Source organism: Microtus oregoni, unplaced genomic scaffold (assembly GCF_018167655.1).
Source record: "Microtus oregoni isolate MIOR12 unplaced genomic scaffold, Mior012 000003F_ref0000135, whole genome shotgun sequence".
NCBI classification, from domain to species: Eukaryota; Metazoa; Chordata; class Mammalia; order Rodentia; family Cricetidae; genus Microtus; species Microtus oregoni.
Window position 1 is genome coordinate 6,114,434 of NW_024543062.1, and position 140,615 is coordinate 6,255,048.

General features: G+C 48.4%; 7 protein-coding genes and 1 long non-coding RNA gene across 9 annotated transcripts; 5 read left to right on the forward strand and 3 right to left on the reverse strand.

Moving 5' to 3' along the window:
• Positions 1-6,922: 6,922 nt before the first annotated feature.
• LOC121445898 (paired immunoglobulin-like type 2 receptor beta) lies at positions 6,923-17,603 on the forward strand. Its single transcript, XM_041648067.1, has 4 exons — positions 6,923-7,010; positions 7,321-7,731; positions 15,184-15,373; positions 17,591-17,603. The coding sequence occupies exons 1-4, from the start codon at positions 6,923-6,925 to the stop codon at positions 17,601-17,603; spliced, it is 702 nt and encodes a 233-aa protein (XP_041504001.1).
• Positions 17,604-29,562: 11,959 nt separating this feature from the next.
• LOC121445899 (paired immunoglobulin-like type 2 receptor alpha) lies at positions 29,563-41,257 on the forward strand. The gene is made up of 7 exons (XM_041648068.1): positions 29,563-29,650; positions 29,961-30,371; positions 33,210-33,410; positions 38,023-38,053; positions 40,572-40,618; positions 40,838-40,869; positions 41,028-41,257. Exons 1-7 carry the CDS (start codon positions 29,563-29,565, stop codon positions 41,151-41,153), a joined length of 936 nt encoding a protein of 311 aa, XP_041504002.1. The 3' UTR covers positions 41,154-41,257.
• Positions 41,258-49,506: 8,249 nt separating this feature from the next.
• LOC121445900 (paired immunoglobulin-like type 2 receptor alpha) lies at positions 49,507-56,942 on the forward strand (the record flags this gene model as incomplete). Its single annotated transcript, XM_041648069.1, has 3 exons — positions 49,507-49,594; positions 49,902-50,288; positions 56,821-56,942. Coding segments are annotated over exons 1-3 (597 nt in total), but the record flags the coding sequence as incomplete, so codon positions are not given.
• A 4-nt stretch (positions 56,943-56,946) lies between these two features.
• LOC121446551 lies at positions 56,947-64,247 on the forward strand. The gene is made up of 5 exons (XR_005974064.1): positions 56,947-56,988; positions 61,233-61,263; positions 63,702-63,748; positions 63,968-63,999; positions 64,159-64,247. It is a non-coding gene; the product is annotated as an uncharacterized LOC121446551 (long non-coding RNA).
• A 793-nt stretch (positions 64,248-65,040) lies between these two features.
• Zcwpw1 (zinc finger CW-type and PWWP domain containing 1) lies at positions 65,041-94,905 on the reverse strand. The gene is made up of 17 exons (XM_041648909.1): positions 94,695-94,905; positions 86,846-86,902; positions 85,474-85,697; positions 84,841-84,919; positions 83,624-83,714; positions 83,083-83,240; positions 82,442-82,561; positions 73,615-73,731; positions 72,858-72,978; positions 72,182-72,257; positions 71,697-71,801; positions 70,298-70,381; positions 69,759-69,825; positions 69,403-69,494; positions 68,289-68,349; positions 67,478-67,612; positions 65,041-65,354 (listed from the first exon to the last, which is right to left on the reverse strand). The coding sequence occupies exons 2-17, from the start codon at positions 86,871-86,873 to the stop codon at positions 65,041-65,043; spliced, it is 1,872 nt and encodes a 623-aa protein (XP_041504843.1). The 5' UTR covers positions 86,874-86,902; positions 94,695-94,905.
• A 1,169-nt stretch (positions 94,906-96,074) lies between these two features.
• Mepce (methylphosphate capping enzyme) lies at positions 96,075-100,659 on the forward strand. The gene is made up of 4 exons (XM_041649182.1): positions 96,075-98,068; positions 99,189-99,407; positions 99,858-99,984; positions 100,075-100,659. The coding sequence occupies exons 1-4, from the start codon at positions 96,491-96,493 to the stop codon at positions 100,125-100,127; spliced, it is 1,977 nt and encodes a 658-aa protein (XP_041505116.1). The 5' UTR covers positions 96,075-96,490; the 3' UTR covers positions 100,128-100,659.
• A 1,876-nt stretch (positions 100,660-102,535) lies between these two features.
• Positions 102,536-103,747, reverse strand: Ppp1r35 (protein phosphatase 1 regulatory subunit 35). Its single transcript, XM_041648784.1, has 4 exons — positions 103,443-103,747; positions 103,107-103,362; positions 102,884-103,020; positions 102,536-102,791 (listed from the first exon to the last, which is right to left on the reverse strand). The coding sequence occupies exons 1-4, from the start codon at positions 103,668-103,670 to the stop codon at positions 102,618-102,620; spliced, it is 795 nt and encodes a 264-aa protein (XP_041504718.1). The 5' UTR covers positions 103,671-103,747; the 3' UTR covers positions 102,536-102,617.
• A 12,223-nt stretch (positions 103,748-115,970) lies between these two features.
• Positions 115,971-138,353, reverse strand: Tsc22d4 (TSC22 domain family member 4). Of its 2 annotated transcripts, XM_041648723.1 has the most exons (6): positions 137,905-138,353; positions 136,467-137,485; positions 133,301-133,461; positions 126,214-126,262; positions 121,890-122,198; positions 115,971-116,346 (listed from the first exon to the last, which is right to left on the reverse strand). In XM_041648723.1, exons 2-6 carry the CDS (start codon positions 137,208-137,210, stop codon positions 116,104-116,106), a joined length of 1,506 nt encoding a protein of 501 aa, XP_041504657.1. In that variant the 5' UTR covers positions 137,211-137,485; positions 137,905-138,353; the 3' UTR covers positions 115,971-116,103. The 2 variants fall into 2 exon arrangements, with proteins under 2 accessions (XP_041504657.1, XP_041504656.1); XM_041648722.1 differs by lacking the exons at positions 115,971-116,346; positions 121,890-122,198 and adding an exon at positions 125,244-125,922 and having other exon boundaries at positions 137,905-138,331.
• Between the last annotated feature and the right edge of the window lie 2,262 nt (positions 138,354-140,615).

Genomic DNA, 140,615 nt, shown 5'->3' on the forward strand with positions numbered 1-140,615 from the left:
CACTAGCGTGACTCATAACTTCTGGCCCTCGGAAAACCCCTCCTCTCTCATTTTTTCTAGTGGCCCAAGACACGGGATGTTCCAAATGTTGGCAGCTGTCCACACGATGTGGATGTGCACCCATCATGTGGACAACAAGGTGTGGCCTTGGTGGAGTAGGTGTGGCCTTGGTGGAGTAGGTGTGGCCTTGGTGGAGTAGGTGTGGCCTTGGTGGAGTAGAACAAAAGAAAAGTGGGGAGCAGAGAGATAGCTCAGTAGAAAAAGGGAGCCTGCCGCCTGGCCCAGGAACCTGGGGTTGATTCATGGGGACTCAAAAGGTGAAAGAAAACAGACCATGGAAACTTGTCCTCTCCCTCTCACAGACGCCTATAGACAGGCACCTGACACAGCCTATGAGTTCCCAGCTAACAGACTCCAGGTGCCAGGCCTCTCACCTATGAGGTGAGGTTACCTCAAAGTAGGGAGGTTGCTGGCCACACCTCCAGCATCCTGCCCCTTCCCTGCCTCCTGCCTGGGAATCAGAGAGCATGGCTGCAGGCCTATGCAGTGAAATACCCTGTTCTTAGAAGGGAACAAAAGAGAACCCCACTGCTGCCACGTGGGCTCTGATTTCCTCTCCTCCGAACTCAGGGCATCTTGTCTGTCTCTGGTCCCGAAGACCCACTGTGATGGTTTTCGGCTATGGAAGTAAAAACAATTTTCAATACATGTGTTACTCCCAGAAAGCCAATTGTTTTTCTCTTGACACCTACCTGTGAGGTCTCTTATGTGTCAGAATGAGAGACTGTGTCAAGGAGCATAGACCATGGTCCACACTGAGAACTCCTGCCTGAGGATTCTGGTTCCTCTCGTTTACTCCCTAGACACTGACAAGTTAGTGTCAAACACACACACACAGAGAGACACAGCGACCCCTCCATGCTCCTCCTCTGGTGACAGACCATGGCTTGCTTGGGTCCCATGCTGGGCTTCCTTTCCTCAAAGGCCCAACTACAAGCCCCCGCTTCCCTTATTTCCTGCCATGTTGATATTCTGACCTGTGGGGTCTCCCCTAGGACAAGACTTCCTTCCCAAGTCCAGACTGTCTTAACATTTGGTAGTCAGTGGGTCAGCTTCTACCAAAGAGCATGCTGGGACATAAGGACAGCATACACAGTGACCGATAAGGATGAAATCCAGACTGCTTTCACAGCCAAAGGTGGTGCATGGGCATTTGGCAGTGTGGCTGTAGTTGGCCCCCATATCCCCATAGGGATTGGCACTATTAGAAGGCATAGCTTTGTTGGAGTGGGTGTGGCCTTGTTGGAGGAAGTGTGTCATTGTGGAGGTAGGCTCTCAGGTCACCTATGGTCAGTCTATGCTCAGAGTAGATGCAGTTCACTTCCTTCTCCCTGTTGATTCAGATGGATAAGTCTTTGCTCCTGATCCTGCACTGTGTCTGCCTGCACGCTGCCATGTCCACCATGAAGATAATAAACTAAACCTCTGAAACTGTAAGCCATCCCAAATTAATTATTTCCTTTATAAGTGTTGCCATGCTCATGGTGTCTCTTGACAACAATAGAAACCCTAAGTCAGGCATGCTGATTCAGATCCACCAATCACAGCCCTGCACAGATGCAGCTCTTATTCCATCAGTGACAAGTCTCAAATGTGTGTCAATCATAGGCCTTTGCTGAGTCATTGGAAAACTGTCCCATCCCCATGGGAGTAGCTGAAGCTAGGAGGGGTGATGGAGAAGTCACCAAGGCTTCTCACGACTACAGTAGAGTCTCCTGGGGCAGCTGTGAGATGTCCGCTGTGGTGTAACTGGATCCAAGCCTCTGAGGCTGAACTTAGCAGCAGCCATGGTCACAGTGATCTTGGCTGCTGGGGTGGTGTCTTCCCTGAGCATCCCTGAGGTGTTCACACAGGCAGGCTGCCATGGTGACCATCTGCCCAGTCATCTAAGGAATGGTTCATTCATCATCTCCTCATCCAGGTAGCTGGGCACAGAGAAGGGTTCTCATGGATGTTACTCCAATGACCATGGGGACTGTCATGTTAGTTTCCCTTGTTCAAAACAGAGGAATAACAAAGGGGCCCACAGCAAAGACTTACACAGAACCAGAATTCTCAACAGCATTTAGGAAAAACTCCCTTAAGGTGAAGGGAACAGGACTGTTCTAATGGGAGCAGGCATGGGGTCTAGCAGGGCTACCAGTGTTTAGGATTCGTGTTCCCCAGCCAGAGTCAGTCAGTAACAAAAAGTACTAGAGGAATCCGGGCATAGTGGCATAAGCCTTGAATCCCAATGATTGACAGGTAGAGAGAGCAAGATGAGGAATTGGAAGTTATCATTAGTACCTATAGAGTCTGAAGCCAGCCTGGACTACATGAGACTCTGTCTTAAAACCAACAAACCAAAGCTAACCAAAACTCCAAACAGCACAGAGAGGTCATGGAGGCAGGTCATCACAGTTCACTTTGGTTTGAGACAAGAACTTGAAGACCTAACCAATTTTCCGTTACATTCACTGAAATAATTTTTGTGACTATTAAGAGTCTCATTAAGCAATACAGGAAGTCGAAGAGGAGATTGAGAGTTTCTCAGTTTCTGTGACCTCAAACTCAGGGACGTGTGAGTCCTTCCTTTGCCTTGGCTATCTGCAGAATCTGGGAGACTTCATACAAGAGGAGTAGGTGACTAAACTGAACTTTGGGACACAGTAGAGAGTCTCTTCTGGGGGCTCCCCCTATACAAGGGTGCTGGAAGGTGCTCGTGCTGAGGTTGGGAGATGAAGATGATGATGTCATGCTAGGGGAGAAAGAAGGGTTTAGATGGGGGCGGGGCAACGGTGCTACTGTAGAGTCCTAGTGCAGCCTGAGTGTCCTGTCTACACCACAGGCCATCATCTTCCACCCTCTCTCTAACATCCCCTCAACTTTTTTCAGACCCAGTCTGGATATCTCCTTGCATGATATGTCTGTGTCTGTATTCAGGTACATATGTGTGCAAGCGTGTGCTCACCTATGTGGAGGCCAGCGGACAACCTCAGGCATTACTACTCAGGACACATTCCACCTTGGATTTCTTCGCTTGTTTTGGATTTTTTGAGCGACTGATGACCTGGAACTGGATATATAGACTAGGCTAGGCTCAAACTCACTGAGATCCACTCGTGCTTGCCTCTGACTCTGCCTCTGTCTCTGCAAAGCTGGAATTAAAGGCATGGACCACCATGTCTAGCCCCCTTTAAGTTTTAACTTTTAAAATTACACTTATTCATTCTGCGGGTGAAGGACACACTTGTGCTATAGCCTGAGCAGCAGCCAGGTTCTAACACTGCAGTCTGACACTCCCCATGGTCACCTGTGCACAAAAGCCCCATGTGTGCACACTACAGACCCAGGCTGCTCTTCCACAGACAGTGTCCCTCCTCTGTGAAAGTGTCATGGCTGCAGGGTCCAGTCACTGCTGTAGGGGAAACATGGTTCTCACTGCAGGAGACTGATTACAGCATCCTGGACAGAAACCATCCCTCAGCAGGGTCCCTGTGGGAATCTACTGAGTCCAGGACTTGAAACTGAACAGAGCACATGTCTTGGGATTCATGGGCCAGCAGGTGGCAGCAGTGAGGTTGAGCACCTATAGACCACACCAGAACCTGCTGTCTAAAAATGCTGGACTTAGCCAGGCAACGGTGGTACATACATTTAATCCCAGCACTAGGGAGGCAAAGACAGGTGAATCTCTGTGAATTTGAAGGCACCCTGGTATGCAGAGCAAATTCCAAGACAGGCACCAAAGCTACAGAGAAACCCTGTCTCAAAAACAAACAAACAAACAAAAATGCTGGAGTCCAGCAGCTGACATAGGTCAGGTCTAATGAGGGTAACTCCTGCTAGAGACTCTGCAATTGGTTGACTTTTACCCACAGACCCCAGACAGTAGGTCAAGGCCAGATGAAGCCTGGAAGTGAGGCTTGGATTCTGCATCTGCACAGACATATGGAGCCCTAGAACCCTGGACCTACAGGAGAAGGACTAGACCACTTATTTCTGTAAACACAACAGAAGGCTTGTAGACTTGGTGGTCGATTGATGGGACCCAACTGCCCATCACCCATGGTGAGCCACCCTGGTTCTGGTTTGAGGCCTCTGGCTTCCCTGTTCCCTTGATGTTACCTCTGGCTCCCATCTCCCCTCTATCCTTCCCCACTGTCACCTCTCCACACAGGCCCGAAGGTTCTTCAGAGCAATGTCCCCATTTTCATGACGTGGCTGCTGTGTCTTCTGATCCTTGCCTCTCCTCAGTAGCAGAAATAACTGTATAGTCCTGGTTGGTCTGGAACTCAATATACAGATTCACGCTAGAAGATATCCTCAGGCCTCTGCCTCCCATATACTAGAAAGAAGGTGTGTGCCACCATGTCCACCTCAACTTTTTAAATTATATTCACCTATTTCTTCTGTGGGTCAGGGCACACTCATGTTGCAGCCTGAACAGCAGCAGCCAGGTTCTAACACTGTAACCTGACACTCCCCATGGTCACATGTATGCGAAAGCCCCATGTGTGCACCCCACTGCCCAGGCTGCTCATCCACAGAAGGTGCCCCTCCTCTGTGAAAGCATCATGGCTGCAGGGTCCAGCCACTGCTATTGGGGAAAACTGGGTTCTAACTACAGGAAAATGATTACAGCCTGCTGGACAGAAATCATCCCACAGCAGGGTCCCTATGGGAAACAACTGAGTCCAGGACTTGAAATTAGAACAGAGTTCATGTTTTAGGATTGAGGGGCCAGCAGGTGGCAGCAGTGAGGCTGAGCACAGGGACAGCTGAGATCCTGAAGGACCAACAGTGTACAAAATAAATTAATTAATTAAAAAAATATTTTTAACACACAAAAAAAGAGGATGTGAAATTATTGGGGACCCAAAAGGGATTGGAATAGGGAAATGGAGGTAAATAAATTCATAATTTATATGCATCTATGCAATTATCAATAAAGAAATATATTAAATAAAAAAAAGGAGAACCCCCCCCAAAAAAATGCTGGAGACCAGCAGCTGGTACATGGCAACGTTATCGGCCCCAGGCCTTCCTTGAGAGACTTAGAAATGGGGTGACCCTCACCCACACACCCTAGACAGTAGAGCAAGGCCAGATGAAACCTGGAGATGAGTACATAGGATCAGGAGGCCCTCTCACTCCTCACTGAGACTAAAGACTAGGTTCATCTGGAAGAGTGCTTACCTGCCCGGTGTGCTCAGTAGTCATCCTCGGCTACATAACAAGTTCAAGGCCCAGCCTGGGCTACATGGACCCTATCCAATAAGGGTGGACTTTGTGACAGACATGATAGGCCCAGTCCCCTTTCCCAACTGATGGACTGTTTGGGCCTAAATCATCCCAAAGTTGGGAGCTCAGTGTCTCCAGTGACGGATGGATACAGAAGTGCTTCCATGTGCAGCTGGGAGGGAGGCCATGAGAGCTGGTGCCTGTATCAGAGGACCTTGGGGACTGTGAGGAAGGCAGAGAAAGCAGACATGACAGAGGGTGGCTGCATAGTCATCTGAGGGGGGCATGGAGAAGGCAGTCAGTGCCATTAGATCTAAGGGAATGTGAAGTCGGGTCTGCACACGTCACTCCGGGAGAATGATGCCACTTCCTCTGGTCCAATCACATCTTCCTGCCCTTCAGAAAACTGATGACACCTTGTCATGAGAAAGGGTGGGATGACCTCCTACAGAACCAGCCCTGAGGAAAGCACAGCCTCTGTCCCCACCTCTCACACATACACCCCAGCCACAGTCCAGCTGTGTCCACTCTCAGAGATGTCCCAGGCAATATATCAATAATGGCACACTGCTGCTCTGAGCCTTCTTTCCCACTTCATACAAAGAAGGTTTTAGAACACACATAGATAGAAGAAATCACTCAAGTGTTATGTGAAACAGCCTCCTGGGAGCCCAGCCACAGATCCGTGGCCTTGACAGTTCAAAGGCTGCACCAAGAAGGCAGCCGGAAGTCAGTGTGGAATGGTTGAATAAAAAAACTCAATGGGACTGAAGTCCAGTTACCTGTCCTGGTCCAGTCATGTGACATATGCCAGGCCTTCTCTGATCCTTGGTTTCTGCTTCTGAGTGTGTGTTAAGGGTGGTGGGAGGCAGAACGGCTCATTCAGAAGCTGGAGTAGCGTGGGAGTCACTGTCGAGGTGAGGGGGACAATCACCCAGGAAGCCCAGGGAAGGCACAGACTCGGCATCAGCAAGCAGTCAGGGCGAGAGTGTCCATGGGGCATTGCTTTTCCTGGGGTGCTGTGAAGAGTCCCTGAAAGGGAACAAGAGGGCAAAGAGCAGATGAAGGTGGGGTCACCATACTAGGGTTGGTGACTGAATGTGTTTCCTCATCGCCTCCTTCCTCGTTGTGTCTGAAGTGAGCAGAAACTGACCACTTTTTACCACGATCATTAGAGAGAAAGACACAGACAACCAGCATGAGGGGAGCCATAGTGAGAAACAGACTGAGGGGAGGGCAGGAGTGGAGGAAATGGGAGCTGAGGAAAGAGTGATTGCAGTTGCATAGGGAATGGAAAGACTGGATGACACAGGAGGTCAAGGTGGAAGAGAGGAGAGCCCTGCATGCAGAGATCAAGGCTGTATCTTCCAGCCAAAATAGGAGCTGGGCTCAAGGGCACAGTCATCTTCTCAGTGACCACCAACGCAGTTCTTCTGCAACATGGGAAAGAAGAAGCCAGAATGGTAAAGGAAGTTTACCAGAAGTTACCTCCTGGCCACGAGGAGGTGGAGATTGGGAGGTCCTGCCCACACTCAGTCCTCCTCATATAGCTCAGGGGATGAGGATCATTTCTGCTCTGATTTTCTCCTGACTCCTGACCACCCGCAGGGACCCTCTAGAGGATCTGTTCTCCCTCCTGATGGCTCAGCTGGTCTCACTTCCTGGAGGGATTCTGGACATGGCCTGTGTCCTGCTTCTGCTGCTGCCAGCAGCCTGCCTGCAAGCTGGTGAGTGGTGGGGACCTCACTACTGGGGACTTAACCATAGCAGGGGTGAGTGGGGCTGGGAAGAGTCGGCTGGCATGTGGGGAGGTGACTGCTCTAGAAGCCAGCCGGCCCTCTGTGCCCCAAGAGAAAGCTCATCCTCAGAGTTGGTCCAGCCCAACCTTTCCCCATCTGTCCTGTCCCACATGGGACAAAGTGACAAAAGGACAGTCCTCCCCTGTGTCCCACACCTGCCTATGGATGATGGCTCAGGAAGCTCTGGGTTGTCCATTCCATCCCCGAAGTGGCTTCACATTCTCCTCATTCTTCTCAGGGAACACAGCAGGATCCTACAGAGAAAGGCCGTATGGATTTGATCAACCAACACACGTCTCTGGTGTCCAGGGCGGCTCCATCGAGATCCCCTTCACCTTCTACTTCCCCTGGAAGTTGGCAAAGAATCCACAGATGAGGATTTTCTGGAGATGGAAGCAGTACCATGGGGAATTTATCTATGACTCTTCCTCTGGCTTTATACATAAGCATTTCAAGGACCGGATCTTCCTGAACTGGACACAGCCTCAGACATCCGGAGTCCTCACAATCCTGGACTTGAAGGAGGAAGATCAGGCAGTGTACTTCTGCCGAGTTTTTATGAATGTGGAAAAGGAAGACAAAAAACCGGAGATTTTTCAGTCGATCAAAGGGACCCACCTCACCATCACTCAAGAAGAGCACATCCCAGGTCAGGCTTTGGTGGCGCTGGCTTCCATGTACCATAGATGTCATTAAGGATCTAATATGTCTGATGCGTCCCACAGATTCCTCTTGTGTGTTCTGTCCCCTCCCCAGAGCTCTGCCAACATCCTCCTTCCTCTTCCCCACAACCATCCACAAGCCTTAGCTGCTCTCTCTGAATTGTCCCCTCACTGTGCCATCAGATCCCACCCCACTCCCGGGCCTCAGCTCTTCCCAGATGCCCAGTCTCCTGCTCCTTTCTCCCAACTGCACTACTGCCTTGATCACCCCTGCCCATGTTGCCAGAAATCCATGTGCGTGTGGCCTCTCCAGGATGGAGCAACCTCCACTTGGTGCTGTGTTTGGGTCTCCGTGAGTTCCTGGTTTAGACAATATCTAGTGCCGTCCACAGAGGGTGCCTTCGTGTCCCCATGTATACCCCTCCTCCTCCGGATCCTCTTACTTCACCTGTCTCTAAGGCACATCCCTCACCTCTCCTGCCCTGGTTTCTTTATCCCCTCCCTCAGTTCCCTCTTCTCCCTCACCATGATCAGGTCTTCTGGTCGCTTCACCTCCTCTGTGGCAGCTGTGACTTCAGCTTCCACCCAGAATGCACTCAGGCCCAGCCTAGTCACCGTGTGGGCATTGCCCTTGCCACCTGTCACCACTTCTGGGCACTCTCATGGTCATTATACAGAGAGAGACATGGAGACCAGCAGATTTCAACCCCTGCCCCAGGTCATGCTGCTGACCAACAGACCCCACAAGGACCCTTTACCTCCAAGCCTCTCTCAACTATAGACACATGGCCTCTGCTGGAGTTCACTCTATTGTTTGCCTCCTACTATCTTGATTTCATGGGCCATGTATATATGATGTAAGTATACATGTATGTGTGTGTATACACATATGTGTGTGTCTGTGTTTGTGTGTGTGTGTGCCCCTTTTTGTGCTTGAGAAAGCCAGAGCGCCGCACTGGGAATCCTCCTCTAATAAGACTGACTTTATTCCCTTGAGACAGGGTCTCTCACTGAACCTGGAGCTCACTGTTCTGGCTAGGCTGAAGGGCTACAAAGCTGCATTGATCCTCTTGTCCCCATCTCCCATGGTGTTGAGGTTACAGGTGATCACATGGCCTGTCGTACAAAGAAAGTGTGTGATACCTCAGGAAGGAACACCTAAGGTAGGAACCTGGAAGGGGAACTGATGCAGAAGCCATGGAGGAGGGCTGCTTACTGGTTTGCTCTCTGGGTTTGCTCAGCCTGCTTTGTTTACAGCATCCAGGACCACCATTCCAGACATTTTACCACCCAAAGTGAACTGGACCCTCCCACATCAATCAAATCAAGACAATATCCTGCAGACTTGCCTATGGGCAATCTGATGGAGGCATTTTCTCAGCTGAGGTCCCCTTCCCAGATAACTACAGCTTTGTCAAATTGACACAATAACTAACCAGAGCACAGGGCAAGTGCTTTCTGGACTGAGCCATCTCCGCAGTTGCTGACCTGCCTTTTCTCCTCTCGGGACTGCACTTCCTTAGTGACTGTAACCTTATCCATGACAGCGGCCGATGAGACTCCTTCCCTCTCAGTCATTACTCAGCCCGACACTTCCAACAACTTTGTATTTTGTTTTGTTATTTTGGGACATGCTGGGAAAGAAGGTAATATGTAAGTATAGATATATGTACATATACAGACACATTTCCCTACGCTCTCTGTTAAGATTAGGGCAACAAACGAAATTCTTTATATAAAAAAGTCTGGAACTGAATAATAATGATGGCTGCTCTGCACAATGGATGCGCTGTAAGCCACTGGACCGCATATTGCTGAGTTCAAATGATATATCGTACATTACATACACTTATACCTGAGGCAGGGTCTCACTATGTAGCACTAGCTGGCCCAGAACTTGCTATGTAGACTACATGGGCCTTGAACTCACAGAGATCTGCCTGTCTCTGCCTCTCGAATGCTGAGATAAGAGGTGTGCTCCACCAGTGAGATAAGAATTGATTTTTAAGTGGAGTGGTGCAAACCTGTGATCCCAGTGGAAGGTGGAGGCGAAGAGATCAGGAGTCTTAGGTCGTTAGCTACACAGCAAGTTCAAGGCCAGTCTGGGCTACATGGACTCCATCTATAAATAAATGTTAAGAGCAGTGGCTTTGTGATTGTGAGGGCCATAGTTCAAATCCCATCACCCACCGAGGAAGCTGGGTGTCCCTGCATATGCTGTGACACCAAGGAGGTGGAGGCAGGAGGATTGCAGAGTTTGTCGGCTTTCAGTTTAGCTGATGCTTGAGCCCCCATTTCACAGAGAGAAGCTGCCCCTGAGGAAGAGATGGAGAATGTTGTAGGAGGACACAGAAGCCTCTTCTGCTCCCACATGCATGTTCATGTGCACATCTCTATCCTCCGTGTGTGTGTGTGCGCACTCATGTGCTTGTGTGTATAGGTGCATGTAGGGACACTCAGCATACACATACTACTCACACATTAAACAAATGGCAAAAAGATTTTTAGTAGTATAGTATATGATTAAATATTTCATACAATTTACAATGTATTTTCAAATCTACATAAAAAGCAAGCAGCGTCTTCAACAATAGGTTCTTACCATCTAGCTGGGGTGGGAAACCAAGAGCAATGCCAATAGTCTGTTTGGGATTGGGGGCTCTGAACCTCGCTCACCGATAAGGCACAGGGAGGCAAGCCATGCCAGGCACTGAGAATTTGTTCAATAACTCACGTCTAAGGAGCAGCCTTGTCCACCCTGGCAGACTACTTCTGTTCTAACAAGAACTGTTACTAGAAAATGACTGTTTAGATCTGTGTGACTCAGAGATCGCTCTTTGTAAGGGATGACATGAGCGTCTGAGGACATTCCTACCAGGAAGTAGAGTTGTCATTGCTCACCTGATCTCAGCCTCAGCATCTGTTCCCTTCTTCCTGTGTGAGCTTCTAAGAGCTGCTCCCCATCCCGCATCCCCCAAAGGAGATAGGATACCAGACAATGCAGTTCTATGGTCTAGGTCTGGAGTTAGACTCACAGCTCTAAACCGAGAAGACAACCAGGACTCTAAATTATGCTTCTGGGCTATGCTGTTATCAGTCGTTGTGATCCTGGTGTTGTGGGTCTTTCTCTGGGTTGCAGTTAATTATTTTTCCTGCTGCCCTTGAAAGTCCTGAACTAAAGTCATCAGTGAACCGAGGTAAAAGTGAGCATAGGAGGTAAGAATCTTTTAAGTGGGGTAAAACAACAGCAGCAGCTTGGGCAGGTGATGCTCTATGCCTGGACCCTAAGCCCTGACCAAATGCCTGCTGATAAAGATAATTGCAGGAGCTCTTTTCCATCTTCCTCTCGGAGAGGCAGCTTCACTTCTGCCTCTCTCCCCACTTCTCTCTTCCCCCCCCCTTCTCTGTCTCTTTCTCCTCTTCTCTCTCTCTCTCTCTCTCTCTCTCTCTCTCCCTCTCTCTCTGTCCCCCGCTTCACCCTTCCTCCTCCATAACCCCTTGAATAAACATTCAACCTGACCCTGCATGTCATGTCTATCCATATTTCTGTCTTCTGCCCGCCCGCCATGTGTCTCCCTGCCTGGAACCAGCCATTGCTCAGAGACCAGCAGCCTACTCTGCCTGGGGCCCACTGCCTGCCGCCACTGCTCGGGCCACCACTGCTCTGGGACCAGCAGCTGTCTCTGCCTGGGACTGGCTGCTCCCAGGGCCCGCTATCTGTCGCCACGTGGCCCGCCGCCACCGCTCAGGCCACCACTCTGGGACCGGCAGCCATTTCTGCCTGGGACCGGCTGCTCCCAGAGCCCGCTGCCTGCCACCACATGGCCCGCTGCCACCATTTGGGACCTATAGCATTTCTGCTGCCTACTGCTGCGGGGATCTTGCAGAATTTTTAAAAAAAGAACAACATTAATGATAAGCATTGTACAGTTTGGAAAGAGACACCAGACTGCAGAGACCATGTGACTGGCTGCCGTGACCTTTCCTGCTATAAGGAGCTTTACTTTCAAACTGTGAGCCAAAATAAACCCTTTCTTTCTTAAAAAAAAAAAAAAAAAAAAAAAAAAAAAAAAAAAAAAGATAATTGCAGGAAGGCAGATCTCTGTGCTTACCTAGAGAGAGGAACAAGGCCTGGCAGTGGGAAACTGTTCTGAATTAGAAAATTAATTCCCAAACATGTAACAGAAGGGAAGCCAGCTACAGTGAAAAATCTACAGCAAAGGACAGCCACTTTATTAACAAAGCAAGAACGCAAAAGCCTTGCCTTTGGGTTTAGCCCTTAGCAGACCCTTTTGTTCTGATAAGTCTCTCCTGAAAAGATGATTGGGCAATTACTCTATGATGTCACAGCTTTCAGCGCTCAGCTTGACCAGATTGGAGGAGAAACAAGGAGGTCCAGTGACAACCCCCAACTCCGTATTTGGGATTTTTCACATCCTGACCTGAGGTTTAGGCCTAAATAGAAGACAAGACATTGCACAGCTAAGCAGTCCCAGGTCCGGTGTGGCCCCGCCCACTGTGAGCCATCATCTTTCTTTACTGGCTGGCTCCAAGCTTTGCCTTGTCCTTCTCCCATCTTTTTTTTTTTTAAATATTTTTATGGTTTATTTAACTTTATTTTTTATGTGTGAAGGTGTCAGATAACCTGCAACTGGATCTTCAGACAGTTGTGAGCTAATATGTGGGTGCTGGGAATTGAACTCGGGTCCTCTGGAAGAGCAGTCAGTGCTCTTAACCACTGAGCCATATCTCCAGCCCCTCCTTCTCCCATCTTGAGACTCCTTGGGTGTCTCCAGTTCCTTGGGGTCCATTGCTTCAGTGTCTGATGGCAAAGAGTGCTGCAGATGCATCTCTAGAATCTTCACTCCCACTGGGGAAGTTCATGCTGACTTCCTTTATCTCTTCCCAGCCCCAGGACCACCTCTCCAAGTCCCAACACTGCAACTTCTGCACACATCAAAAATGCCCTCACAGCCACAGAATGTCAAATGAGCTGAGAAAAACAGACCCTGCATCTGGGAATCAGATTTGGGGTGGGTGAGTTGAGTCCATTTACATTAAGCGATATTAATGACCAGTGGTTGCTATCTCCTGCTAATTTAGTTGTCATTGTTGGTGATATTAATTTGTGCATTTTTTCTTCTTCAGGATTTGCTGTAATGAGATCATCAATTGTCTGTGTTTTTGTTGCTGTAGCCATCTTCCTTGGTTTGGAGTTTCCTTCTAGTATTTTGTGTAGGGCTGGATTTGTGGCTAGATATTGGTGAAATCTAGATTTGTTTGGAATATCTTGTTTTCTCATTTTATGGTGATTGACAGTTTTGCTGGGTGTAGTAATCTGTGCTGGCATCCGTCTTCTCTTAATGTCTGCATAATGCTTGACCATGACCTTCTGGCTTTCATCATCTCCAATGAGTAATCAGGTGTAATTCTGATAGGTCTACCTTTATATGTTTCTGGCCTTTTTCCTTTGCAGCACTTAATAGTCTTTCTTTACTCTGTATGTTTAGTGTTTTGATTATTATGTGGTGAGAGGACTTTATTTTTGGATCCAGTCTATTTGGTGTTAATGTAAGCATATGTTTCTTTAGTTAGGGAAAGTTTTCATCTATGATTTTGTTAAATAAATTTCTGTGCCTTTGAGTTGAATTTCTTCTCCTTCTTCTATACCTATTATTCTAAGATTTGGCTTTTGAATGGTGTCCATGTTTCCTAGATATTTTGGGTTAAGCTTTTGTTAGATGTAATGATTTCTTTAACTGATGAGTCTATTTCCTCTATTGTATCTTCAGCACTTGAGATCCTTTCTTCCATCTCTTGTATTCTGCTGTTCACGCTTGCATTTGTGGTTCCTGCTCTTTTTCTCATGATTTCTGTTTCTATAATTTCTTCGGCTTGTGTTTTCTTTATTGTTTCTATTTCAGTTATCAAGTCCTAAATTGTTTCTTTTATATGTTTGATTTATTTTGGGGGGTTTCTTTAAGTGATTTGCTGATATCTTCCAATTTTTTGTTTGTCTTTTCCTCAATTTCTTTAAGGGAATTTCTCATTTTATCTCTAAAATTTTTAAACATTCTCTTGAAGTTATTTTTTAGGTCATCTTATTCTGGTTCATCCATTTTTGGTTGTTCAAATATTGTTGTTGAGGGGTCTTTAGGTTTTACTGGTGTTGTGTTGCTCTTTGTGGTGTAGCATGTAATCTTACCTTTTCTATTCTTCTTTTCCTCTAATAGGTGTTGTTGGGAATGTCTAAGATTCTGTTGAATAATCTTCTGGGTGCCAGTGAATCCAAAGCTCAGATGGTTGTTCCTCGTGGTACAGTCAGTGTCACAGTTCTAGTTACCTTGTTGGTTACTCAGTGTTCCTGGACATAGCTCAGCGCTCCTGTGTTTTGCTCTGTTCCCTTGCAGTTTGCTGTCTCAGGTCTACTTTGGCCTAGGTTGCCTGCTTTGCCTAGTTCCTGTAAATCCTTGTCTGGATCCCCTCCTCCAGAAGTCCCTAGCTTGGAGTTGAACCTGTTCTGGTAGAGATTGCTGACTCTGGATGTGGTCACTGACTGGCTCAATCCTGATTTGCCAGTGTCTCGGGACTGGCATGGCTCCTGGGACTGGATTTGCTTATGGCTTCTGCTCCTAGTGGAGCTATTTGCTCTCTATCCTAGGCAGCTGGTTCTGTCCCACTCCGGTTCTGATGGAAGTCACTAACTCTGAATTGGGTCACTGGCTCAATACTCATCTGCCAGTGTCTCAATACTGGGTTGGCTTCTGGGACTGCATTTGCTCCTGGCTTCTGCTCCCCAAGCATTGATAATTCTTCATTTGCATTCAGAGGCTAGAGGAAACATTCAGGAGCCATTCCCTTATTTTCTGAGACAGGGTCTCTCACTAGCTTCAAGTTTGCCAAATAGACTAGGCTGGCTAACCAGTGAGCCCCAGGGACATGCCTGTTTCTGCCACATTTTACTGGTAAACAACTCACTCAACTCTGTTTGGTGTGGAACTAAATATATATAGACAGGCTGACTTTAACTCAAAGAGATCTGGCTGCCTCTGCCTTTACAACTAAGATTAAAGGTCATGCACAGTTCACCACGATCTTCATTGCATTCTAGGGATCAAACTCGGTGTCTAAGTTCCTGAGAGCAAACACAATACAGACTGAGACATCTGCTTGTTCCATACATTTATGACCAAAACAACTATATTTCTATGACTTAATTATCTGGAACTAAATGTAACTCTGATGAAACACAGCATAAGGACAGGTGGAGGGTGTGCACTGAGCTTGCTCTCCTGGAGTCTCAGCCTTCAGCATGTGTTCCCCTCTGTGAACTTCTAACAGCTGGTCTCCATCCCACCTCCCACAGTGGAGACAGATGTGACACTCACCCCATCCCTCCTCATCCAGGGAGGATCTGCTCACTCCTCATCTCTCCCCAGCAGTCAGCACCACCATGCAGAGCCCCTCCATCATCACCTCTGCAGTCACCACGGCTGGACTGGAGGACACAGAGGGCCAGAGGAATCCTTCACTTGTGAACATGGGAGCCATTGTTGGGGTGGTGGTGGCCACGGCTGTGCTCATAACCCCCGTCTATGTGATGCTGATCTTCCTCTGGTGGAAGACAAGGTGAGTGGTCCAGGACAGGCTCTCACCTGAGCTTACCTCTGAGTTTTCTCAGTTGTGGGACATGGAGATAGGTATGTGTATTAGTCAGGGTTCTCTAGGGTCACAGAATTTATGGAATGAATATATGTATAAATATATAGTGAAATATATTTTTGAATATAATGAATGTATGGGAATTTATTGGAATGACTTATGGCTGCCATACAACAATGACTAACTGTGAATGGAACACCCAAGGACCCAGTAGCTTCTCAGTCCCACGAGGCTGGTGTCTCAGCTGCTCTTCTGCGATTTTGATTATGGAAATAAATGTGATGACGGAGGTGAGGGCAAGTAGGTGAAGAATTCCTGCTTCCCTTGTCCTTGCACCAGCTTAAAACAGAAGGAGTGGCCCAGATAAAAAGTGCCTTCCAGCCTCGTGGTCTGCATCAAAGGCATGCTGTCTTCCTCCCTTGAGTTCCAGATCACAAGTGTGACCCTTCATTACTGGATTATAGTTCATTCCCGATTCAGTCCAAGTCAGCCAAGAACAGCCAGTACAGGAAACATGTGCAGGGCAGAGAACAGAGAACAGAAGGACAGAAAAGAGGCTGAACCCACTCAGGACTGAATCTGTGCCTACGTCCTTAGAGCCCCAGCTGGAAATTAGAGGATCAAGTGCAGATGAACACAGCCTGCTCCTGAGGAATTCAAGGGACTCGCAGGAGCCCCAGGGGCTAACTGCTCATTTGGAAAGAGCTGTGGCTGCTAAACAAGGTCTGAGGTAGAGCAGCCTTCAGGGACAGCATCTCACAGGAGGTGAGACCGTGAAGACAGAGAACTGCTTGAGTTGGGGATATGGTATCAACACAGAAATTAAACAACGGTGTGCAATAGACCACAGGTGAAAAGAACATGTCTGGGAGAACCTACACTAAGAGAGGTGAAAGATTTGCACCCTAAAAACTAAACACTGCTGAGAAAAATGAGAGAGCAGCCAGGATTCAGATCAGTTGGTGAAGTGTTTGCCCATAAACACAAAACCATGGGTACCATCCCTAGGGTTCACAGATAAAGTTGACTACTTTGGCAGATACTGGACAGAAAGGTGCAATAGGACCCATGAGGCTCACTATGCTGCCAGGCCTGCCGAATCAGTGAACCCCAATCAAGGGCAGACCTGTCCCCAAAACTATAGTGGACAGCTCCTGCAGGTTGATACCCAAGGTTGTCCTCTACCACCCATATGTGTGTGAACACATGCAAATGTACACTTACATATATGTACTGCATGACATAAATATATAAAAAGTATGAAAATAAAAAACAAAAAAGTATGAAAATACTAAAATATATATGGATATTTGCATAATGAAAACATTTATACAATAACTCCTTATAATGCAAAGCAGTCTAAAAAGTCAATGCAGTCTCTGTTCAAATCCCAATTGCTTTTTTGTAAAGACAAATGATTTGTCTTCTCAAATCAAAAGGATTCTAAGAAACAAACATGGGGACACAGTAGGAGACACCCTAATTCCAGCATTGGGAAGTGCATGGGGGAATTAAGAGTACAAGATCATATGAAGCTACATAGAAAGTTGAAGGTGAACCTGGATTCCACAAGACCTTGGACACACATAAAACAAAGGCAGTGTGGACCAGATTCAGATCAGACTTAAATCCATGGACAAGAGCAGAGATGAACAGATAGTGGAATGTATTGGAAAGCCCGGAAACACAGACTTGAACATGCAGGCCCTGGTTTTCACAAGGGCTCAGCCCTGCAATAGATAAGAAGAGCAGCTGAGAGGTGGAGAGCAGCAGTCTGGGAGGCAGCAGATCTGACTGGGATTTGAACCCTGAGATTGAATCTGCAGGGTGTAGCGCTGCACTCACAGGGAAGCCAGGGAGCCAGGTTCCAGGGAGACAAAAGGGAGGCCTGGTGAGTGCAGAGCAGGGAGAGCAGGGAAGGGGCATGAGTTCAAGACAGGGGAAGGAAGCAAAGGGAGAAGGACATGGACAAGGGGCAGTGGACAGAAGAGCTGTCCTCTGATTGGCTGTGCAGAAGGACAGCTGAGGACTGGCCTCAGGTCCTGGGGACTCTCATTCCTTTCCCTGATTGGCTGCTACAGAGCTCTTTGCTGCCCTGGTCCCCTAATGTTGAACAAAGAACAGCTGAGAGGCAGACAGAGGATCAGCATGGCTGCCACACTTACCCTGGTTCTTCTCCTACAGGCCAGCAGACTAAAGCCCAAACCCAGCCAGGTGAGCAGCTGACATCCCAAGGAGCAGGTGAGGGGCTGTTTGGGGAAGTTTGTTATGAGAGACATGCAAGGGAGCTAGAGAGATGACTGGGTTAGAAACCCTTGCACACGGGCAGGAGGACCTGAGTCTGACTGGGAGCACCTGCATTATAAGACAGGAGGATGATGGGAATTTGTAATCCCAGCCCTGGACAAAGGAGACAGCCAGAATCATGGAGCTGTCCATCCAGCTAGTCCAGCCTAATTGCTGAGTTCCCGAGCAATGAGAGGCCATGTCATAAAAAATAATGTGTGTGACTCCAGGGGATAAATCTTGGTCATAACATTTTCCAAACTACTTTAAATGAAGCATTTCATAATTACATGTTACAGGAGAAAAGGAAAGTGGGGAGCAGAGAGAGCTCAGTGGGAATAGGTGTCTGCAGCCGAGCCCAGTGGCCTGAGTTCATTTTGGGGACACAAATTGTGCAAGTAGAAAACTGACTATGGAAATCTGTCCATTCCTTCTTAGGCACAGCACTGTCTGTTAGTCCCCAACTACCAGAAAAACAGGGGCCAGCATCGCTCACCAGGGTGGTAGTTCCCATCAAAGTAGGATTTGCTGGCCACACATCCTGCATCTCAACCCCTTCCTGACCATGGCTTGGGAATCAGAGAGCAGGGCTGCTGGCCTGTGCTGTGAAACATCCGTCCATGGACAGGTGCAAGAAGAGAACCCCACTCCTGCCATGTGCACTCTGACTTCCTTTCCTAGGAATCCAGTCAATCTGTCTGGCTCTTGTCCTGGGATCCCAACTGTTAGGAGCATACCCTGTGGGAGGACAGTCCATTGATATCTCCTATTAGGCTGAGAATTATTATAAGTAGGCACTGTGAAGGCAAATTTTTCTCTGTCCTTTTCTCTATCCTTTTCTTGTAACGGTATAGTGAAAAAACAATCTTTCAAATCAATAACTATAAGAGGCCATCCTTTTGGTAACAGAGAAGGCAAAGGAATTCCAAATTGTAGTGGGCCCATAGGTTGAATTACTTTGTTGACAGCTCTTAGATCTGTCACCATTCTCCATTTACCAGATTTCTTTTTTACAACAAACACAGGAGAATTCCAAGGGCTGGTTGATTCTTCAATATGGTGAGCATCTAGTTGCTCTTGCACCAGCTGTTCCAATGCCTGTAGTTTATCTTCAGCTATAGGCCATTGTTTGGTCCATATTGACTTCTCAGTTAGCCATTTTAAAGGTAGGGCTGTTGGTACCTCTAAAGGTTTGGTATTTGCTGTATGTTCTTGTACAGCCTGAATGGCTGGTGACCTTTTTCCATAATACCTCATCATATCCTTCCCAGAATTATGAGTTCCTGGAACTACAGGAATGTTAACCTGGGTATTCCATTGCTGTAGCAGGTCACGGCCCCATAAATTTATGGCAATATTGGCTATATATGGCCTTAGTCTTCCTATTTGCCCTTCGGGCCCTATGCATTCAACCCATCTTGTGCTTTGTTTTACACGAGATAGGGTTCCAATTCCCAGGAACTGAACATCTACCTCTTGAAGAGGCCAATTCGGATGCCAAGATTCTGGGGTAATGATACTTACATCCGCACCTGTGTCTAATAAACCTTCAATAAAAGTGCCATTTATACAGACTCTTAGCTTTGGCCTTTGATCATTAATAGAAGTCTGCCAAAATATACGTTTACTCTGTCCTATTGGGTTTTTAGACTCATCCTCCACACGTAATTCATCATTTAGACCAGTATTACTTTTTACAGCAGAAATTGGAGCTTTTAATTTTCTTGGTGAGGCACGTTCTCCACTGTGACTGGGAATGACTGGGCCACTGTTGGCTTGGGGGCCTGCGAGAGGCCCCCCAAGGAGTTTCCCGATGATATCGGATTGCCCCGTCTGTCTGTTTTTGACCTACATTCGTTGGACCAATGCCTGCCTTTACTGCATCTCCTACGTATACCTGAAGGCCGAGGTCTCCTATTTTTGTCATTCCCAGAAGAGATATTATTCCTAGAAATTCTTTGCCTGCAATCCCTTTGCAAATGTCCTAATTTACCACAATTAAAACACCTGGCAGTTTGATGTCTCCTCATTGCTTTGGAAATCGCTTCTCCTACCCAAGATTCATCATTATAGCTAAATGTCTCAACATTCATCGTATGCTGAATCCATGCATCCATAGGTGCTGATCTAGACTTTAAAGGCCCAATTATCTTTTTGCATTCTATGTTTGCATTCTCAAAAGCTAGAGATTCAAGAAGTATTCGTCTAGCTTCTGGGTCTGTTACCCCTATGTCCAGAGCCTTAATTAATCTTTGCAAAAAGTCAATAAAGGGTTCTCTCTGTCCCTGCCTAATTCTGGTATATGATTCAACCCTTTTTGCTGGATCTTGTATCCTATTCCAAGCATTTAAAGCTGCTTGGTGACATAGACACAGTACTTCATCGTCATAAAGAGCTTGGACCTGTGGATCAGCATATTCTCCTGCACCAAGAATTTGATCTTGGGAAACCTCAATACCTTTTGCTCTTCCTTGCTGTTCCATATGTTTGGATTCTTCTCTGAAATAAATTCCAAACATCAAGGAAGGTCCATTATCTAAAACTGCAGACACTAACTGATGGAAATCATGGGGAGTAGCTCTAGCATTAGAAGCCCAAGTCCTTATCATTTCCTTTACATATGCATTGTGCAAGCCAAAATTAACAACAGCTTGCTTAATTTCTTTCAGATCATTCATTGCTATTGGCGTCCATCTAGCTTCTCTGACTCCCTTTGAGCCTTTAGAAGTTGATGCTTTTTCAGAATTAAGTATAGGGTATGTCGCTAGAACCCTGGGTAAGCCAGTTCTAATAGCTGGTGGAGGCATCGTATCATGTCCTTGTGCCTCCTTACTCTGTTCACCAGCTGCAATAATTTCCCCAATCTTTTCAAATCTTTTTATCATTGTCTCTCTTAAATCCTGAATCTCCTGACCTGTGTATATTTCCAGTGATTTCACTGAGGTATCAATTTTTTGGTCCCCATTCTGCACCTGTGATTCTAAAGCTTTAATTTTTTCCTTCAGAGATAACATGTCCTCCTTAAACTTTTCTTGTATATCATGTAGATTCCCATCTTGGAGGTACATTCTGTCTGTTACCTTATCAAAACTTTGTGATAAAGTCTGAAGGTCAAATTCAACAGCCTGAACCCTTTCAGGTAACTTTCTAATACCCTTGGATATGGAATCAATTTTGTCTGTCATGGTATCCACTTGTTCAGATAACCTCTGATTTTCAATAATTTTAATCCTGTCAATTAGTTGTTCATTATTAGTTCGTAAAGATTCTATCATTCTTAGGAGTGCCATATTCTTCTGTTCATTATTAGTTTGTAAAGATTCTATCGTTTTTAGGAGTGCCATATTCTTCTGTTCATTATTAGTACGTAAAGATTCAATCGTTCTTAGGAGTGCCATATTCTTCTGTTCATTATTAGTACGTAAAGATTCAATCGTTCTTAGGAGTGTCATATTCTTCCTTAATGATAGAATATGGAAAAGAAAACTGAGGCCTAGTAACAAGCAAATTAAGGTATCCCCATAATCATATAAACCTTGTATGATGTAATTCATTGTATTAGTAAATATAAGTTTACTAATCCATTGTATTAGTGAAAACAAAGCAGTAAAATTTGCGTTAGAAACGAAAACTGCCATATTACCTATTATCCAGCAGGTGGCGCTGTTGCAGAGTCGCGGTGAAAACATGGTCCTGTTTCAGTACCTTAGTAGATGTTAAAAACTGGAAAATGCTGGGGGCTGGAGAGATGGCTCAGTGGTTAAGAGCACTGCCTGCTCTTCCAAGGGTCCTGAGTTCAATTCCCGGCAACCACATGGTGGCTCACAACCATATGTAAAGAGGTCTGGTTCCCTCTTCTGGCCTGCAGACATGCACATACAGAATATTGTATACATAATAAATAAATAACTATTTAAAAAAACTGGAAAATGCAAGTTTCTCAACAAAGTAAATGTAATTAAATCAATTCCTGAGACGGAACCAGAAACCCAGAATCCAGGGGTAGAGAAGAGCAATCTGGAAGCCGCTTATGCCTCCACGTGACAGAGTCACCCTGAGGGGTTGCAGCTTTCAGCAACCGCGTGCTCTGGTTTGTGCCACTTAAGAGCTGTACTTGCAAGGGAGATTTAAAAATGACTCAGAAAAGAGCAAACCACGCGGGCAGAGACTATGCGGGCCTGTGTAGCCGCTGCAAGGCACAGGCGGCGGCTGAGGAAGGGAGGGCTCCCGCCTAGCCAAACTCGCGGCTGCAAAGCCGGACGCCAAGCCGAACTCGCGGCTGCGAGCAGGGAAAGGAGAGGTTCTGAAACCAAACGTTGGGTGCCAAAATGGAGCATACCCTGTGGGAGGACACCAATGGTTCCAAAATTATAGTTATTGATTTGAAAGATTGTTTTTTCACTATACCGTTACAAGAAAAGGATAGAGAAAAATGTGCCTTCACAGGGCCTACTTATAATAATTCTCAGCCTAGGGGCTGGAGAGATGGCTCAGAGGTTAAGAGCACTGACTGCTCTTCCAAAGGTCCTGAGTTCAATTCCCAGCAACCACATGGTGGCTCACAACCATCTGTAATGAGGTCTGGTGCCCTCTTCTGGCCTGCAGTCATATACATAGACAGAATATTGCATACATATTAAATAAATAAATATTTAAAAAAAAATAATAATAATTCTCAGCCTAATAGGAGATATCAATGGACTGTCCTCCCACAGGGTATGCTCAATAGTCCTACACTGTGCCAATATTTTGTAAGTAAGCCATTGGAAATAATTCGTAAACAATTCCCCAAGTCCATCATTTATCATTACATGGATGACATCTTGTTATCTGATTCAAATAAAGATACTTTAGAAAGGATGTTTGAAGAAGTAAAGAAAGTCTTGCCTAGGTGGGGATTACAAATTGCCCCTGAAAAGATTCAAAGAGGAAATTCTATTAATTACCTAGGTTACAGAATAGGGTTAGAGAAAATTAAAACGCAAAAGGCACAAATTAGGAGAGACCTATCTGTCCATGGTGTTAAGAACATTTTTAATAAATGTCTTCCTCCCAGACATGATCTCATGTCTCTCTTAGCAGCCCAACACATAGTTATGAGACCTTAGAGAGTAGCAGATTGTGTCCAGGAGCAGCGACACTGAGAGAGGCAGGGACCATGGTCCACAATGAGAACCACTGCATGAGAATCCTGTTCCTCTCTCTATTCTCCCTGGACACTGACATCTCAGCCACAGGCCCTGGCCACTCCATGCTCCTCCTCAGGTGACAGACCATGGCTTGCTTAGGTCCCCTGTTGGGCTTCCTTTCCTCACAGGCCCATCTACATGCACCCACTATCCTTATTTCCTGCCATGTTGATATTCTGACCTCTGGGGTCTCCCTTAGGACAAAACTTCATCCCAAGTCCAGTCTGTCTTAATATTTGATAACAGTGGGTCAGCATGCTGACACATAATAAGAGCATCCACACTGACCGATAAGGATGAAATCTAGGCTGCTTTCACAGCCAGAGTTGGTTGGTGCATAGGCATTTGGCAGTGTGGCTGTAGTTGGCCCCCATATGCCCATAGGGATTGGCACTATTAGGAGGCATAGCTTTGTCGGAGTAGGTGTGGCCTTGTTGGAGGAATTGTGTCATTGTGGGGGTGGGCTCTCAGGTCACCTATGCTCAGTCTATGCTCAGGATAGATACAGTTCACTTCATGTTTCTTGTGTATTCAAATGAATAACTCTCAGCTTCTGCTCCAGCACCGTATCTGCCTGCATACTGCTATGTCCCACCATGAAGATAATGAACTAAACATCAAAAACTGGAAGCCACCCCAAATTATTTCCTTTATAAGAGTTGCCGTGCTCATGGTGTCTGTTGACAGCAATAGAAACCCTAAGACAGGCATGCACGATTCAGATCCACCAATCACAGCCCTGCACAGTTGTAGCTCTTATTCCATCAGTGACAAGCCTCAAATGTGTATCAATCAGGGGCCTTTGCTGAGTCATTGGAAAGCTGTCCCATCCCCATGGGAGTAGCTGAAGCTAGGAGGGGTGATGGAGAAGTCACCAAGGCTTCTCACGACTACAGTAGAGTCTCCTGGGTCAGCTGTGAGATGTCCGCTGTGGTGTAACTGGATCCAAGCCTCTGAGGCTGAACTCAGCAGCAGCCGTGGTCACAGTGATCTTGGCTGCTGGGGTGGTGCCTCCTCTGAGCATCCCTGAGGTGTTCACACAGGCAGGCTGCCATGGTGACCATCTGCCCAGTCATCTAAGGAACGGTTCATTCATCATCTCCTCATCCAGTTAGCTGGGCACAGAGAAGGGTTCTCATGGATGTTACTCCAATGACCATGTGAATTGATATGTTAGTTTCCCTTGTTCAAAACAGAGGAATAACAAAGGGGCCCACAGCAAAGACTTACACAGAACCAGCATTCTCAACAACATTTAGGAAAAACTCCCTTAAGGTGAAGGGAACAGGACTGTTCTAATGGGAGCAGGCATGAGGTCTAGCAGGGCTACCAGTGATTAGGATTCATGTTCCCCAGCCAGAGCCAGTCAGTAACAAAAAGTACTAGAGGAATCCAGGCATAGTGGCAAAAGCTTTTAATACCAGTGATTGACAGGTAGAGAGAGCAAGATTAAGAATTGGAAACTATCATTAGTACCTATAGAATCTGAAGCCAGCCTGGACTACATGAGACTCTGTCTTAAAACCAACAAACCAAAGCTAACCAAAACTCCAAACAGCACAGAGAGGTAATAGAGGCAGGTCATCAAAGTTCACTTTGGTTTGAGACAAGAGCATGAAGACCTAACCAATTTTCCCTTACATTCACTGAAATAATATTTGTGACTATTAAGAGTCTCATTAAGCAATACAGGAAGTCGAAGAGGAGATTGAGAGTTTCTCAGTTTCTGTGACCTCAAACTCAGGGACGTGTGAGTTCCTTCCTCTGCCTTGGCTATCTGCAGAATCTGGGAGACTTCATACAAGAGGAGTAGGTGACTAAATTGGTCACCCCACCACTCACTGGACTTTAGGACACAGTAGAGAATCTCTTCTGGGGGCTCCCCCTCTACAAGGGTGCAGGGAGGTGCTCATGCTGAGGTTGGGAGATGAAGATGATGATGTCATGCTAGGGGAGAAAGAAGGGTTCAGATGGGGGCGGGGCAACGGTGCTACTGTAGAGTCCTAGTGCTGCCTGAGTGTCCTGTCTACACCACAGGTCATCATCCTCCACCCTCTCTCAAGCATCCCCTCAACTCTCTCGGGACCAGTCTGGATGTCTCCTTGCATGATATGTCTGCATCTGTATTCAGGTACATATGTGTGCAAACATGTGCTCACCTATGTGGAGGCCAGTGGACAACCTCAGGCGTTACAACACAGGACACATTCCACCTTGAATTTTTTGCTTGTTTTAGATTTTTTGAGCGACTGATGCCCTGGAACTGGATATATAGACTAGGCTAGGCTCAAACTCACTGAGATCGACTCGTGTTTGCCTCTGACTCTGCCTCTGTCTCCCCAAAGCTGGAATTAAAGGCATGGACCACCATGTCTAGCCCCCTTTAAGTTTTAACTTTTAAAATTACACTTATTCATTCTGCGGGTGAAGGACACACTTGTGCTATAGCCTGAGCAGCAGCCAGGTTCTAACACTGCAGTCTGACACTCCCCATGGTCACCTGTGCACAAAAGCCCCATGTGTGCACACTACAGACCCAGGCTGCTCTTCCACAGACAGTGTCCCTCCTCTGTGAAAGTGTCATGGCTGCAGGGCCCTGTCACTGCTGTAGGGGAAACATGGTTCTCACTGCAGGAGACTGATTACAGCATCCTGGACAGAAACCATCCCTCAGCAGGGTCCCTGTGGGAATCTACTAAGTCCAGGACTTGAAACTGAACAGAGCACATGACTTGGGATTCATGGGCCAGCAGGTGGCAGCAGTGACGTTGAGCACCTATAGAGCCCTCCAGAATCTGCTGTATAAAAATGCTGGACTTAGCCAGGCAGCGGTGGTACATACATTTAATCCCAGCACTAGGGAGGCAGAGACAGGTGAATCTCTGTGAATTTGAAGGCATCCTGGTGTGCAGAGCAAATTCCAAGACAGGCACCAAAGCTACAGAGAAACCCTGTCTCAAAAACAAACAAACAAACAAACAAAAATGCTGGAGTCCAGCAGCTGACATAGGTCAGGCCTAATGAGGGCAACCCCTGCTAGAGACTCTGCAATTGGGTGACTTTTACCCACAGATACCAGACAGTTGGGCAAGACCAGATGAAGCCTGGAAGTGAAGCTTGGTTCCTGCATCTGCACAGACATTTGGAGACCTAGAATCCTGGACCTACAGGAGAAGGACCATGTGTTTCTGTAAACACAACAGAAGGCTTGTAGACTTGGTGGTCGATTGATGGGACCCAACTGCCGATCACCCATGGTGAGCCACCTTGGCTCTTGTTTGAGGCCTCTGGCTTCCCTGTTCCCTTGATGTTACCTCAGGCTCCCGGTTCCCTTCTCCCCTTCCCTGTTGTCACCTCTCCACACAGGCCCGAAGGTTCTTCAGAGTAATGTCCCCATTTTCATGATGTGGCTGCTCTGTTCTCTGATCCTTGCCTCTCCTCGGTAGCAGAAGTAACTGCAGTCCCATGCACTGGGAGCACTGAGACCCGGCCTGGGCACTGTGTTGCTGTTATGCGTGCGTCTTTCACAAGGTCCTGCAGGAGCTGGGACTCTGTGCTTCGCTGTTGCTCACAACCTTGCTCTGGCCGTGATTGCTCAGGATGAGGACTCAGTAGGCAGGTGCTGGATGATCAGCTGTGAGAGGTGCCTTGCATGTTAGTGTATGTATGAGTGTGTGTGTGCGCGCATGTGTACACACGTGCTCATGCACATGCAAGTACGTGTGTTTGCAAGTGTGTGCTCATGCGTGTGACGACTAGAGAGCAACGTCTGCTTTACTGCTCCAGACACCGTGTACCTGGATATTTTGTTTTGTTTTGTTGATTTGTTGTGTTGTTTGTTTTCTGTGTTGCTTTTTTTTTTTTTTTTTTTTTTTGGTTTTTCGAGACAGGGTTTCTCTGTAGCTTTGGAGCCTGTCCTAGAACTAGCTCTTGTAGACCAGGCTGGCCTCAAACTCACAGAGATCTGCCTGCCTCTGCCTCCCAAGTGCTGGGATTATAGGCGTGTGTCACCACCGCCCGGCCCTTTGTTTTTTTTTTTTTATTATTATTCTTGTTTTTGTGGGTCTGTTTTGTTTTTGTTCGGTCTCACTCTATAGTCCTGGTTGGTCTGGAACTCAATATACAGATTCATGCTAGCAGATGTCCTCTGGCCTCTGCCTCCCATATACTAGAAAGAAGGTGTGTGCCACCATGTCCACCTCAACTTTTTAAATTATATTCACCTATTTCTTCTGTGGGTCAGGGCACACTAATGTTGCGGCCTGAACAGCAGCAGCCAGGTTCTAACACTGTAACCTGACACTCCCCATGGTCATATGTATGCGAAAGCCCCATGTGTGCACCCCACAGCCCCAGGCTGCTCGTCCACAGAAGGTGCCCCTCCCCTGTGAAAGCATCATGGCTGCAGGGTCCAGTCACTGCTATTGAGGAAAACTGGGTTCTAACTACAGGAAAATGATTACAGCCTGCTGGACAGAAATCGTCCCACAGCAGGGTCCCTATGGGAAACAACTGAGTCCAGAACTTGAAATTAGAACAGAGTTCATGATTTGGGATTGAGGGGCCAGCAGGTGGCAGCAGTGAGGCTGAGCACAGGGACAGCTGAGATCCTGAAGGACCAACAGTGTACAAAATAAATAAAGTAATTAAAAAAATATTTTTAACACAAAAAAAAAACAGGATGTGAAATTATCGGGGACCCAGAAGGGATTAGAATAGGGAAATGGAGGTAAATAAATTAATAGTTTATATGCATCTATGCAATTATCAATAAAGAAATATATTAAATTTAAAAAAAAAAAAGGAGAAGCCTAAAAAAAATGCTGGAGACCAGCAGCTGGTAAATGGCAAGGTCATCAGGCCCAGGTCTTCCTTGAGAGACTTAGAAATGGGGTGACCCTCACCCACACACCCTAGACAGTAGAGCAAGGCCAGATGAAACCTGGAGATGAGTACATAGGATCAGGAGGCCCCTCTCACTCCTCACTGAGACTAAAGACTAGGTTCATCTGAAAGAGTTCTTACTTGCCCAGTGTGCGCAGTAGTCATCCTCTGCTACATAACAAGTTCAAGGCCCAGCCTGGGCTACATGAGACCCTATCCAATAAGGGTGGACTTTCTGACAGACTTGATAGGCCCAGTCCCCTTTCCCTACTGATGGACTGTTTGGGCCTAAATCATCCCAAAGGTTGTGAGCTCACTGTCTCCAGTGATGGATGGATACAGAAGTGCGTCCATGTGCAGCTGAGAAGGAGGCCATGAGAGCTGGTGCCTGTATCAGAGGACCATGGGGACTGTGAGGAAGGCAGAGAAAGCAGACATGACAGAGGGCAGCTGCATAGTCACCTGCAGGGGAGCATGGAGAAGGCAGTCAGTGCCAGGAGATCTAAGGGAATGGGAGGTCGCCTCTGCACACGTCACGCTGGTCCAATCACATCTTCCTGCCCTTCAGGAAACTGATGACACCTTGTCATGAGAAAGGGTGGGACGACCTCCTACAGAACCAGCCTGAGGAAACCACAGCCTCTGCCCCCACCTCTCACGCATACACCCCAGCCACAGTCCAGCTGTGTCCACTCTCAGAGATGTCCCAGGCAATATATCAATAATGGCACACTGCTGCTCTAAGCCTTCTTTCCCACTTCATACAAAGAAGGTTCTAGAACAGACATAGAAGAAATCACTCAAGTGTTATGTGAAACAGCCTCCTGGGAGCCCAGCAGCAGATCCGTGGCCTTGAGGGGAGCTCAGAGGCTGCACCAAGCAGGAAGTCAGTGTGGAGAGTGAGAGTAGGAGAAGTCAGTGGGACTGAAGTCCAGTCACCTGCCGTGTGCCAGTCATGTGACATGTGCCAGGCTTCTCTGATCCTTGGTTTCCTCTTCTGAGTGTGTGTTAAGGGTGGTGGGAGGCAGAATGGCTCATTCAGAAGCTAGAGTAGCGTGGGAGTCACTGTCTAAGTGAGGGGGACAATCACAAAGGAAGCCCAGGAAAGTTTACAGACTCGGGAGCAGTGAGCAGTCAGGGCGAGAGTATATTCTGGGAATTGGTTTTCCTTGTGGCGCTATAAAGAGTCCTTGAAGGGAAACAAGACAGCAAGAGCAGATGACGGTAGGGCCACCATACTAGGGCTGGGGACTGAATGTGTTTCCTCAACACCTCCTTCCTCGTTGTGTCTGAAGTGAGCAGAAACTGACCACTTTTTACCACGATCATTAGAGAGAAAGACACAGACAACCAGCATGAGGGGAGCCATAGTGAGAAACAGACTGAGGGGAGGGCAGGAGTGGAGGAAATGGGAGCTGAGGAAACAGTGATTGTAGCTGCATAGGGAATGGGAAAGACTGCTTGAGACAGGAGGTCAAGGTGGAAGAGAGGAGAGCCCAGCATGCAGAGATCAAGGCTGTATCTTCCAGCCAAAATAGGAGCTGGGCTCAAGGGCACAGTCATCTTCTCATTGACCACAAACACAGTTCTTCTGCAACATGGGAAAGAAGAAGCCAGAATGGTAAAGGAAGTTTACCAGAAGTTACCTCCTGGCCACGAGGAGGTGGAGATTGGGAGGTCCTGCCCACACTCAGTCCTCCTCATACAGCTCAGGGGATGAGGATCATTTCTGCTCTGATTTTCTCCTGACTCCTGACCACCCGCAGGGACCCTCTAGAGGATCTGTTCTCCCTCCTGATGGCTCAGCTGGTCTCACTTCCTGGAGGGATTCTGGACATGGCCTGTGTCCTGCTTCTGCTGCTGCCAGCAGCCTGCCTGCAAGCTGGTGAGTGGTGGGGACCTCACTACTGGGGACTTAACCATAGCAGGGGTGAGTGGGGCTGGGAAGAGTCGGCTGGCATGTGGGGAGGTGACTGCTCTAGAAGCCAGCCGGCCCTCTGTGCCCCAAGAGAAAGCTCATCCTCAGAGTTGGTCCAGCCCAACCTTTCCCCATCTGTCCTGTCCCACATGGGACAAAGTGACAAAAGGACAGTCCTCCCCTGTGTCCCACACCTGCCTATGGATGATGGCTCAGGAAGCTCTGGGTTGTCCATTCCATCCCCGAAGTGGCTTCACATTCTCCTCATTCTTCTCAGGGAACACAGCAGGATCCTACAGAGAAAGGCCGTATGGATTTGATCAACCAACACACGTCTCTGGTGTCCAGGGCGGCTCCATCGAGATCCCCTTCACCTTCTACTTCCCCTGGAAGTTGGCAAAGAATCCACAGATGAGGATTTTCTGGAGATGGAAGCGCTTCCATGGGGAATTTATCTACGACTCTTCCTCGGGTTTTATACATAAGCATTTCAAGGACCGGATCTTCCTGAACTGGACACAGCCTCAGACATCCGGAGTCCTCACAATCCTGGACTTGAAGGAGGAAGATCAGGCAGTGTACTTCTGCCGAGTTTTTATGAATGTGGAAAAGGAAGACAAAAAACCGGAGATTTTTCAGTCGATCAAAGGGACCCACCTCACCATCACTCAAGAAGAGCACATCCCAGGTCAGGCTTTGGTGGCGCTGGCTTCCATGTACCATAGATGTCATTAGGGATCTAATATGTCTGATGCGTCCCACAGATTCCTCTTGTGTGTTCTGTCCATTCCCCAGAGCTCTGCCAACATCCTCCTTCCTCTTCCCCACAACCATCCACAAGCCTTAGCTGTTCTCCCTGAATTGTCCCCTCACTGTGCCATCAGATCCCACCCCACTCCCGGGCCTCAGCTCTTCCCAGATGCCCAGTCTCCTGCTCCTTTCTCCCAACTGCACTACTGCCTTGATCACCCCTGCCCATGTTGCCAGAAATCCATGTGTGTGTGGCCTCTCCAGGATGGAGCAACCTCCACTTGGTGCTGTGTTTGGGTCTCCGTGAGTTCCTGGTTTAGACAATATCTAGTGCCGTCCACAGAGGGTGCCTTCGTGTCCCCATGTATACCCCTCCTCCTCCGGATCCTCTTACTTCACCTGTCTCTAAGGCACATCCCTCACCTCTCCTGCCCTGGTTTCTTTATCCCCTCCCTCAGTTCCCTCTTCTCCCTCACCATGATCAGGTCTTCTGGTCGCTTCACCTCCTCTGTGGCAGCTGTGACTTCAGCTTCCACCCAGAATGCACTCAGGCCCAGCCTAGTCACCGTGTGGGCATTGCCCTTGCCACCTGTCACCACTGCAGGGAATTCTTATGGTCATTATACAGAGAGAGACATGGAGACCAGCAGATTTCAACCCCTGCCCCAGGTCATGCTGCTGACCAACAGACCACACAAGGACCCTTTACCTCCAAGCATCTTCAACTATAGACACATTGTCTCTGCTGGAGTTCACTCTATTGTTTGCCTCCTTCTATCTTGATTTCATGGGCCATGTATATATGATGTAAGCATACATGTAGGTGTGTACGCACATATGTGTGTGTCTGTGTTTGTGTGTGTGTGTATGTATATATATGTATATATACACATATGCCCCTTTTTGTGCTTGGGAAGGCCAGAGCGCGGCACTGGGAATCCTCCTCTAATAAGACTGACTTTATTCCCTTGAGGCAGGGTCTCTCTCTGAACCTGGAGCTCACTGTTCTGGGCTAGGCTGAAGGGCTACAAAGCTGCATTGATCCTCTTTTCCCCATCTCCTATGGTGTTGAGGTTACAGGTGATCACATGGCTTGTCGTACAAAGAAAGTGTGTGATATCTCAGGAAGGAAAACCTAAGGTAGGAACCTGGAAGTAGGAACTGAAACAGAAGCCATGGAAGAGGGCTGCTTACTGGGTCTGCTCAGTCTGCTTTGATTACAGCATCCAGGAAACCAGCCCAGACATGGCACCACCCACAGTTAGCTGTGCCCTCCCACATCAATCAAATCAAGAAAATGTCCTACAGACTTGCCTATGGGCAATCTGATGGAGGCATTTTCTCAGCTGAGGTCCCCTTCCCAGATAACTACAGTTTTGTCAAATTGACACAATAACTAACCAGAGCACAGGGCAAGTGCTTTCTGGACTAGCCAACTCCGCAGTTGCTGATCTGCCTTTTCTCCTCTCGGGACTACACTTCCTTAGTGACTCTAACCTTATCCATGACAGCGGCCGATGGGACTCCTTCCCTCTCAGTCATTACTCAACCTCGACATTTCCAACAAATTCTGTTTTTTGTTTTGTTCTTTTGGAACATTCTGGGAAAGAACGTGGTATATAAGTATAGGTATATACATGTTTGCCTGCACTCCCTGTTAAGATTAGGGCAACAAACGAAATTCTTTATATAAAAATTTCTGGAACTGAATAGTAATGATGGCTGCTCCACAAAATGTGCTCTGATGATGGAAGTCGCCATTTCTAGAAGGAGCCGTGAACTGCGTTCCCGCCAGGCTCCCGCAGGCTAGCTTTATACGCAAAATAACAACACACAAATTTTTATCAGTCATTGTGATACTGGTGTTGTGGGTCTTTCTCTGGGTTGCAGTTAATTATTTCTCCTGCTGCCCTTGAGAGTCCTGAACTAAAGTCATCAGTGAACCGAGGTGAAGGTGAGCATAGGAGGTAAGGATCTTTTATGTGGGGTAAAACAAGAGCAGCAGCTTGGGCAGGTGATGCTCTGTGCCTGGACCCTAAGCCCTGACCAAGTGCCTGCTGATAAAGATAATTGCAGGAAGACAGATCTCTGCGCTTACCTAGGAGAGAGGAACAGGCCTGGCAGTGGGAAACTGTTCTGAACTAGGGAATTAATTCCCCAAATATGTAATAGGAGGGAAGCCAGCTACAGTGAAAAATCTACAGCAAAGGACAGCCACTTTGTTCACAAAGCAAGAATGCAAAAGCCTTGCCTTTGGTTTAGCCCTTAGCGGACCTCTTGGTTCTGATAAGTCTCTCCTGAAAAGATGACTGGGCAATTACTCTATGATGTCACGGCTTCCAGCGCTCAGCTTGACCAGATTGGAGGAGAAACAAAGAGGTCCAGTGACAACACCCAACTCCATATTTGGGATTTGACCCATCCTGACCCGAGGTTTAGGCCTAAATAGAAGACAAGACATAAGCATACCTAAGCAGTCCCAGTTCCGGTGTGGCCCCGCCCACAGTGAGCCATCATCCTCTGTCTCAGTCTCTCCTGCAAGGTGATCTGAGGAGCTGTCAGAACTGTGTGAACTCTCTTTCTGGGAGATCAGTTCTTTACTGGCTGGCTCCAAGCTTTGCCTTGTCCTTCTCCTAGCTTGAGACTCCTTGGGTGATTCCAGTTCCTTGGAGTCCATTGCTTCAGTGTCTGACGGCAAAGAGTGCTGTAGAGGCATCTCTAGAATCTTCACTCCTACTGGGGAAGTTCCATGCTGACTTCCTTTATCTCTTCCCAGCTCCCAGTACCACCTCTCCAAGCCCCACCACTGCAACTTCTGCATGCACCAAAAACACCCTCACTGTCACAGAAGTTCAGATGAGCAGAGAAAATCACACCCTGCATCTGGGAACCAGAGTTGGGGTGGCAGTGGCTGCTGCTGTACTCGTGACTGGGGTTTTGGGATTGATGGTGTTCCTCAGGTGGAAGAGGAGGAAAGGTGAGTGTCCAGACTGCATCCCCATCACACTTCCCGAGTGTTTCCACAGGACAGTCTGCACCAGAGTCATCGAAGGGGATGGTTGACAGCTCAGATCCTAGGGCTCAGGTGATGGCTCAGTCAGTAAAGTGCTTGCCACGCAAGCTTGAGGATCTGTCACCACAATCCTTGTAGTCCCAGTGCTGAGCAGGGGGGACAAGATCATCCCCGAGGCTGATGACTAGTCACACTAGCCTAATTGTTGAGCCTCGGGTCCCAGTGAGAGACCCTGTCTTTAAAAACAGCAAGGTGGACAGCTTTTGAGGAGCTATGGGTGGCTTCCTGCCTCCCCAGGGCAGATCCCTGATGGCCTCCTCTTGAATCCAGAGTCAGGCTCTGAGCTTCTGCTTAGAGTAGCTGGGGTCTTTTTGTTGCTGTTGTTTCAGTTTGGTTGACTGCAGGCCTGCACTGCTAACCCCACTGGGAATCTGCTTTAAGCTGGTTCTCCAAGTGAGGCCTCTGAGGGTTCAGTTTGTGAACCACACAGTCCAGTCACAAACTCAGTTCTTCTCTGTTGACTCAGCCATTTCCTCATCAGAGGACAAAGGACCTGCCCAGGAGGAGCCAGGGGAGGGGAACGCAGAAGGGACTGGAAGTCGCCTCAGCTCAGCTGTATTGATTGCTCCAGGTTCCAAAGTCTGGCTTGAAACAGGAGGATCCTAAGTAGATGAACTGCCAGTTTCCCAGTAACTGTGGGTGATGGGGGAGGCATCCCAAGGACTGAGTGTTCATTTTAGAAAGAGCTGTGGTGTTGACAGACATGGTCAGAGGAGAGACGGGTGTTGAGAGAACCGCCCAGAGGAAGAAAAATTACATAGAATGTCAAAGAATAAATAATTTCAGCCAGACCCAGTGAGGTGGCTCAGGAGGTCAAGACACTGGAAATGCTAGAACACACAGAGCACAAGGAAAGAACTGAGTCTTGTATGTTGTCCTCTAACACACACATACCATAGCCTGTGCACATTCACATACATGGTGAATAAACAAATATAACACAATTAAGAATAAATACAATGACAGCCACTGTGGTCCACACCTCAGTCTGTGCACCTGGGGCAGGGGCAGAAGGATCTTGACTCCATGAAAATTTATCTCAACCCCTCCCTCTCCTGTCAACAGAATAGTCCAGAAATTGTTGGGGGTCATGTAGGACACCCTCTGGCCTTCCAGGAAAGAAATACCATTTCAGGAACTCTTGAGTAGTGTGGTGCTGGCAGAGGAGGCAGGAGATGACAGGGGGAACCTTGTAAGTCAGGTCCCCAAGTGTGTAATAACAGAGGCAAAGGGATGGGCAAAGAGAGACCAGCTTCTGGAACAGAAGCAGCAGATGAGAAGAAAGAGGCAGAGAGAGAGTTACAGATGGAGACAGAGGGCAGGGCAGAGGAGCAGAAAGAGAGAGAGAAAGGAAGAGACGGGAGGTGGGCAAGGCCCACTTTTTAAACAGGAACTTAGCAAATGCATACAGGAGGTGCATACAGTGGTTGCATGAGAACATATCCTGTCTGAACCTCAGGGGCCATTACAGATGCCTGAATAATAACAGTGATGTTGTTGAATGACAGAGGAAGTGGGTGAGTAGGAAAAAACTCATTCTGAAAATGGAAAAATTAATTAAGATGTCTATATCAGGTAGTTGGAGAGATGGCTCAATGGTTAAGAGCACTGGATACTGTTGGGGGAAGGGTCGCTTCTTCATCCCGACTGCCCAGCCATGAAATAACCTCTCAGAAAACCATATTATTTTCAATACTGTTTGGCCAATAGCTTAAGCATATTTCTGGCAAAACTCATATCCTAAACTAACCCATCTCTATTATTCTGTATATTGCCATGTGGTTGTGGCTTACCAGCTAAAGTTCCCAGCATCTGCATCAGGTGGAGGATTCGTGGCTTCTCCCTGACTCTGCCCTTCTTCCTACCAGCCTTCAGTCCCGTCCTCCCTGCCTAGCTCTGCTCCGCCCCTCCCTTCTCTGCTATAGGCTCAAAGCAGTTTCTTTATTCACAGTAATCACAGCATACAGAGGGAAATCCCACATCACCTCCCCTTTTCTATTTAAATAAAAAGGAAGGCTTTAACTTTTAACATAGTAAAATGACATATAACAAAACAGGTATCAAGCAAGAATTACAGTTACAATATTTATATCTATTTTATCTTTTATTATAATTAAGGAAAACTATAACTATAACCATTTATTCTTCAACTCAATCAAAGAGTCCAGAAAGTTACCATATTATGTAATTAAGCAGGAAGGACATTGTAAGCAACTGTCAAAACTATAAAATTGACATAGACATCTCACTGCTTGAACAGTCACCCAAAGTTCTTCTGTATCATTGGAGCATCCATCTTTAGCCTACAGGCCCATAGTAACCAGCAGACTCTTTTACAAAGCAGGAAATTTCATGGACAGTTCCACCTATGCTGGCAGTTTGTCCATCATATTTGCGTGTGTGTGTGTGTCCTGCAGAATGTCTACCAGACTCATTCATGATGCAGGAACCCTGAAGGATTATCTCACCTTTAGGCAAGTTTAGCAGTCATTTCTCTGTGGGTCCATCATATCCAGTTTATAAAGCAGTCCAGGCAAGAGCAGTTTCTTGCCATATGGTCAACCGACTCCGTAAGGAGCCTCTTCAATGCCCATCATCTCTTGAAGTAGCTTGGTGTTGCCAGGAGCAGATATATCTCACACTCATAAAAAGTCTTAAGTTCTTAAACATTTTAAATGCCATATTCTGAAGGTCTCTGAAAGATCTGAAGAATACCTATCTACCTGAAATATATCTCTATACATCTAGAAAATCTAACTAACACTACAAGCTTGACTATTATAGATGATTACCTATTAACCTTTATTCTTAAATATACATTACATTTTTTGGGGGGGGGGATTTTTCGAGAAAGGGTTTCTCCGTAGCTTTTGGTTCCTGTCCTGGAACTAGCTCTTGTAGACCATGCTCACCTCGAACTCACAGAGATCAGCCTGCCTCTGCCTCCCGAGTGCTGGGATTAAAGGCGTGCACCACCACCACCCGGCTACATTACATTTTTAAATGAACTACACAATCACAATACCTTAAGCAAGAACAGAAATATATATATATATGTGTGTGTGTGTGTGTGTGTGTGTGTGTGTGTAACACAATTGATCTTAAATTTGTATCAATAACTAAGATCCATACCAATGCAAATCTCTATAGGAGGATACTCTTGCAGAGGACTGAGGTTTGATTCCCAGCACCCACACGATGGCTCACAGGCTCCTGTAACTCCTGTTCCAGGGGATCTGATGCCCTCCTATGACTGCAACAGGGACCAGGCACACTCATGGCAAACACAAACAGGCAAACATTCACAAAATAAAAATAATTAAAGACTATTTTATTTTATTTTTTTAAATGTTTATTTATTTATTTATTATGTATACAATATTCTGTCTGTGTGTATGCCTGCAGGCCAGAAGAGGGCACCAGACCCCATTACAGATGGTTGTGAGCCACCATGTGGTTGCTGGGAATTGAACTCAGGACCTTTGGAAGAGCAGAGGCCATGCTCTTAACCTCTGAGCCACCTCTCCAGCCCCCTTAAAGATTATTTTAAAAAAGGTGTTTATACAACAAAAATTGAATTCAATACAATTCCCATCTAAATGACAATGACAGATTTGCAAAAACAGTTTATCCTCTCTAATTCAGATGCCTTCTCAAAGACAAAACAAGACAAAAAGAGATAAACAACTACAGAAATGAAATGACCGATAATGGAGCACTCCACTGCCTGATCCCAGAGTTTATTCAAAGTTGCAATAGGAGGCTGGAGGGATGGCTCAGCAGTTAAGCGCACTGAATGCTCTTGCAGAGAACCTGAGTTCTGCTCCCAGCACCCACACCAGGCAGTTTACAACCGCCTGTAACTTCAGTTCTAGGCTTATCAGCTCTTTCCTGAATCCACAGGCTCTGCTCTCATGTGCATCTACCCTAAAACAGACGCACAAAATTTAAAATTCTAGAAAAAAATAAATTACAAAGATAAAAGGCTAGACTAGCCCTCCGAGGGTAAAAAGTTTCAGTGTCCACTCCTGTGAACCAGATGATGGCGGGAACCAACTCCTGCAAGATGCCCTCTACCTCCACACAAACTGTGGCACAGCCCCAGCCGCATAATAAATAAGTGACAATTAAAAGCTATAGTAATTAAAACAGCACAGTATGCACCAAGACACATAGACAAGTGGAGTAAAATACAATCCAGAAGGAGGCAGTTCCTAAGGGCACAAAAAGGAAGCTGGGAGAACACAGAGTAGACAAGCAGGTGCAGGGTCAGGGGGAACTCAAGGTTGGTGAAGGAACAAAGGAGATGGGGGTGGGGCCTGGACCTGGCAGGGATTTGGGGGAGGGGTTGCTGTGTAGGAATGCAGCCCAGCAGAGGTAGTCCAGGCTCTACCCTCACTGTCTGGGGCAGTCTCTTTGCTCCCCTGTCCTCTGAAGGTTCTGAACATAGAGGACAGCTGAGGGGCAGATGGACGATCAGCACGGATGTCACACTGACACTGTTTCTTCCCCACAGGTCAGAGGACTAAAGCCGAAATCCCAGCCAGGTGAGCACCATCCTGTCCTCTGCAGGAGCAGCCAGTGCTCTTGCCCACTGAGCCATCTCTCCAGCCCCCTCAAATGGCATTAGAAAAGCAATGGAGAACCGCACACAGGGCTCTGCACATCTCCCCACCCCTGACTCATCCTGTCTGCTTCCTTCATGTCCTCCATGGCGCCATGCTCTTCAGGGCCACCAGCTTCACACACTGACAAGGGGTGCAGCAGAGTCTCAGGGAGTCTCCTTCCAGAACAGCCCCCACCCCAGGCCTCATGGTGTCTTTCTCCTTTTCTCCTTCCATTGCCTAGGCTTCCCTCTCTGTGGCTCTGGCTCCTCTCAGCCTTGAACATCAGCCTGGATTCCGCCAGCTCTCCCATCTTTCCCCTTCTTCCCTCTGCATTTCTCTGTGGTCAGTGAGCCCCGCTCCCCAGGAATCCTTTGTTCTAGGTCTTCCATATCTTTTGCCCTTTTCTCTTCATCTCTCAACCTCTCTGTCCTTCTCTCCTGTCTTTCCTTTTCCTTACTGCACATGACCTGCTCTGAGCCTTCTAAATTTTTTCTGAGAAAGGGTCTCAGATTGGCCTGGCTGGCCTTGAACTCACTATGAAGCCAAGGGCAACCTTGAACTTCTGATCTTTTCACCTTCACCTCCCAACTGTTGGAATGACAGGCATCACACCACACCCGGTTTATGAGGGGCAGGGGATGGAACCCAGGATCTTGTCAATTAACACAAGCACTCTGAGAGCAACACTGCATCCCCAGCTCCTCCCTCTTTCCTCTCCCTGTGTCTTCTTTGGCCAGATGTCCTTCCTCCAGTCTGATCTCAGGTCACTTCTTCCAGGACCTTAGCCTGAGCCCCTACCCAGAAGATCTGAAATTTTTCTGCCTTCTAGTTTTAATCAAGGTGATGAGAGAGGATAGCGTTGGTTCTTCCTATTTCTAGTCTCTGTTCCTGCCCAGCATAAGGCCGTTTCCTAGAGTGACTCACCTTCAGCTAGGCCCCAGCCAGGCCCCTTACCAATGGCCTCTCATTCCTCTTCCAGAGAAGGCCGAACACCAACATGTACACCGTGAGTCATTGAGGATGGCAGAGGCCACTCAAAGGGAACCAGCTTCTAGTGTGGGCATGTGTATTTGGGTGTGTGCATGCATGCATGTGTCTGTGTGTGTCTGTGTGTCTGTGCATGTATGTGTGTGTGTTCTCAGGTGTCAACCACTTTTTAAATAGCTAATTTTATTACATTTTACTTATTTGTTTGTGTGCATATGCGTATATGCGTTGGTATCAGTTTGATATAGCACGCATGTTGAGGACAGAGAGAGCGCTTCTGAGAGCTGCCTTTTTCCCTCCACCTTGTGGATCCCTGAGATGAAGTCAGGTTGTCAGTCTTAATGGCATGGCTTTACCCACTAAGTCATTTCTCCTGACCCCACTTGAGTTTTGGATTTTGTTGTTGTTGTTCTTTGGGTTATTGGTTTTGTTTTGGGGGGTTTGTTTGTTTGATTGTTTGTTTGTTGTTTGAGATAGGATCTCACATTGGACTGGTACTCACCAGTTAGACCTGGTGGATCGGCCAGTGAACATCAGGAGTCCCCCTATCTCCACTTCCTGAGCACTGAGAATACAAGCATGCACCATATACATACATACATACATACATACACACACACACACACATACATGTGACCATGTGTTTAGAAGGCAGATATCAATGGTGTATTTTCCTCAGTTGCTGTCCATTGCATGTTAGGATTCCTGCATGTATGTTGTATTTGTGTGTGTACTTGTGCATGTATGTGGAGGTCAAAAGTCTATGTTGTGACTCTCCTCAGTTTCTCCCACCTTCACTTAATATTTATTCTGAGACCTTTATAGTAAGGTCTCTCACTAACTGAAGCTCATCAGTTTGACTGGGCTGCCCAGACAACAGCTTCAGGGATCCACCCATCTCCATCCCCACCCTCCAGGAACATTGTGCCCAGAGCATTTTGTTATTGGTTTGGTTTGGTTTGATCTTTTTGAGACAGGGTTTCTCTGTGTAAACATCCCTGGCTGTCCTGGAACTCACAGAGTAGACCAGACTGGCCTCAAACTCACAGAGATCCAAGTGCCTCTGCTTCCTGAGTGCTGGGTTTAAAGGCGTGTGACTCCACTGTGTGGCTGTGCCCAGCATAGTTTACATGGGTCCTTGGGGATCTAAATTTGGGTCTTCATGACTGGGAAGCAGGCCCTTTGCCAACTGAACCATCTCTCCAGCCTCCACTTCATCTTCTGAGACAGGGTCTTTCACTGAATATGGACCTCATCTGTTAGTCCAGGATGGCCAGTGAACTCCAGGGACTTCTCTGCCTTTCTCTAGTTCTCCAGAACCCAGCTTTGTAGGTGCTGGGGTCTGAAGTCAGGATGTCATGTTTATGGGACAAGCACTTTACTAACTGGGCCATCTCTCCAGCCCAGCACCTAATGTCTTAATTCTTTCTTGTCCAGCCTCTCATCTGTTGCCCATCTTGTTCTCATGCAGGGAACTCATTGAAAACACTGAGAAATGTGAGCAAGTTAAGCCCGAAGGTAAATTCTGCCAGCTTCCTGTTCCACACTTGGCTCTGCCTTCTTCTCCCAAGACCCCACACTTACACAAGCATTCCCTCAGTGTTTTCGCCTGTCCCGCCCTCACCCTTTCCCTCCCAAGTAACCAAGGTCCTCACCTCAGCCTTGGAACTTCCAACCATCTGTCTCCCTTCCTGTCACACACCTCTACTTCAGAATTCCATGTTCCTTTTTCTCTAGGACGACATATGGACCCCAAAGAGAACCCCAAGGTAAGCGATTCAGACTCAGGCCTGAAGGAGTTAAGGGTGTTGATGGAGGCAGAAGGTTGGAGGTCAGAGGTGTGGGGGGGACACTCAGGCCGCAGCTGCTGCTTTATGGAGCCTCAGCTGCACTGCTGCTATCTAATGCCCTGTCCCCACCCCCGCAGGACAACAACATCGTGTATGCCTCCATTGCCCTCTCAAGCCCGACCTCCCCAGGAACACCAGCCTGCCCGCCTGTCCATGAGAACCCCCAGGAAGAGACTGTATACTCCACCGTGAAGACCAAATGAGCGGGTCTGGCTGACCATCTCGGAGTCACCTGTGCTTCTAGTAGGAAGACTCCCAGCTTCCTCTGATACCACAGTCAGACGCTCACAGGTCACAGATACCCATGGCCAGGACAGAAACTCACAGGTCAGGAACTCAGAGAAACTGAGAAACTCCCAGTTCCCTTTTCTAACCTGTTAGGCCCTTTTCATACAAATAAAAAGATCCACAGAATTTGCCTAAATGAATCTAATTAAGGGTCACTAGTGTGACCCTTAACTTCTGGCCCTCTGAAAACCCCTCCTCTCTCATTTTTTCCAGTGGCCCAAGACACGGGATGTTCCAAATGTTGGCAGCTGTCCACACAATGTGGATGTGCACCCATCATGTGGACAACAAGGTGTGGCCTTGGTGGAGTAGGTGTGGCCTTGGTGGAGTAGGTGTGGCCTTGGTGGAGTAGGTGTGGCCTTGGTGGAGTAGGTGTGGCCTTGGTGGAGTGGGTGTGGCCTTGCTGGAGTAGGTGTGGCCTTGGTGGAGTAGGTGTGGCCTTGGTAGAGTGGGTGTGGCCTTTGTGGAGTAGGTGTGGCCTTGGTGGAGTAGAACAAAAGAAAAGTGGGGAGCAGAGAGATAGCTCAGTCAAAAAAGGGAGCCTGCCGCCTGGCCCAGGAACCTGGGGTTGATTCATGGGGACTCAAAAGGTGAAAGAAAACAGACCATGGAAACTTGTCCTCTCCCTCTCACAGACGCCTATAGACAGGCACCTGACACAGCCTATGAGTTCCCAGCTAACAGACTCCAGGTGCCAGGCCTCTCACCTCTGAGGTGAGGTTACCTCAAAGTAGGGAGGTTGCTGGCCACACATCCTGCCCTTCCCTGCCTCCTGCCTGAGAATCAGAGAGCATGGCTGCAGGCCTATGCAGTGAAAATACCCTGTTCTTAGAAGGGTACAAGAAGAGAACCCCACTGCTGCCACATGGGCTCTGATTTCCTCTCCTCCGAACTCAGGGCATCTTGTCTGTCTCTGGTCCCGAAGACCCACTGTGATGGTTTTCGGCTATGGAAGTAAAAACAATTTTCAATACATGTGTTACTCCCAGAAAGTCATCTGTTTTTCTTTTGACACCTACCTGTGAGATCTCTTATGCGTCAAAATGAGAGACTGTGTCAAGGAGCAGGGACCATGGTCCACACTGAGAACTCCTGCCTGAGGATTTTGGTTCCTCTCCCTTACTCCATAGACACTGACAAGTTAGTGTCAAACACACACACACAGAGAGAGGCACAGCGACCCCTCCATGCTCCTCCTCTGGTGACAACCATGGCTTGCTTGGGTCCCATGCTGGGCTTCCTTTCCTCAAAGGCCCAACTACAAGCCCCCGCTTCCCTTATTTCCTGCCATGTTGATATTCTGACCTGTGGGGTCTCCCCTAGGACAAGACTTCCTTCCCAAGTCCAGTCTGTCTTAACATTTGATAGTCAGTGTGTCAGCTTCTACCAAAGAGCATTCTGGGACATAAGGACAGCATACACACGGACTGATAAGGATGAAATCCAGACTGCTTTCACAGAGAAAGGTGGTGCATAGGCATTTGGCAGTGTGGCTGTAGTTGGCCCCCATATCCCCATAGGGAGTGGCACTATTAGAAGGCATAGCTTTGTTGGAGTAGGTGTGGCCTTGTTGGAGGAAGTGTGTCATTGTGTGGGTGGGCTCTCAGGTCACCTATGGTCAGTCTATGCTCAGAGTAGATGCAGTTTACTTCCTGCTCCCTGTTGATTCAGATGATAAGTCTTTGCTCCTGATCCTGCACCGTGTCTGCCTGCACGCTGCCATGTCCACCATGAAGATAATGAACTAAACCTTTGAAACTGTAAGCCATCCCAAATTAATTATTTCCTTTATAAGTATTGCCATGCTCATGGTGTCTCTTGACAGCAATAGAAACCCTAAGACAGGCGTGCTGATTCAGATCCACCAATCACAGCCCTGCACAGATGCAGCTCTTATTCCATCAGTGACAAGTCTCAAATGTGTGTCAACCATGGGATTTTCCTGAGTCATTGGAAAACTGTCCCATCCCCATGGGACTAGCTGAAGGTAGGAGGGGTGATGGAGAAGTCACCAAGGCTTCTCACGACTAAAGTAGAGACTCCTGGGTCAGCTGTGAGATGTCTGCTGTGGTGTAACTGGATCCAAGCCTCTGAGGCTGACCTCAGCAGCAGCCGTGGTCACAGTGATCTTGGCAGCTGGAGTGGTGTCTCCTCTGAGCATCCCTGAGGTGTTCACACAGGCAGGCTGCCATGGTGACTATCTGCCCAGTCATCTAAGGAACGGTTCATTCATCATCTCCTCATCCAGGTAGCTGGGCACAGAGAAGGGTTCTCATGGATGTTACTCCAATGACCATGTGAATTGATATGTTAGTTTCCCTTGTTCAAAACAGAGGAATAACAAAGGGGCCCACAGCAAAGAATAACACAAAATCAGCATTCTCAACAACATTTAGGACAAACTCCCTTAAGGTGAAGGGAACAGGACTGTTCTAAAGGGAGCAGGCATGAGGTCTAGCAGGGCTACCAGTGATTAGGATTCATGTTCCCCAGCCAGAGTCAGTCAGTAACAAAAAGTACTAGAGGAATCCGGGCATAGTGGCATAAGCCTGTAATCCCAATGATTGACAGGTAGAGAGAGCAAGATTAGGAATTGGAAGCTATCATTCGTACCTATAGAATCTGAAGCCAGGCCGGGCGGTGGTGGCGCACGCCTTTAATCCCAGCACTCGGGAGGCAGAGGCAGGCGGATCTCTGTGAGTTCGAGACCAGCCTGGTCTACAGAGCTAGTTCCAGGACAGGCTCCAAAACCACAGAGAAACCCTGTCTCGACAAACCAAAAAAAAAAAAAAAATGAATCTGAAGCCAGCCTGGACTACATGAGACTCTGTCTTAAAACCAACAAACCAAAGCTAACCAAAACTCCAAACAGCAGAGAGAGGTCATGGAGGCAGGTCATCACAGTTCACTTTGGTTTGAGACAAGAACTTGAAGACCTAACCAATTCTCCGTTCCATTCATTGAAATAATTTTTGTGACTATTAAGAGTCTCATTAAGTAATACAGAAAGTTGAAGAGGAGATTGAGAGTTTCTCAGTTTCTGTGACCTCAAACTCAGTGACATGTGAGTCCTTCCTTTGCCTTGGCTATCTGCAGAATCTGGGAGACTTCATACAAGAAGAGTATGGGCTAAATTGGTCACCCCACCACTCACTGTACTTTAGGACACGGTAGAGAATCTCTTCTGGGGGCTCCCCCTCTACAAGGGTGCAGGGAGGTGCTCATGCTGAGGTTGGGAGATGAAGATGATGATGTCATGCTAGGGGAGAAAGAAGGGTTCAGATGGGGGTGGGGCAACGGTGCTACTGTAAAGTCCTAGTGCAGCCTGAGTGTCCTGTCTACACCACAGGTCATCATCCTCCACCCTCTCTCAAGAATCACCTCAACTCTCTCAGGACCCAGTCTGGATGTCTCCTTGCATGATATGTCTGCATCTCTATTCAGGTACATATGTGTGCAAGCGTGTGCTCACCTATGTGGAGGCCAGCGGACAACCTCAGGCGTTACAACTCAGGACACATTCCACCTTGGATTTCTTTGCTTGTTTTGGATTTTTTTTTTTTTTGAGCGACTGATGACCTGGAACTGGATATATAGACTAGGCTAGGCTCAAACTCACTGAGATCCACTTGTGTTTGCCTCTGACTCTGCCTCTGTCTCCCCAAAGCTGGAATTAAAGGCATGGACCACCATGTCTAGCCCCCTTTAAGTTTTAACTTTTAAAATTACACTTATTCATTCTGCGGGTGAAGGACACACTTGTGCTATAGCCTGAGCAGCAGCCAGGTTCTAACACTGCAGTCTGACACTCCCCATGGTCACCTGTGCACAAAAGCCCCATGTGTGCACACTACAGACCCAGGCTGCTCTTCCACAGACAGTGTCCCTCCTCTTTGAAAGTGTCATGGCTGCAGGGTCCAGTTACTGCTTGGGGGAAACATGGTTCTCACTGCAGGAGACTGATTACAGCATCCTGGACAGAAACCATCCCTCAGCAGGGTCCCTGTGGGAATCTACTAAGTCCAGGACTTGAAACTGAACAGAGCACATGTCTTGGGATTCAGGGGCCAGCAGGTGGCAGCAGTGACGTTGAGCACCTATAGAGCCCTCCAGAATCTGCTGTATAAAAATGCTGGACTTAGCCAGGCAGCGGTGGTACATACATTTAATCCCAGCACTAGGGAGGCAGAGACAGGTGAATTTGAAGGCATCCTGGTGTGCAGAGCAAATTCCAAGACAGGCACCAAAGCTACAGAGAAACCCTGTCTCAAAAACAAACAAACAAACAAACAAACAAAAATGCTGGAGTCCAGCAGCTGACATAGGTCAGGCCTAATGAGGGAAACCCCTGTTAGAGACTCTGCAATTGGGTGATGATGGAGGAAGGTCATTGGCTAATAAAGGAACTGCCTTGGCCCATTTTATTGTTTAGAAGATAGGTGGGAGGAGTAAACAGAACAGGATACTGGGAGGAAGAGGAAGTGAGCTCAGAGAGACTCCACAGCTCTCCTCTCAGGAGCAGACGCCTCAGAGAGACGCCATGCTCCCGGCTCCTGGGCAGACACACATGATGAAGCTCTGACCCAGGATGGACTAGAATCTTCCCGGTAAGCACACCTAGGGGCGCTACACAGATGATTAGAAATGGGCTAAATTAATATGTGAGAATTAGCCTAGAAGAGGCTAGATAGAAATGGGCCAAGCAGTGATTAAAAGAATATAGTGTCCGTGTAATTATTTCAGGGCATAAGCTAGCCGAGCAGGCAGCCAGGGTGCTGGGAATGCAACCCCGCCGCTCCTATTTCAACAGGGTGACTTTTACCCACATATACCAGACAGTAGGGCAAGACCAGATGAAGTCTGGAAGTGAAGCTTGGATGCTGCATCTGCACAGACATTTGGAGACCTAGAATCCTGGACCTACAGGAGAAGGACTAGACCACGTATTTCTGTAAACACAACAGAAGGCTTGTAGACTTGGTGGTCGATTGATGGGACCCAACTGCCCATCACCCATGGTGAGACACCCTGGTTCTTGTTTGAGGCCTCTGGCTTCCCTGTTCCCTTGATGTTACCTCAGGCTCCCGGTTCCCTTGTCCCCTTCCCAGTTGTCACCTCTCCACACAGGCCCGAAGGTTCTTCAGAGCAATGTCCCCATTTTCATGATGTGGCTGCTCTGTTCTCTGATCCTTGCCTCTCCTCGGTAACAGAAGTAACTTCAGTCCCATGCACTGGGAGCGCTGAGACCCGGCCTGGGCACTGTGTTGCTGTTACCCGTGCGTCTTTCACAAGGTCCTGCAGGAGCTGGGACTCTGTGCTTCGCTGTTGCTCACAACCTTGCTCTGGCCGTGTTTGTTCAGGATAAGGACTTGGAAGGCAGGTGCTGGATGATCAGCTCAGAGAGGTGCCTTGCATGTAGTGTGTGTGAGAGCATGTGTGTGCGCGCGCATGTGTACACACGCGCTCAGGCACATGCAAGTACATGTGTTTGGAAGTGTGTGCTCATGCATGTGGAGACTAGAGAGCAACGTCCCCTTTACTGCTCCAGACACCGTGTACCTGGACATTTTGTTTTGTTTTGTTGATTTGTTGTGTTGTTTGTTTTCTGTGTTGCTTTTTTTTTGTTTTGTTTTGTTTTGTTTTTCGAGACAGGGTTTCTCTGTAGCTTTGGAGCCTGTCCTGGAACTAGCTCTTATAGACCAGGCTGGCCTCAAACTCACAGAGGTCTGCCTGCCTCTGCCTCCCAAGTGCTGGGATTACAGGCGTGTGCCACCACCGCCCGGCTCTTTGTTTGCCTTTTATTATTCTTGTTTTTGTGGGTTTGTTTTGTTTTTGTTTGGTCTCACTCTATAGTCCTGGTTGATCTGGAACTCAATATACAGATTCACGCTAGCAGATGTCCTCGGGCCTCTGCCTCCCATATACTGGAAAGAAGGTGTGTGCCACCATGTCCACCTCAATTTTTTAAATTATATTCACCTATTTTTTCTGTGGGTCAGGGCACACTCATGTTGCAGCCTGAACAGCAGCAGCCAGGTTCTAACACTGTAACCTGACACTCCCCATGGTCATATGTATGCGAAAGCCCCATGTGTGCACCCCACAGCCCCAGGCTGCTCGTCCAAAGAAAGTGGCCCTCCTCTGTGAAAGCATCATGGCTGCAGGGTCCAGTCACTGCTATTGAGGAAAACTGGGTTCTAACTACAGGAAAATGATTACAGCCTGCTGGACAGAAATCATCCCACAGCAGGGTCCCTATAGGAAACAACTGAGTCCAGGATTTGAAATTAGAACAGAGTTCATGATTTGGGATTGAGGGGCCAGCAGGTGGCAGCAGTGAGGCTGAGCACAGGGACAGCTGAAATCCTGAAGGACCAACAGTGTACAAAAATGCTGGAGACCAGCAGCTGGTACATGGCAACGTCATCGGGCCCAGGCCTTCCTTGAGAGACTTAGAAATGGGGTGACCCTCACCCACACACCCTAGACAGTAGAGCAAGGCCAGATGAAACCTGGAGATGAGTACATAGGATCAGGAGGCCCCTCTCACTCCTCACTGAGACTAAAGACTAGGTTCATCTGGAAGAGTGCTTACCTGCCCGGTGTGCTCAGTAGTCATCCTCGGCTACATAACAAGTTCAAGGCCCAGCCTGGGCTACATGGACCCAATCCAATAAGGGTGGACTTTGTGACAGACATGATAGGCCCAGTCCCCTTTCCCGACTGATGGACTGTTTGGGCCTAAATCATCCCAAAGGTTGTGTGCTCAGTGTCTCCAACGAAAGGATGGATACAGAAGCATGTCCATGTGCAGCAGGAAGTGAGGCCATGAGAGCTGGTGCCTGTATCAGAGGACCATGGGGACTGTGAGGAAGGCAGAGAAAGCAGACATGACAGAGGGTGGCTGCATAGTCAACTGCAGGGAAGCATGGAGAAGGCAGTCAGTGCCTGGAGATCTAAGAGAATGGGAGGTCGCCTCTGCACACGTCACTCCGGGAAAATGATGCCACTTGCTCTGGTCCAATCACATCTTCCTGCCCTTCAGGAAACTGATGACACCTTGTCATGAGAAAGGGTGGGACAACCTCCTACAGAACCAGCCCTGAGCACACCACAGACTCGGCCCCCACCTCTCACCCATACACCCCAGCCACAGTCCAGCTGTGTCCACTCTCAGAGATGTCCCAGACAATATATCAAAATGACACATTGCTGCTCTGAGCTTTCTTTCCCATTTCATGCAAAGAAGGTTCTAAAACAGCCATAGTTAGAGGGAATCACTCAAGTGTTTTGTGGGAAAAGCCTCATGGGAGCCCAGCTGCAGATCTGTGGCCTTGACAGGAGTTCACAGGCTGCACCGAGAAGGCAGCCGGAAGTCAGTGTGAAATGGAGGAATACAAGAACTCAATGGGACTGAAGTTACCTGTCCTGGTCCAGTCATGTGACATATGCCAGGCCTTCTCTGATCCTTGGTTTCTGCTTCTGAGTGTGTGTTAAGGGTGGTGGGAGGCAGAACGGCTCATTCAGAAGCTAGAGTAGCGTGGGAGTCACTGTCGAGGTGAGGGGGACAATCACCCAGGAAGCCCAGGGAAGGCACAGACTCGGCAGCAGCAAGCAGTCAGGGCGAGAGTGTCCATGGGGCATTGCTTTTCCTGGGGTGCTGTGAAGAGTCCCTGAAAGGGAACAAGAGGGCAAAGAGCAGATGAAGGAGGGGTCACCATACTAGGGCTGGAGACTGAATGTGTTTCCTCATCGCCTCCTTTCTCATTGTGTCTGAAGTGAGCAGAAACTTACCACTTATTACCATGATCATTAGAGAGAAAGACACAGACAACCAGCATGAGGGGAGCCATAGTGAGAAACAGACTGAGGGGAGGGCAGGAGTGGAGGAAATGGGAGCTGAGGAAACAGTGATTGTAGCTGCATAGGGAATGGGAAAGACTGCTTGAGACAGGAGGTCAAGGTGGAAGAGAGGAGAGCCCGGAATGCAGAGGTCAAGGCTGTTTCTTCCAGCAAAAAATGGGGGCTGAGCTCACGGGCACAGTCATCTTCTCAGAGACCACAAGGGCAGTTCTTTTGTAACACGGGAAAGAAGAAGCCAGAATGATAAAGGAAGTTGTTGGCCACAAGGAGGTGGAGATGAGGAGGTCCTGCCTCCACTCAGTCCTCCACATGAGAAGACCCAGGGAATGTGGATCACTTTACCCTGATTCTCTCTTGACTCCTTAGTACCCGAGGATCCCTCCACGGGGCCTCCTCTCCTTCCCGATGGCTCTGCTGGTCTCATTTCCTGTCGGAATTCCAGATATGGCCTGGGTCCTGCTTCTGCTGCTGCCAGCAGGCTGCCTGCAATCAGGTGAGTGGTGGGGACCTCACTACTGGGGACTTAACCACAGGAGGGGTGAGTGGGGCTGGGAAGAGTCGGCTGGCATGTGGAGAGGTGACTGCTCTAGGAGCCAGCCTGCCCTCTGTGCCCCAAGAGAAAGCTCATCCTCAGTGTTGGTCCAGCCCAACCTTTCCCCATCTGTCCTGTCTCATATAGGACAGTAGAACATAAGGACAGTCCTCCCCTGTGTCCCACTCCTGCCTATGGATGATGGCTCAGGAAGCTCTGGGTTGTCCATTCCATCCCTAAAGTGGCTTCAGATTCTCCTCATCCTCAGGGAATCCAGCAGGATCCAGAAAAGTAAATGACTTTGGTGTCAACCAACAAGCACACATCTCTGGTGTCCAGGGCGACTTCATGGAGATCCACTTCTCCTTCTACTTCCCCTGGGAGTTGGCACCGGATCCACAGATGAGGATTCTCTGGAGATGGCAGCACTTCCATGGGGAATTGATCTACGACTCTTCCTCGGGTTTCATCCATGAGCATTTCAAGGACCGGCTCATCCTGAACTGGACACAGCCTCAGACATCCGGAGTCCTCAGAATCCTGGACTTAAAGGAGAAGGATCAGACAGTGTACTTCGGCAGAGTTTGTTTGAAAACGACAAAGCGCATGGAAGTTTTTCAGTCGATTGAAGGGACCCAACTCACCATCACCCGTGGTAAGTACATCCCAGGTCAGCCCTGGTGGCTCTGACTTCCTCATACCATAGATGTTATTAGAGATCCGACATTTCTGATCCTTCCCACAGATTCTCTCTTGTGTGTTCTGTCCCCTCCTTAGAGCTCTGCCATCTTTCTCTTTCCTCTTCCCCACAACCATCCACAAGCTTTAACTGCTCTCTCTGAGATGCCCCCTCACTATGCCCTCAGATCCCACCCCACTCCCGCGCCTCAGCTCTTCCCAGATGCCTAGTCTCCTACTCCTTTCTCCCAACTACACTACTGCCTTTATCACCTCTGCCCTTTCTACCAGAAATCCCTGTGGGTGTGGCCTCTCCAGGACGGAGCAGCCTTCACTTGGTGCTGTCAGGGTCTCCGTTAATTCCCGGTTTACACAATATCTCGTGCTTTCCACAGAGGGTGCTTTGGGTCCCCATGTATGCCCCTCCACCTCTGGGTCCCCCTACTTCTCTAAGACACAGCTCTCACCTCTCCTGCTCCAGTTTCATTTTCCCCTCCCTCAGTTCCCTCTTCTCCCTCACGTTCTCACCATGATCAGGTCTTCTGGTTGCTTCACCTCCTCTGTGGAAGCTGTGACTTCAGCTTCCACCCAGAGTGCACTCAGGCCCAGCCTAGTCACCGTGTGGGCATTCCCCTGCCACCTGTCACCACTGCTGAGCACTTTCATGTCTCATGGTCATTTTACAGAGAGACACAGAGACCAGCAGAATTCAACCCCTGCCCCAGGTCATGCTGGTGACCAACAGAACCCACAAGGACCCTTTACATCCTAGCGTCTCTCAAACAGTAGACTCTGCTGGAGTTCACTCTATTGTTTGCCTCCTTCTATCTTTATTTCATGATGTAAGCATACATGTATGTGCTTGTGTGCTTGTGTGTGTGTGTGTGTGTGTGTGTGTGTGTTTGTGTGTACACATGCCCCTTTTTGTGCATGGGAAGGCCAGAGTGCAGCACTGGGAATCCTCCTCTAGTAAGACCGACTTTATTCCCTTGAGGCAGGGTCTCTCACTGAACCTGGAGCTCACTGTTCTGGGCTAGGCTGAAGGGCTATGAAGCTGCATTGATCCTCTTGTCCCCATCTCCCATGGTGTTGCGTTTACAGGGGCTCACATGGCCTGAATTACAAATAAGATGTATGATATCTGAGGAAGGAACAACTAAGGTTAATGTCTGACACACACACACAAACACAAATACATACACGCAAGCACCACTATGTTGTGTTAAAATTTAATAAAAATAAATATCTAAAAAATAAAATATAAAATTAACAGCCAAATGATAATCAATTATCTCTAATTGCATTGCCAGTTCTCAGGGTAAGGTGATAAATGGGTTTGTCCCTTCCAGGTTAGACCCACCTGCCTCTCCCTGGCCAACCACTCCTCATCTTAACCCCTGTGCTGGCTTAGGATAAAGTCCACAGCCAGAGCTGGCCAGGCCGCCTTATGTCTGCATTTCCTGTGCCTCCTACACGTTTCCCTAAATGGCCTTTTCTGAGATCTCTGTTCTTCTCAGCCTCCTCCCTCTTCCTCCTTTCCTAATTTCTCCTGGCCCTCAACATAATCTGTAGGTGCTTGGTAGAAATCTCAATTTAAGGAAGCCATGCCTGTCTCTGCTTCAGTCAGATACACCATGGTTTCTTCTTTAGCAGGACTTCATATGGTCCCTAAGGCCACTTGCATGCTAGACCAGGGCTCTGCCATTGAGTTAACACCTCATAGCCACTATGGATTCTTCCATCAGTATTTCTACATTTAATTCATTAACTAAATATTCCTGCCCATTGTTCGTAAAATGTCAAAATTAATGATAAAAAGACATGTTTTTTCTTTTGATCTCTTAAGACAGAGTCTCATGTAGCCCAGGTTACCCTCAAACTTGCTATATGGCTAAGGATGACCTTGAACTCGGGACCCTTCCCCTGTGCTGGGATCACTAGGGTGTGTCACCACTCCTGTGTGCTGCCTGAGATGGGACTCAAGGCCTCGCGCACACTAGGCAAGCTCTCTACCAACTGAGCTACATCCACAGACCCCAAAAGAATTGTGTTTATCCGACCAAAATTCCCACATTTAGTGCCAAGAAATCACAATCAGAGAAATAGTTAAAATAAGTACTGAGAAAGAACCCTGTGATTGGTTTATTTTTTTTACATAATTTCATTTTTTGTGTCAAATTCAATAATACTTTCCTTTGCAATTTTTCTTTTTCATATCTAAGCAAAAGACCCTTGGTGATCTATCTCTTTCTCTCTCTCTCTCTCTCTCTCTCTCTCTCTCTCTCTCAAAATAGATTCTTCTCTCATACAATACATCCAAACCACAGTTTCCCCTCCCTTCACTCCTTCATTCTCCTACATTCACCCTCTCCCCCAAATCAATCAACATCCTCCACCTGTTTCATCATCAGAAAACAGCAGACCTCTCCAAGAAACAACACTCAAACTGGACAAAGCAAGACACAACAACACATGGCAAAATCCTGCTATCAAGAGAGGCTGGACAAGACAACCCAATAGGAGCAAAAGAGTGCCAAGAGCTGGCAAAATAGTCAGAAACACACCCACTCCCACTATTAGGAGTCCCACAAAAACAGCAAGCTAACAGCCGTAAATACACTGATCTGGTTTTTAAATTCTCTTGTAGAACAGCATGAATTTCTGGCCTGTCTATCCCATTCTGTTCCACTGTGTCTTCATTTTTAATTGTACTTCCTGTTTGTGTGCACAGGCATGTGGGTGTCTCAGTGGCAGGGTCAGATGACTTTGGGAGTCAGTACTCTCCTTCCAACTTGCGTTGAGGCAGGGTCTCCTCCTGTTGTGTCTTCTCACCATGGAGTGCAAGATGGCTGCCCAGACAGCCTCCCTGTGATTCTCCCAGGTCTGCTCCTGTCTCTCCAAAGCAGGGCTGCGGTTGCAGATGCTCACCACATCTGGATTTTTATGTGGGTTCGGAGGGAACAAAAGTCACAGCAGGTGTTAACTCTATTAAGTCTGATTCTTTACTTTTATTAATTTTTTAAATTTATGTGTAGGTGTATGCCACTGTGGTTACATATTTACATGCATGTGTCTGTGTGGACATACATGTGGAGGCCAGGTAAAAACCTCGGAAACTTGTCCCTCATCACATTATGCCTTTCAATTCTTTCTCTTTCTTTCTTTCTTTCTCTTTCTTTTATCTTTTGTCCATCTTCTTTTATGGAGGGGTGTCTTTCTCTGGTCTGGGCTAGGCCAGCTGGCAGTGAGCCCCAGATCCCGTCTTCCCTCTGCAGTGCTGGGATTACATGGAGACCGGCAGATGTCCCTGGGGATTCAACCTAGGTCTTTGTGCTTCAGAGGTGTCCTAGTTGGAGTTTCTATTGCTGTGATAAACACCGTGATCAAAGCACTGGGGAGGAAAAGGTTCATTGTGGCTTCCACACGCCTATCACATTCCATCATCAGGAGAAGGCTGGGCAGGAATTCCAGGCAGGAACCTGGAAGAGGAACTGAAGCAGAAGCCATGGAGGAGGGCTGATTAATGGGCTTGCTCAGCCTGCTTTGATTACAGCATCCAGGACCACCAGCCCAGACATGGCACCACCCTCAGTTAACTGTGCCCTCGCACATCAATCAGAGCAAGAAAATGTCCTACAGACTTACCTATGGGCAATCTGATGGAGGCATTTTCTCAGCTGAGGTCCCCTTCCCAGATAACTACAGCTTTGTCAAATTGACACAATAACTAACCAGAGCACAGGGCAAGTGCTTTCTGGACTGAGCCATCTCCTCAGTTGCTGACCTGCCTTTTCTCCTCTCGGGACTGCACTTCCTTAGTGACTCTAACCTTATCCATGACAGCGGCCGATGAGACTCCTTCCCTCTCAGTCATTACTGAATCACTGTACTTCCAACAACTTTGTTTTTTGTTTTGTTCTTTTGGGACATTCTGGGAAAGAAGGCAATATATATGTATACACATATATACACACACATATGTATACACACACACTTGCCTACACTCCCTGCCAAAATTAGGATAGCAAAGAAAATTCGTTATATAAAAAAATCTGGGGGGCTGGAGAGATGGCTCAGTGGTTAAGAGCATTACCTGCTCTTCCAAAGGTCCTGAGTTCAATTCCCAGCAACCACATGGTGGCTCACAACCATCTGTAATGAGGTCTGGTGCGCTCTTCTGGCCTGCAGGCATACAGACAGAACATTGTATACATAATAAATAAATAAATATTTTAAAAAAAAGAAAAAAAACATCTGGGAATGAATGGTAGTGGTGGCTGCTCTGCAAACTGAATGCGCTGTAAGTCACAGGAGCACATATTGCTGAGTTCAAATGATATATCATACATTACATACATTTATACCTGAGGCAGGGTCTTACTTTGTAGCCCTAGCTGGCCAAGAACTTGCTATGAGGACTAGATGGGCCTTGAACTCAGAGATCTACCTGTCTGTGCCTCTCGAATGTTGGGGTTTAAGGTGTCCTCCACCACAGTCAGTTTTAAAGTGATTTTTTAAGTGGAGTGGTACAAACCTGTGATCCCAGTGGAAGGTGGAGGCGAAGAGATCAGGAGTCTAAGGTCATTAGCTACACAGCAAGTTCAAGGCCAGTCTGGGCTACATGGACTCCATCTATAAATAAATGTTAAGAATGGTTAAGAGCAGTGGCTTTGGGATTTTGAGGATCAAAGTTCAAATCCCATCACCAACGAAGGAAGCTGGGTGTCCCTGCATATGCTGTGATACCAAGGAGGTGGAGGCAGGATGTAGTGAGGAGGCGAGCAGGCCTGCTTTCCATCCACCCGGCTCCCGCATGGTTATCTTTACTCCTGAAATAACAACACACAAATTGTATTCATTTAAACACTGCCTGGCCCGTTAGTTTCAGCCTCTTATTGGCTAACTCTCACATTTTGATTTACCCATTTCTAATAATGTGTGTAGCACCACGATGCAGTAGCTTACCAGGAAAGATTCAGCATGTCTGACCTGGTGGCTGGCTCCATGGCATCTGACCCAGAGAGGAGAGGCATGGAGATTGCCTCACTTCCCTCTTCCTCCCAGCATTCTGTTCTGTCTGCTCCACCCACCTAAGAGCTGGCCAATCAAATGGCCAAGGCAGTTTCTTTATTAACCAATGAAATCAACACAAAACAGAAGACCCTCCCACAGCAAGAGGACTTCAGACTTTGTTGGCTTTCAGCCTACCTGATGCTTGAGCCCCCATTTCATAGAGAGATGCTGCTCCTGAGAAAGAGAAGGAGATTGTTGCAAGAGGACACAGAAGCCTCTTCTGTCCCCACATGCATATTCAGGAGCACATCTTTATCCTCCGTGGGGGGGAAGTGTGCACTCATGTGCATGCATGTGAGTAGGTGAGTATATGTAAACTCACACAGACACATACTATATACAACAAAAACTGGCAAAAGATTTTTAGTAGCATTTGCTTATTTAAAAATTTCATACACTTTACAATACAAAATCTATATTGAAAGCGAGCGGCATCTTCTGCAATAGGTTCTTACCCTGTAGTTGGGGTGGGCAACGAAGAGCAATGTCAACAGTCTGTGTGGGACCGAGATTCTGAACCTCGCTCACCGATAACACATAGGGAGGCAAGGCAGGCCTGGCACTGAGAATTTGTTCAATAACTCACGTCTAAGGAGCAGCCTTGTCCACCCTGGCCGGCTACTTCTGCTCTAACAAGGACTGTTACTAGAAAATGACTGTTTAGATCTGTGTAACTTAGAGATTGCTCTTTGTAAGGGATGACATGAGCGTCTGAGGACGTTCCCACCAGGAAGTAGAGTTGTCATTGCTCACCCCATCTCAGCCTCAGCATCTGTTCCCTTCTTCCTGTGTGAGCTTCTAAGAGCTGTTCCCCATCCCGCATCCCCCAAAGGAGACAGGATACCCATGTCCATGTGTCCACTCCCCCATCCAAGAAGAACTCACTCTTTTCTTGAGTGTAGGGTCCAAGCCTGGGCCCTGGCAGTGCTAACAAGCCAGGCTTAGCCACCTGTCCTCAACAGTACAATTAGAGAGACGGGTCACAGTGAAAAGCAGAGGAAAGAGGCTTGCTCAGTATGACCAGATTGGAAAGAGGAACAATCTAGTGACAAACCCCCAATTCCATATTTGGGATTTTGACAGGCCCTGTCAAGAGGTTTGGGCTTAAATAAAAGGCAAGACATATGAATAGCCAAGCCGTCCCAGTTCTGCTGTGGCCCCGCCCACAGTGAGCCATCATCCTGTCTCCAGTCTTTCCTGCAAGGTGATCTGAGAAGCTGTCAGAACTCTGTGAACTCTCTGGTAAACTAGTTCTTTTGCTAGATGGCTCCAGGCTTCATCCTTTTCCTTCTCCCAGCTTGAGACTCCTTGGGTGACTCCAGTTCCTTGGAATCCATTGCTTCAGTATCTGACGGCAAAGAGTGCTGTAGAGGCTTCTCTAGAATCTTTATTCCTACTGGGGAAGTTCCATGCTGACTTTCTTTATATCTTCCCAGTCTCCAGGACCACCTCTCCAAGCCCCACTACTGCAACTTCTGAAGGCCAGATGAGCAGGAATAAGACCCTAGATCTGGGAACCGGAGTTGGGGTGGCAGTGGCTGCTGCTGTACTTCTGGCTGGGGTTTTGGGATTGATGGTGTTCCTCAGGTGGAAGAGGAGGAAAGGTGAGTGTCCAGACTGCATCCCCATCACACTTCCTGAATGTTTCCACAGGACAATCTGCACCAGAGTCATCGAAGGGGATTGTTGACAGCTCAGATCCTGGGGCTCAGGTGATGGCTCAGTCAGTAAAGTGCTAGCCATGCAAGCTTGAGGATCCATCACCACAATCCTTGTAGTCCCAGTGCTGAGCAGGGGGGACAAGATCATCCCTGAGGCTGATGACTAGTCACACTAGCCTAATTGTTGAGCCTCAGGTCCCAGTGAGAGACCCTGTCTTTAAAAACAGCAAGGTAGACAGCTTTTGAGGAGTTAAGGGTGGCTTCCTGCCTCCCCAGGGCAGATCCCTGACAGCCTCCTCTTGAGTCCAGAGTCAGGCTCTGAGCTTCTGCTTAGAGTAGCTGGGGTCTTTTTGTTGCTGTTGTTTCAGTTTGGATGACTGCAGGCCTGCACTGCTAACCCCACTGGGAATCTGCTTTAGCTGGTTCTCCAAGTGAGGCCTCTGAGGGTTCAGTCTGTGAACCACACAGTCCAGTCACAAACTCAGTTCTTCTCTGTTGACACAGCCATTTCGTCATCAGAGGACAAAGGGCCTGCCCAGGAGGAGCCAGGGGAGGGGAACGCAGAAGGGACTGGAAGTCGCCTCAGCTCAGCTGTATTGATTGCTCCAGGTCCCAAAGTCTGGCTTGAAACTGTGGGTGATGAGGGAGGCGTCCCAAGGACTGAGTGTTCATTTTAGAAGGAGCTGTGGTGTTGACAGACATGGTCAGAGGAGAGGCAGGTGGTGAGAGGAGCTCTCAGAGGAAGAAAAATTACATCCAATGTCACAGAATTAATAATGACAGCCAGAGGCAGAGATGGCTCCGGAAGTCAAGACACTGAAAATACTCAGAGCCCACACAATCAAAGGAAAGAACTGCCTTCTGTATGTTGTTCTCAGACACACGCACACCATGGCCTATGCACACTCACACACATAGTGAATAAATAAATATAAAACAATTAAAAATAAAAGCAATGACAGCCACTAGTGATCCACACCTCAGTCTGTGCACCGGGGTGGGGACAGGAGGATCTTACTCCATGAAAATTTATCTCAATCTCTCTCCCTTCCACAGAATGGTCAGGAAATTGCTGGGAGTCATGTAGGACACTCTCTGGCCTTCCAGGAAAGGAAAACCATGTCAGGAACTCTTGAGTAGTGTGGTGCTGGCGGAGGACACAGGATATGACAGGGGGAACCTTGTAAGTCAGGTCCCCAAGCCTCTGATACCAGAGGCAAAACCAAGAGGCCACCTCAGAGCCCTGCTCTGATGACATTAGTTTGTGTGGAAAGTCTCAGATGGGGTTCAAGAGGGTCACAGAGACAGGTCACTGGGGAGGAAGGTGTTTACTAAGAGTTATCAATGCCACGGACAGTCAGAAAGGCAGACAGCAGCATGGCAGGGGGGCTAAGAGATGCCAGGCCCCACCAACATGGCAGAGGCTCTAGGAAAGGGGGGCTCTTTCTTTATCCTTTGAGGATGGGGTGGTTTCATTGCACAAGCCTGAACCAGGAAGGAGGGAGGAAAGGGAGCAGGATGTGTGGCCACCAATGCCCTCTGACATCAGTCACTTGCGAGGAGAGAAACCCTGGGGCTGGATGGAAGTATGTCAGCTGGAGAGTCACGGTGTCTCAGGAGGGAGTCTGTGAGGGGTGAAGGACGGTGCTGCGGCCTGAGCAGCGGCTGGACTCTGACCTTACAGTCGTAGGGTGTCGAGGACAGACTGGAGGTGCCAGGCTGCGTCAGTTACCACTGTGGTTGCCCATGGAGACGAATGGCCAGGACCAGGTAAAATTCAAGGCAAAAGCTCTCAGATTCTGAGACGAGCCCAAGTGGTAGTGCCTGTCTGTAAGTCCAGTGTGTGGAAGGTGCAGGCAGGAGGATCAGCATTCAAAGTCCTCCGTGGGTGCAGAAGATCTCAAACAAACAAAAACTCAGTGCTTAGACTGACACAGGGACCAGAGAACAGGAACAAGTTTTGTTTGTTAAAAACAGTTTGATGAAACCAGCATGCCCTATGGGGACTGAAGGAGGAAGTCTGTCTGAGGGGGTGCAATGGCGGTCACTTTCCTCTGCTGTGATAAACCGTCATGATCAAAAGTACCTTGTGGAAGAAAGAGGTCATTCTCACTTGAGGCTCCAAAGCAAGGTTAATAATGGCGGGTCAGTGAAGCAGGACACTGAGCGGTCACATCTCAACCACAGGCAGAAAACAGAGAGAAAACGGAAATGAGGTGGAGCAATACGTTGTCAAAACACACACCCGGTGACACACACCTCACCAGAAGGCTGCACCTCCTAAATGTTCCATAACCTCCCCAATATGACCAAGGGTGCAAACAGGTGAGCCTATGGTTCCGATTCTTCCTTCAAACCTGCACAAGGGTAGACTGAGCAGCTGAGTCTGGGATGGATTTGAAGTGCCCGTGTGGATCTGACAAAGCTCTCCTAAAATATAAATAAATAATAAAATGTCTATTTATAAGTCAAAAGAGAAGACACAGAGAGATGGTCTTATTCTTAAAAAATATCCCTTGGGGTCCCCCGCCCCGCAGCAAACTCTGGCGGGTCCCAGCAGTGCCGGGCGCCGGCTCTAGGGTCCGGCACCCGAGCAAGCGGCTACAGCTTCTCACCAACGGGAGGGCACGCACGCGGTGGGTCAGACATACAAACACAAAAATAGCCATAAGTGTTTATTAAAGAGGGGGAGAGAGAGAAAGAGAGAGGGGGGGGGGGAGAGAGGAGAAAGAAAGGAAGGGAGAGAGAGGAGGAGAGAGGCAGAGCACCGTGTGTACACCCGTGAGGAAAACAGGAAGAGAGGGCTATGGTGGGCGAGGTCAGAGGTTAAAAGGAGTGGGCGTGGCCAGGGCAGGGACCAAAAGAATAACAGATGGTTCAGGAGTTAAGAATATGTGTTGCTTCAAGGCCAGCCTGGTCTACAAGAGCTAGTTCCAGGACAGGAACCAAAGCTACAGAGAAACCCTGTCTCGAAAAATCAAAAAAAAAAAAAAAAAGAATATGTGTTGCTCTTGCAGAGACCCAAGTTCAGCTCCAGCACCCATGTGGAGCAGATCACAAGCTCCTGAGCATCCAGGGCTCTCTTCTGGCCTTCTTGGGCTTGGGAACACAGATGGCACACACAACCTCACACAGAAACACACACAGTCACACACAACCTCACACAGAAACACCACACACACACAGTCACACACACACAACCTCACACAGAAACACACAGTCACATACACACACAAATAAAAATCTTTAGAACTACAATGTAAAACACTTGGGGAAAAAGACTAAGGAGCCAAATGACTTGTTCCCAGAAACACAGTGGGTGACATTGTCAAAGGAAAGAGGATGCAGGTGAACAAAGAACATCTCATTCATAAAATGGAAAAGAAACAGTCAAGAAGTCTATATCGGGGCTCCACAGTAAGGAGCACTGGCTGCTCTTGCAGAGAACCTGAGTTCTGCTCCCAGCACCCACATCAGGCAGTTTACAACCACCTGCACCTCCAGCTCCAGGCCTACCCGAAGCTCTCTCCTGAATCCACAGGCATCTGCTCTCATGGGCATTACCCCCAAAACATGCGCACATCATTTTAAAATTCTAAAACCAAACCAAACAAAAAAATGCTAAAAGCTACAGTAGCTAAATAAATAAATAATTTTTTAAACAGCTACGGTTGCCCTCACAGAGTAAAAGGTGTTGGTGTCCAACCTGGGAGCCACATGTTGGAGGGAACAGACTCCTGCAAGATGTCCTCTGACCTCCACACAAACTGTGGTACACCCCCTACCATATAATAAATAAGCGGCAATAAAAAGTTAGAGTAATTAAAAGAGCAGAACAAGACAAACAGACAGATAGAGTAAAATACAATCGAGAAGGAGGCGGTTCCTAAGGGCACAAAAAGGAAGGCAGGAGAAAGCAGAGTAGACAAGAAAGTTCAAGATCAGGGGGACTGAGGTTTGGTGAAGGAACAAAGGAGACAGGGGTGGGGCCTGGACCTGGCAGGGATTTGGGGGAGGGGTTGCCATGTGGGACAGCAGCCCAGCAGAGGTAGTCCAGGCTCTTCCCTCACTGTCTGGGGCGGTCTCTTTGCTCCCCTGTCCTCTGAAGGAGCTGAATATAGAGGACAGCTGAGGGGCAGATGGACGATCAGCACGGATGTCACACTGACACTGTTTCTTCCCCACAGGCCAGAGGACTAAAGCCGAAACCCCAGCCAGGTGAGCCCCATCCTGTCCTCTGCAGGAGCAGCCAGTGCTCTTGCCCACTGAGCCATCTCTCCAGCCCCTTCAAATGGCATTAGAAGAACAATGGAGAACCGCACACAGGGCTCTGCACATCTCCCCTCCTCTGACTCATCCTGTCTGCTTCCTTCATGTCCTCCATGACGCCATGCTCTTCAGGGCCACCAGCTTCACACACTGACAAGGGGTGCAGCAGAGTCTCAGGGAGTCTCCTTCCAGAACAGCCCCCACCCCAGGCCTCATGGTGTCTTTCTCCTTCTCTCCTTCCATTTCCTAGGCTTCCCTCTCTGTGGCTCTGGCTCCTCTCAGCCTTGAACATCGGCCTGGATTCTGCCAGCTCTCCCATCTTTCCCTTTCTTCTCTCTGCCTTTCTCTATGGTCAGTGAGCCCTGCTCCCCAGGAATCCTTTGTTCTAGGTCTTCCATATCTTTTGCCCTTTTCTCTTCACCTCCCAACGTCTCTGCCCTTCTCTCCTGTCTTTTCTTTTCCTTACTGCACATGCCCTGCTCTGAGCCTTCTAAATTTTTTCTGAGAAAGGGTCTCAGATTGGCCTGGCTGGCCTTGAACTGACTATGAAGCCAAGGGTGACCTTGAACTTCTGACCCTTTCACTTCGACTCACCAGCTGTTGGAATGACAGGCATCACACCACACCTGGTTTATGAGGGGCTGGGGATGGAATCCAGGACCTTGTCAATTAACACAAGCACTCTGAGAGCAACACTGCATCCCCAGCTCCTCCCTCTTTCCTCTCCCTGTGGCTTCTTTGGCCAGATGTCCTTCCTCCAGTCTTATTTAAGGTCCCTTCTTCCAGGACCTTAGCCTGAGCACCTACCCAGATCTGAAATTTTTTTGCCTTCTAGTTTTAATCAAGAAAGTGAGAGAGGATAGTGTCGGTTCTTCCTATTTCTAGTCTCTGTTCCTGCCCAGCATAAGGCGGTTTCCTAGAGTGACTCACCCTCAGCTAGTGCTAAGAGACCTCAGCTAGGCCCCCTTACCAATGGCCTCTCATTCCTCTTCCAGAGAAGGCCGAACACCAACATGTACACCGTGAGTCATTGAGGATGGCAGAGGCCACTCAAAGGGAACCAGCTTCTAGTGTGTGGGCATGTGTGCTCGGGTGTGTGTGTGCATGCATGTGCGCAGGCACTCATGCGCATGCACATGTGTGTGTTCTCAGGTGTCATCCACCTTAAATAATTATTTTTATTGCATTTACCTATTTGTGTGCATGTGTATATGTGTATGTGTGGGTATGAGCTTGTCACAGCACACATGTGGAAAACAGAGAACAACTTCTGAGAGCTGTCTTTTTCCTTCCACCTTGTGGATCCCTGGGATGACATCAGGTGTCAGTCTTAATGGCATGGTTTTACCCACTAAGACATTTCACCTGACCCCACTTGGGTTTTTGTTTGTTTTTTTTTTTTTTTGAGACGGTCTCACACTGGTCTGGAACTCACCAATTAGACCTGGTTGGTTGACCAGTGAACATCAGGAGTCCCCCTGTCTCCACCTCCTGAGCACTGAGAATACAAGCATGCACCACATCCCCAGTCCTGTGTGTGTTATTACATGTTATTGTGTGTGTATATGTGCAGTGCACATGTGCCCGTATGTATAAAAGGCAGAGATCAACGGTGTTCTTTCTCAGTTTCTCTCCATTCTATTTTGTGTTCCTGCATGTATGTTGTGTTTATATGTGCACTTGTGCATGTATGTGGAGGTCAAAGGTCTATGTTATGATTCTCCTCAGTTTTTACCATCTTTATTTAATATTTATTTTGAGACCTTTAGAGTAAGGTCTCTCACTAACTGAAGATCATCAGTTTGGCTGGGCTGTGCAGACAACAGCTTCAGGGATCCCACCCATCTCCACCCCTACCCTTCAGGCACATTGTACCCAGAACATTTTGTTGTTGATTTTTTTTGAGACAGGGTTTCTCTCTGTAAACATCCCTGGCTGTCCTGAAATAAACTTTGTAGACCAGGTTGGCCTCAAACTCACAGAGTGCTGGGTTGAAAGGCATGTACCACCACTGCCTGACTGACTATGCCCAGCATTTTTTACATGGGTCCTTGGGGATCTAAATTTGGGTCTTCATGTTTGGGAAGCAGGCCCTTTGCCAACTGAACCATCTCTCCAGCCTTCTACTTCATCTTCTGAGACAGGGTCTTTCACTGAATCTAGAGCTCATCTGTTAGTCCAGGATGGCCTGTGAACTCCAGGGACTTCTCTGCCTGTCTCTGCTTCTCCAGCATTCAGCTTTATGTGGGTGCTGGAATCTGAAGTCAGGACGTCATGTTTATGTGATAAGCATTTTACTAACTGGGCCATCTCTCCAGCCCAGCACCTAATGTCTTAATTCTTTCTTGCCCTGCCTCTAATCTGTTGCCCATCTTTTTCTCATGCAGGGAACTCATTGAAAACACTGAGAAATGTGAGCAAGTTAAGCCCAAAGGTAAATTCTGCCAGCTTCCTGTTTCACACTTGGCTCTGCCTTCTTCTCCCAAGACCCTGCACTTACACAAGCATTCCCTCAGTGTTTTCGCCTGTCCTGCCCTCACCCTGTCCCTCCCAAGTAACCAAGGTCCTCACCTCATGCTTGGAACTCCCAGCCATCTGTCTCCCTTCCCGTCATACACCTTGACTTCAACACTCCATGTTTCTTTTTCTCTAGGACGATATGAGGACCCCAAAGAGAACCCCAAGGTAAGCGATTCTGACTCAGGTCTGAAGGAGTTAAGGGGGTGTTGATGGAGGCAGAAGGTTGGAGGTCAGAGGTGTGGGGGGACACTCAGGCTGCAGCTGCTGCTTTATGGAGCCTCAGCTGCACTGCTGCTATCTAATGCCCTGTCCCCACCCCCGCAGGACAACAACATCGTGTATGCCTCCATTGCCCTCTCAAGCCCGACCTCCCCAGGAACACCAGCCTGCCCGCCTGTCCATGAGAACCCCCAGGAAGAGACTGTATACTCCACCGTGAAAACCAAATGAGCGGGTCTGGGTGACCATCTCGGAGTCACCTGTGCTTCTAGTAGGAAGACTCCCAGCTTCCTCTGATACCACAGTCAGACGCTCACGGGTCACAGATACCCATGGCCAGGACGGAAATTCACACGTCAGAAACTCAGAGAAACTGAGAAACTCCCAGTTCCCTTTTCTAACCTGTTAGGCCCTTTTCATACAAATAAAAAGATCTACAGAATTTGCCTAAATGAATCTAATTAAGGGTCACTAGTGTGACCCGTAACTTCTGGCCCTCTGAGGACCCTCCTCTATCACTTTTTTCGAGTGGCCCAAGGCAGGGGATGCTCCAAATGCTGGCAGCTGTCCACACGATGTGCACCCACATCTGTGAGTGTAATAACCAGCACACACTGCGACTGGTCCCCATGCACCACCGCACAGGACATCAGCAATAGCCCTAGAGAGATGGTGTGAGACAGGGAACTGAACACCAGATGGTCACGGTGCTTTCCAAAGGTCAAGTCGCTCCCAGGAAGGAGAGCCAGGACTCACAGACACGCTGTCCTGGAGGTTCCCCAGGTCTGGGTCTCGCTGCTGTCCCCAGCCTCCTGTCCCCTCCAGAGCAGGCATTCTGCCATAGAGACAGGAAAGGAAGCACACCTCAGCAGTAGCCCAGAGACCTGCTTTATTGACACGGGCTGCACAGCTCTGACTAGAACCACTTGGCGGTCAACAACCCTGACATTTAATGGCTACTCAAGAATGTAGGAGGACCAGAGCACGCTATTCCTCAAAAAGGGCCGCCAGGAACTCCTCAGAGCCGTCCCTCTGCTGCGAGTCCCCCCTCTCCTCTGGCTCTCCAATGTCTTCCATGAGTTGCTCCAAGTCCAGGTCACTGGAGCCATCATCTTCAGGGGGAAAACTTGCTGCCTCCTGTGTCAGGGGCTCCTGAGGTCCAGGACCTTCCTTTCCCAAAGGACGAACCCCATGCTGAGCTAGTGGGGTCGGGCACTCTGATACAATTTTAATTTCTTTCTCCTCAGGTAAGTTGATTGCTGAGGCCTTGCTTTCAGGAGCCTTAAATTTCTTTTTAGGGCCTAAAGAAAACAAAGTTGAGAGTCCCTTTATGTTAACCTATCCTGATGTCTTACAAATAGACTTCATAATTCTTATGCTTAAAGCATCTGAAAGGATAATTGCCATCAGAATGTGGAATACAGACTTTCGGGTCACACATGGGCTCTAGCCTCGTGTCAGCTGTGTATTCAACATGGGTCCTGAACAAATCTGAATATCTGAGTCTTAGGGCTTTGTATCTGAAACGTCAAGGGGCTGGAAAGATAGCTCAGGAGTTAAAAGAACTTGCTGCTCTTGAAGAAGACTGGGTTTCAACCCCAAGGCTCACAAAGTGGCTCACAACCACCTGTAACTCCAGTTCCAGAGGATATGGCACCCTCTTCTGGCCTCTGTGAGCACCAAGTATACATATGATGCACAGGCATATATGCAAGCAAAACACCCATACACATAAAATTTTTAAAAAATAAATAAGTAGCCGGGCGATGGTGGCGCACGCCTTTAATCCCAGCACTCGGGAGGCAGAGGCAGGCGGATCTCTGTGAGTTCGAGACCAGCCTGGTCTACAGAGCTAGTTCCAGGACAGGCTCCAAAGCCACAGAGAAACCCTGTCTCGAAAAACAAAAAACAAAAAACAAAAAAAAACAAAAAAAAAAATAAATAAATAAATAAGTGTCAGAAATCTAAGGCCCATTCCATGAGATGGAATCCATACCTGGCACTGTTAAATGGTCCAAGAACCTGTGTGTAGACAGATCTTAGGCCCTAAGGGAAAATCCAATACCATTATTCTACTTAATGGACATGGAATTACCACACACCTCTACCAAAGGCTCAAGGATGTTTGAGAAAGAAGGGGAAATGCAAAAGGTTATTTTTGAATATAACAGGGCAGTTGCACATATGAACTCAGTGATTGTGACAGCAGGCATAAGATCTGTGCAAACTTAAGCCAGATACAAATCCAATATGGAAAGGGCCTGAACTCTCACTACTGGCTGAAAAGCTACTGGCATTTTTAAAATAAGATTTATTTTTATTTTGTGTGTATGGGTGTTTTGCCAGTGCCCAGGGGGGTCAGAAGAGGGTATGAGATCCCCAGGATCTAGAGTCATGGATGGTTGTAAGCCATCATCATGTTTGAGTGTCAGGAACTGGGTCCTCTGGAAGACCAGCCAGTGCTGGATTGAGCTTGATATCTGATGAGAAAGGGAAAGTCGGTTGTCTTTAGTGGTATGACTGACCCCTGAGAAGTCAACCACACTCCAAGCCAGGCCCCACTCCCAAGACTAGCTAACTGAAATTGATGGGGTGAGGGGAAGAAGAAAACTCATGTTTGTGAGGTTAGGAAGAGAAGGAGGAAGAGTGTAGATACAGGAGAAGTCGAAGGATGAACACGACCAAAGTACACTGTATGAAATTCTCAAGGTGGGCAGTGCTAACACATTCCTTTTAATCCTAGCACTCAGGAGGCAAAGGCAAGGCACAGGTATCTCTCTGAGTTCAAGGTCAGCCTGGTCTACACAATGAGTTCCTGGTCAGCTAGGGCTATATAGTGAGACCCTGTCCCCCCCTGAAAGAAAGAAAGAAAAAAATAAAGAAAGAAAGAAAGAAAGAAAGAGGGAAGAAGAGAAAAGAAAAGAAACCTACATGGTAGAAAGGTAGAACTGACTCCCAAAAGGAGAGATCTGCACCATGGCGTGCACACATGCATTCACACAAATGGCTCAGTGTAAAATGCCAAACATCTAGTCATGGGACCACTGAAAGGTGTAGCAGAACATCATGGCCTGGAACTCAGAGAGCTGCCGGCCTCTGCCTCTTGAGTGCTGGGATTAACGGCCTTCCATACTATAACCGACCAAAATTAAGTTTATAAAGAATGTTCTAGGTTCAATCTTTCATTCAGAATTTCATTTATCCTCCTTCTCCTCTTTCTTCTTTTGGTATTTTTGAAAGAGTCCCACTCTGTAGCCCAAGCTAATCCCGAACTCATATATAACACAGGCCAGTCTCAGCATCACAATCCTCCTACTGCAACACAAACACATGAAGAGTTGTAGAACTGCTCAGAAATAACCCAGGGAGGAGAGATACAGACAAGGACTTTAGTCCCCTCGGCCTTCAAGTCTCTGAGCCATACCTGGATGGTCCAGGTCTGAATTCCCCTGTTCTTCTTTCCCTCCCAATATGGGTCCAGGAGGGACTGTCGACTCATTGCCTGGAGACTTCTTCACAGTTTTCTCTTTTGGAGTCCCATCTCGTCCTCCTGCTAGGCCTATATAAGCCCCAGGCCCAAGCGAAAAGAAAATGTGTTGATATCTTAGTAAGGAAGATGGTGGCCATGCATTTAGCTTCTGCCTTGTTCACATCTCTGGCCCACTCTCCGTCTAGCAGGCTTCCTCTGCGGCTTCCGGTTCTACCCATCTTGACATTGCTGCCCCAGGGTTTTCTCCCCACTATTGTTCTCCTCAGAACACCCTTCTCCAAGAAATCAACCTTGGTGACCAGCGCAGCTGCTGGAAAACACTTGCTCTTGACTTCTACCCTCCCTACCTGTGGGACTTGTAGTGATATTTCATATGTATTTTAATAAATAAAGGTTGCCTGAAGATCAGAGAGTAAAACAGCCACCCTGGTCAGCCTTAAAGACCAGGCAGTGGTGACACACACCTTTAATCCCAGTAGCCACTCTAGTTTGCCACAGAAACCAGGCAGTAGTGGTTCATAATTTTAATCCCAGAACTAGAGAGAAATATAAAATGGGAGGAGACAACTCTCAGTCAGACTCATTCTGAGGATTCTTGGAGGCAGGATTGCCATTTCAGACTGAGGTAAGAACAAGCTGCTATCTGTTTTGCTTTTCTGACCTTCAGGTTGAACCCCAATATCTGTCTCTAGGTTTTTATTAATCGTGCTACAGGGACTTGCCCCTTTCTGGCTGTCTTCCTTACCTCTTGACTTGTTTTTTTTGGTCTGTATTGTAGCTGGCTTGGGTCTAGGCAAAGTTGGGTTCTTCAATAGGGAAAGAACAGAAAAAAGATAAATTGAAACACAAAACTCTTTCTAAAAACCAAGGAGGCATTTAGTCATGTGATTCCCATGCCAACACGAAGAACTGAGTTCAATCTCCAGAACACACATAAAAAAGCTGCGTGTTGAGCACGAGGCCAGCCTGATCTACAGAGTGAGTTCCAGGACCCAGGACTATTTCACAGAGAACCCTGTCTCAAAAAAAAAAAAAAAAAGATGTGTGTGATGGGGCACATTTGTAATCCCAGCACCAGGGACATGAACACAGGTGCATCCTTGGGGCTTGAAGATGACACCTGAGATTGACCTGTGACCTCCACGTGCATTTGCACATACATGTGTGCGCACCTACATGCACATGCACCTGCACACACTCTCTTTTGTGTAGAGGAGGGCTAGATAATAATAGTGGGCTTCAGAAAACCAGATGAGGTTTGATTGCAGCCTGGTGCAATTTAAATATACAGCAGGACAGAGAAATTATGTGGTCACCTTTGTATTCTCAATGCAAAGACTGAATGCATAAGAACAAGGAAATAAAGCTGGGGCAGGGAGAGATAAACTAAAGACTGTGAGATGGCTCAGTGGCTCCAGGCCTGATAACTTGAATTCAACTGGAGGGACTCACGAGGTAGAAAAAGAGAACCAACTCCCTCAAATTGTTCTCGGGAATGCATTCATACGCCCAACAAAAATTTTTTTACCAAAAAAAAAAAAAGGTAAACTAAAAGAGAAAGTGAAATTTGTGTTTCAAAGTGAGGCTAAGAAAATGGGTGACATTCCACACAGAAGAAAGGAGTGGGAAAGGCAACTAGAGGTTTCCTGAAATTACATGAAGGACCAAAGAAACACAGCACAAACTGAGATTGTGATCAAGGAGTCCCACAATGAGGAAGGAAAGTTTCCCGTCATGGAGATCCTCAGGGTGAGGCCAGGGTCAGTGCCCGAGGCTGGATTCAAAGGGATCACATCCCTTCAGGAACCCCATGAGAAATGTCACAAGAATGTCCTCTGAACCAGTATCTAAAGCTTTACTTTCTTCTCTTCTTTCTCCTCCTTCTTCTCCTCTGAGTCCTTCTCTTTCTCCAGACAAGACTCGGGGCTGTTGGACTCACAGAGTGCCAGATCTAGAAGAGGGAAAGGACAGACTATGTGTCCAAGATGCAGTAGGTGAAGTGGAGATAGATGATTTCAGAAAATCCATCTTCCAGCTCTGCCTCTGAATCCTCGGAGTGGTCCCACCCATCACTGCGTATACACCCTCTCCTCACCCATCCGTCCGGATACAGTCACAAGACCTCCCACTAGAGAATCTGGAATGGAGTGGACAATGCAGGCTTGGACCTGTGGGGAGAAGGGGGCTCTCCACCCTCCCACCCCTACACTCCTACCTTTCCCTTCCCCAGTACTGTCAGATCCATTGTACCGACTCAGGAAACCAAACAAGTTAACCCGCTCCTGGGAAACCAAGAGATAACAGTGTCACCCACCACCCTCCCAGGCCCAGCATTTGCCCTATCTTCTAGATTCCAGTTATGACAAAATCTGCATTCATTTTCCAATCCACTTTCACTTGAAATATTACATTAGCTTTATCTGAACTTTTAATGGAGATTAATTATAACCTCTTTTCTAGTTTATTCATGATGGAGGAAGTAACTAGGAAAGAGAAATTCACGTTATTCTCTACCCCACCCCTGCTCCTTCCAGAGGAATTTGAGAGAAAAACGGTTTGGGCTGAGAGAAGACACTCCTGTCCAAGGATGGGGAAAGAAGTGGCTTGGCTAGGGATCAGGGATAAGGAAAGGGTGAGCTCTAAGACAAGAGCTGCAATGGGGAAGGCCACCAGTTCCCTGTTGTGCAGCAACAGGAGGAGTGGGCTCCCTTTGGGTCCAATGGGACCCAGCATGTGGGCTGAGCACTCGCCCACCTGAATATTGATCTGTTCTGCCTCGTGAGCCATCGTTATGGCTGCCTCCAGTTTCTGGCTGTAGTCCTTGTTCCTGCATTTTTTCTAAAATAGAAGGTTAGAATTCATAATAAATATACATCTTAAAAATAGTCAACATAGAAATTCTCAAATAACTAGTAATTCTTGAAATTCTTCAACTTAGGGCTGGAGCCCTGGCTCAGCAGTTAAATATTGCTCTTCCAGAGGACCAAAGTTAAGTTCTCAGCTTCCACATCAGGCAACTAACAACCATCTAAACTCCAGCCTCGGGGGATCAGAAGCTTTGGACATGCATGCATTGCACATACCACAATTAAAAAAAAATAAATATTTTTTAAAAAATAATCAATAATAATATTAGAAGAGTGACCACAGTATATCACTACCCACCAGACATTATCTCTTTTTTTTTTTTTTCTGAGACAGGATCACACACTGTAGCTCAGTCTGGCCTGGCACTCACTATAGCCTATTGGCCTCAAACTCACAGCAACTCCCTAGCCTCCGCTTCCTACATGCTGAATTATAAATGTGAATCACCACACCTGACTTAGACATTATCTTAGCTATGGGTGCTTAGTTGTCAGTTCTGGGTACTGACAGGACACTCCGTTCTTAATCTTTTGGGGCTCAGAAACAATACTCTCCTTCCCAGGAAACCTCTGACATTTCGGTGCCCTCTCCACAGTGGATCACACAGGAATTTGAAGGAAAAGAAGACCCACATTCAGGTGACTTCGCTTTTCAGCTTCTCACAAGTTCCTCTGAACCCACAGTGTAATGCTCGTAGTTCAGTTGAATAGGAGGCATACAACAAACATCTCTTCTTTAAGCTCCACAATTCCAAAGGTCATCTCGTTGAGTTAATTAAACCCAAAATGATTACAGGGATTATACGTGCTTCTCAGTTAGAGAAAACTAAAGACAAGGTTTGGAGACAATTATTTGGTTGTCACAACTAGAAGAGGGAAAAACATAGGGTAGAAGATGCTGCAGTGTCCAGGGATCTTGCTAATACCTGCATGCAGAACCGATGCAGCTAACACCTACAAGCAGAACAGGTGCAGTTAACACCTGCATGCAGAACAGATGTAGCTAACACCTACAAGCAGAACAGGTGCAGTTAACACCTGCATGTAGAACAGATGTAGTTAACACCTGCAAGCAAACAGGTGCAGCTAACACCTGCAAGCTTACCCATAATCCCAGGATTTAGGAGGCTGGAATAGGAGGATCAGAAGTTCGAGGTCATTCTTGACTACATAGTGAATTCCAGGCCAGCCTGGGATATGAGACCTTCTCTTAAAAAAAAAAAAAAAAAAAAAAAAAAAAAAAAAACTGTTCCCTGTATCACAACAGATACCCAAAGTTTGCTCACCACTTTGGATAACTCCAGGGACAGTTCCTGGAAGTTCTTCAGCATGCTGACTGAAATCCACGCACGAGAAACTGTTTCTCCAAAATATGTCACATGGTACTTGGACTGTAACAAAAGATAAGACTTGAATTCCTGCCCTTCTCTCTGCTTTTCCCTTGTCAGAATGATAGAGAAATATGGAAGTGGGAAGTCACAGGGAAGATGCTGGAGTTCATATCCTCCCTGAGCGCTGGCTCACCTACCCTGTTCACTTCACTGTTTCTCTACTCTGACCTCAGGGATCCCAGGAAACACATACTGGACAAAACAAAGATGCCCTCCTAGGCAGCAAATGGATCTCAATACAAGTTCATTTCTCTATGTGTCGATCTTCCTCCATATCTGTCACTCTTAAGTGTCTGCTTCCACGTGTCTACTAGACAAATCTAACTCTAAATATGTAAGGGTGGCTATGCCGCTGCTCGGACCAAAACCAGGAAACTCACCGGCAGGGAGTCAAGATGAGATGCAAAAAGAAAATACTCCCCTAGGTCAGGATCAGGTTCTATCATGCCTGGCCACCTGGGGACGAGGAATGGAATGGAGAGAAAGGGGTTACGATCAGAACACACCTCACCATCATGCACATGTGGAAAAGAGCAAGATGCTTTGTAAAAGACCCAAAAGCTATACTCCATTAGTCCCTGCTGGTGCTCACTACCAAATGACTACAAGGGAGCTCAGTCATCCTAGCAAGCCTGTGGACAGAACCAGAAAAAGGCTAACCTTCTCTTTACTTCACATGCCTCTCACATCTCAACTTTTTAGATATCTTGAAGCAGGGCTTGGTGGCAGATGGCTTACAATCCCAGCACTAGGGAAGCTTAGGCAAGCTCAAGGCCAGCATTGTTTCAAAAACAAAGCAAAACGGAAACAAGAAATTGCTTTAGGTCCTCCCTTTTTTTCACTCATGGCAGCATCATCAGACCCATTTTTCCAGAGATCTCACTTCCACCCAGGAACATAGAGTCTTCCAAAGTCTTCCAGCCCAGTCCTCTGTCTTTCCCCCTCACTGATGCTCTTTCTAATGAAGGTACCACATCCATGACAAGATTGCCATATCCTTTCATGACTCTACCACTCCCAAGTTCAGGAAAGATGTTCTCTGTTATGGTGCCCTACCAGGGGTAACCATGTTGCTTGGCCCAGATGATGGATCCTGGAATGTAGGAGGCATAGGCCACATCGCTCTCACACCCTGTCCAGGTCTCCTCGGGAATATCACAGCGATTATAATTCAGGTCTGCCAAGAGAGGAGACTGTAGAAATGAGAGGCCCAAAGGGTGTAACTAGGATGGAGCCCATAGAGAGGGCAAAGGGAAGTGGTACGGGCTGCAGGCGGGAGAGAATAGAAACCCCATAGAGGAAATGCAGCTAGAGCCAAGAGGAGTGCTGCCTCCCAAAACAGATTCCTGCTCACATCCCAGAGTGACTCTGCCCCCTCTGCGGAGCAGTGTGGGGTTGTTTCTCTAAGAGGCTTTCTCATCTGTAAAATAAGTACACTGGACAAGATGGTCATAATCTGTCCAAACCATTTCAAACATTCTAGAATGAATGCTAAAATCATTGGGTCTCTCTTACTTGCTTCTTCCCACATGCCATATATCCCTCTCTACCCACAATCCAACACCAACATTCCAGGAGGCACTGGTACAATCAGGCAAGGCTGACATACATGGAATTCACTCGGTGTACACATAAAGATTCCCAGGCTACCTTTGCCTTCCTCCCACAGAACAGGAAGATCCTCCCTCCTAGTCCCCACAAAGATCCCTCAATGACAGCTACATCTAAGTTGTACCTAAATGAAAGGAAACATGCTGAAGAAAGGGAAAAGCAATAAAAACTGGGGGGAGGGGACATTTCCCTTCCTTTGTACCTGGATTCTGGTCACAAGACCAATTATCTGGGAGCACTGAGGGATCAATGTCTCCACGTAGCTGTCTCCATTTCTCACACTTTGGAAAGGAACACTGGACCCAGATGAGACACTGGCCTGTGACAGGAGAGAAACTAAAGTAAGACAAAAAAAGTTCTTCCTTCTTCAGTCCAACTAAATTCAATATAACTTTCTCTGTGGCCCCTGAATCGTGTCTCAGCCATAATAATTAGTCAAGTCTGAATTAAAGCAGCAGAGTGAGAGCTCAGGGAAGACAGCCTAACTTGGTGGCAGAGCTGGTCTTAGAATTCAAGCCTTTACACTGTAATCTCTCCCTACCAGGCACAAGTGATGTTCTTCCTGTACCGACACCAAAGAGAAAGGCTGCTGTAGCCCAGCAGTTCAGAGCATGGACTGTTTTCCCAGTGTTTCGTTCCCAGCACCCACAGGGACAGCTCACAAATGCCTCAACTTCCCCTCCCGGAGATCTGACACTCCCTTCGGGCCTCCATAGGCATTTGCTCATGTGCACAACCCCACACTCTGACACTCATATACACAATATTAAAACTTAAAAAAAAAATTAAGGTTGCCTTAGGGCTGGAAGTGTACCTCAGTGTTCTGTAGAATACTTTCTTAATTTTTGCAAAGCCTCAGGAATCCATCCTTGTTATCACAAAGATACAGAAAGCTTGGGGCTAGGAAACTGCTTCCTTGAAAGCAGGAGAACTGAGTTAGATCAACACACTCACACTACCCATGTAAAAATGCTGGGCACAGTGATGGGTGCTTGTTACCGTGGCAGTGGGGAGACAGAGATAGGCGAATCCCTAGGGCTCACTAGCTAACTAGCCTAGGCTATTTGGTAAATTCCAGACCAGTAAGAGACCCTGGGTCTAACTCTGACATCACATTAACATTCCCTAAATACAGATCAGCACCTCTTCTGTGCACAGTATCTGAATTGTAATTCTTACCCAAATCTCAACTATTTATCTTTCTGTCATCAAATTACAAGTCTGTAAGGCTGAACAGATATCATCAATGATGAGGGCTGGAGAGATGGCCTAGCAGTTAAGAGCAATTGACTGCTCTTCCAGAGGATTCAGGTTCAATTCCCAGCACCCACATGGCAGCTCACAACTGTCTGTAAATCAGTTCCATGGGATCTTACACCTTTACACCAACGCACATAAAATAAAGTTAAATCATAAAAATCCTTAAAAAATATAAATTAAAAAAAAAGATATCTCAGTGATTAAGATCAGAGCACATACTACCCTTACAGAGGACCCCAGTTCAGTTCCCAGCATCCACCCACCTAGGGCATCTCACAACTGCATGTAACTCCACCCCTAAGGGATTGTCTTAGTCATGGTTACTATTGCTGTGTTGAAACACCGTGACCAAAACAACATGGGGAAGAATGGCTTATCTAGCTTATGCTTCCATATCACAGCTTATCATGAAAGGAAGTCATTAGAAGAACTCAAACAGGTTGGAACCTGGAGGCAGGAGCTAATGCAGAAACCATGGAGGGGTGCTGCTTACTGTCTTGCTTATTATGGCTTGCTCAGCCTGCTTTCTTATAGAACCCAAGACCACAAGCCCAGGGTTGGCACCACTGACAATGAGTCGCCCCCCTCCCCCCATCACTCACTAATTGAGAAAATGCCCTACAGGCAGACTTGCCTGCAGCATATCTTATAGAAGCATTACTCAAATTAGGTTCCCTCCTCTCTGGTAATTCTACGTGTGTCAAGTTGACAGAAAAACAGACAGCACAGGGTTCTACTTCCTCATTGACCTCAAAAGGCACTGCACTTATGTGCATGAATCCACATACAGACACACATACATAAACATTATTAAAAATAAAATAAATCTTTAAAAAAATGACCAAGTTGCATCCTTTAGGACCAATGCCCTAAGTTCATTCTCCTCCACAAGACACAAGTCTGGGTCCAGCACCCTTCTCTTAGCCATTTACTCTGCCCCTCACAAAGGCCATGGCTTCCTTTTATTCATTACTTTTCAAACCTCCACTTATATCTACTCAAGGTTCCAATATGTTCTATGAAACTTCACAAACTTGAGAAACAGTTATTCACACATCATCAAGCCAGTGTGAGTGTGTGTGCATGTGCGCACGTGTGTGTGTGTACATGCATGTGTGTGTGCACGAGCATGTGTAGAAAGAGAGGTCAGAAGTTGATGATCAGCATCTTCCCCTATTGTACCCCATCTTATTATTTTGGGGGTATGTGATTTGGGGTTTATGAGTGTATGTGTGTTCATGCATGTACACAGATGCACATGAAGCAAAGAAGTTTTCCTTGCTTATTATTTGGGCAGGGTGGGTGAGGCAAGGTTTCACTGTGTAGCTGCCTGGCCTCAAGCTCACAGTGCATCTGCCTCCCAAGTGCCCCAGCTAAAAGCATATACCACCATGCCTCGTAACATTTTATTTTTACTTTTAATTGTGTTAACGTAGGAGTGGGGGGGGGGGAGTGCGGTGCTCATGGATCCTCATGGAGAAAGGCATGGCCATTGGATCCTCTGGAGATGAAGTTAGAGTCAGTCGTAAGACACCTCCTGGATGCTCTGAACTGGACTCAAGTCCTCTACAAGAGCAGTAAACCCTCTTAACCACTAAGACATCTCTCTGGCCCCCTTCACCTTATTTATAAGGCAGGATCTCTCTGAACCTGATTCTGACAGGGATCTTCCTGCCTCTGCTCCCTACGCACTAGGCTTACAAGCACATGTCACTGCACCTTGCTTTTTCATGTGTGTTTTAATAAAGGCTCAAACTCAGAACCTCACGCTTGATCGTCAAGCACTTTCCTGACCGAGCCATCTCCACGGTACTCTATCTCCATCCTGATACCTGGACACTAACGATACTGCCCCACTCAACCGCAGCATCAGATGGCTAAGTGGAGTCTGTTCCTTCTCACACTCCCCACATCTCTCCAGGTAGAAGATAGGGCGATCATCTTTACTCCCACCGGCACTACGCCTTTCTCCCGCAGAAACCCTCTGTCTCTGAGGTGTCCTCCACTAGGTACTATCTCGCCCTATTGTCTCCTTGCAAAGACGGTGGCATCCTGCGTCACAGGACTGCCTCACAAGCACCCCACTGGTTTCTTGGCCCTGTTCCATACACCTCCTCAGTAGCCTACTCCCACTTCTGCATGACCCAGCCAGTCACGTCAGACAGCACACACAGCCTCTGAGTCATATGTCCAGATAGCCTCTGACTGCCCTGTCCTCTCCACCTCGCTTGCTGAAAGAGTCCTGCAGCTCTTGCTTCATCTCAGTCTCCAGCCCACCACCGGGCTGTCCCATCCACTCCAAAACCAGGAGGACCTGAGTTTGATCTCCAGGTCATGTGACATCTAGGTACAGTAGTGAACATCTTTAAGCCCAGTGCTAGAAAGATAACGGCAGGATCCCTGGAGTCCATTGGCCAATCAGCCTCACTGAATCAGTGATGTCCAGGGTCAGTGAGAGACCTTATCTCAGAATATTAGGTAGAGTGTGACTGAGGAAGACACCTAAGGTTCATCTCTAGCCCACACGCATGCACACCCACACGAGCACACACATGCACACATACATATAAACAAAAAAGATTTAGTATCATCAAACAATGTTTCACCTGTAAGTTTGCTGTGTTAAATTTTTGCCTACTGCCAATTTTTACCTTAAAACATCTTCAAATGCAGGGATATACCTCACCCATGTCTAATCATATCCCACAAAATTATTGCTTAGACTTACATTTGGGTCCTTTCAAAACATCACTATACTATGTATGAATCATTTCTTAAGTATTTTATCCAAAAACAAAATACTGGAGGCTGGAGAAATGGCTCAGTGGTTATGAGCACTTATTTTTCCAGAGGGTCTGGGTTCAATTCCCAGCACCAACAATGGTGGCTCACAATTATCTATAACTACAGTTCAAGAAGAGTTGACCTCTTCTGGTCTTTGTCGGCACCAGGCATGGTCACAGTGCACAGACACACATGCAGGCAAAATATCCACACACATAAAATAAAATTTAAAACTAGACAATGGCTGGGCGGTGGTGGTACACGCCTTTAATCCCAGCACCCTGGAGGCAGAGGCAGTCGGATCTCTTTGAGTTCAAGGCCAGCCTGGTCTACAAGAGCTAGTGCCAGGACAGGCTCCAAAGCTACAGAGAAACCCTGTCTTGAAAAAAAAAAAAAAAAAAAAAAAAAAACCTAGACAAAAAAAATTCTAGTTGGGCATGGTATGTTCATTAGAAATGACAGTTGCTGGGGCTGCAGTGAAGCTGTCAGTTGAGTGTTTGCCTAAAAAAAAAAAAAAAAAAGCAAAACCAACCAAACAAACAAACAAAAATCACCAATACAATTGCCCCTAATGGTCAGGTATTTACAGAGGTGACCTGGCAAGACTAGAAAAAGAGCCTCAATCTTAAAGAAAACTGTCTACACTCCTGTGGAAAGCCACACACCCAAGAGAGCACGGGCAGTTTTCTGCACTTGACAAGTTTCAAAAGCCCAGAGAGAACAAAAGGTTGTGAGGGAAGGAAAGTGGGTGTGGATCGGGAGGTGTTGAGGGAAGAGTGAATATGATAAAAATAGATTATAAAATTCTCAAAGAACTAATAAAATGAGAGGGGGGGATCCTGTTTGCTGCTCACCACGTGCAAGTGTGTGGCTGCATGGTGGTGGTGACTGTGTAATTAGCACCCATTCAGAGCGCTCCGGTTGACTGCTCATTCCTGAAAGGCTAGCTCCCTGTCCCCTGGGATACCTCATCTCCTATGTCCTGTCATCTTCCTGGCAGTCTCCTTCTCAGTTTCCTTCACTCACTTCTTTTTGTTCCCCATCTAGTCTCAAAAAGTCAGGGTTCCAAAGCTCAGCCAAAGGTTTTCTCTTCTCACACCACACTTTCCCCTAACCCGAGCTCACGTACCCCACAGTTCTGAAATCTATTTTTCATACCTGACAATACACAATCGTATACTTTTGGCTTCTATTATGAATTAAGTGCCACTTTGCTCTTTGACACCTGTGTTATGTCTTGTATACACCTGTATAGTATTATCATATGATAAAACTATACTGCACTGATTAATTTTTGTGGTGCTGAGGACAAAGCCCAGCACCGTGTACATGCTGAGCACAAGTTTCCCCACTGAGCTTCTCTCCCAGGCCTAACTCTATTTAGATGGCTCATTCGGGTCTCAAAGTTTTGCACTCAAACAAGAATGTTTAGGGGGCTGGAGAGATGGCTCAGAGGTTAAGAGCATTGCCTGCTCTTCCAAAGGTCCTGAGTTCAATTCCCGGCAACCACATGGTGGCTCACAACCATCTGTAATGAGGTCTGGTGCCCTCTACTGGCCTGCAGGCATACACACAGACAGAATATTGTATACATAATAAATAAATAAATATTTAAAAAAAAAGAATGTTTAATATTCTTCCACAGGGGGCTGGAGAGATGGCTCAGTAATTAAGAGCACTGGCTGCTCTTCCAAAGGTCCTGAGTTCAATTCCCAGCAACCACATGGTGGCTCACAACCATCTGTAATGAGATCTGGCACCCTCCTCTGGCATGTGGGCATACATGGAGGTAGAATGTTGTAATACATAATAAATAAATAAATCTTTTAAAAATTCTCCCAAGGTATCTTCTGCTCCGTTCCCATTTCCTCTGTCGTAACTGATTGTGACAGAGACAATCTTTTTTGATATTTTTCTCCCTCATACTCTGCCAATTATTAATCATTACCTAGTTCTTATGATTTTATCTCTAAAATATTATAAAATCATACATTTCTATCTCTGTTTTCATCGTCCTAATCCAAGCTGCCACTATACATTCTGATACTGGCATTCATTTATTAATGGATTTGTCCTCCTTCATACTTGATCACCTTCAAACATTTATTTTAAGATGTCATTCACCTGGATACAGCCCACCAATGGCTTCTCACTGCCCTTGGGATAAAATTCTTACTACATACTATTTTCCTTTCAAAGATTTTATTTTTATACTTATATATCTGTGTACATGTATGCATTTGTGTGTTTGCACATGAGAGTAGATGCCCATGAAGGGCAGAAGAGGGCATCAGATCCCCTACAGCTAAAATTATGAGTGGTTGTGAGCGACCTGACCTGGGTGCTGAGAATCACACTCAGGTCCTCTGCAAGTGCTGAACCATCTCTCTTGTCTATGGTATTTTCTTTTATTGAGTTACTGCCTATCTCTATTGTGGAATATTGTTTTAACTAGGTAAAGATGTGTTACATTTGTTTATGTCGCATTTGTTTAATTTGTTTGTAAGGGTGTGTGTTTAATTATAAAGATGTATTTGTTTCACTTTGCCCGCCTAAGGCACCTGATTGGTCTAATAAAAAGCTGAATGGCCAAGGCCTATCCTTTCTCTAGGCAGGGCTGTGGAGCAGAGAGAATAAATAGGAGAAATCTAGGCTCTAGACAGGAGTAGAGAATGAGGGAAATGCCTGGGGCCAGCCAGATGCCAGCCAAACAGACACAAGCAGTGAAAGTAAGATATACAGAAGGAAATAAAGGTAAAAAGCCCCAAGGCAAAATGTAAATAAACAGGTTAATTTAAGTTAAAAGAGATAGCCAGAAAAGAGCCTAAGCTAGACCAAACATTCAAAACTAATTATAAGCCTCCATGATTTAGGAGCTGGTTGATGACTCAAAAGAAAAAGTGTGGTACAATTTTATTTTTATTTATTGAGTCATTGCCTGTCTCTTTCCATTTTACCAAAGCTACTCCCAATACCTCCTACCGCTGATCTCAGAACTCCAATCAGAATATATCAAATCCTATCTTACCTAAAACTTTCTCCTACCTCCACAAGGCACTTTTCAGGTTTTAGCTCAAACAGTTTCCTACAGAATGCTTTCCCTGGCTGGCCTGATCTTACTTAGGGCTCCACTGTTTCCTTTCGTGACATGATGTTCTTTTTCTTCACCACAAGTATTACAGATTGTATTTACGATAGTCGGTCTCTTTCTACATCCTAGACCAGGAAAGCTCTCCTCTCCTCAGCAACTGTAAGAAACAGAACAAACTTCTTAGTTCTCCTTTTGAGAAAAAAATCTATTAAGATCTTTCCTTTGGGTGATTTAAGCCCTACACAAGCTGACTGCCTGAAAAGATCGCACTTCCAGCTCCTCCTTTACCAGGCAATTGCATCAAGTCCATGTTTACTACCGAGCTGGTGCTTGCATAGTCTTTCTAGAGTGTCTCTCTGAGTATATGCCAGCCAATTTATGCTTTTAGGATTAAAAAAAAAAATATGTAAATACAGGGATGGGGGGGAAATGACTCAGTCAGTAAAATACTTTTCTTTGCAAGTTCAATCTCCAGAATCCATGTAAAAAGAAAAGGAGCACAGGGCTGGTGAGACAACTCAGCATCAGCAAACCTCCAAGCCTGATGATCTAAGTTTGATCCCTGAGATCCATTCCACATGGTAGAAAGAGAGACCAACTCTTGCAAGTAGTCTGTGACCTCCACACATGTCAAGAGCATGTATACACAGACACACACACACATACAAACTGTAACCTAAAGTTTTATTAAATTCTGGGCACAGGGGCAACTATTTGTAATCAGCACTGAGGAGACAGGGGCAGATGGATTCCTAGGGCTCATTGGCCTGCCAACCTAAGCCTACTTTGGGAGCTCCAGGCTAATGAGAGCCCATGTCTCAAAAAAATGACAGGTAACTCCTGAGGAACAACAGCTGAGGTTGCCTCTGGCCTACATGCACATATGAATGAGCATGTTCCTGTACACACATGAATAAATACAACATGAATATACATATGTACACACATATTAAAATTAAACTATGGCTGGGCAGTGGTGGTGCATGCCTTTAATCCCAGCTCTCAGGAGGCAAAGGCAGGACCTCTGGAAGAGCAACTAGTGCTCTTAACCTCTGAGCCATCTCTCCAGTCCCTTGACTGTCTTTTTTTTTTTTAATTGCTTCTCCACCTTTAAAAGAAGTTTTAAAGCTAGGCATTGGGGACACACACCTTTAATCCCAACATTCATTTAGGAGGCAGGTGGATTTCTGTAAATTCAAAGCCAGCCTAGTCTACAGAGTGAGTTCCAAGACAGTCAGAGCTACACAGAAAAACCCTGACTCAAAAAAAAACAAATCAAAAAATATTTTGGGATTTTTTTCTGTTACTGTACCTGGTGTGCACTGATTAGTTCTGACTATCTGGCCAGCAAGCCCCAGGGACTCTCCTATCTCACCTCTCTGGGACTAGGACTACATAAGTGTGCCATTATGTGAGTGCTAGGGAATCTGTCACAGATCCTCAGGCTTGCAAGGCAAATACTTGAACAACGACAGCTTGCCAGTCACCTTGACTAACCCATACTGCAGCCATAACTGAGACCCTGATAGCTTACTAATTGGGATATATTTGAACACGTTCAAATCCTCATCCTCTGGCTTCTCTGTGGTTGCATTTGAAAAGATGGGGTGCTCTCTCTTTCATGAAATTCTCTCACTGCCTGGCATTGTTACACAACCTTCTAACTGTTCTATTTACTCTTGCGGTCACACATTAGTTTTCTTCCTGGACACCACCTGAAACACCAGGAAGAGTGTGAACTGTGTGGATAAACAACCAAAGAGATGAGATCTTCCTATTTCTTCCTCTTTCCTTATCTTCTCAGACTGTGAAAGATAATTACAGTCCTCGAGGTTTCCTTTTAGACCCTAGTTATCTCCTCCATCTTGAGCTTTCCACATTCAGCTGAGCTCACCAAAACCACCTTCCTCTTCTTTCTGGCCGCGGATCTGAGAATGGTCCTGAGACATTGTCTTCTGCTTGTCTTTCAGACTGCACTCACGTCCATCTTGGATTGTCTCCATTTTCTCATCTTCTGGAAAAAGAAAACATTGTGAGGTAGGGAGATAAGCAGATCTCTGTTGGCAATAAAAAACAGTGAAAAAATCACCAGAAAGCTCCAAGCCAGAGGCAGAAAAATTGTACCCTGCCCACTATCCCATCCTCTGATTTCTTGATAAGTACTTGTACCAGGTTTCAATGACAACTGACTTGGGCTAGCAAGATGGCCACCCCAGAAGCTGCAGTGGAAAGAGAGAACTGACACCCAAAATGTGTTCTCTGACCTCCACATATACACCATAGTTGCTCTCCATTAATAATAAATAACATCTTTTAAAATGTAAAGGATATCTGGGAGCTAGAGAGAGGACCCCAGTTTGGCTCCAAGGGCCCACTCTGGGCAACTTACAACCACCTATAACTCCACCTGCAGGGGATCCAACATCCTCTTCTGGCTTTTCTATGTACCCCTATATACATGGTACACATTTACACAGACATACATACATACACATAAACAGAAAATCTTTTTAAAGGTCATATAATGATACTTGCCAGCTTTCTTCTTTCTTTTGCTTAAAGAAAGTCTATTAAATTTCTTCTTAGAGGGTTCAGTAACCAGCTGGCCTGGCTTAGATGTCTTTATCTCAGAGTTCACTTCCTCTTCTAGAGAAGATGCCATCTTTGGAGTACCAGGCACTATTACCTTCTCCCTGAAATGATATTGTTTAAATAAAAATTTTCAAAGAGATAGTTGCCACTCAAATTCTTTGAAAGAGATTCCAGGGGCTAATAGTAAAACAGGAATTCTCAATTGGATTGGGAGATGCAGCTCAGTGGTAGAGCACATACTTAGCATGCACTAGGAACACGGTTCAATTCCCAAAGGACACATACAAATCCCAGGTCTCCTATGGTCTCCTGAGGTCATTTTATCCAACTCCTTGCCCATTTCCTAACTCTAACAGGCATCTTTCCTGAGCTAAGAGAAATCAATGTGAGTATAACAGATGACCAAATAGACAGGAAGATGGGTCACCATTTACCAGTCTCATGTCCACCCTGTGTTCAATTTGTCCCTCTGGGATAAACTTACCCATCAGCATTTTCATTCTCAGTGGCAGAAGGAGCAACTCCTGATTCTTTGTCTGACTTGGTAGGTGTCATGGGTTGGACACAGGAAGTCTCTGCAAAATTAAGTCCAGACCCCAGCCCTTCCAAAACAAAGTATTACAAGCAGAGAAGAGACAAAGGAAAACAAGTGCTCTAGCATTTCACAACCACAGCATTCCATTCAAATATCTTACCTTTGTGCTTCGAAGAGTCTACCTTTGGTATTTTGTCATATGATAGAACTTGAAATCACTAAACTCAAGAAAAACTAAGATCTGTATCTTTATGCAAGCCTTTCCATATTGACCAGCCTCATTCCACAACAGCCAAGGGATTTTATTGTGTACATATACCATATTTTACCTTATTTCTCCTCAAACTTCTACACCTACAAAAAGCTTACATGAGACCATTCTCCTTAATCACATTACCTTATAGAAAAGGCCCCTGAACCTATATACCAGACCCTTTTTTTTTTGTTGTTTTTCGAGACAGGGTTTCTCTGTGGCTTTGGAGCCTGTCCTGGCACTAGCTCTTGTAGACCAGGCTGGTCTCGAACTCACAGAGATCCGCCTGCCTCTGCCTCCCGAGTGCTGGGATTAAAGGCGTGAGCCACCACCACCCGGCTTATACCAGACCTTTTTGTTCTAAAAAAAAAAATCAAACCAAGGGCTGGGGAGATCACTCAGTCGATAAGGTGTTTGCCTCACAAGTAGGAAGACCTGAGAACAAGCCTCATAACCCATGTAACCCATGTAGAATCAAAACAAAACAAATCCAGTGTGGGGGCATGCACTTGTAATCCCAGCACTAAGGTGCCTGGGAAAGCAGATTCCTGAGACGCCCAGCTGCTAGACTAGAGGAAGTGGCTGGGCCCCAGGCTAGTGAGTGACAGTCTCAAAAAACAAGGTAGATAGAGCCTGAGGAATGACAACTAAGACTGACTTCCAGCCTCAGTCCACATGAGCAGACACATGCATCTGTACATGTACACATGTTCACTTACATACATTAGCACAGACACACATGAACCTGTGTGTACACTTAAACAAATTCTAGGACAGGCTCCAAAGCTACACAGAGAAACCCTGTCTCAAAAAATAAAATATTTTCTCAGATGGGAGAGAAAGAAGCTGTCAAACTTATAGTACCCTTTAGATGACAGTCACTATCCCCTTTTCTCTTCACACCACACCATACCCAAGTACTCCTGCAGGGACTTCTGTAGTACAATCTGGAAAATCTCCTCAAATTCTGCATTGGTAAGAGTTGGTTTTTCCTGCAGAGACAAGGGTAAGGAAGGAAAACTGCTTGTCTAGCACACATGGGGTCTTGGGTTCATTCCTCAGTAACACCCCCAAACACACACACACACACACACACACACACACACACACAAATCCCTGATGTGGGAAATTCTTCTGTATATGTGTTGCTTTTATTGGTTAATGAATAAAGAAACTGCTTTGGCCTGTGATAGGGCAGAGTAAACTAGGTGGAAAAACTAAACTGAATGCTGGGAGAAAGAAGGTGTAGTAGTGATAAGCCATGTAGCCTCAGACATGCTGGAATCTTGCCCGAAAGCCACAGTCATGTGGTAGTGCACAGAATAATAGAAATGGGTTAATTTAAGTTATAAGAGCTAGCTAGAAATATGCTTAAACTATTGGTCAAACAGTATTGCAAATAATATAGTTTCTGAGTGATTATTTTGTGGTCTGGGCAGCTGGGAATGAACAAGTGGCCTCCTACCCCCAACAGAGAAAGATTCTGTTTATCTAGCTTATCTGTTACAAAACAGGAAGGACTGTCCTATCAGAGTGCGATGCGCACCTTTCCTTTCTTCTCAGCCGGCTTGTTCTCCTGGTCCCCGCCTGAACCTTGCTCTGTGGCTTTCTTCTGCTCCTTCTTTGAGCTGGCTTTTGGCCTGCTTGGCTTGGCCTCTGCCTCTTGAGAACTGGTCTCCAGGATGTCCTCCTTCCATGAATTAAGCTGTTTCATACTATGTGACTTTTGTGTAGGTGGAGCAAAGTTTTTCTTTGTTCCCTTTTCATATTCTGAGGAAATATGATCAAATGAAGTTTAGGAAATAAGTGTCTAACCGAGATTGCCAAACAACTGCCTATAAAGTAGTCAGGTCAGCATTAGAAGAAAGAAGCTTTTAACAAATCCAGATTTCTCAGTCCCTCCCTGCATAATCATTCGCTAGCCCTGAGACTATTTTTAAAACAGTTTAGAGTGAGACCCAGACTTTTGACAAGATTAGTTGGTTCTAACATACACCAGGTTTTGTACCATCAATTCAAAATGATTAATACAACCATGTAGGAAGGTGAATTATTCAAGTGTAAATTTTTTTTAAATAGTCCCATTTTTAACTCCATGAAAATAAGCTTTTTAAAAAAACTATTGAGGATTTAGAAATGACTCAAGGTTTAATCTTTTTTTAAAAAATCTATTTTCTGGGGCTGGAGAGATGGCTCAGAGGTTAAGAGCACTGGCTGCTCTTCCAGAGGTCCTGAGTTCAATTCCCAGCAACCACATGGTGGCTCACAACCATCTGTAAAGAGATCTGGCGCCATCTCCTGGCGAGTATATATAGTAAATAAATTTCTTTTAAAAAATAAAAAAAAATCTATTTTCTAATTTTAACTGATCAAAATACATATAGGAATATCTCTGAACTAAACAAAATACAATAGAATTCCCAAGGCCTAGTCTGATGCCATCTCCTCTATGAAAATTATACTAATCCCACCAGGTATAAGTGATAACCTATTTCTTCTGAGCATCTATAACACTTTGTACTTCTATAGTGGCATTCAGCATATTTAACTTCATATTATGAATACTTGGATGCATTTTTCTCCCTGTGAATTCATACATTCCTGAGCATGGCTGTGTTAAAGGTTTTTCTATTTGTGTAAATGTATGTAAACTTTGTACATGCAGGTGCCCATGACAGCCAAAAGGCATCCAGTCCTTTGGAGCTGTAACCGCCTAATGTGGGTGCTGGGAAGCACCCCTGAGTCCCCTGGAGCAGCAAGTGCTCTTAACCACTAAGTGTTTCTAAGAACTGTTTCTAAGTAATGTGAACAAAGTGAACAGAAAACATGGGACCAGAATTCCCCTTTGAAAGAAAGGATAGATAGAAGGGAAAAGGGAGAGAAATGTATTAAGTGAATGTCTCTCAAGCTTGGCTCACCTTTGTCATTCTGTAATGCTGCCATCATTCAGTTCAGAAACTACACTATCCTTGCCTCTGTTAGAAGAAAAGAAATGGTTATACTTTGGTTAGACATGTTTAAACTTTCTATTTACCCTGTCTTCTTGGATTTAAATTTCTTTGTCCGGGATCCAGGACAATGCTTCTGCCTTCTTCACCCTGTTCCTACCCCTGCATCAGTACTGATTACATGCTTGGGCAGAGAGTTGCTGCTTCAGAGATAAGCAATAATGCTTGGTTTTGTTTTCCTAGTACTGGGCATTAAACCTCAGCCTTTGTACATGCTAGCCAGGCAAGCACTGTACCACTGAGCTATGTCCCCAGCCCTTTTTTATTTGAGATAGGGTTTCCATAAGTTGCCAAGACTTGTCTAATTCTTTTTGTAAGCTTTGAACTCACTCTGTAACCCAGAAAAGCTTTGAATTTGTAATCCTCCTGCCTCAGGCCTCAAAATAGCTGGAAGCAGAGATGGTACTGGAGTAGTGGTAAAGGGCATAGCAGGGCTGGGAGTGAAAAGATGCTCTTTTCATTTCAAAGTTCCCCCACATGCTTAGGACACAAATTATTCAGAGGTCCCTATGCACAGGGACATTTGTTTTTGTTATTTCAATGTTCAGACCAAAAAAAAAATTCTCAAAATACTGGATTCTACTACTGTAGCTCAGAAACATTTGGTAACCAACAAGGGTCCCCATAGAACCTAAGTTAGCATCTTCTATCTTAGTCTTTTACCTTAAAATCTAGTAACAAGAATATCTTTGATCAGCACAGCTCATCCTCAGGAATGCACTCTCAGCTGCTCTACTAAATCAATGTTTGGTCTTACTAGTGACTGACACATATTAGCATAGATGTTTTTCTTTACCATTAATGCATCATTGCATTTAATTCTCACCGCCAATCTGTGAGATGGATTCCAAAGTATAAGGTACCTTCCATTAGATCACCAGATGAGTTCAGAAGATACTGGCTACATTAAGCTAAGCACAAACCATTTTTAAATTATCCTTTGGCATTTTCCCACTCTGTTTCATGTATGTATATGTGCACACATGCACATATGTGAGTAATTCAGGCACGTTGTTCTGAAGCGATTACTTTTCTTCTATAGGAAGGAGCATATTTTCAGTTTTCATCTTAATTCATCATCACTAGCTCCCACATACATTTGTTCCATTAAAAAAAGATAAGTGGTGCTAGGCGGTGGTGGCGCACGCCTTTAATCCCAGCACTTGGGAGGCAGAGGCAGGTGGATCTCTGTGAGTTCGGGGCCAGCCTGGTCTTCAAGAGATAGTTCCAGGACAGGCTCCAAAGCTACAGAGAAACCCTGTCTCAAAAAAACAAAAAAAAAAAACAAAACAAAAAGAAGAAGAAGTGGAGGGCTGGAAAGATGGCTCAGTGGTTAAGAGCATTGCCTGCTCTTCCAAAGGTCCTGAGTTCAATTCCCGGCAACCACATGGTGGCTCACAACCATCTGTAATGAGGTCTGGTGCCCCTGCTGGCCTTCAGACATACACACAGATAAAATATTGTACACATGATAAATAAATATTTTTTAAAAAAAAAGAAGTGGAAATTGGGAGAAACAATAATTTGTTCTTTTTTTCTTAACTATAACCCTGACTAGAAGCTTAAAAATTGAATAAAAGGCTGCAAAATGAGTATTAATTTGGCCCCATATGACAAATATTTCTTCTCCCAACTCCATAATTCCAAAGAGTATCATGAAAAATTCCTGTAAAAAGAGAAAAGGCATAGTGAAAAATCTGTGAGCTTGATGTGACATTTGGCTATTTAAAAATGCATGCTTACATGACAGGCTATGTATTCAAAACTAGCTCCAGGAAATACAAAGAACTGATCAGAATGTCTCTGAGGAGCAGTCTAGGTAGGTGTAAGGTGCATGTATGAAGCTAGCCACTGTGCTCACACACACACACACACAACTGTTCAAATACATAAAAGAACGCTCTCCACAAACTGCACGCTTTAGAATATTTAGCTTCAAAATCTTACTTAACACTTGGGAGGCAGAGGCAGACAGATCTCTGTGAGTTGGAGGCTAGCCTAGTCTACAAAGTAAGTCTCGGGACCGCCAGGACTACACAGTGAAACCCTGTATCAAAACAAAACAAAAAACAACTTATTTAAAACTATACAGACCTCCCAGGCTAATATGTTTCTGGAGCTCCAACTAACCAGAAAGAATTACAGACCACAGGGCTGGAGAGATGGCTCAGAGGTTAAGCGATCTGGTGCCCTCTTCTGGCCTGCTGGGATACATGCAGATAGAACACAGTATACAAAATACATACATACATACATACATACATGCATAAATGGTAAATCTTTTTTTTAAATTAACAATCCAGTGCAACAATCTTCAGTAGTCCTCCTGTCTCCAGTGTAATCCAGCAAAATATTCACATGGTAAGAAGTTCTAAGTCTCAAACTGCAATTTATCGTTTTGTCCTACATGGTCTACTGGGCCAGGGAGTTTTTATAAACCTCACACCTCACAACTGACAACAGAATTTAAGTCACTGGATCAGTCATTGTCTGAATGCCAGGGACCAATCCTCCATTCCATCAAGCTAGCTCTGGGCTTCCCAATTCTTAAAATTATCTTACTGGAGTGATTAGGGCTTTGGATTTTTAAGAGATCTGGTGCCCTCTTCTGGCCTGCAGGGATAGATGCAGGAAGAACACTGTATTCATAATAAATAAATCTTTAAAAAGAGTGCTTGTGGCTCTTCTACATCAGGCAACTCAACTGCCTGTCACTCCAGCTCCAGGGGACTGGGCCCTCTTCTGGCTTCTGCAGTCACTGCACTCACATGCACGTGTACATAAATAAAAATACAAATTATGAATTACAGCAGGGCTTAGTGGCACATGCCTTTAATCCCAGCACTCAGGAAGCAGAGGTAGGCGGATCACTGAATTTCAGGCCAGTCTGGTCTACAGGAGCAAATTCCAGGATATCCAGGGCTACACAGAGAAGCCCTGTCTCAAAACTACAAAAAGAAAAAAGAAAAACCTTACAGATGTGCCAGGTATGGTGGCACACACTTTAATCCCAGCACTTGGGAGGCAGAAATAGGCAGATCTCTGTGACTAGAAGAGCCTGATGTGAGTTCCAAGCCAGTCAGAGCTACAAAGTATAACCTTCTCTATCACATACATACATACACACACACACACACCGAGGGAGGGAGGGAGAGAGGGAGGGGAAGGAACATTTGTTGCTCCTGCAGAGGACTGAGACTCAATTCCCAACACCCACATAGTATTTCACAACCATCTGTAACTCTGATTCAGGGGATCAGGTGCCCTTTTCTGACCTTGACAGGTTACCAAGCACACAAATCGTGTACATACATAACATTCAGATGAAATGCTCACAAGTAAAATGAATCAATCTAATTAATTTTTTGTAAAGGGAAAAGTTATGGACTACTACTACAGAAATAAGACATCACAACTCTATAAGCAGTGATGTATAGTAAGTAAATGGTTCCCCTTAATCTAAAGTTGGGATGTAAAGAACATTACTTTCAAATTTTCTAACCCAATCAATAGAGAAGAGAAAGTCAAGAAGTTACTTTCTAATAAGTCAAGCTGCTGCTCCCTGTCTGAGATGAATTTGCTTCTTCTACAATAGCAAATACTACAACGCTGACTTGGAGAGAGAAAAAACTAGTTTAAAAAATATACAAAATACCAGCCTGCACTTGTTAGAGTGTAAAGGCAGAAGCAAATGACATGAAGTCTCTTTTCGCTTTCCACGTTATATTTTTGAACAGAGTCTCTCCATGAACCTGGAGCTTGCCATTTCAGATAGACTGGCTGGTCAACAAGTCCCCAGTATCCATCCGTTTCCACCTCACAGTGCTGAGGCCACAGACCCACAGCACCACGTCCAGTTTTTTGTGTGGGTGTCAGTGATCCTCTACTTGTGTGGTAGGTAGTTACTTGCTATCTCCCCAGTCTCCATTTGAGGTTTTTTTTTAAGATTTATTTATTTATTATATATACAATATTCTGCCTGCATGTATCCCTGTGGGCCAGAAGAGGGCACCAGGCCTCATTACAGATGGTTGTGGGCCACCATGTGGTTGCTGGGAATTGAACTCAGGACCTCTTATCCTCTGAGCCATCTCGCCAGCCCTCCATTTGAGGTCTTAATTTCTCTTTTCTCTCATATGAAATGGATACGAGGAGGAAAACAGAAAAAAAAGAAGCAATCCCACCTGGAAAGATAGCCCTGACGTTAAGGGAAAGTGCTTGTTGCCCTTCCAGAGAACCCAAGTTCAGTTCTCGACATTCATGGGTGGCTCACAACTGCCTATAACCCCAGCTCCCCAGGATCTGACACCCTCTTCCAGTCTCTGAAGGCATTCACTTAGATGTGGTTTGCACACATACTTAAAAAATGATTATAGGGGGCTGGAGAGATGGCTCAGTGGTTAAGAGCATTGCCTGTTCTTCCAAAGGTCCTGAGTTCAATTCCTGGCAACCACATGGTGGCTCACAACCATCTGTGGTGAGGTCTGGTGCCCTTTTCTGGCCTGCAGGCATACAGACAGAATATTGTATACATAATAAATAAATATTTTTAAAAAATGATTATAATAAAACTTCCTGGACTCCTCCACAGATTTTTAAGAGTATAAGAGACCAAATCTGGTATGCTGAGAATGATGGCAGAAATGTCTAATCAGGATGAGAAATTCAAGGCCATCATGGGCTACACGAGACCATACCCCAGTGAACAAAAAAAAAAAAAAAGCAGGGAGGGGGACTCATAAGATCTGAAGGCAGCACTAGTTGCTGAGGAAAGAAACATATTCAATGGTGAAGCTACTGGTAAGATGGGAATAAGAGAGGATAGTTGTGTGAATATGATCGAATTATATACATGTGCAAATTTATCACAATGAAACCATTACCATATATAACATATGCTCGTAAACTTAAAATGTTTATAAATAAAAGTTTTAAACAAACCTGGTATAGTGAACTAATTTAATTTAGCTCTGTCAATATTTGTCAAAAAAACATTAATTATCCACTTTATAATGTCCCCCCTCCTGAATATGCTATTATTCCCTCTTTATATTGATTCTCTGTTCCTTAAAGAAAAGCAGCCCCGGGCTGGAGAAATGGCTCAGTGGTTAAGAGCACTGACTGCTCTTCCAGAGGACCCGGGTTCAATTCCCAGCACCCACATGGCAGCTCACAACTGTCTGAAGATCCAATTGCAGGGGATCTGACACCTTCACACCAATGCACATAAAATAAAGTTAAATAAACCATAAAAATATTTTAAAAAAAAGAAAAAAAAGCAGCCCCTTCAGTACTGTCTATTACCATAGATTCCAAGATTTTCTAAAAATCACAAAGATTCTATTTAATAACAGCATTCATGAGGTTGAGGCAGGATCTAAAGTTTAAATTTGAGGGCTATAAAGCAAGACCCTGTGATTTAAAGAGACTTATTTTTAACCTCCTGTAAGCTAGGACAGTGAGTCATGTCTGAATTCCAGCTATAGGGGCACTGAGGCAGGGGAGTGAGCTCTAGTTTGAGACCTACAGAAAACCCTTGCCAAATAAAGAAAAAGGAAAAACCTCCTGTATTGAAGTTTTTCATTTAAGACAGTCAGGGGCTCATGGCTGTAATCCCAGCACTTGAGAGACTAATGAATTCCGTTGCTGGAACTTTGAGTACAGTCTGGGCTACAAGTGACTTCCAGAAGAGCCAGGGATACAGACAAGACCCTGCCTCTGAGAACAGATAGACAGACAGACAGACGAGATGGCTTAGAGGGCAGGAATGCTTGCCGCCAAGCCTAAGGAGCTGAGATTGGTTCCAGAGCCCACATAGGCAGGGTGGGGAAAACAGGTTGCCCTCTGGCCTCCACATGCTGTATGATATGTGCACACGCAAACACACAAGCACACCTCACACAACAAATAAATAGATAAGGGTAATAAAACCTTTTAAAATAAAATTCATTTAAAATTTTCATTTCCTTTAAGATGGAGTTAATGGTCTTTTGACATTAATGTCTAACAGCCTATGAGCGCCTGCCTATTCTCATGATTTGATTAACTGTTATTTTTGAAGTTCTCTTTGTGAGCATGCACGCATGCATGCTCTGCAGACTTTTTTGGGGTTTGTTTTGTTTTGTTTTTTGTTTTTCGAGACAGGATTTCTCTGTAGCCGTGGAGCCTGTCCTGTAACTAGCTCTTGTAGACCAGGCTGGCCTCGAACTCACAGAGATCTGCCTGCCTCTGCCTCCTGAGTGCAGGAATGAAAGGCGTGCGCCACCACCGCCCGGCTTCTGCAAACCTTTTAAACACTTAACAAGTAAAAAAAGACTAGAAGTCCATCTACCCTGACCAAATTGGCTTTCAGAAGTCATTACCCAAGCTAAACTTTCCTCAGAAAATTTCAAATAAAACCCATGAGTGTATTATTATTAGTTCAGGGTGGGGGCTGGAGGAGTAGAAAGAAGCCGGATGGTGGTGGCGCGCGCCTTTCATTACTGCACTCAGGAGGCAGAGGCAGGTGGATCTCTGTGGACAGCCTGGTCTACAAGGCCAGTTAATGGGCAGCCAGAGCTACACAGAGAAACCCAGGGAGAGGAAAGAAAAGCGGAGAGAGGAAGTCCAAAGATGTGGTCACTTGCGGGGAAAAGCAGTATTCTTCGGGGAGGGCGGGGGCGGGGGGGGGGATTTCGAAACAAGGTTTCTCCGTGACACAGAGAACTACTCTGTAGATAGACCAGGCTGGCTTCGAACTCACGGGGATCTGCCCGCTTCTGTCTTCTGAGTGCCGGGATTAAAGATGTGCACCACCACCGCCCAGCGCAAGTTTCTTTCATCACAGCTAATGTCATTTCTACTCGACATCAGTCTCTGAATTGCTGCCACTCGTGTCCCGCCCCACCTTGTCCCAGACCTGAGGCTGGCCCTCAGGGATGTTCTCACTTAAAGCAGCCTGAGTCCTATTCCTTGGCAGAGCGCGCGCCCTTTCGGCTTCCATTCTATCAGGATGCGGTGCCATAAACACCCAGCCCCACGGAGAAACCCCAAAATAAGAACCTTCACTGGTCCTCTACCTGTCCTTCACCAGTTCTCTTTGGGACAGACAATAAAAATGGGTGCTTTCAGCCCAGCGGTGGCGGCGCACGCCTTTAATCCCAGCACTCGGGAGGCAGAGGCAGGCGGATCTCTGTGAATTCGAGGCCAGCCTGGTCTACAAGAGCTAGTTCCAGAACAGGAACCAAAAAAGCTACGGAGAAACCCTGTCTCAAAAATCAAAAAAAAAAAAAAAATAATAAATAAAAAATTAAAATTGGTGCTTTCAGCCCAGCGGTGACGGCGCACTCGAGAGGCAGAGGCAGGTGTGATCTCAGTGAGTTCGAGGCCAAGCCGGTCTATAAGAGAGAGTTCCAGAACAGGTCCCAAAGCTACGGAAAAACCCTGTCTGGGGGGGGGGGGAGGCGGGGGGACTAAAATGGGAGGTCTCACCCAGTCAAAGCACCCTTGTCTCCCCGTGCCCCCTCAGAGCGTCAGCGGCGGTTCGCCGTTCCCTCATCCTGACCAAGAATCCCACCCTAAGAGCCTCTTGCCCTCAGCTCACGCTCGGCCTCACTGTCCCTCAAGTCCTCGTTTCCCGCCACGACACGGGGCTGTCTTTGTGGCGAGTGGTTTGAAGATCAGCGACTCTGAGGAGAAAGGGTCGGCCGCAGCTCTGAAGAGACAATTCCTCCTCGGCCAACCTAACACCTTCCTCTGCGGCTCGATAAAAGCCAACTACCTTCTGGGGCGACGAGGACCTAAAGAGGAGGCGCAGCCTACGCTGTCACTGCCATTCCGCACACCTTCTCCACCGCGACCTACTTTTCCCGCCACCTAGAGAAGGCGCGAGGACACGAACCAATTCCGCCGCCAAGCGGCGCGCGCTCTCGCTCTCGAAGACAATGCGCATGCGCAGCTGGAAGCCTCTTTGCGTCTGCGCAGCTGAGATATACCGCCATTTTCCATACTAAAGTCTCGTGAAACTACAAGTCCCAGAATCCTCCTCGCAGGTGCCGTTTTGTCCATTAGGCAACAGAGCGCCTGGGACACTTCGTTCCCGAATCTGTCTCAAATCGCCTCCTTCCTGTTTTCATGCAATAACCCTTATCTTTTCGTTTCCTTCACGCTTTTGCATTTTGAGACCATCTTGAGCTCCACTCTTGCCTGTCCAGTGGCAGAGGAACTGGCTGCCATCACTGTGGGGACTCGGCATCGGATCAGTGCTTCCCATTGGCCGGGGCAGGGGGCCCTAAGCGAGTGCTTAGCCTTTCCCGCCCACACTCGCGCGTGTGTAAATTGCTGCAGGAGCTGCACTAGCGGGTGGGGACGGAGGCGCAGGCGCCCGAGTCCAGACGTAGGTGCGGGGCGGGAGGAAGGCGTGGTTCTCTAGGTGTTCGCTGTTGCTGGAAGGAGGGTTGCGATGACGACTGGGCCTTTTCCGGAGAGGGAGAACCTGGACAACGTCAGATGCTTTAGTGCTTTTTATTATTGCTTTCAATTGAAAGGCTATTTTAAATTATGTATTGCATTTTATTGATAACAGTTCTTGAGGGAGTGTGCTTGATTCCTTCGCCTCCCTGCAGCTACCACAAGTCCTTCTAATTCTAACTAGACGGGTGGAAGAGGGACGGAGACCTGTCCATGAATAATTCACGGACCCGCCCCTTGCGCTGGGGAGACACACCCCCCTCGGGAGCGTGCTGACGCACGCTGCGTGGACCTAACCTGAGGAAGCGACGTCACGCTCCCCGCCCCTAGGGCTGAAGGGGCGGAGCATCGCCTCCAGCACGTGTCGCCCCTTCTCCCCGCGCAAGCCCCGGAGGCTTGTGCGCAGGCGCGCTCTGAGAGGGGCGGGGATGGGGGAGGAAGGAGGCGGGGCGGGGAGGTTGTTGGGTTTAGAGCCGGGCGGAGACCGCGGAGCCCCATTCCTCGGGAACCAGGGTCGGGTGTCAAGGAGACCTTTTCACGGCGGCTCCCGTTCCCCGCCTCCGGTGGGTGGGAGCGCACTGCAGAGACAAAGGCTAGCAGTAGGGCTTGGACGTGGCGGCGAAGGGAAGTGGGGTGTCCGTGTCGGGCAGTGGGCGTCTCGGGCTGGGGGAGGGGGAGGTGGCCGGGGAGGGGGGGCTGTGTTTAAACTCTCGGAGCCGTTAAGTTGGTTCGCACTCCCCCGTGCGCGCGCAGCCCGGGTGGTGGCGGCGTGCGCATGCGTGGGTCCTGGGCGAGCGGACCGCGCGCCCGTCGTGCGCGCTCGCGGCGGAGTGGTAGTGGCGGCGGCGAGGGTGGCGGCGCGCACGCGCAGTTGGCGCCTCGGCTTGTCCGGGTCTCGCGGGCATCTTGTTTTGGTCTCGCGGGCGAGTGGGGTGCGCTTGGTGTGTCGCGGGAGGGAGGTGGAGGCGCTTGGGCGCGAGGCAGAGCTGCGCGCGCACTCGGGGAAGGGGCGGGAGGGAGGCGGGCTTCGGAAGGGTTTGCAGGGGGCTTCCCCGTGATCTCGTCTCAGTCCCCTCGCCTGGGAAGGGGGAATTAAACGGGGAGGAGATGATCGAGATGGCGGCGGAGAAGGAGCCCTTTCTGGTGCCGGCCCCGCCGCCGCCGCTCAAAGAGGAGTCTGGCGGAGGGGGCGGCCCCGAGGTGCGATCGCACCGAGAGGCTGCCTCCGGGGAGCCCCGCGACGGGACGGAACGCCGTCCGGGCCCACGCGCGCACTCGGCTGGGGCCGCAGCCAGCGGAGGGGGCGGCCCCCAGGCACAGGCACATGGGGAGTCCCACGGGCGAGCCACCGCTCCTGCGGACGTGGAGGAGGAGCGACGGGGAGGGGGCGGGACGGACCTGGGTCCCCCGGCCCCTCCTCGACCTCGCAATGGCTACCAGCCCCACCGACCCCCCGGGGGTGGCGGGGGCAAGAGAAGAAATAGCTGTAACGTGGGGGGAGGGAGCGGTGGAGGCTTCAAACATCCGGCCTTCAAGAGGCGCCGGCGGGTGAATTCGGACTGCGACTCGGTGTTACCCTCCAATTTTCTTCTGGGGGGCAATATATTTGATCCACTGAACCTGAATAGCCTCCTGGATGAGGAAGTAAGTAGAGCGCTCAATGCGGAGACCCCAAAGTCATCCCCACTTCCGGCCAAGGGGCGAGACCCTGTGGAGATCCTCATCCCCAAAGATATCACTGACCCGCTCAGTCTCAACACTTGCACTGATGAGGCCCATGTAGTTCTGGCCTCGCCACTCAAGATCGGTCGCAAGCGCCATAGACACCGGGGGCCGCACCACCAGCAGCAGCAGGCGTCTGGAGGGAACGATAGCCACGCCGTGCTGCCCGCTGACCCTCTCACCCCCTCACTCCAAGGGGAGGGTGCCACGCAGCAGCAGCACAGAGGCCAGAACCGCGATGCCCCTCAACCCTATGAACTCAACACAGCCATCAACTGCAGGGACGAAGTTGTGTCTCCCCTTCCATCTGCCCTGCAGGGCTCCTCAGGCTCCATTTCTGCCCCTCCAGCTGCCTCAGTTACCTCTGCACCCTCATCTTCCTCCTCCCGACACCGCAAACGCCGCAGGACTTCCAGCAAGTCGGAGGCAGGGGCTAGGGGTGGAAGCCAGGGTTTCAAGGAAAAGGGCAGAGGGAGTGGGGGAGGCCGCCATCACCACCCACCACCTGCAACTGGCTTCAAAAAGCAACAGCAAAAGTTCCAGTATGGGAATTACTGCAAATACTATGGCTATCGCAATCCTTCCTGTGAGGACGTGCGCCTTAGGGTGTTGAAGCCAGAGTGGTTTCAAGGCCGGGACGTCCTAGATCTGGGCTGCAATGTTGGCCATCTGACCTTAAGTATTGCCTGCAAGTGGGGCCCAGCCCGCATGGTTGGGCTGGACATTGATCCACAGCTTATCCACTCTGCCCGCCAAAATATCCGACACTACCTGTCCGAGGAGCTTCGTCTCCAAGCCCAGGCTTCTGAGGGTGACCCAGGGACAGAAGGGACTGCCACCATCCGAAAAAGGAGCTGCTTCCCAGCCTCACTGACAGCCAGCCGGGGTCCCATTGCTGCACCCCAAGTGCCCTTGGATGGAGCGGACACATCTGTCTTCCCCAACAATGTTGTCTTCGTCACGGTAAGAGAGTCCAAAGGCTCTTGGAATAGGGTCCAAGTGTGAAGATGAGATTAAATAGGAATGTGTTGGGGGGAAGGTCATGACCTAGAGGTATATTCCTGCATCTGTTCCTACAAGAACCATCTCCTGGAGAAAACAGTCTGGATTGGCCAAAAAATCTACTGGGGGTGTTGTCTCTCCTCCTATAACCTGGAAAATGGGATCTCTACCTTCAGGCTCTAACATCTGGTATTTTCTCCTGAATCCAAGGATCTCAGCCCCAATATGGGGACTGACATGCCCTGCTTACAGTGGGGACTATAATCCAGACAGTCTACCTTCCCTTGAGAGTAACCTCTACTGCTCTGTCCAGGTAGAACTTTGTCCTCACATCTGAGGGAGCATGAGATTGGGTGTCTTTGGGGGAGACTGGTGGCACTCCAATACATGTAGTTTGGGGCCTTTGGTAGGGGCCTCATTTGCATCAGCTGCTTTTTGTTTCCCTAGATACAGCACACGCTGCTTAAGTTACTGGTCAGGAACCAGCAGGCTTGTCTTTCGGTCTTTTCCATGCTGACTCTGAATAACAGGAGAGGAGAGTTCCCAGCCTGATAGAGCATGTGTCCCCGTCTCCACTAGCTTTCTCCATTGAGCGGTTGTTAGCCCATCCAGAGGAATATGTGCGCATGGCTTAGCCTGAAAAAAATGCCTTCCTGGGAAGTAGTGATGAGTTTACCTTCCAGAGCTTTCCTAAGTCTTTCACTTCATTGGAGAAAGGATAGGTCTGAAACATTAGAGCCCACTGAAGAGCCTCTGTGGAGCCGCCCTGTCTTTAGAACCACCGCCTGTGTATATGAGGTCCCCTGGGCGGTCCAGTATTCCCCAGTTACCCTCAGATGAGTAGTAGTTAGATTTAATCTGCCCAGGCTCCCTTTTAGGTGTGTTTGGTTTGGCACCAGAAAAGGGAGAAGAGAGAACATGAGACTGACAGAAGGCGCTGGCAGGACGAGCCTCAGAGAAGAGGGCCACCAGAGCCCACGTGAGGTTGTGTGTCGGACTTTGTCTCAGAGTCTGCAGGTGGTTGTGGGCCAGTGGTGCTTCGTCCCTCCTTCTGACCTCTTTGCCCTCCTCTGGCCCTTAGGGTAACTATGTCCTGGACCGAGATGAGCTGGTGGATGCCCAAAGACCTGAGTATGATGTGGTGCTCTGCCTCAGCCTCACCAAGTGGGTGCACCTGAACTGGGGAGACGAGGGGCTAAAGCGCATGTTCCGCCGGATCTACCGGCATCTGCGCCCTGGGGGCATTCTGGTCCTGGAGCCCCAACCATGGTCGTCCTACTGCAGGAGAAAGTCTCTCACGGTGAGCTGGGTTTCTGTGGAGGTGGGATAGTCATGTTTTTATTTTCCTGGTGGTTAAACCCAGACCTTGCACATGGCAGGGAAAGTGGTCTCTCTACCAATGAGCTACAGCCCCAGCCCATTTGTTTTGGGTGTTCGATTTGTTTTGTTTTTATAGACAGGGTTTTTCTATGTAGCCTTGACTGTCCTGGAATTTGCTCTGTAGACCAGGCTGGGATCAGACCTTTTTATATTTTGATCCTAGCTAAGCTGCTGGCCTGAGCTGGCTCTGTATTGCAGGCTGGTATTGAACTCTTCATCCTCCTGCTTCAGCCTCCTAAGTACCTGAGGTGGCTGGTGTGGACCACCCTACCCACCTCAGACTTGCTGCGCAAAGACAAAAGGATGTCATTCTTGGCCAGGGAAAGAGGTGGTGAGCTAAATTTGACCCTCCACTTCCCTGTTTCCCCAGGAAACAATCTATAAGAACTACTTTCGAATCCAGCTGAAGCCAGAACAGTTCAGTTCCTACCTGACCTCCCCAGAGGTGGGCTTCTCCAGCTATGAGCTTGTGGCCACACCAAGTAACACCTCCAGAGGTAAGAATGGCTCGCTTTTCGCTGGGGGGAGGTGCTAGCCCTGTGGAGACTGTCAAGGTCCTACCCACCTGCCTTGTGTGCTTTTTCCAGGCTTCCAGCGTCCTGTGTACTTGTTCCACAAGGCCCGGTCCCCCAGCCACTAAGTGGCCTTCTGAACAGAAGGTGTGAGGAGGCTGCCCTTGCTGCTCCTGAAGACCTGGGGGAAGAGGAAATTATCCCAAGGTCTTTCCTGTCTAACTCCAAAAAGTTTCTTTTCTTGGATTTGTAAAGAGAGCTTTTCTTAAGTTGCTTCCCCAAGTCTTCTCCCCAACACCTCTGGCACTTGAGTAAGCCCAGCTGTGCTGGAATTACATCAGCTTCCTCTCCCAGCCTGCTGGGCTGGATGGCATGGACTGTTTGCTGACTCTGTCCTCCTAGGGCATGGGAAGGGGGAATGTCAAATTATCTAGCCCTTCCTCCTGTTCTCCGAAGGAGATTCCTGCTTCTCAGCCTTTGTTCCTAGCTGCACTTAAGTGGACCATGGATGGACTAAGGGTGTTAGAGGGGAAGTTTGGTAAGGAGACACACAGGTACTGTGAAATCCTTCCTTCTGCTGTCCCCCGGTGGGAGAGGGAGCTGGGTTTGGAATGTGAGAACAGCACAATAAACTTGATAACTAGGGCAGTGGCCCCTGCACCTGTGTCTGGTGCTTTCTGGTGGGATGGTACCTCTTAGTAGGAATCTCGTGGGGTGAATTTTGCTGGTTGTGGTACAGGTAGGCTGATCTTGAGGTTTGAGGCCAGCCTGGGTGGGCTACATAATGGAGCGATATCCTGTAGGGGTGGAAGACTGTTAGTCCCTGTTGTAGTTGATACTACTGTGATGAACACTATGGCCAAGGAAACTTGGGGAAGAGTTTATTCAGTTTCTACATCCGCATCTCAATTCATCTTTAAGGGAAGGGCAGGGACCTGGAGGCAGCTGATGTAGAAGCCGTGGAAGGATGCTGCTTACAGACTTGTCCCTCAAAACTTGCTTAGCCTTTCTTATAGACCCCAGGACCACCAGCTCAGGGATTGGTCCACCCACAGTGGGCCAGGCCTTATTCCATCAATCACTATGTCCTACATACTTGCCTATAGCCTGGTCTTACAGAGCCATTTTCTCAGTTGAGGCTCCCTCCTGATAACACCAGCTTGTGTCAAGTTGACATAAAACTAGCCAGTACCCTTACTGCTGAAGAAGGGGGGGAGGGGTAGAGCAAATTTTGGTGTGTAGCTTATTGAGTCCAACTTAGTTTCCTTCTAAAGAAACTGCGGACAAGTGTATGTTTACGGGAGTGTGATGCAGAAGGCTGAGGGCTTGGCAGCAGGGGTAAAGCTTGAGATAGGTACCAGTCCAGAGGCACAAACCTGCTTCAGGACCGCTGGTGGAATGCCTTGTTTGGGTGGTTGCAAAGTGAAGGTCTCCATTGCTTTGTCAAGGGTTTCTGTAACCTTGGACATTGAACTCTCAGCACTGTTCTGTTGGACATGGGTAATACACAAATGAAGCCTGGACAGTCTCCTGTGGAGCAATTAGTTAATGATAACATCCTCATTTGGGTAAATACTTTTGTTTAGAAGTATTTGAAAAAACAGATGTTGTGATGCAGGCCTTTAATCCTCTGCCTGAGAAGCAGAGGCAGGCAAATCTGAGTTCAAGGCTAGCCTGGTCTAAACGAGTTCCAAGACAACCAGCGCTAAAGAGACAGATTAAAAATTGTTCTTATAGTCAGGCAATGGTGACTGACACCTTTAATCCCAGCACTCAGGAGGCAGAGGCAGGCGGATCTCTTGAGTTCAAGTCCAGCCTGGTCTACAAGAGCTAGTTCTGGGACAGGCTCCAAAGCTACACAGAGAAACCCTGTCTTGAAAAATCAAAATAGCCGGCTGTGGTGGCACACGCCTTTAATCCCAGCACACAGGAGGCAGGGGCAGGTGGATCTCTGAGTTTGAGGCTAGCCTGGTGTATTAGAGCTAGTTCCAGGTCAGGCTCCAAAGCTACAGAGAAATCCTGTCTAGAAAAAACCAGAAATAAAAAGAAATAAATGGTCTTATAAATGGAGCAGAGTGTGTAAGGGGGTGCATTTTTGTTGTGGTTTTTGAGACGGTATCCCCCTAACTTAAGGTGGGCCGGGAACTCCTGCTCTTGCTGTGTCTACCGCACAAGTGTTCACCATGCCCAGCCAAAGTGGAAACCAAAGCGCTTTGACTAGTGTTTGCACACGCTGCACACATACTCTGGGGATTGAAGCCAGGGCTTTGTACATACTTAACCAAATGATACCACGGAGCTGAACCTACCCAGCCTGAAACCACTTAGCTCAAACTCCTTGAACACAGGATTCTTCTGCATGGCATCCCAAACCCTAGGACTTGGCATCATAATATAAAGGTAAGTCTCAAATTCTAATTATAATCAGAAGACAGGTGACTTAAGTCTGACCCCACTTAGTACTTTCCACTTGCCATCACTGAGGGGGGCAGAAAATTCTCACCTACACGCAGCTTCCAACTAGGAGCAAAGTTGCTTTTTTTAAAAAAACGAAATAACTTTATTCTATGAGGAAACAACTTTAACAAAAGTACAGACTAGCACTACAGAGTTGAGGGCTAAGCTTCCCAGCGCCTCAGCATCCGGTGCATGAGAAAGGTATCTTCTGAAGGGCGGGGCCGGGCTTGAAGCCTTAGCGGGGGCAGTCCGTCCACTGTCAAGTGCGGAGCTTCATAATACAGAGTCTCTGGGTTGCACAGCATGGTCATGTCTGGCCCCGGCCCGAGCGCCTCCTGTTGGAAGGTAAGGCCCAACGCAAGGTTACACTCGGGGTGGAGGAAGAGCCCAGGGAGAGGAGCCCGGGTCCCTGGATCCCTTCCTTCACCTTGGGCGGCGGGACTCGGGGCTGCGGTGGCAGCATGGCCAGCTTCTCCCTCAGTGCCGCGTTCAGAACCTGCTCCTCCGGCACCTGCAGACTCACCAGGTCTCGGTAGAGCCGCTTAGAGCGCGGCACGTTCAACCCTGCGAGCGCACGAGAGGCGGGGGTGGGTGAGCAGCGCCCTTCACCCAGACCACCGCCGCCGGGGCCGGGCGCCTGCCCGCCTCACCCTCCGCCACCGTCTCCTCCACGACGCAGCGGGTCTGGAACGACTTTCGCAGCTGCTCCTCCACCGCCTTCGCGGCATCAAACTGGCCGCCGGCGACGGCGGCGCGCGCGCTCTGCAGCTCCAGACTCAGGGCCAGGCTGCTCTGCGGGGCCGCCACCTCCAGCGGCTGCGGCGCCGCGGGATCGTCGCTTGGGGCACCGGCCGCGAGCAGCGGCTCGGAGCGGACCGGGGAGGGCGGCGCCAGGTGGAATCGAACCTGAGAGCAGAGGGCGGAACGGTGAGCGGAGGAGTCCCGCACGCTTAGCCAGCGGGAGGCCGGGCCACGCCGCCGCTCACCTGCCGCCCCCTCCGGCCGCCGCCCCGCAGCCCCTTCCGCCGTCCCGGGCTGCCGCCCCGCCGCTCCGGACTTTCGGGCAACGGGCTCGGGCTCAGGCTCAAGTCCAAGCCCGGCTCGGGCTCTGGGGCTCGCGGCTCCGGGGCTCGCGGCTCCGGGGCTGGTCCCGGGGCCTCCACGGCCTCTTCGCCCTCTATAGATTCCAACTCGGACGCCCCGTAGCCCAGCATCTCGCCGTCGCTGCTGGGGTCCCGGTCGCCTCTTTCCTCCGACCCCTCGGGGGCTGCCACTACCGGAAACCGTTAGCCCTTACCCACCGGAGTAACACAACAAGCCCGCCGCGACACCCCATTGGTGCTCCTGGGTGTCATTCCCATCGCTTCACCCTCCAGCTTCCGGGCACACTTCCGCCCTCACACACCGTCTTCGCCCTTAAGGCGGGGCATTAGGGCACCAGTGAGTAGATACCCTACGGATCCCCAGCAAGTCTACTTGTCCTTTCGGGAACGCGGATGTGGCGTTCTCACCTGTCAGAATCGTCTTCGCGTTTGTTCTGGGATTACAGTGTTAGTCCTCTTTCACCGAAACAAAATGGTCACGGCTCTCGTATCTGGACGTCCTGTGCGGTGTCCCCACAGCGTTCCTGACGGCTTCGGTCACTTCTGAACACCGATCGGAGCGGGCTTCGTGCAAAGTCCCTGAACTCTTGTATTTGAGTAAGAAATGCTATAGGAATTTAGGAAATAGAACCTTAATTTTAAGTCCACATCCTGGTGGCCGGAAAGACGGCTCCAAGGTTAAAGGCGCTTGCCACCTAACCTGACAATCTGAGCTCAATTCCAGGCTCACACGGGGTGGAACGAGAGAACTAACTCGCTCGAGTTGTCCTCTGACCGCACTTCAACACACACTAGTAAAATCCACATCCTAATCCTCCCACGCACGACAAAAGACCTGAGAAGCAATGACAGCTTGGGAGTCGAAAGCAGAAACAGATCAGGAATTCAGGGCTAGCCTTGGCTACATAGGGACTTGGTGGACACCGTGGGCTATGAGAGACCCAGTAAACTAAAACCCAAAATTGTGACCTCTGATCCTATAGCCTTGGGCTATTGATAACTTGTACACACATGTTTACCTCCCCTTACTCACAGCCCCAGACTAGTAATATCCGTCAACAGATAAAGGGTTAAAACGTGGTACATAAATATCATAAAATAGTAGCGAGCAATAATAGGGAATGAATTATGGGTACAGGGCAGCTGCTGGAGCGGACAATCCTCTTGCCAATCTGCAAAGGGCACACAGCTTGTAGTTCAGAAACAACAAAAGTTTAGCTGTGGTAATACTAATACGAAACAGTCTGTAGGAGGCAGCACAGGCGAATCAGCACAAGATAGTCCTCAGCACTTAGAGAGTCTGAGGCCAGCCTGAGCTTTAAAAAAAAAAAAGATAAATAAAAAGAGCTAAGGGGAGAGGGAATATAGGAGAGTAGAAACCTTTCTTATTAATTCTTCGCTTGTTCATTTGCTTGAGACAGGGTCTCAGTACGCATCTCTGACTGTCCTGGAACTCACTCTGTAGAACATGATTACCTCAGACTCACAGAGATTCCCCCTGCCTTGGCTTCCTAGGTGTTGGAATTAAAGGCGTGCACCGCCATGGCTGGAGACAATATGATTTTTTTAATCTTCACATTTTATTCTCTTATGAGACAGAGAAAGGCACCACCAGCTACAACATTGCCTGGTTCTGTGGTTCTTTAACAATAAAACAACAGAGCGTTCATCTCCGTGGAGGATCTAGATGGTCATAAGTTAAACACCTGCTGAAGGCTGCATCCCTTGAGCAGGGGCAGGGAGCAAGCGTAGAACTCAGAAAATTCCTGTTAAAGGGTTGCTCAAGGATCTGCCAAAAAGGCCATCAGTAGCGGGCCCCACTGCAGCTCCCTAGAAAAAGCAGGCATGCCGTAATCCAGAGGTGATACCCAGGAGACAGGAACGCCACAGGTGCCAGAGGTGGAGCGCACTGGGAGGTGGCTCGTGGATAAAGTGCTTACTGCACAGACATTAGAGTCTGAGTTCGGAGCCAGGCGGTGCTGGCGCACTCCTTTAATCCCAGCACTCGGGAGGCAGAGGCAGGCGGATCTCTGTGAGTTCGAGGATAACTTCTTCTACAGATTGAATTTCAGGATAGCCAAGGTTACACAGAGAAACCCTATCTAGAACCCTCTCCCCCCCCCAAAAAAAATAACCTGAGTTTGGATCCCCAGCATCTATGGAAAAGCCAGGTGCAATGTCTGTAACCCCAGTGATAAAGGGTGAAGACAGGTAAGTCTCAGGGGCTCACCAGACAGACAGCCTACCCAAAACATTGAGTTCCGGGTTCACGTTGAGTCCCTGTCTTAACAAATAAAATGGGCAGTGACGTGATAAAGACATCTGGTGTTCATTTCTACACACACGCACACATGCATGTGGTACCTGCACCTGAACATATATTTCAATTGTATTTTAATAAATAAAGCTTGCCTGAAGATCTGAGACTTAAACATTCTTACTGGTCAGCCTTACAGACCAGATTATGGTAACACTCACATTTAATCTCAGTAGCCATAATGATGTGCACCTTTAATCCCAGTGGTGCATGCCTTTAATCCTAGCCCTAGAGAGGAATATAAGATGGGGAGAGACAGCTCTCAGAAACACAGTCTCATTCTGAAGTTCCTACAGGCAGGATCACTATTTCAGACTGAGGTCAAGGTAAGAGCCAGTGGCTGACTGTTTTGCTTTTTGGATATTCAGGTTGAACCACAATTTCTGATCCTGAGTTTTTATTAATTATGCTTCACACAGGTGCACACGCATTCATGTAGCACCTGTACCAGAACACACAGGTGCACACACATGCATGTGGTACCTGCACCTGAAAACACAGGTGCACACACATGCATGTGGTACCTACACCTGAAAACACAGGTGCACACGCATGCATGTGGTACCTGCATCTGAACACACAGGTGCACACACATGAGTATACCACACATACTAACTAATGCTGATGGCTGTGGCAGCAGGCTGATCGGTGCACATAGCATACAGTTGAATAATTCTGTGACCTAAAGGTTCCCCCTAAATGCACAACACAGTTCGCATCTTAAAGGTAATGAGGTGCTTTATTCTGAAGCCAGAAAAGGAGTGACCGTGGTCCAGAGTCAGATCCAGGTTCCCTCCGAACACCACATTCCAATGTGGCAACAGTGACATCAAGGCTTTACATCAACAAAGAACAAAGAAAGTCATAAGTCCAGGTATTTCTCAAGTACCTGGGTGGGAACATCAGGTAATGGAGTCGCACCCAAGAGAGGCCACCTCTGCCACAGAGCTCAGATGTAATCCAGTGACATTCTCAACCTTCGCGTCAATGCAAACTGCTTGAACTTTTCTAAAAAGATTTTATCTGAGAGTCTCCAGGATGTTAGGGCAAACGCAAGAGGTGGGCAATAAATGACTTATTAGGAGGGCTCAAGATAGTTCGTGTGTGTGTGTGTGTGTGTGTGTTATAGATATTTAATTAGTTTTACTTTCCACATTTTTTTTTTTTTTGGTTTTTCAAGACATGGGTCTCAGGGTGGCTCTGGCTGTCCTGGAACTCGCTCTGTAGACCAGGCTGGCCTTGAACTCAGAGATCCACCTGCCTCTGCCTCCAAAGTGTTGGGATTTAAGATTGCTCAGCGAGCAAAGGTGCCTGCTGCCAAGACTGACAACCTGGATTTGATCCCTGGGAACCACATAGTGGAAGGAGAAAACCAACTCCAGCAAGTTGTCTTCTGACCTACACACACACACATACACACACATGTCATAGCATGAGTTAGCCCAAACTCACATCTAAAAATAGATAAGTTAAATTAAAATTTAAGGAGGGGTCCTGTGATGTCGCCCAGTGCAGAGCATTTTCCCAGTACAACAACAATAACAAAAAGGTGTCCACCAGGGTGGCTTTCGGCTGCATCGTTTCCCTGTCTTCCTTCCCTCACATCCTGGCTCTCAACCTCTCTCTCCTCCCTTGCATGTCCTTTGCAACATCCTGCCCAGTTCCCATTTCACTGTTCCAGCATCAGATGAAAGACATGTCAAGAATTCTGACAGACAAAAACCCACCATGTGTTTGGAGGAAGGGATGTCTGTCTCCAAAGACAAGGTTCTCAGTCTGTCAAGACTCTGGACCATACCACCTAATCTTGCACACACTCCTTCCTAGCCAACCCAGGCCCCAGTCAGAGTCCCAGCTTTGTGCAATGGGGGAAAGAAGACAGGTCAGGAAACCTGGCCCCCCATAAGGTCCTAAACCCATAAGGCCTGCCTCTTACTGATTAGCCACAGCTACTGTCTGTAGAAGTGTGGGAATGAGGTAGGCCATTCAGAGAGGAGCCCAGGGAGTGGGGGGAGGCAGGGTGTAAGCATTCATGCATGTAATCCCAGTTGGGGAGGCTGAGGTGGGAAGATCACAATTCCAAGGCTAGCCTGGGCTATAAGAGAGACTCCATTGGAGGGTGGGAGTGGGGCCTGGGATGCTGCTCAATTGGTAGAGTGCTTAACTAGAATGTGTTTGAGTCCCTGGGTTCCATTGCCAACACCTCACAAAATCAGGTGTGGTCGTGCATACCCGGTCTCTTAGTACCCCAGAAGTGGAGGCAGAAGAGTTGACAGTACCCCCTGCTAAATAGGAAGTCGGAGGCCATCCTAGATACATGAAACCCTGTCAGAAGGAAGGAGGGAGGGAGGAAGGGAGGGAGGGAGGGAAGAAGGAAGGAAGGAAGGAAGGAAGGAAGGAAGGAAGGAAGGAAGACTGAACAAGGACTGAGGAAACGGCTCACTGGGTAAAGTCTATGTCTTGCAATCACAGGAACCTGGGTTCGAGTCTCAGAACCTAAGGAGAGGGAAGTCAGACCTGTAGCACGCTTGTAATCCCAGCACCAGGGAGGCAGACACAATAGGATCACGTGGGGCTTGCTGGCCAATAGCCTAGCCTGTTTGGCAAGCTCCAGGCCAGTGAGAGACTCTGTCTCAAAAAAAAAAAAAGTGAATGACATCTGTGTGACAAAAGTCACAGCAGTCCTCTGGCCTCACTCAACATACACTCCAGCACACACACACACACACAGAGAGACCACAGGCCTGAAACAAACAGGAGGTCCTGGGAGCTGCGAGGACTGAAGCAGCCATTGCTTGAATCTGCGTTTTCTTTGAGTTGCTTGACACGGGAGGAGAGTTAGAAGTACACAGCAATGCCAGTGTTGCGTGCACCACTATACCCAGTTTAAGGTGGCGCTAGGCATGGATGCCAGGTCTTGCGCACGCTAGGCAAGCACTCTACCAGCTGAGCTACTTCCCCCGACCCAACCTTGAACTTCTGGTCCTCCTGTTTCTACCTCCCCGGTTTGGGAATGGAGACATGCTCCACCATGCCCAGTTTGTATCACTCTGGAGACTGAACCTAGGGCTTATGTATGAAAGGCAGGCACTCTACCAACAGAGCCAAATCTTAGCCCCTCTAATTTTTTGTTGTTTTTGTTTTTTGACTTTTGGAGACAGGGTTTCTCTGTAGCTTTGAAGCCTGTCCTGGAACTCGCCTCTACTTCCCCAGTGCTAGGATTAAAGGTCTGTGCTACGACTACTCAGCTTGGCTCATTTTTTTTTAAGATTTCTTTTTCTAGCCGGGCGGTGGTGGCGCACGCCTTTAATCCCAGCACTTGGGAGGCAGAGGCAGGCGGATCTCTGTGAGTTCGAGACCAGCCTGGTCTACAAGAGCTAGTTCCAGGACAGGCTCCAAAACAACAGAGAAACCCTGTCTCGAAAAACCAAAAAAAAAAAAAAAGATTTATTTTATTTCATTTTCTTTTTTTTAATATTTATTTATTTATTATGTATACAATATTCTGTCTGTGTGTATGTCTGCAGGCCAGAAGAGGGCACCAGACCTCATTACAGATGGTTGTGAGCCACCATGTGGTTGCCGGGAATTGAACTCAGGACCTTTGGAAGAGCGGGCAATGCTCTTAACCACTGAGCCATCTCTCTAGCCCCCTCTATTTCATTTTCTGTGTATTCTTGTGTGTTTGTGCCTGAATGCATGTATACACACCACATGCCTGCTGGTGCCTTTCAGGGCCGGAAGAGAACCTCAGATTCCCTGGACCAGGAGTTGCAGGCAGTTGTGAGCTAGCTGCTGTGGCGAGTGCCCGTAACCACTGAGCCGTATCTCCAATCCTTTCTCCTTAACTCCTTCGTAGTGACATCCTTTCCTCGAGGCATATGTTGGGACATGTGGCTCACATGCCCAGTCAATATTTACTTGCCCTGCTTCAGGCTTATTCAGCATTATTTTAGGCCTCAAAGGGAGCCAATATCTTCAATAAATTATAGTCACAATTTTTTTTCTCCCATTTTGAGATAAGATGTGTGGCCCAAGCCAGCCTTGAACTCACTGACTTTGACCTCCTCATCCTCCTGTGTCTCCTCTGAACTGCAGGGATTCTACGTGTGTGCTCCGTGTCTGGGTTTCTGTGGTATGGGGGGTGGAACCCAGGACCTCAAGCATGCTCGCTGAGCACTTGAGAGCTGAACCGCATCCTTGGCATTCCACCATGATCCTTTTTTTAAAGGTTTTATTTATTTATTTTATCTGTATGAGTGCACTCCTTTATTCCAGAAGAGGGCATCAGATCCCACGACAGATGGTTGTGAGCCACCCTGCGGTTGCTGGGAACTGAACTCAGGACCTCTGGAGAACCAGCCAGTGCTCTTAACCACTGAGCCACCTCTCCAGTCCTCTGGTCCTTCAGGCAACCTCATGATATAGATTATAACTCCTATCCCCATTTTATACATGAGAAAACTGAGGCTCAGAACCACACATCAGGATGTATTGCTTCTAGCCACTTCAGGGGCTTTGGATTTTCCTTTTTTTTTTTTTTTTTTTTTTGGTTTTTTCAAGACAGGGTTTCTCTGTGGTTTTGGAGCCTGTCCTGGAACTAGCTCTTGTAGACCAGGCTGGTCTCGAACTCACAGAGATCCTCCTGCCTCTGCCTCCCAAATGCTGGGATTAAAGGCGTGCACCACCAACGCCCGGCTTGGATTTTCCTTTTTGACAGTGTCTGCTGTAGGGCTGATCTTAAACTTTCTAGTATAGCCTTGAACTCCTGATCCTCCTGCCTCTACTCTAAAACATTCTGAAATTACAGGGGTATGCTACCATGCCCAGCTCAGGGGGACATTTTCAACACACAGATGGGAGGATTAGATCCGATGTAACAATGAGCACAGGACTGATGTGGGAGATGATGTAGACTGTGAATATGCTTTATTGCCATTGGTTAATAAAGAAACTGCTTTTGCCGGGCAGTGGTGGCACACACCTTTAATCCCAGCACTCGGGAGGCAGAGGCAGGCGGATCTCTGTGAGTTCGAGACCAGCCTGGTCCACAAGAGCTAGTTCTAGGACAGGCTCCAAAACCACAGAGAAACCCTGTCTCGAAAAACAAAACAACGACAAAAATTGAATGAGACAGGCATGGTCTCGCTGTGTATTCCTGGCTGGTTTGGATCTCTGTGTAGACCTGACTGGCCTCTGTTTTAAACTCTGTGTGTGTGTGTGTGTGTGTGTGTGTGTGTGACTAATACAGTCATGTGGAGGTCACAGGACAGCTTCATTGTTTTGCTTTCTGTTTTTTTAAAACATTTTTATTATCTTTTAATATTTTATTACAGATGGTTGTGAGCCACCATGTGGTTGCTGGGAATCGAACTCAGGACCTCTGAAAGAGTAGCCAGTGTTCTTAACCTCTGAGCCATCTCTCAAGCCCTTGTTTTCTGTTTTAAACATGAATTCTAGGTGTGGAACTCTTATCCACCTTTCCTTTTTCTTGATTATGGCTGTACCAGTAACTCTATTTTCTGTCTGGAAAACCTAACTTCAGATATGTTACGTACCATGAAAAACTAAAGCCCAGTCAGGGGTGACTCTGAGGTGGACCTCTTTCCTCTTTTTGTTTGTTTGTTTTTGAGACAAGATTTTTCTGTGTAGTTCTGGCTGTCCTGGAACTTTCTCTGTAGACCAGGCTGGCCTCGAACTCACAGAGATCTGCCTGCCTCTACCTCCCGAGTGCTGGGATTAAAGGCGTGCGCCACCACCGCCCCTCTGAGTTGGGCTTTTCTGATCATTGGATCACGTGGTTTAGGAGAGTTCATGAAGAAGAACTAGCACCCGGATCTGAGAGAAGGGCTTTAATTTTATTATTATTATTATTTTTTTAAGATTTTTTTATTTATTATGTACACAATGTTCAGCCTCCATGCCTGCAGGCCAGAAGAGGGCACCAGATCTCATTACAGATGGTTGTGAGCCACCATGTGGTTGCTGGGAATTGAACTCAGGACCTCTGGAAGAGCAGTCAGTGCTCTTAACCTCTGAGCCATCTCTCCAGCCCCCAGGGCTTTAATTTAAAAAAAAAATTATTAGCCGGGCGGTGGTGGCGCACGCCTTTAATCCCAGCACTCGGGAGGCAGAGGCAGGCGGATCGCTGTGAGTTCGAGGCCAGCCTGGTCTACAAGAGCTAGTTCCAGGACAGGCTCCAAAACCACAGAGAAACCCTGTCTCGAAAAACCAAAAAAAAAAAAATTATTTTTATTTAATGTGCGTGATTACCTTGCCAGGATGTACACCAGATGTGTGTCTGGTGCCCCGACAGGACAAAAAAATGGTGTCAGACCCCCTGGAACTGGAGTTGCAGTTGGTTGTGAGTGGCCAACAAACTGGGAAATGAATTTGAGTCCGGGATTAAAGTAGACAATTCTTGTAACTGCTGAGCCCAATATTTTATTTTTTTAATGAGACAGGGCTCTGCTTTGTACCCTAGGCTGGCCTTAAACTTACCAAATAGCCCAGCATGCTCTTGAACTTACAATCTTCTTTCAGCCTCTCAAATGTTGAAATGACAGGCCCTGGTCACCATACTGGGTGGGAGAGGATGTTTTGGACAAAGATACTCTTTGGATTCACACACACACACACACACACACACGGATGACAGACAGCTACTGAAAGATTTAAGCCCATAAGTAAGTTCAACCTGCAGTCTACATGCCAGATGCATTCCAAGACAGCCAGGAACGTGGCTCAACACATCTGTAGATGACAACATCACAAAGTCAGAAGGTTAAACATGCCTGGGTAAGCAGAGGAGTGGCCAGTGGATGGTGGGAAATCTTAAGGAAGCAGCGGGGGAGTTTTTCAGGTGTAGTGGTGCACGCCAGTAGCCCCAGCAGTGGGAACACTAAAGAGGGCTGCGAGTCTGAATCCAGCCTGGGATACACGGGGAGACTGTGTCTGGAAAGGAATGGGGAGATGTTGGGGAGTAGCTCAGTTGCTAGGGTGCTTATGGAGCATGCATGAAGCGGTGGGTTCAGTCCCCAGCACAGCTTTTTAAAAGTAAAGCCCAGCACTTGGAAGGTGGAGGCAGAAGGGTAGGGAGTTCAAGGTCATCCTCAGCTACTAGGGAGTAGCCAACCTGGGCTATAAGAGACCTGATCTCAAGAATACACGCATAAATTTTTAAAAAGAAGGCAGAAGAATGGGGGAGGGGAGGGTGGACAGAAAAGGTACCTTTCTTTCAACCTCTGCAGTTAGGAGACCCAGGATGTTCTCCCTCCTGTCAGCCCTCCTCGGATAGCTCTAGTTCTCTCTCTAGGGCTCTGTGCCTGGAGACCAACTAGGTAGCCTGAGAAAAAGCAAGTTCTACACATTGGACCCATCCATCCCCACCCCCATTGCTCTCACAAGCCTCCCTGCCCCTGCTTGGCCAAGCTCAGACAGGACTAGGGAAGGAGCCAGGTGAGATGCACAGAAGCTCGCAAGGCTGCTGGCTGAGCTGGCCGTCCTTCATCTGCCTCCCACTCTTGATGCTGAAGGACAGTGAGGATGGTATTCCTTTCCACCAGCCCACAGCTGCTGGCCCAAAGCCAGTTCTTGGGCCCGTCGTTACCTGCAATGTTATTTACCGCTGACTGCCTGGGCCTGCCTGTTTGGCCCTACTGGACCCTCTGTGTAGACTCTGAAACTGTTTCTCTCTCTCCCTCCCTCCCTCTTCCTGGGTTTAAGCCCCTTGCCTCTGGAATAGCTGAAATTACAAGAGCTACCGCCCAGACCCAGGTAGCTGTGGCACTTAAGGGATCCCAGAGTTTGGAGATCTGGGATCAGCCACAATGTCTTAGACATAGCTTCACTGGGAACCTCAGGTCTCAAGAGTGGAGAGTCCTGAGACTGAGGGCGTGGCTTAGGCAGGTAGACTCTTACAGGGTCAGAAAGGAGTTTAAAAAGTCATCCTGGGGCTGGTGAGCTGGCTCAGTGGTTAAGAGCACTGACTGATCCTCCAGAGGACCCGGGTTCAATTCCCAGCACCCGGGTCCTCTGGTTAAAAAAAAAAAAATCATCCTGGCCGGGTGGTGGTGGCGCACGCCTTTAATCCCAGCACTCGGGAGGCAGAGGCAGGCGGATCTCTGTGAGTTCGAGGCCAGCCTGGTCTACAAAGGGAGTTCCAGGACAGGCTCCAAAGCTACAGAGAAACCCTGTCTCGAAAAACCAAAAAACAAAAACAAAAGTCATCCTGTTTTCATAGTGACTTTGAGATCAGCCTGGGATACTGATAAGTTCAAAGCCAGTCTGAGCAATTTAGTGAGATCCTGTCTCAAAATAAAAGGAGAACCAGGTATAGAATCTCTATGACCCCACCACCAAGAAGGCTGGGGCTAAAGGATTGATCCAGACTAACCTAAGCTATGTCTTTTAAAAAGTATGTCTTTTAAAAAGTATGGGGCTGAGTCGGGTGCTGGTGGTTCACACCTTTAATCCCAGCACTCGGGAGGCAGAGGCAGGCGGATCTCTGTGAGTTTGAGTCCAGTCTGGTCTACAGAGCGAGTACCAGGACAGGCTCCAAAGCTACAACAGAGAAACCCTGTCCCGGGCTGGAGAGATGGCTCAGAGGTTGAGAGCACTGGCTGCTCTTCCAGAGGTCATGAGTTCAATTCCCAGCAACCACATGGTGGCTCACAACCATCTGTAATGAGATCTGGCGCCCTCCTCTGACATGTGGGCATACATGGAAGCAGAATGTTGTATGCATAATAAATAAATAAATCTTTAAAAAAAAAAAAAGAAACCCTGTCCCCAAAAAAGCAGTGTATATGTAGATATGTATATATATTTACACATACACACATATGGGGCTAAAGGGATGGCTCAATAGTCACAAGCACGGACTACTCTTCTAGAGGACCTGGGTTTGGTTCCCAGCATTCTGCCGCAGCTCACAACCAACTGGAGCTCTAATCTGGGTACCATGCATGCACGTGGTGCACAGACAAAAGCAAGCAAAACACCTTTATATATAGTATAATATTTTTTAAAGAAGTATGTGTGTATTGGGGGTGGCTGGGGAGATGTTCAGTCAGGGAGTAAAGGGCTAGCTTCAATTCCTGTCACCTGCATAAAGAGCTGGGTGTGGTGACATACATTTGTAATCCTAGTGCTGGGGAAGAAAAAACAGGTAGGACCCTTGAAGGCCACCCAGCCTAGCAAAATGGGCAAGCCCCGGGGTCCTGGAGAAAAACCTTGTCTTTAAAAAAACAAAAACAAACAACAAAAAAACAAGGTGTGCTGGGCCGTGGTGGTGCACACCTTTAATCCCAGCACTGGCACACCATGGCACACACCCACATGCATACAATGCCAACAAAATAAGGAAGTACACGTGTAATAAAAATAATTAAAAAGCGGAGCAGGCAGCTGAGGATGTGGCTCAGTTGGCAGGATGACTGTCTCATCCCACATACATAATGGGCGGCCAGATGGGATGATGAGGGACTTCATCTCAACGACAAAGCTGGAGACTGATCAACAGTTAAGGCGCTTGCTGCTCTTGCAGAGGATTGGAGTTTGACCCCCAGCACCCACACTGGGTGGTTCACACCTGCCTGTAACTCCAACTTGAAAGTACCCAACACCCTTTTCTGGTACCCCCACACCCCCACATGGACATCCTTAGCTGGAGGGCCTTGGATGGATTCCTAGACCACCCTATCTTATGGAATTGCGAGGGAGAAAAGCCAGGGTTGCTGCCCTGTGGGCATAGCTGCAGCTCCATGAGTGGATGCTGTTGCTATGGTTACTGGCCAGGCAGAGCACTTAAAGGCAATTCAGCTCCTAGGAGAGGTGCGGGGATATAAGAACAGGACCTGTCCATCTCTGACATATGCAAAAAGAGACCTAGGATCTACTCCCAGGCACAACTGTGCCCCCCACTCAGTGGGTGTTTCTCTCTACCGCGCCCCAAACGCTCCTTATGGCCTCTCTTCTTCATGAACACAAATTCCACCTATTCAGAAACATCTGATATTTATTTCTCAATATTTAGATAATCTTTTCTCTCACAAATCGAATAAACAAAGAGAAGGGGAGTATGTTCGCCTGGTCTTGGGCTTCCGAGGTGACAGTATGGTCAAAGGTCTCCTCACCAGCAACTCTGGCCCGATGGCCTTGAACCCCACCTGCCAACCTTCCTTAAGAGTGAGTCGGGGGCTTTCTAAGGATCTGGGGCTCCCCTGCCTAGAGGGGACTTCGGGCGTCCTGTTTGAGGCCCTGCAATGGATCGGAGTGATGGGATGTGTGGAACGCGTGGGACCGCATGTGGCGCCGCCTGCGCCTCTCCTGCCTACGGGCCAGCTCTCTCAGCTGTTTGCGAATGACCCAGAGTACCAGGTACACTTCCCGCAGCATCTCAGCTTCCGGCGTCTCCAAGGCCGACCCGCTCTTCATTCGAGAGGAAATTGACGCAGAGCTCATAGAAGACTGCAAAAGAAAGAGATGTGGGGACATCAGAGGGTAGAAGGACCGGCAAATAATAAAGGGTTCATCTTGTTCTACCTCCTCCATCAGATTAGTCAGGCACCGCCTGCTCCGGGAAGTCTCAGCTTGCATTAGGGACGGTCCTTCCTACCCTTGTGTTTGCCCGTGTTCCACACGTTTCTTTCATTTTCTTTTTTTTCCTTCCTCCCTCCCTCCTTCCCTTCCTTTCTTCTTCTCATTTAGAGGTAGGAAAGTCCAGACTTGAAATTGCTATGTAGGCAAGGGCTAGAGAGATGGCTCAGTGGTTAAGAGCACTGGCTGCTATTCCAGAGGACCTGGGTTCAATTCCCAGCATCCACATGGGCGCTCACAGGGGAGCTCACAATTGTCTGTAACTCTGATTCCTGGGGATCTGACACCTTCATACCAATGCACATAAAATAATGTCAAATTAAAAAAAAGAAAGAAGTTGCTGTGTAGCCAAGGGTGGTCTTAAATTCCTAATCCTTCAGCCCCTACCTCAACTACCATGTGGTGCTGAGGATGAAACCCAGAGCCTTGTGCTAGGCAAGCACGGTAAGAATTGAGCCATATCCAGCCGGGCTGGTTTTTGACAGTCTCACATAGCCCAGGATGGGTTTGAACTCATAATCCTCCTGCCTCTGCCTGTGAGCACTGAGATTTTAGGCACTGACCATTTTCCCTTTTCTTCTCCTCTCTCTCCTTCCTCTCTCCTTTTCTCTCATTCACATCCTCTTCCCTCTCTTCCTTAATCCATTTTTTTTCCTTTCTGTTTTGTTTGCTTTTGAGACAAAGTCTCATCTTGTTAACCCAGGCTGGCCAGGAACTCACTTTAGAGCCCCAAACAGGCACCAGACTTGAAGCAGTCCACCTGCCTCTGCCTCCCAAATTGTGGGATTACAGGTCTGAGGCACCTGGCTTGTTTTTTTCTTTTCTTTTCTAAATTAAACTTTAGATGCTAATAGATTGGAATGCACGTGTGTATGTATATATGTATGTATGTATATATACACACACATATAGTGTATATATAATCTAAGACCCTTCACCTATTTTATTTCAGTAGGAAAATTTTGTGCAACATCGGAGTAGAGGAAATAGCTTAGTGGGTAACGTATTTACTATGCAAACATCAGGGCCCGAGCACTGATCCCCAGCACCACACAATAAACTGAGCACGACAGTGCATGCCTGCAACCCAGTGCTGGAGAGATGGAGATGGGTGGACCACAAGGGGACTCTCCGGCCAGCCATTCTGGGGGCAATTGTAAGCTCCAGATTCAGCGAGAGATGCTGTCTCAGAAACTAAGGTGGAAGCCGGGTGTGGTAGTGCACAGAGCCCCAGCAGTCGGAAGGCAGATCTCTCGTGAGTTTGAAGCCATCTTGGTCTAGTCTACATGGAGAGTTCCAGGACAGCCAGGGACACAGTGAGAGCCTATCTTAAAAAGGAAAAATAAAAACAAACAAACAAAAAACAGAGTAATAGAGGAAAATACCCAACGTTAACCTTTGGCCTCCACACAGGTTAGTGCACCTGCACACATACAAGGGCACTCTTGCTCCCTCGTGCGTCCACACAAGCACACAAGCACGTGCAACAGCAGCAGTAACAGCGCCAATTATATTGCCTATGGGAGAGTGCTGGGGTCATATCTGAACAAGGTGCTATGCTATCTGTGTATGAGACGGTCAAAATTTTGAAGCCTGTAATTTATCCATAGGGTATTATCATCCCTGGGACTTTATTCGGAAATCCCACGTTTTACGAGATCCCTAGTTTGTTTCTCTCTCTTTCTCTCTCTCTCTGGTTTTCAAGACAGGGTTTCTTTGTGTAACAGCCTTGGCTGCCCTGGAACTAGCTCTTGTCAACCAGGCTGGCCTTGAATTCACAGAGATCCTCCTGCCTCTGCCTCCCAAGTGCTGGGATTAGAGGCACTCTGGAGGCAGAAGCTGGTGGATCTCTGTGAGTTCAAGGCCAGCCTGGTCTACACAGTGAGTTTTAGAACAACCAGAGCTACATAGTGAGACACACACACACACACACACACACACACACACACAAACCCACACCCTCTCCACCCTCGCTTTGAACAAAACAAAAAACCAAAACAACAACAGGGGGTGTAAGATGCACATGAGTGCAGTACCCACAAAGGCCAGGAGAGGGCAGTGGATCCCTGGAGTTACTGACGGTTGTGAGCTGCTCTAGGTGGGTGTTGGGAACCAAACTGGGATCCTGTGCAAAAGCAGTGTGCATTCCTTAAAAAAAATTCACTGTTTATTTTATGTGTATGAGTGTTTGCTTATGTACATATGCACGTGTACCACATACCTGCCTGGTGCCTGAGAAAACCACAAGTGAGCATCAGATCCCCTGGGACCGAAGTTAGAGATGGTTATGAGTCACCATGTGGGTGCTGGGAATCAAACCCAGGTCCTCTGCAAGACCAGGCAGTGCTCTTGGCTACTGAGCCATGCCTCCAGTCCACAGACATGCCTAGAGCTACTTGGATTTCCTTTGTGTGTGTTATGTATATGCACACATGTCTGCTTAATTCGACAAAATTTTATCACCTATGCAGAACTGTGTGTGCGTCTAACAACGGAAATTGAGATCACCACAAGAATTGCTGTCATTACCCTTTCGTTGTGAAAGCAGTCTCAAATCAGTGGGCTTCTTCCCCATCACTGTCTCCTTCCTCACTACCCCCAGCAGGACTAGGGATTAAACTTGAGACCTCCACATGCTAGGCAAGCACACACCACTGACTACAGCTAATGTCCTTTTATGACCCCCTCCCAATATGGCACCTGTACCACTAAATCATGTGTAGGTCCTCAATTTCTACATTCTAATCATTCATTTGTCTTTGGTTTTTTAAGACAGGGTTTCTCTGTGTAGCCCTGGCCATCCTGGAATTTGCCTTGTAGACCAGGCTGGCCTCGAACTCCAGAGATCTGCCTGTCTCTGCCTCCTGAGTGCTGGGATTAAAGGTGTGCGCCACCACCGCCCGGCTTCTGTAGCTTACTTTAATGAGAAACCAGAGATGTGCCTCAGTGCAGTGCTTGCACAACAAACACAGGGCCCTGGGCTTCACCCTAGCACCGCGGGAACTGGGTGTGGGGGTGCACACTTGTAACCCCAGGAGAGGGGTATCAAGAGACTATCACAAACTACATAGTAATGGTGAGACCAGCCTGTAGGAGACCCCGCCTCAAAAAACTTAAAAAAAATAAATATAAAATGGTTGTGCCACTCCTGTTTCAATATCTTCAAGGCTCTTGTTCTCATAGACAAATTCAAATTCTACAACCCGGCCATCTATCCTGCCTTGTCGAAGTCGGTCCTTGGCTCAAGATCACTGCATTCTCTTCCATAACATAGGCAACTCTCCTCTCCCACCCCGACTCCCATGCCCACATCTCTCTGCCTCTCCCCACACCCTCACCAATGCACACTTGCTATTCTTTCTTCCTGGAACAGCCACACACACACCCTGACTTCTTCCAACTTCCCCTTAATTCTCCTCAAGCCAAGAAAACTCCTTCAGGCCTCAGTTTCCCCATCTCTTCATTGCTGGAAGCAGTCTTTGATGCCCCATGCCCAGTTCTTCATAGGATCCCCTCCTTCGGTACCCAAGTCCTCTCTATCTTCACTCTCACTCTCCTGGGGTATCAAACCAACGTGACCTGTTACGCTGTCTGTGGCCTCCCTGGTCTGGGTAAACCTTGCTCGCCACTGTCTCTTCAGGGCTTTACGACAGAAGAGGTGCCGCAAATGACTGAACAAGGGGATGGAGGAAGCCGGGGATGGAGCTTAGTTGGTAGAACACTTGTCTAACTTGTCTAGCATCCATGAAGCCCCGGGTAGCACTCGCCAGTAATCCCAACACGGAGGCGCTGGAGGCAGGAGGGTCCCAGGCCAGGAAAGATGGCTCGGTTGGTTTAGTATTTACTGTGTGAGCATGAGACCCGAGTTCAGATCCTCAAAACCTACGTTAAAAACTGGGACCGCAGCACGTGTACCTGTCACCCTGGCACCCCAACAGTGACGTGGAAGGACACAGAGGATCCCCAGAAACTCTCGGGACAGGTAGACTGTCATCTACAACAGTGACAAGAGACCCTGTGGAAGGGATGGAGAGATGGTTCAGTGGTTAAGAATACTTGCTGATCTTACAGAGGACTGGGGTTCAGTTCCCAGCACCCACAGTGGGAGGCTCACAACTGACTGTAACTCCAACTACAAGGGATCTGACTTCCTCTCCTGGCCTCCATGGGCACCTGCATACACATAGCATGCATGTGTATAAATAAAAATATATTAAAATAAACTGACAAAGAGATGCCACAGGCATGCTAGGGCACAGGTGCGGCTATACTCATACACACAGAAATTTTTTTTTAAAGATTTATTTATTTATTATGTATACAACATTCTGCCTCGATATATGCCCACACGCCAGAGGAGGGCGCCAGATCTCAGTACAGATGACTGTGAGCCACCATGTGGTTGCTGGGAATTGAACTCAGGACCTCTGGAAGAGCAGCCAGTGGAGTGCTCTTAACCTCTGAGCCATCTCCCCAGCCCCCCACACAGAATTTTTTTAAAAAAAGAAAAGGAATTTGAGGATTAGGGTTTAGCAGTAAGCGCTTTTAATCCCAGCACTGGGGAGGCAGAGGTAAGAGGATCTCTGTGAGTTCAAGGACAGCCAGGGTACGTGGCGAGAACCTGTCTTTAAAAAACCAAAATAAGCGGGGTGGTGATGGTGCATACCTTTAATCCCAGCACTGGGGAGGCAGAGGCAGGTGGATCTCTATGAGTTCAAGGTCAGCCTGGTCTACAAAGCAAGTTTCAGGACAGGCTCCGAAGCTACAGAGAAACCCTGTCTTGGGGAAAAAAAACAACTAAGATAAATAAACAGAATAGAAATCTTGGGGCAGGAGAGATGGCTTAGCAGTTACAAACATTTGCTGTTCTTGCAGAGAACCCAGCACCTGTACCAGGTAGCTCACAGCCACCTGCAACTCCAGGTTCCAGGGGTTGACAACATTTTATGACCTCCTCTGGACAGCTGCACATACATGGTGCACATTCAGACAAACAGGAATACACATATACACATAAATAACATTTTTAAAGATAACCAGAAATAAATTTAAATAGGAATTTCTGGCTATCCTCAGCTACATAGCAAGTTCAAGGCAAACCTGGGCTACACAAGACCCTGTATCAAAAAAAAACAATGGTGATGGGGCTGGGTGGTGGTGGCGCACACCTTTAATCCCAGCATTTGGGAGGCAGAGGCAGGAGGATCTCTGAGTTTGAGGCCAGCCTGGTCTACAAAGTGAGTCCCAGGACAGCCAGGACTGTTACACAGAGAAACCCTGTCTCAAAAAAAAACAAAAACAAAAAAAAAAAAACCCAACAAAAAGACACCAACAAACAAACAAAAAACCCAGTGGTGATGGAGAAGGGACAGAGGGAAGAATGAGACCCAGGCCGGGGGTGGGATGGTACTCACCTTCCACTTACACAATCGCCAGCCAGACTGCAGCGCCGAGACCATCAGCGTGGAAACCGAGTGGACTACATTCTGGGACAGCTGCATCAGGGAGCGACTCTTGCGGGGTACAGCGGGCATGTCCTTGACAGTGGCCAACACAGAGGGTTCAAGCACCCCTGGGCAGACATCCAGGTCAGAGACCTTGGGCTCTTTGTGGGGTTTGACCATCTTTGAAGGGTCAAAGTCTGAGGCAGTCTTCTCCTTCAGTGAATGTTTCTTGGGCTGATCGGGCATGCTTGGCTTGGTTTTATATTTCCAGAACTGGACCTGAGAAAGAAGACACAGGGCCGGCGAGACACCTCAGCGGGTGAAAGCTCTACCAGGTAGGCTTGAAAACCTGAGATGGGCCATGGCTCCTACAATGAAAGGAGAAAACCAAATCCCCAAAGTTGCCTGCTGACTTCCACACTCCATGATATGTGTGCAACCCTCTACACAGAACAATAGAAATAAGGCACAGAGGAGAGAGAGAGCAGACCCCATGGTAAAGACAGCAAAGCCAGACATGACTGTCCTACCCCATGTCTCAGAGCCCCTTCCAAGCCCTCTTAAACCCCTACTTCCTGCCCTGTCTTGTTTAGCCATGAGACTGAACGGGAGGAACAAAGTGGTGAGGGTTGCTATGGCCCAGATACCATGAACCAGAAAGCTACGGCCCAGATACCATGAACCAGAACGTCCATCTCATGGCCGTGGTGTGTTTGTGGAACTCACCCAGCTGGTCATTTTTCGCCAAATTCGCCTAACCCATTTCAAGAATCTCCTGACCACGGCCATCTCTCCAGACACCACACGTCCAAAGTATGATGCTAAGCCAGCATTTGGGGTTTGAAAGGGAAAATGGTTGTAGGCCAGCGGCCACCACCAGAGAGAATCTGTGGGTTCTGGGGAGCTTCAGGCACAGTACTGAAGGAAGAAATAAGAAATCCGAAGGGGGTGTGCCCCCCAGTGACTCATGCCCGGCCCTTCCTCCTCTCCCTGAGACAGGGAGAGGAGTCAAATGGATGAGAACTTAGAGTCAGTGAGTGTTCTAGATCATTGTGAGACCTGTCTGGCCCCAACCCCCCAAGGACCTTCTGGGGCCTTCCGAGTCAATCATTGATGACCTTGTCCCTTCTGGCTTGAGATCCAGGATAATCAAATCGACGCTGATCAAGAGCCCAGATACATTGTCTGTGGAGTTTGCTGGTTAATCATTACAACAGTCCTTCAAGGTAAGTACTATGGAGAGCGAATATGAGCTTCACAGAAAGTGGATCTGAGAGGGCTGGAGAGGTGGCTCAGCCATTAAGAGCACATGCTGCTCTTCCAGAGGACCAGGCTCCCAGCCCGCATCACCCACATGCTAGTTTACAACTATCTCTAGCTCCTGTTACAGGGAATCCAGCACCCCCTTCAGGTCTCTGTGGGCACCGTGCAGCCACACAGTGCAGACGTACGGGCAAGCAAAATACCCAGCGCGCACACACACGCACACACACTAAAGATAAAACAGAAAACTAAAATGGGCATGGTGGTATATGCTCAGAATCCCCACACTTAGGAGATGGGGTAGGAGGAGAAAAAGTTAAAAGCCAGTTTCAGCAGGTTAGGGTGATGGCTCTGTTAGGAAAAGGGACCGCGTGAGTTAGCATGAGGACCAGACCTTGGGTCCCTGGCATTCTGCGGTGAACTAGTGGGGTCACAGAGACAAAAGGACTCCTGGGGCCAGTCAGTCTAGCTCCATCAGTTAGGACCAGGTCCAGTGAGAGAGCCTACCTCAAAAAATACTGTGGGCCAGGCATGGTGGCACACCCCCTTTAATCCCAGCACTCGGGAGGGAGGCAGGCTCTCTGAGTTTGAGATCAGCCTGGTCTACAACCAGGGCTGCACAGAGAAGGAAAGCCTGTTTCAAAGACAGACAAAAATAAAACCTGTGGGAAAGGGATTGAAAAAGACACCCAAGGTTAATGTCTGGCCTCCACACGCATGTGCACACAGATACAACTCAAAATCAGCCTCAGCTAGTCAGTGAGTTCAAGGCCATCATGGGCTAGGTGACATCCTACATCAAAACAACAAAAGGCTGAGGTGACAGTTCAGTGGGTAAAGCGCCGACCATACAACCCTAGTAAGCCGAGCTGGGATCCCAAGAACCCAGATACAGTAGCACGCATGTCTGTGATACCAGTGCTCCCAGAAGGAAGCCAGCAGCAGGACAGCCAACCTGGCATCCACAACGGTGAACAGAGAGACCCCATCTCAGATGGGGTCAGAGGTGAAGACTGATACTCAAGTTTATCCTCTGGTCTCCACGTGAATGCCATGTCACACACAGACACACACACACACCAAGGACCAAAGCTCACTCAGCAGTAATGAATACCTGTAATTCCAGCACACAGGATTAGGCAGGCGTTCAAGATCATTCTCAACTATATAGTAAGTTTGAAACCAGGCTAAGCTGGCCTACACGAATGAGACCCTGTTTTCTTTCTTTCCTTCCTTTTTTCTTTTTTGGTTTTTCAAAACAGGGTTTCTCTCTAACTGTCCTGGAACTCAGTTTGTAGAGCAGGCTGGCCTTGAACTCACTGAGATCCGCCTGCCTCTGCCTCCTGAGTGCTGAATTAAAGTTATGAGCCACCACTGCCCAGCTGAGATCCTGTTTCAACTACCACACCCTGAGTCAGAAAAAGATATGAGGTCCAATCCGCTGGGCTGCCTCTAGTGCTCCTCCTTGATGGCCAAAGGCAAGACTTTCTCCCTCAAGGCTCTGCTATTGCCTTTCTCTCCACTAGATGGGGTCCTTCTCCTTGGCTGCCTCCACCTGACTGGGATAGAAGCCCCGGAGGTCGGTCCGGGAGGAGCCTGCTCACCCACTGGGCTGAGTTCTCATCCAGCCAGGGGTGGGGTGGAAGCCAAGGCGGCCTGCCAGGCCTGGCAAGGGCACCATGTGCCCAAAGAGCCTGGCCCACACCCAGCCTTAAGACAAGGGGCCCATTCAAGGTTCCCTGCCCTGCCTCCAAGCAGCTACCCGGATCCAGCCCACAAGAGGGGACACACTGGGAAGCTGGGGGTGGATCCTCACACTCACCAAAGACTTCATTGTTATCCCCCCCTCACACCACCAACCACCAGCACGTGGGTAGACACCGCCCCCTACCTCTTTCCTTAGGCCAGCCTGCCAGGCTTTCCAGGGGCCAGGATCATTCCTGCATTTTCAGCCACCTTCTCCAGTGTGGACCTGGGATCTTCAGGGATACTGTGTGTGTCTCTGTGTGTGTGTGTCTGTGTATTGGGGGATCTGGACACAACACCACATCAACCTCCATATTCAAGTTTCTTCAGATTTTTTTAATTATAATTATTATTTTAATAACAACCTGAATCCCAAAAGTTGAAGATACTGTCCATACACCCTCCCCTAGGCAGAGGAGAGGGAGCGCTTGGAGGGGACAGGGTAGGGTGGGGGCGTAGAACCCAGGCCATCTACTGCTGGGAGAGGGGGTCCCCAGAACACTGATACCTAGGGAAGAAGGAGGGACTTAGGTTCTTTCATGGATGAGGGGCTCCCGATAAGCACCCCCCTCCTGGGCCGTCCCCTCTTCCTAAAAGGCCTGGGGACTCTGGGGAGAACCAGGTGGGACGGGACAGGCCAATATTGAGCCTTCGACTCCCATCCCTGGGCGTTGGGGTTGGGTGTGGGCATTTAAAGCTACATCGGAAAAGGGGGCAGGCAGCTGGCACAAGGCCCAGCAGCCAGTGGCAGCCCCCCAAAGGCACATTGTAAGGGAAAGGAGGCTCAGATGGAAGGCCCGTTAGGTGCAGAGGGCCCAAGCTGTGGAAGTCCCGAGGATGGCAGCTGGGCCAGCTGCTCCGGGCTGGCCAGGGCACGCAGCAATCCATTCTCTTGCTCCAGGGCAGCATTGCGTTCTGCCAGGTCTCGGATCTGTTCCTTCAGTACCTCTACCTCTTCGCGCACGGCAAACATGAGGTGGGACTTCACCAAGTCCTGGACCCCGGGGACAAACAGACCTCATCAGGCCTCCCAAGCCACCTCCAACTGCATCTCCTACCCAGGCACCTCGACGGAGTAGTTATGAGATACCCAGTCCCCTTTCCCCAATGGAGGGGACAGAGGATAAAGGAGGACAGGGACAGCACGGGGGTCAGAGGACGAGGGACAGGACTCAGGCAGAGATGGAGGGTGACAACAGGAGTTTGTATTCCTGGGTAAGGGGAGAAGAGAGATGGACAGAGGGGCTGCCCAAGGGGCTCCTGGGACCCAAACATCTTTTCTTACCATGGCTTGTTCAATCTTGTTGTCGATGCCAACCAGGCTTCCGGAACCACTGGAGAAGACACGGGGAGGTACAAGTTGAAGAGGAGGAGCCCCAAGTCAGCTCTGCTACTGCCTTCCAGGTGCTCCTTGCTCTAAAGGCCCAGCCTACACCCTACCCCGCGCCCTAGGTACCTGTGACAGTAGAGGATCAGAGGGAGGAGGCTTTTGTCCATCCCCCGGCGGGATGAAGGTCTCTGCCCAGATCCCCCCAGGCCCTGATGGGTAGGAGCTCCCAGTGCCCCTCGGATGGGGGATGACCCCCGTGGGGAGCATGGGGAAGACACACAGCCCCTTTTTCGGGGTGCCCCTGGCGCCATCCCCACTACTCGAGTCTCATACGATGATACCAAGGACTTCACGGAGACCCCAGGCTGGGACATTCCTGAGGTAAGCATCAGCATCCACTCCCAACCCCAAGGCTGTGTCAGAGGGAATGCCTGGGGGGCTCAGAGCCCCCCTGGGCAGAGGAGCGTCTGGTGGATGCCAGGCAGGCAGAGAGGAGTCAGGACCCACCAAGTGCTGGCCTCAGAGATATACACCCTGCCCTCCCCCTCAGGGCAAGGCGCAGCTGCTATTGGTTCCTCAGGGACACGGGGACCCCCTCCCTTGGCTCCACAGTGGGCGGGAATTCCCAGACACACATGGTCTGTGCCAGTGTCCCCTTCTCACCCTGGCACCACTCCCAGACTGGAGGGGAAGGGGAGGTGAAGTCAGCTGGTGAGCCTTGGGTGGAGGAGGGGTTACGAGGCAAGGAGGCGGGCGTGGGGAGGGGCTTGAAGGCGAGAGCCTAGGAGACCTGTCCCCTACCTATGCCTTCCTTTCTGTCCTGTCTGGACTAACCACGGCCCGCCTCAGCTTTCCCTCAGGGAGAGCAAATAGACAGGGGGTGGGGAAAACGTATTTATGAACACACCCCACCTAATCCAAAATATATACATCCTGGGTGGCTCTTGCAACCCAGGGCAGAGGGGCCCCCACTTCCTTCAGTGAAGGAAAAAAATTAGGAATAGTTTCCATAGCGACAGAAAGCCCCTCCTCAGCCGGGCGATGGTGGCGCACGCCTTTAATCCCAGCACTTGGGAGGCAGAGGCAGGTGGATCTCTGTGAGTTCGAGACCAGCCTGGTCTACAAGAGCTAGTTCCAGGACAGGCTCCAAAGCCACAGAGAAACCCTGTCTCGAAAAACAAAAAACAAAAACAAACAAACAAACAAAAAAACCCTCCTCCAAGTCCCGGCGAATCAAAGGCAGTCTGTATAGGATCTGAGACTTGGATGTGGAGGTTTTGGAATGGGTCAGGACTTAAGAAAAGGCAAAAGGAAAGAAAAAAAAAAGGCTGACACGGGACATTGGATAGAAGAGCAGAAACCTAAATCAGTAGTAAGGCCTGGCTGCAGTTTGGTCTGTGGCCACCAGAGGGCAACTCATGGCTGGCTCAAACGCCCCAGGGCTCAGGCTCCTGACTGGCACCAGGTCAGAAAATCTAGTATCTAGTTCTCTCTCAAGCCCCTCTGGTCACCCAGGACTTTCGAGGATCCCCTTGCTCTGCTCCGGCCTCCAGTATCTCCTCTTTGACCACCAGAGACGGGGGGAGGCAGGCTCTTGTTTCAGTTACCTAAACCTCCCTTCTGCTTCCCTTGGGAAGCAGGGATCTCCAACCCTGCTCCCTCCCAGAACCAGGGTGCACACTTGGCTCCATTCATAGATAGCTGGCTCTCTTGTAGTCCTTCTCACACTGGCTGTGAGGCCCCAACCTGCTTTCCTACTATACTAAGTCCAAGGTGACCCTTGCAGGAGGCCCTGCTATCAGAAAGGGAGCTGGGAATTTTCCATTTCCTGGCCAAGCTCTGAGTGCAGGAGGTGCTGACAGGTAGGACAACCATGGGGGTGACCGGGCTAGAAAGAGCTGAATAGCTGAATATTAGTGACTGGGGACACCTGGAGCCCCCAAAGGGACAGAGAACATGTGTAAGGATGGAGGGAGATGGACAGAGGGCTCATGGGTAAAGGCTCTGGCCACTACCCCTGACAACCTGAGCACCATTCCCAGAACCTACATGGTGGAAAGCAAGAAGAGCAAGCTGTCCTCTGATCTCCACAAGCCTGCCATATTGCACCTGGGCACACACGAGTGTGCAAGCATACAAAGTCACGAGTGACACACACACACACACACACACACACACACACACAATGGAGGCAGGAGTGCCAACTCGCCAGCGTCAAATCTGTTCTCAAGCCATGCCGACCCACAGTACCTGGGAGGAGAGCGGGCTATAGAATTAAAAACCCGACACCCTTCCTCCAATAGAGCCGCCAAAGATGGACAGATGTACCAGAAGAGAGGTGTCAGCCCTGCTTGGCGGACACTCAGGCAGAGGTGCCAAGTTAAATCTTCTGCCCTTGCCAGAAATAAAGAAATAATACAACCAGCAACATTTGTTGGCCGACTGATGCCTATCTTGTGTTTGTCTAGAGCCGTTTTTGAGAGCACTTCCCCTATGCCGTTCTAGCCCTAAAGACTCACCGGGATGAGGGCTCTGGCAAGGGCTACCCTGGACTTCTCGGGCAAGGCTGGGGGCAGGAAGGGCAAGTGCCACAAGTCGCTACACAACTTTGTGTGCATGAGAATGAGACAGCGCCCCAAAAACCGGCACAATTTCCAACACAGGCCTGGCCATGACTTCAAAGGGAAATGGCGCCCCCTGGGGGTTTTCTGGTGCACAGTGAACTGAAGACGCGACCTCTCAGGACCCTTGGGAAGAGGGCAGCTCTTGAGGCGGGTCTTTGCCTCTGAAGGTCAAGTGTTGGGGACATTCAGATTCTGGGGATATTGGCCAGTTTAGCTCCCGACGTATGTTCTGGGCGCATTCAGAATCTGGGCCTGAGGCCAAAAGAGTGGTATCCAGCACTCCTGTCTACACCCTCTCCTAGATCCAATTCTGTGGTGCCTCTGGGGGTAGGCAGAGCAGCTCTGGCAGGGAGGGAGAGGGGCTGGCTGCCTGCCCCAGTTACGGAGCTGCCCCTGCCTCTGTCTCAGCAAGAGGACGTCCTAAGGACCGCTGCCAGCTGCCACCGCCTGTTCTCTAGGGACACACACATTCCAACAGGAGACTGTGGTTGCAGAGCGAGACCCAGGTTCACTGACTGAGTGACCTTCTGACAGCTAACAAAACCCTTTCCTCTCACCCCACTGCTTTCATCTGCAAAATGAGGGATCACGGGACTGCTTTTAAATTCATGAGGTAAGCATGAGGAGGGGTCAACCAGATGGCTTAGCCGGTAAAGATAATAATTATCCACAGATAATAATGACCTGATTTGGACCCTCAGGATCTAGAGGGTGGGAGGGGAAAACAAACCGTTCTGACCTTTGACCTCTCTGTCCACACAGTGGCACGCATCTACGCTAACGTGTACATATAAACACACATTCACAGATAAATATGTGAAAAAAAATTAAGTTAGCGGGGACCAGGGAGATGGCTCTGTGGGTAAAATGCTGTGATAAAGACATAAGAACCCAAGTTTGAGGGCTGGAGAGATGGCTCAGAGGTTAAGAGCACTGACTGCTCTTCTAGAGGTCGAGTTCCTGGGTCCAGGGGTCCCACACATGGTGGCTCATAACCATCTGTAATGAGATCTGGTGCCCTCTTCTGGCCAGCAAACATACAGATAGAACACTATACATAATAAATAAATAAATAAATAATAAGTCTTAAAAAAAAAAAAACCAAGTTTGAGCCCCAGAACTCAAGTTTAAAAAAAAAAAAAAACAAGGGTAGTGACCCATGGTCATCATCTCAACTCTGGAGTGACAGAGAATCCTTAGGTCTCGTTAGTCAGCCAGACAGGCTGATTCATTGGGACCCAGGCCAATAGCACACATACACACACACATACACACACACGCACACAGTGCCTGAGGTGTAACCATCAAAGCTGTCCTACGTGCACCCACACAGGTGCACACTCTCGTGCACACAAATGCGACACGAATGCACATATGCGAAAGAGGAACACTGGAGAGGCCCCGTGGGGCAACACGCCTGTCATCTCGGTTCCTCAGGAGGCTAAAGGAAGAAGAGGACATTAAAAAGCTCAAGCCTGCCTGGGCAACTTAGTGAGACCCTGTCCAAAAGTTAAAAACCAAAACCCGAGGAAAATAGGGAGGGGTGGGGCTTTGGCGTGGAGCTCAGTGGTTGTCTCTGCTCACACCTCCAGGACAACAAAAAGCCAAAAGCAAAGCAAAATAAGAAACAGACAACAAAAAGAAGCACTAGACCCAGAGGAAAACACCAGACAAAACTACGGGGCTTTTTCCTACATGGCCTTGAACCATTAACAAGCCTGATCACTCATTCAGGCTTGATCACTACTATCTCCCATCCAGTGTGGGATCACAGACCTTCCAAGCACAAACAGTCTGAATTCACCAGCACCCTATTTTCCCATCGCAGACAAAAGCACTGGGCAAGCACCCCAGCTCCTCAGTACTTAACACCATTACCCATTTTCCCCCTCCAAAGGGAAATGTCCTGCCACTTGGAACCCAGGAGACACACCAGACAGGTGAGGTGGGGTCTACCCGGCCCATTCCTAGGGGGTAGAGGATGGCCCAACCCAAACCCGCTGGCCCAGCAGGGTGAGGCATGAGGGGCTGGGTTGGGCCAAAGCCCCAGAGCCTTGAAGGCTGGGAGCAACCGGTCAGACTAGGGCGTGCAGAGGGGGTGGGACAGAGATGGGAGGAGGGGACCAGTCAAAAGAAAGTGTTATCGCCGCTTCAACAGGTAGAACCCTTTGTGACAGAGAAAGTCAGAGGCTAGGCTGAGACTGGGGTAGAGGAGGGACATGGAGCCTTTTTGCCAGGGAACTTCCAAATGGGGGGGGGAGGGGCAGCGGGTGGGAAGTGCTGAGAATAGCATCCCAGGGGGGCAGGTGACTCTCTGGCCCTGGCTGACCTCACACCTCACACATTCCTGAGCCAGCTGGAAGGCAGTTTAGGAGCTACCCTGCCTTTCCCTGCCCAGCCCAGCACCAAGCCCTTGTCCCCCAGCTTACCTATTCCTGGCCACCCCTTTCTCCTTCCCTGTCCGTCCCAACTCTCTCACCAGGCCTCAGGCCTCTTTTCTTCCCTGGGCCTGGGTCTAACTCCAGAGTGTGGCAGCACTGAGGAGGAAGGTGAGAAGCTACAACCTGCATCTACGGTCTTCTGGAGACACCTGCTCTTTTAGTACCAGCTTTTCATTGCCTTTGCAACAGGAAGTCCCTCCCTTCAAGGGACTCCAACAGGAAGTCCCATCTCTCCTGGAGCTCCAATAAAATTGGAGGCTTGCTAGGTCCCCTGCTCCTAGCTATGACTACAAATATTGGAAGCAAGAGTGGGCCCACCATGCCACCAAATGAAGCATCCACCCCCAACAAAGCCAGCAGAGCTGCTTTCTCTCTGCTGCCCCTTTGCCGCCAGGCACTGCCGAGAGGATGTGGATGTGGTAGGCAAGCTCCTCCTAGGCCTCTTTGTCACATCCGCTGAGAGGACAGAGCTTTACATCAATTCCTTCCTTCCTCCCCTCCCACCGCCTTCTCTTTTTCTTTCTTCTTTTCTGTTTCTTTGTTTGTTTGGTTGGTTTTGGTTTTTTGGATACGGCTTCATATGTTCTCGGCTGGCCCTTAGGCTGGTTACACAGTTGAGGATGACCTTGCAGTTCTGATCCTCCTGCCTCCACCCCCACCCCAGTGCTGGGATCATAAAACGGGCACTATCAACCTAGTCAATGCAACCGCCTGGAATCTGGGGCTTCACACAGGCTAGGCCAGTTCTCCACCAAGCAAGCTACTTCCCAGACCCCAGCATACAATTTGATGTTGCTGTTCTGTTTTGTTTGCAGACGGTAGAGCAGCTCTGGAATTCACTATGTAGCCCAGGCTGTCCTGGAACTCACTCTGTAGATCAGGCTGGTCTCAAACTCAGAGATTCGCCTCTCAATTAAAGGCATGCACTACTACACCCTGCTCCAGGCTGGTTTTAATCCATGCTGATCCTCTTACCTCAGCTTCCCCAGTGCTGGGACTACAGGGTTGAGGTACCACACTCAGTGTCTCCCACTATTTTTTTTGAGACAGGGTCTCCTATATAAGCCCAGGTTGGCCTTGAAATCCCACTCCCCACTTCTGAATTCTAGATCACAGATGTGCACCAAAGGACCAACCACACTGGGCAGGCAAGACTTCCTTGGAATTAGATATTCTTGGACCCTAATGTGGTCTGCATAGATTATAAAGATGTCATGTCACAGTCATGAAGGACACGAAAGCATCCTTTTTCCCCTTGGTGATGGGAGCAAAGGGAGATGCAAATGAAGAAGGTATCAGTTGCCTATTCATTATATATATATGTTGGGCTTTTTTTTGAGAGAGGGTATGATATTGTCTATACTGGCTCCGAAGGGTTTGTGCAGCACTGGAGATTGAACCCAAGGCCTTGGGCACGCTGAGCAAGCACTCCACCTGCTGAGCCACACCCCCAGCTGTCTCTGCCTGCCCCCTCCACATTTTCTAGTTTTCGTTGTTGTTGTTTTATCTTGTGAGACAGGGTCTGTCTGTCCTGGAACTCGCTCTGTAAACCAAGCTGGCCTGGAACTCACAGAGATCCACCTGCCTCTGCCTCTGCCTCCCAGAGCTACCATCACCACCTTCCCCACCCCCGCTTTCTATTCTTGTCTCAGTATGTGGGCCAATGGATTTGATTCCTAAGGCTGGGAGATGACCTCTAGATCTGCAAGAGCTCTGAAGTCTGACAACAATGACTCCTTCTAACTAAAAAACTCTGACTTCATAGTCCTGAGCCCAGGAGGACCACCCAGCTCTCTCCACAGAAAGGAACTGGGTCCTACATGAACTTCACCCAGCGATTATACCCTTGCGAGATTCGTTTGCCAAGTCCCTGTCCAAGTTCATTTAGGGAGAGGGGTATATACCAGGGAGAGCCCTGCAGGTATGACACTGGGCGTCACCCTCATGTCTCCCAGGACACAGAAGGAGCCCACCTACCTGTCGTCATCACTGTCCAGGTGACCACTGATGGCCAACATGGAACGAGCCAGGCTGAGGCTCTGGGCTGCTGCGGCTCCAAAGGGGTCTGGAGACTTGTGGACCAGGCTGGCATCGAAGTAGAGGGCTGGGGAGTTGGGGCGGGAGTCGATCGGAGGCACCTGGAGGCAGAGGAGTGGGAACCATCACATGGGATGAGGGCTGGGGCCACGGCTCCGTTGGCAGAGTGCTAGCTTAGCATACCAGTGGGCCTCATCCCCAGCACTGAAATAAAAGGAGTGGAATGGGGAAGGGGGACACTAGGGACACAGTTCAGTGTTGGGGGAGGAGGAGCTCTTATCTAGGTGTCTTCTTCCCTTTCCACTACTCCCACCTCTTCCTAGCCCTAAAGCCCTTCCCTCTTCCAGACTTGCTAGACACAATAGGCAGGTACTGGGGGGAGGTGAGACAAGGGGTATCTAAAAAGGACACTCCTTCTCACCCTCAGCCAGGACTCCCAATAGAGAACACTGTACTTAGACAGTGAGCATCTTTTTTTCCCTTTTTTCTTTCTTTCTTTTTTTTTCTTTTTTTTTTTTTTTTTTTTTGGTTTTTTCGAGACAGGGTTTCTCTGTAGCTTTGGAACCTGTCCTGGAACTAGCTCTTGTAGACCAGGCTGGCCTCAAACTCCAAAAGATCCACCTGCCTCTGCCTCCCAAGTGCTGGGATTAAAGGCGTGCACGACCACCGCCCAGCAAGTATCTTTTCTGAAATAAGGTCCGCTGTAGCTCAGGCTGGCCTCAACCTATTGCTGAAGATGCCCTTGAACTACTTAGCTTCCTGTCTCCGCCTCCCAGAGGCTGCAGCTGTAAGCACCAGACGCTAGGACCAAACTCCTCTGCATATGCTCAGGCAAGCGCTAGACTAACTGAGCTGCATCCTCAGGGCTCCTCCTGCCCCAACCTTCTTTTCTGTGAAGAAATCTCACTCTGTAGCCTAAGCTGACCCAGAACCTGCTAAGTAGGCCAGGCTGGCCTTGAACTTGTCCTCCTGCCTCCAGCTTCCCCCAGTCCTGTGCCTCCTTGAAACCCACTCCTCCATCAGTTCCTTACAGAGACACTTCCTCACTGCTTCCTGGTCCACTCAACAGTTTCATTTTTTAGAGAATCTAGTGGGATTCGAAAGTTAGAGGTATTTATTGTGTCTCCCCTGCTGGAAGGTGAATTTGCTCTGTGGTCTGCAGAAATGAATGAACCCTCAGAAACTGCATCTCCACACCCCCTACCCCCCCACCCCCGGAGGTGGCCTCCTCTCTCCAACTTCTAGGACTAGGGATGAGATCCAAAGACTCTGCCTTTCTGGGGGTGGGGTGGGAGCTCTGCGAAAATGGGAAGGGAGGGCGGGGCCTGGGTATGGGGCTCCTGAACCCAACAGGCAGCAGCTGGGAGAGCAGCCGTCAAAGGATAGAGGTGACAGGAACTGGACAAGAGGCCTCTGTGAGGGCCCCCCCCCCCCCCCCGGAGAGTCTCCACAGTGGTTAGAGGTGCAGAGTGCGGGAGAGGGGGCACCGTCGCCACTCACCCCTGTCCTCCTCAACTCCCCTCAGTTTTGAGAGACCATGGGACCAAATGAGGGACAAAGTCTGAGGCGGGGAAAGGGCGGCAGTTACAAGCAGACAGGAAATGATCAGGGCAGATTGGGAGGAAGGAAGGGGGGTTGGGGGTACTGTGGTGAGAGAGACAGGGTCTACAAACCTAAAGGAGGCTCAGGCCAGGCTTCAAAGTAGAGCAAAGAGGGCCGTCGAGACGGCTGAGGGAGTAGAGGGGCCTGCTGCCAAGTTCGACAACCTGAGTCTGATCTCACACAGCAGGACATACATGGCAGGAGGACTGACCTGACCCCCAAGTTGTCCTCTGACCTCCACGCGCATGCCAAGGCATGCATGTGCCCACACACGCTCACACATAAATTAAATAAATGTAATGAAAGTAGTGTAAAGAGCCACAGACAAACTTGCCCTAAGAGAGTAGGGACATAGACCAGGCCAACGGCAGTTTATCCAGGAGACCCCCCCAAAAAAAACCGAAAAACAACAACAAAAAACCCCACCCCATTTCAGAAAGATGGGAAGTTTCGATGGTGAAATGGCAAGCTGAAGGCCAGGAGAGGGTGGGAGAGCTGGTCTTAACCAGTTCTAACAAGGCTCGGGCTCAAGATATTTTTACACTGTGGTTTGAGCCCATGGCCAGGAAGGGACAGAACCTTCAACCTCACACCCCAGCCTCCTCCTGGCAGCCAAGGTGTTATTTTCTCCACAGCAGAAACATCCAACTCTTTCTCTCATCCCTAAGTATTCGCTCAACCTCCTACACACACACACACACACACACACACACACACACACACACACACACACAGGGAGTCGGCATCCTGCCCCCAGCCCAGACTTGCAGGCAGCTTCCTCTTTTGGAGACAGGAAGCAGAAACAGAGGATTTAACCCCTTGCCTCCTGCTTCCCCACCTCCCACCCCATGGTTGCTGAGGTCACCCCATCTGTCACTCCTGGAGAAGGCCAGGTGCAGGGTACTGAGATGACTTAAATTAAAAGAGATACGTGCTTCCCCGACCCCAATTCCTCAGAGAAACTGCAACAAGGCAAAAAACGGGGGTTGGGCTGGTGGCTGGTGGGAAGAATAAAGACCCAGAGGAATGCCTACCTTTTATGGCTGCCCCAAAACCCTGCCAGCTCCTCCCCTCCAGCGCCTAGCCAGTCACCCAGCCAGAGCCTCCACCCTCATCACCTGGAGCCAGAGAAGGGAAAGGCTCAAGTGGGCAGGCCACATATGCCACAGGCTTTATGGAAACAGTCAAGGCCGAGGGCAACAATTTAAAGGCCAGAGAGAGAGAGAGAGAGAGAGAGAGAGAGAGAGAGAGAGAGAGAGGAGAAAGAAGAGAAAGGAAGGGAATATAGAAGGCAGGGAAGCTGGGAAAGAAAAGGTTTTCAGTGTACCAAATGCTGAAAGGGAAAAGGGACTTTCTGCCCTAACCAATAGGTGACAGAGGAGGAGGGAAGGACAGGATGGAAGTGGAGGCAAGGAGGCCCAGGATAGAAGTCAGGCAACAACTGGGTACAACAGGTCCCGCCCCCTTCCGGGGTCTCCCTGACCCTGAAAACCCGTTCTCTTACCTTCCCCATCTCCTCTGGACCAACTAATTCCATCCTCAGCCGAACTGCTCCATCTCTTCTCCGCGACAGTGGAGGGGTTCCGGCTGCTGAACCCCCAGACTCCACTTCTACCCTCAGAGAGGGTTGGGGCTGAGTACCATCTCCAGTCCCAGGCCCTGGGGGGCGTTGCTGGGGTGGAGAGGCCGACAGCGGGGGTGTCTCTACCTTGGCCTTGCCAGGCCCTGCCAGCTGGCCCAGCCCCCCTGTGAAGGAGCGGGCCTGTGGTCCAGGAGAAGTGGGGGGCGGGCGGAGCCAAGAGGTGGGGCCCTGAGACAGGCCTGGCTGTGGAATAGGGGTGCTTATGCCCAAGCTAGCCAGCTCCAACCTAGAATCCAATGATCTGCCTCCGGTGCCTCCTGAGGCCCCTCGAATTCCCTCCAGAAGCCGGCCGAAGCTTGGGGGCTCCAAGTCTCTCTCGTAAACATCCACACACGTCCACCGACCTCGACGATAAGGCTCTCCCAAGCCTTGGGGCAGCTTCACCACCCGGAAACGGGAGGCAGGGGCTCCAGGTGGCGGGGAGCCATTCCGGGGGGTGCCCCTGCCCCCTGGATCAGGGTTGGGTTCCCCATTGGGGAGGCGGGGCGGGGGCCCAGCGGGAGCTGGTGGGGCAGGGGGATCCGAAGCCCCTGGGCTTCCTGGGCCCTCATAGTCCGTGGTGACGCTGGTGATCTGAAAACTACTTTTCTTCTTACCACCACTCATGGTCCCTGGGGCTCCGGACTAGGTTCGGGTGGGGGAGGGGCTGGGCTCCTGCAGAGGGGCTCAGGCACCTCTGGAACAAGGGGGCCACATGGCAGGGACATCGGGGCCCCTGGGGACGTCTGGGTCCGACATGGCAGGAGGGCCTTGTGGGAACTGGGGGTGCCTGGTTAGTAACTGGAGTACGGGGGGGGGGGAGGTGGTGGGAGGGGGGAGGGGGCAGAGGCAGGTTTTTCCTGCTGCTGTCGCTGCCGAAACCCCAGAGCTGAGCTTGCAAACTGTAAAGAGAGAGAGAGAGAGAGAGAGAGAACGTGAGCAAAAGAAAAGCAGGGGCCAAACCACCTCCGGGGCTTCCTCTCGGGGGAGCCGACTGGGGGAGGAAAATGAAAGTCACTAGAGACCCAGAGACAAGTAGAGATGACAGACTCGAACAGAGGGGACCGAATTCAGAGCACCCAGAACAGGAAGAAGCAGCTGGGACCCAAAGTTGGATATTTCTTGCTTGAGATCCAAAGTCGTCCCCAACACGGGTCTCCAGGGCCAGGGGCAAAGGGGTGAACCGGCTCCTCCCCTGAAAGGGCCACCCTGAGGCCTCGGCTGGGCCTCAAGCCCACCCCACCCCCACCGACTCCCCCATCGCTGGTTAGGCACTGCCCGCCAAGCCAAGCGCCCCGCCCAGCCCGGGAGTCCTACCTACCTCTCGGGCCTCGGCCACCGAGCTGAGCTGGAGAGAGGACCTGGGGACTAAAGACGTCCTTTTTTTTTCCCCTAGGGCCTCTTGGGCCCCCGGGCAATGCAGGCCACGGCAGACGGCAGTCAAGGGCTACCTAGTGCTCCCCGGCGTCTGCATCTCACTCTGCCAGGCATCCCCGTGGAAAGTTTGCAGTTGAGACGAGAAGAAACCGGCGCGTCCACGGCGGAGCCCAGGCTCGGCCTCGGCTAACACTCCGCGGGTCTTCCCGGTCGCTGTGGGAGGGGGCGGCTCAGCCCCCCGTCGGCTCCAGGTCCCTTGAGTGGCTCTCTCAAGGCTCCTCCCACGTGGCCCCACTGGATGTAACTCTGGGCTCCTCTGCTCCGCTCCGTCTCTGTCTCGGTCTTGGCCTCTCTCTTTCTGGGCTGTTGACAACCCCCACACCAGGAAGTCCTGCCTTCTCGGGCCTGCTCACTGCTCCTCTCCTCCTCCTTCCCCTCTTCCTCCTCCCTCCTCCCTCCTGAGGCTCCGTGCCAGCTGGCCCGGAGCCAGGCCTGCCACAGCCGCAGCCGCAGCTTACAGTTGCCGCCGCCGCCGCCGCCGCCGCCGCCGCCGCCGCTGCTCGCTGCTGCTGCTGCTGCTGCTGCTGCTGCTGCTGCTGCTGCTGCTGCTGCTGCTGCTGCTGCTGCTGCTGCTGCTGCTGCTGCTGCTGCCGCGGCCCCAAACTGGCTGCTTTAACCCTACACCTGCCGGGACCCAGCCAGCTCTTCCTCGGAAGGAGGGGCGTGGAGGGCGGAGAAAAATAGGAGGAGCCTGCGGGAGGCCAGGGATTCCCTTCTTGTAGGCTGTTGCTGCCATTGGTCCGCAGGCTCGCCAAAAAGAGTCGCGGGGAACGTGCCAGACGAGTCCTAGGTACCTGGCGGTCCTTAAATACCTAGTAAATATTACCGAGTGGCTGTGGTTGTCACAGAGTCACTGGTTTTCACCATAACTTCACGAGAAACTTCCCCTCCCTACCCTTTTTCAAAAGCGGGTGGTTATGAAAAATTTTAAACATGCCCCAAAGTAGAGGAAATAGGATAATGAACGCCCACGCACGCCATCATGGACTTGTGACAATTATCAGCTCTACCCAATCGTGTTTCATCCCTCCAATACCTTTTGCTCGGATCCTGCTGCAGTCTTTGATTTTTTGTAGCGTGTGTCTGTGTGTGTGTGTGTGTGTGTGTGTGTGTGTGTGTGTGTGTGTGTGTTTGCATTTGGAGGTCAGCTTGCAGGAATCGGTTCTTCCTCCATGTAAGTCCCAGGATGGAATAGTGCCAGCCATCTGGTTTAGCGGCAAGTGCCTTTACCCACTGAGCCATCGTGTCTATACTGTTCCTGTATTTGTCTCATTGTTATATGTTGAGGGGTTCACGACAGGGTTTCTCTAAGCCCCGACTGTCCTGGAATTCGCTTTGTAGACCAGACTGGCCTTGAACTCAGAGATCGGCCTGCCTCTGCTAGGATTAAAGATGTGCACCACCACAGCCGGGCTCTGTCCCTGTATTTGAAATTCAATCTGTGATACAGTGTTATTCCCTTTCTTAGACCAGGAAATGGAGAAGCAGAATATCTAAAAAGGCTATTGGTAGTAGGATGGAGGCCTCTGTGGCATATGTGCGCATGCGTGTGCAATTGCACACACCTGTGTGTTTGTTAGCTAGAGGACCACATTGGGTGTCCTCTATCACTCTCCACCTTATTCCTCTGAGACAAGGTCTCTCCTGAGGGAAGAGCTTGGCTAGCAGCCAGCAAGCCACAGTAATTCTGTCGTCTCTGTCTTCCACAGCACTGAGGTTATAGGCACATATGGCCATGCCTGGCTTTTTACTCGGGTGCTGGAAGATTTGAACTCAAGTCCTCACACTTGTGCAGCAAGGCGTTTTACCTGCTGAGCGCCATCTCCTCAGCCCCCAACAGGTATCGCTACAAAGTCATCTATGTTCTCCTCTGTTCGTCAGCTACACACAAAGGTAGATCTGAAGATGAGCTTGCTCGACTGTATTTCCCCACTATGGTCGGACACGTGCCTGTGACCACGAAACTACCCCACAGGTGTCCCTGAGGACCAGTCCCAGCTGGCCACAGGCATAGACCCCCTCCCCACCTCCTACCCTTTCCCTCTCCCATACTATCCCTTGATCATTATGAGGGAGAATTCACACACACAAAGGGTCTGCTCGGTGCCTGGCAAGAAGAAACAAACTCCCAACTGCCATTTTTCTGTCTTGGCACTGGTAACTGGCATTCTGAGTGGGAGCCTTTCATCCAAAGCAGGATCGAAAGGCGGCATCTGCTGTCACTCGGGAGTTGGGAAGGAGATGGGTTCTCATTAATTTTACTCAAACAAAACTGTTCTTAAGTCCTAACTGGGTGTGGCAGTACATGTACAAGTCCATAAACCCCAGATCTTGGGAGGTGACCTAGAGGCAGCCGCAGCTACGTGAGATCCTGTTTTCAATAGCGGCAAAAAGACAGATGACAGACAGACGGAAAGAAGGGAGAATCCTCGGTTAGGCTGGGGGTCTGGTTTTAGTAGGGTGCTTGCTTCATATAAATGAAGCCTGGGTTCCATCTCCAGCACAAGTTGGCCATGTGTAGTGGTACACACCTCTAATCCCAGCATTCTAAGAGGTTCAGAATGACTAAGAGGCTAGCCTCGGCTACATAAGACT

Coding starts and splice junctions, on each gene's coding strand:
- LOC121445898 (XM_041648067.1), top strand. CDS start 6,923: ATGGCTCAGCTGGTCTCACTTCCTGGAGGGATTCTGGACATGGCCTGT. Junction 7,011..7,320: donor AGCAGCCTGCCTGCAAGCTG/GTGAGTGGTGGG, acceptor CATTCTTCTCAG/GGAACACAGCAGGATCCTAC. Junction 7,732..15,183: donor TCAAGAAGAGCACATCCCAG/GTCAGGCTTTGG, acceptor ATCTCTCCCCAG/CAGTCAGCACCACCATGCAG.
- LOC121445899 (XM_041648068.1), top strand. CDS start 29,563: ATGGCTCAGCTGGTCTCACTTCCTGGAGGGATTCTGGACATGGCCTGT. Junction 29,651..29,960: donor AGCAGCCTGCCTGCAAGCTG/GTGAGTGGTGGG, acceptor CATTCTTCTCAG/GGAACACAGCAGGATCCTAC. Junction 40,870..41,027: donor ACCCCAAAGAGAACCCCAAG/GTAAGCGATTCA, acceptor CCACCCCCGCAG/GACAACAACATCGTGTATGC.
- Zcwpw1 (XM_041648909.1), bottom strand. CDS start 86,873: ATGATGGCAGCATTACAGAATGACAAAG. Junction 82,562..83,082: donor CAAAAGAAAGAAGAAAGCTG/GCAAGTATCATT, acceptor TTCTTTTTCCAG/AAGATGAGAAAATGGAGACA. Junction 72,979..73,614: donor GTCTTGTGACCAGAATCCAG/GTACAAAGGAAG, acceptor CTCTCTTGGCAG/ACCTGAATTATAATCGCTGT.
- Mepce (XM_041649182.1), top strand. CDS start 96,491: ATGATCGAGATGGCGGCGGAGAAGGAGCCCTTTCTGGTGCCGGCCCCG. Junction 99,408..99,857: donor GCAGGAGAAAGTCTCTCACG/GTGAGCTGGGTT, acceptor CTGTTTCCCCAG/GAAACAATCTATAAGAACTA. Junction 99,985..100,074: donor ACCAAGTAACACCTCCAGAG/GTAAGAATGGCT, acceptor TGCTTTTTCCAG/GCTTCCAGCGTCCTGTGTAC.
- Ppp1r35 (XM_041648784.1), bottom strand. CDS start 103,670: ATGCTGGGCTACGGGGCGTCCGAGTTGGAATCTATAGAGGGCGAAGAG. Junction 103,021..103,106: donor GGAGGAGACGGTGGCGGAGG/GTGAGGCGGGCA, acceptor GTGCGCTCGCAG/GGTTGAACGTGCCGCGCTCT. Junction 102,792..102,883: donor CCCGAGTCCCGCCGCCCAAG/GTGAAGGAAGGG, acceptor ACCTTCCAACAG/GAGGCGCTCGGGCCGGGGCC.
- Tsc22d4 (XM_041648723.1), bottom strand. CDS start 137,210: ATGAGTGGTGGTAAGAAGAAAAGTAGTTTTCAGATCACCAGCGTCACC. Junction 133,462..136,466: donor GTCCAGAGGAGATGGGGAAG/GTAAGAGAACGG, acceptor CTCTGCCTCCAG/GTGCCTCCGATCGACTCCCG. Junction 116,347..121,889: donor GGCGATTGTGTAAGTGGAAG/GTGAGTACCATC, acceptor TTTCTTTTGCAG/TCTTCTATGAGCTCTGCGTC.